The sequence below is a fragment of the Kogia breviceps genome, chromosome 2, assembly GCF_026419965.1.
Source record: "Kogia breviceps isolate mKogBre1 chromosome 2, mKogBre1 haplotype 1, whole genome shotgun sequence".
Classification (NCBI taxonomy): Eukaryota; Metazoa; Chordata; class Mammalia; order Artiodactyla; family Physeteridae; genus Kogia; species Kogia breviceps.
The window spans coordinates 92,091,519-92,235,697 of NC_081311.1; the positions used below are offsets into that span (position 1 = coordinate 92,091,519).

Consider the following 144,179-nt stretch of genomic DNA (forward strand, 5'->3'; position numbering starts at 1 on the left):
ATTCTCTGGATCACTACTCTCCTTTTGAGAAACGGCTCTTGGGTTCCTACTGGGCCATTGTAGAAATTGAACACTTAACCATGGGTCACCAAGTAACCATGTGATCTGAGTTTCCCTTCATGAACAGGGTGTTGTCTGATCCACCAAACTATCAGTTTGGGCATGCACATCAGCACTCCAATAGCACTTGAACAGGCACTGAGTTACCTGTTAAATTACATGAAGAAGTGGCACAATTTCCCCTTATCTTCTCTCTCCCAGCCTGTCCTAAGGCCTCAGGAGGAGTTTCCCACAGTCTGTTGACAGAGAAAGAGAACACGGGTTTTATTTACAGATGGTTTTGCACTATAGGTAGACACCACCCCAAAGTGGTGCCCATTTCTCGGACATCCCTCAGGGACAAAAATGAAGAGAAATCCTCCCAGTAGGTTGGACTTTAAGCACACTTGTTTTAGTTTTTGCTTTTGTCTCAAAGGAGAAATGACCAGGTACAATTTTGGTAGCTGTGGGAGGAGGTGAAAAAGGCAAAGCATCTTCAGGAGGCCAAGGTCAGTATACCTAGAAGAGTCACAGATGCTGGCCATAGGGAACAAAACTACACAGGGACTCCGGAAGCATGTACAGGAATGATAAACAGATCATAGGGGATTTGGGCAGAGTAATGACAGTGTCCTCATCAAGTACAAATCTTATTTTATTACTTTTCCTGAATGTAACACAATCTATAGGACTTAGTCTATTGAAGAATAAAAATTTAAACTGATTTATATATATATTTCTATCATATACCAAGCTCCCATATATGTGTGGATCCATCTATCTACATGTTTTTACTGTCACAAATGTGACACTGTTTTAATTACTGTAGGTTTAAAATGCCTGATAGCATATATCATCAATAAAGTATCTTCACCTTCAAAATTATCTTGTCAGTTCTTGAGCCTTTAATTTTTCATATGAATGCAAAGGTCAATTTCTCATTTTCACTGCACTGTGCTATTAGGATTTTAATAGTAATGCCACTGGATTTGTAGATTAATTGACATCTTTACAACACCGAGCCTTCCTATTCATACACATTGCCTACTATTTCACTTATGCAGGTGTTCTTTTATTTTTTTCAACAGTTTGTACCATCATCTCTAAGAACATCTTGTTTCTATCTTTTCAGATTGGTTTTAAATACTAAAGTTTTGTTGCTATTTTGAATAGTTTACCTTTTTACAATGAGATTTTACTTCTTTTGTGGTATTGTATACAGATGGTATTAATTTTTAAATGTGGATTTTATATGGCAATTCTCATGAACTCCTTGATTATTTCTAATTGATTATAAATTCTATAAGATTTTTAATGTAAATATTATATTATCTGTAGGTAAAGTGGTGTAGCTTCTTCATTTCAATTTTTATATTTCTTGTTTTTCTTTGTTTATTTACTTAAAGAACATTGAGAAGTTTGAAATTAAGTAGGTTTAGATTATTCTCTTCAATTCCCACTTAGCTAAGGATAATTTTTACTGTGAATGGGTGTTGACACTTATTGAATTATTTTTATATATCCATTGAAATACTTGTATAATTATTCCTCATAAGTATATTAATGTGGCTTTACATTAATATATTTTTAAATGGTAAACCACTATTTTGTTTCTTCAGTGAATCTTACTTGGCATTTTAAACATTCATTAATTTTCATGACAATTTATTTACAGATTTGTCATTATGCTTTAAATTAGAAAATAAACATTTTTCTGTTTTTTGTGTGTGTGTGTGGGGTACGCAGGCCTCTCACTGTTGTGGCCTCTCCCGTTGCAGAGCACAGGCTCCGGACGTGCAGGCTCAGCGGCCATGGCTCACGGGCCCAGCCGCTCCGCGGCATGTGGGATCTTCCCGGACCAGGGCACGAACCCGTGTCCCCTGCATCGGCAGGAGGATTCTCAACCACTGCGCCACCATGGAAGCCCTGTTTTTAAAGCAAACTGATTTTGAAGGATAATTAACAAACAGAAAATTATACAAAATATTAGTATACACATCTCATTAAATTTTTGTAAACACACCAATGCCTTCACCGCTCAGTTCAAGAAACAAAACAGGGGGCTTCCCTGGTGGCGCAGTGGTTGAGAGTCCACCTGCCAATGCAGGGGACATGGGCTCTGTGCCCCGGTCCGGGAAGATCCCACATGCTGTAGAGCAGCTGGCTCCGTGAGCCATGGCCACTGAGCCTGCGCATCCGGAGCCTGTGCTCCGCAACGGGAGAGGCCACAACAGTGAGAGGCCCGCGTATCGCGCAAAAAAAAAAGAGAAAGAAACAAAACAGGACCAGAACCTCACAGCTCCTTTTGCTTCTCATTCCATTCAGTATCCCCTTCATGGGGAATCACTATGCTTATTTTTAACATCAAATATTAGTTTTGCCTTCTTTTTTTAACTTAATAAAAATATTTGTAGCACATGTTTTTATCTCCTGCCTGGCCTCTATTATTCACCCTTATATTTTTAAGATTCATTCATTCTTATACTTTGGAGATGTAATTTGCTCACTTTTATTTTTGTATGAATATCCATTGAATGAGTATATTTCAATTTATTTATTTTACAATGATAAACATCTGAATTACATCTAGTTTTTGGTCATTACTAAAATATAATTATTGCTGCTGTATTTTTGTCTATTTTTCACTTACAGGTGAAATTAAATGAGCAGATCTTAAGAGTATTACTCAAATAACTTTGACAAATATGCACCCCACAGAACCAACACCTCATTGTAATATACAACATTTTTATCAGTCCTGAAAGTTTCTTGTGTACCCTTTCAATCAATTCCCCCTTGATGGACAGCCACTCTTCTGATATCTACCAGTATAAATCATTTGCATCTATATTTAAATATTTTATAAATAAAATCAGAGTAGGTACGCTTGTGCCTGACTTCTTTCACTGATCATGTTTCTGAAGCTCATTCATGTTATTACCTATGCAGTTCCTTATTTTTTTTTCCATTGCTGAGTAACATTTCATTGTATGACTATACTTCAATTTAGTTACCCATTCTACTCTTGGTTATTTCATGTTTTGACTATTGTGAAATAAGCCACTACCAAAATTGTATGTGTGTGATTTTAAAATATGCTTTTATAACCCTTGAATAAATTTAAAAGGGGGAATATCTGGGTTGAGGCATAACTGACTGTATGTTGTATTTAATTTTATAAGAAAGTACAAACCATTTTCAAAAGGAATTGTACATAATTATATTCCCACCAGTAATGTCTGAGACTTCAAGATTCTCTATACCTGTACCAATATTTGCTGATGTTAGTGTATTAATTTTAGTTAGTGTTTTGCATTTTTCTACCTCAAAGGTATAAGGATATTCTACTCTGTTTTACACCAGAAGGTTTACAATCCAAGCTTTCACATTTAAGTTTACAATCCCTTTCAAATTAATTTTTGTGAATGGTGTAAAGTAAAAGTTAAGGTTCATTATTTTCCACACATTTAGTTAGTTGTTCAATATCACATGTTAAAAAGAATTTCCCCATTGATTTATCTTGACACTTTTGTTGAAAATAAATTGGTCTGTTGGGATTCTCTATTCTGTTTCATTAGTCTTTACTTCTATCTTCATTGTTGTAGCTTTGTAATAAGTGCTGTAATCAGGTAGTGTAAGTCCTCTTAATGTTATTTTTATTTTTCTTCATTGTTTTGGCTAACTTATTTCCATTGTGTTTTCCTGTAAATTTTTAGAATTACATTGTTAACTGCCATCAAAACAAGCAAACAAAGAAATCAACCAAACAAACCAAACTCTGCTGAGTGTTGATAGGGATTGCATTGAATTTAGGAAGAACTACATCTTAATAAGTTTATATCTTCATTTATTTAGATTTTCATAATTACTCAAAATACTTTGTTGTTTTTCATGTACACTTTTACAAACCTTTTGTTAAATATATTTTAAATACCTTAAGCTTTTGATGTCATAAAATGTGTTTTTATTTTATTTTCTAATTTTTGCTGATAGTGTACAAAGATAGAATTGATTGTATTTATTCTTTTAGAGTTTATTCACAAAGTACACTGAATGAAAAAAGAAATGTAACATATTTGTGGGGAATGATTGGCATACAATATACTGCACATATTTAAAACGTATAATTTGATATTTTGATATATGCACACATTGCCAAGGTACATTACCCCTAAAAGTTTCCTTATTCACGAAGCCATTGCCAAGATATATTACCCCTAAAAGTTTCCTTATTCACCTTTCCATTCCCTGCCTCTCCTGCCGCCATGTCCCACTACTCCACATATAACCACCAATTTGCTTTTTTGTCACCGCACATTACTTTGTACTTCCTAGAATTTGATATGAATGAAATTGTCCAATACACATTATTTTTTAATCCTGCTTCTTTTACTCAGACTAATTATTTTGAGATTCATCCATGTTATTGTATGTATAAGTAAATCCTTCTTTTAGGTTGCTAAGTAGTATTTTGTTGTACATGTATATCATAATTTGTTTAACCACTCAGCTATTGCTGGGCATTTGGGTTGCTTCCCAGTTTTTGGCTACAACAGATAAAGCTGCTATGATCATTCATGCAGAAGTTTTTGCATAAACATATGCTTTAATTTCTTCTGGATGGATACTTAGGAGTGGAGTGGAAGAGATGGATCTGATTGAAGATATACATTTAACATTTTAAGAAAGAGCTAAGTTGTTTTTGAAAGTGCTTGTAACATTTGACATTTCTGCCAGAAGTTTATGAGAGTTTTAGTTCTTCCTCATTTTTCTTGCTAACATGAAGTTTATCCATTCTATAGATATGAATGGTATCTCATTAGTTGTTTTAAGTCACATCTTCTTAATACTAGTGGTATTGGACACTTTTCATGGGCTTAGTTGCCAATTGTATATCTTCTCTGGTGAGATGTCTGTTCAAATATTTTACCTGGGTTTTTTTTTGGGGGGGGGCATTTTTAATTGAATATTTTTCTTTTTGTTGGAGAACTGTACTTATTAACCCAGATCTAAATATTTGATATATCCACTACTATTGATCTCTTGCTGCTCCAAAGGCACCTCAGTGGACAGTTGGGGAATATAGGTATGTATTACTATATATACTTACTATACATACATACACCTCCACATTTATACATTCTGAACACATTAAAAAATTTTCTCTTTTTTATTTTCTATTCTCTATTTGCACAGTAAATAGAAGTCCTCTTTGCAATGTCACCTTAAAAAAAAAAACACTCAATTCTAACACGTTATCCTGTATGTTTTTTGCAGGGGTGCATCTCCTCTCTATACAAACATTGTGAAATCTCTCCCAGCACCCTATAACAATGTCGTCTCAGTTTGAAACATTGTTATACTGAAAACATATTATACCACAGAGATATCTAAAACATTTAAAAATAGACTGAAAATATAATGTGAGTAGGACAATGGGTTTTTAAAATGTAATGTAATTATTATCTTTTCAGTAACCAACTAGTGTCAAAGTAATGGATTCAGCCTCAGTTGATACCTGATGGATCCACTTTTGGGGGCAAACTGATTGTGAACAATGGAAGATTTAACTTTTTCCTGAATGAAAGTTTGCTTTAGTTTTGTTCTTTAAATGTCTTTTCTTGTTCTCTGCTTTTTAGTTCTTATTTCAAGCATTCTTCAAAGATATCACTTGTGTCCCCAGTGTTTTAGATGCAGTACAAATGGGCTGCAGACTCTCCAGCTCACCAATTCTCCAAATCTGCTTTTTGATGAGCTAACAGGTCTGTTTTGTTACACTTTGGAAATTTATACTCAACAAGAAGAATGTTTAGTAGCTTTGGAAAACAGGCCCATCTCTAATGTCCAGACAATGTACCATGTTGTTTCTCCAACTTTGGGGCAATTGCCACAAGCCTCCACTTACCTTAACCCATTCCTGCATCAAATATAATTCCAAAATCTTTTCTTTTTTTTTTTTTCTCCCGGTACACGGGCCTCTCACTGTTATGTCTTCTTCCTTTGCGGAGCGCAGGCTCCAGACGCGCAGGCCCAGGGACCATGGCTCACGGGTCCAGCCGCTCCGCGGCATGTGGGATCTTCCCGGACCGGGGCACGAACCCGCGTCCCCTGCATCGGCAGGCGGATTCTCAACCACTGTGCCACCAGTGAAGCCCCAAAATCTTTTCTTAATATCATCTAAATCAGATGTGGATGACACTCCAGGTACAACTTATTCTGTGCAAAATTCCTCTCTATCTGTGAAACTATAAACCTAGACAAGAAGTTATCTGCTTCCAAAATACAATTATGGGACAAGCATTGGATAGACATTCCCATGCCAAAAAAGGCAAGTTGGAAGAAGGAAGTCACGGGTCCAAAGCAAGTCTGAAATCTAACATGACAAATTCTATTATATTTTAAGTCTAGAAAATAATCCTATTTTGTTCCAGGCTCTAATAAAACTGTTAGAACTAAAAAAAATAAATATTTAGCAAAATTGCACAGTACAAGATGTGCACACAAAATTAGCAATATTTCTATATTCTAGCAGCACGCAAGCTGAAAATGTAATTAAGTAAACAATTTTATTTACAGTAACATCAAGATATAAAATACTTGGAAATTAATTTAACCAAACAGGTACAAGACTTTTACACTAAAAATTACACAAGACATTGCTGAAACAAATTAAAGAAGGCCAAAATACATGGACTATATCACATGTTCATGGATTGAAAGAGTTAATCTTTTTGAATAATTATACTCCCTAAAGTGATCTCCAGATTTAACGTATCTATTAAAATCCTAATAGCACTTTTTTTTTGGCAAGTGGAAAAGCCCCTTCTAAGGTTCTTATGGATTTGAAAGGACCAGAATAGCCTAAAGATTCTTTAAAAATATTTACAAAGTTGTAAAAATTCATACTTCCTGATTTCCAAATGTATTAGAAAGCTAAAATAATCAGAAAAGTGTTGTGCTGTCATGAGACTGGAAATATAGATCAATGGATTAAAGCTGAGAGCTTAGAAATAGATCTACATGCAAAATAATGAACTTGGACCATTAACTTACACCTTTACAAAAACTAACTCAAAATGTATCAGAGACTTATTATAAGACACAAAATATACAAAATTGTTAAGGAGAACATACAAGAGTAAATCTTCATGACCCTGGATTAAGAAATGTGCTATTACATATGATAAGAGCACAGGCAACAACAATAAAAATATATAAACTGGACTTCAAAAGTAAACAACTTTTGCTTATTGAAGGACATTATCAAGATTGTGAAAATAAATTCTACATAATGGGAAGAAATACTTGCAAATCATATATCTGATAAGTATCTAGTATCCAAAATATGAGTAACTCTTACAACTGAACAACAAAAAGCCAACAATTCAATTTAAAGATGGACAAAGATCACTTATATGTGGAATCTAGAAAAATGGTACAGAGGAACTTATTTGCAAAGCAGAAGTAGAGGCACAGATGTAGAGAACAAACTTATGGATACCAAGGCGGGGAGGGGAGGTGGGATGAATTGGGAGATTGGGATTGACATATACACACTACTGTGTATAAAATAGATAACTAATGAGAACCTACTGTGTAGCACAGGGAATTCTACTAAATGCTCTGTGGTGACCCAAATGGGAAGAAAATATTAAAAAGAGGGGATATATGTATATGTATAACTGATTCACTTTGCAGTACAGCAGAAACTAACACAAATTTGTAAAGTAACTATACTCCAATAAAAACTAACAAAAAAATAAAATGTTAACTTTCAAATTTAACAAAGGATGAAAAAAAAATTACATTTTTCCAAAGAAGATACACAAATGGCAGCTAAAAATCACATGAATAGATGTTCAATGTGAACTAGGGAAATACAAGTAAAAACTAGGGAAATACAAGTAAAAACTACAATGTGGTATGATTTTAGACTCACTAGAGTAATTTTTTTTTAAAGGAAAATAACATGCCGGTGAGGATGTGGAGAAATTAGAATTTTCATACATTATCAATGGGAATATAAAATCATGTAACCCTGTTTGTTTTTCTCTTGTACAGGGGTCTAAGCCAAGAACCATGAAGGGTAGAGAAAAAATAATTTCTTATTTCAACTTCAAGGTGTTCTTCCAAATATGGAAGAGATCACAGAAGTGTGGCTATATCTGCAACTGTTTGCCTAGAAAGAAAAAGTATTTAATTACTGATCAAACCATTTGAATTTACGCTAGAGGAATCAAAGAAAAATATGAACCCTCTCCTTGCCATTAGATTTGATCCTTTATTATAAGGTTTACACTTCTATAAAGCAGTTCTTGAAAAATACTTTAATCATCTGCATCCTGTTTATGTCTCAGACTGGAATGTTAAAATCTTAAGGGCAATGCCTATGTTACATTTAGTTTATTTTCTGCCTAGCACAGTACTTGTACAATTTAGGAAATCAGTAAATCTTTACTGTTATATTTTAGTTATAATTCTAGTTAAATATGTGTTGGCTACCGCCAACTGTAGTGTAAGTGCTTTAAAGGCCAGAATAATCTCTTAAGCTTTTTAGCACAAAACATAGAGGACTATTTTTTAGGAGACCAATAAATTGTTCTGACTGACATATTTCTATACAATTGCATGATGTAATTAACTATCTTGACTAACCTAACTGATCTGATAATATTTCATTGCAGCTACAAAGAATTGGGAATTTTAAAAGCTTCATCCTTTTGAATTCGGAGGCTGGGATTGATATATATGTACACTAACATGTATAAAATAGATAACTAATAAAAAAAGAAAAAAAATTAAATCAAATGTAAAAAAAAAGGTTTCATCCTTTATTCATAACTTTATTAAGAAAATGTTTGAGGGCCTCCCTGGTGGTGCAGTGGTTAAGAATCCACCTGCTGATGCAGCAGACACGGGTTTGATCCCTGGTCCGGGAAGATTCCCACATGTCGCAGAGCAGCTAACTCATGCACCACAGCTACTGAGCCTGTGCTCTAGAGCCCATGAGCCACAACTATTGAGCTAACATGCCACAATTACTGAAGCCCCTGTGCTTAGAGCCTGTGCTCTGCAACAAAAGAAGCCACCTCAATGAGAAGCCCACGTACCGCAATGAAGAGTAGCCCCCACTTGCTGTAACTAGAGAAAGCCCACGAGGAGCAATGACGATCCCACACAGCCAAAAATAAATAAATAAATAATAAAGAGGTAAATTTTTTTTTAAATGTTTGAGCATGTATATATACTACACACTGCATTAGGAGTTATAAGTTAGGAATGCAACCATAAGAAGAATTATCCCTGTGTTCAAAGGGCTATGTATTATTTTATTTGGGAGTGATGGATAAGCAAGTAAACAAATAATCACAAAAAACAATATATGCTAAATATAAGCAGGAAAAGATTTCTATGGAAGAATAAATATGGGTTTTTTTAACTCAGAGAGGTGGAGGGGTGTCAACCAAGAAATTCCTGTTAGGGATATTGACAAGTCAGCTGAATTGTAGAGGGTTTCTTAGAGTTAGCCAGTTAAAAAGGAGTACTGTATTCCTAGCAGTGGAAAGTTATCTTCAAAGGCACAGAGGTGAGAAAGAATGTATGGTACTTCCAGAAAATATACTAACAAAATAGTTATGTTTGATACATAAGGAGAAGGAGGGAGACTGACTGGAGTTAGGCAAAATTGGCATCATGATGGGCTATGTGTCATCTCAAATGTTGAATTATCCTGAAGGAGAATTTTTACCCACTTATCTGTATGATTTTTACAAAGTCTCATGAGATCCCAGTCTTCAAGCCCCATAAATCCGACCTCCAACCTTTACTATTCATCACTCTTCCCTAGAAGTGTTTATTTTCCCCAATTCTTTGTAGATTGCCAGAGGGAATGAGACTGTGATGTTCTTTCAGAATAAAATGCCAAGCATGCAGTTAACATTCATAGCAAATGTTCCATTTGGAGTTTCAGCAGAGAGAAAGCATTACTCTAGGAAGCTTTGCCTAAAAAGATGTTAAGCTAGTATATTTAAATAAGGGGAGGGGATAAAAGAAGAGCCTCATTTCGGATTCAGCAGCGAGTGACTGAGAGAACAGTATTGATGGACCTTCCTGAACCCTAAGCACAGCCAATAAGCTTATGATATTAAACTCCCTTAGGTGTAAACCAAAATGCTCTAACTCCCAAATCAAGCAATATCACTTTTATACTTCTGTTTTGTATGCTGGCTTTATTAGAGAGTTCCTAAGAGAGTGCTAAATTGTTGGGAGTTTTCTTTATGCCTGACTTTCAACATTAACATTTAGGCTATCAAATTGCCTAAATTAAGTACCACAAAATAGTTTTAGGTTATCATATTGGATAAATTATGCACCATAAAATATAAATAAACAATCAGACTTTAAACATGATTGCACCCCTTGTGAAGCATGAAGAGAGAATTCTCCATGAACATGCTTTATATTGCAAAGGTGTTAAAATATATATCATGTGATTTTGCACCTGGGATTGATTTTAGGCAAAAGGAAAGCTAAAGTTTTCTTTCCTGTGTTGCAGCCTCCAAACCCAGAATGCAGAGAGGAAACGCTTTCTGTTATTAACTAGTAAGACAGGCTGGGCTTTGACATTGCAGCCTGAACTGCACTGATTTGTCCTTTTATTGTTAAAGACCATGTTATGGTCTGAACCATGTCCACTCCAAAATTCATATGTTGAAGCTCTTACCCCCCAATGAGGTTGTATTTCAAGATAGGATCTTTAGAGAGGTAATTAAGGTCAAAGGAAGTCATAACTGTGGGACTCTAATGCTATAGTATTTGTGTCCTTATAAGAGGAAGAGACACCAAGATTTCTCTCTCTCTCCAAACCAGCACAGAGGAAGGGTCATGTGAGGGGTCAGCAAGAAAGCTGTTGTCTACAATCCAGGAAGAGGAGACCCACCAGAAACCAACCTCATTGGCACCTTGATCTTGGACTTCAAACCTCTTGTACTGTGAGAAAATAAATGTCTGTTATTTAAGCCACCTAGGCTATGGTCTTTTTGTTTAATGGTATTCCTAGCAGACTAATATAGAACTCCTTGGTGGGGGCTAGGGGGGCAAGTGTAAGACAATGTAAGAAAAATATGTTGGAATGCCTCTACAAAGACCAGGAAAGTACCAGAAAGGACATAATTAAATACATTTCTTTGGTCACTGCTGTATGCAACCTTTAAGAAGCTCTCCAATGATCCCCACATACTAATCCCCATGTTCTTCTATAATCCTCCACCCCTGTGAGCACAAGTTGAGCCTAGGGATTTGCTCCTAGTGAATAGAATGTGATGAAAGTCATAAGATGTCGCTAGCTTGGATTTGTCAGATTTAGCAAGCAAAACTTCAGGATGCTCAGTTAAATTTAAGTTTCAGATAAACAACATTTTGTTTTGTATAAGCATGCCCCATGTAATATTCTTTAAAAAGTATTATCTAGGGCTTCCCTGGTGGCGCAGTGGTTGGGAGCCCGCCTGCCGATGCGGGGGACGCGGGTTCGTGCCCCGGTCCGGGAGAATCCCTCGTGCCGCGGAGCGGCTGGGCCCGTGAGCCGTGGCCGCTGAGCCGCACGCCCGGAGCCTGTGCTCCGCCACGGGAGAGGCCACCACAGTGAGAGGCCCGCGTACCGCAAAAAAAAAAAAAAAAAAAAAAAAAAAAAAAGTATTATCTAAAATTTAAATTTAACTGGATATGTTGTATTTTATCTGACAAACCTAGACGAGTTCAATTAGATTGTAAAAGAAATGATGGAATATCACTTCCAAGATTGTTACAAAAATATGCTGGCTTCCATCCTGGGTGCCCACCCTCCCCCTCTTTTTTTTTAAAAAAGAAAATATTGAAACACTTTTATTTTCCACAAGGAAGAGTAACAGAAAAAATTAAATCATTTCTCACATATTGTTTTCTTAAAAGAGGTCTACAAGGACATATTCAGCACCAAATAAAAAAGAAGAAAAAAAGAGAGAAATTACAAACAGCCATAGAATATAATCTACAAAGCAAACATTTAATATTGCACATTGTTTTGCTAACATTTTGGATTTTACTTTTCCTAATTGGAAAATCAGGGATCTATCTTGAATACTGGAATACACCTGAGAACCTCACATCTTATGTCGAGAATTGACCAGTGTTTAGAAATGAGTCAAGGGCACATCAAGTTTGGTGCCCTCTGGTGCTCGACAGAAGCCAGCAGTCCTATTCTGAGCTCTCCTACAAAGAGACTCTTTTGGAAAATAACCAGGTGGTATCTCTGCCCAAGAAAGAGAGGCCTGGAAACAGTCATGTGAGTGAGCTTGGAAGTGATACTTCCCCACACGAGACTTAGATGATTGCATCCCTTGTCAACACCTGTATTACAGCCTCCCTGATTCAGAGACCAGCTAAGCTGTGCCCATAGTACTGATCTATAGAAACAATGACATAAGTATGTATTGTCTTAAGCTGCTAAACTTTGAGTATTTTGCTAGGCAACAATTACTACAGCAATTGAGCCTTCCCCAAATGTCATTTCATTTCTTTTTTCCTGAAAATCAGTGGGAAGCCTCCTGCTACACCTCTGCTCAGATACCCTGTTTCACTCCAATACTCACTCCTCTTTACTTGGTTCTACACCTGGATATCCTTTAGTTGTACAGCTTAATGATCACCTCTTCTGGGAAGCTTTCCCTGCATTTGAAACTCTTCCGTATACATATCCATAATATACTTTAAATAGTTTTACTGCATTTACTACCACACTATATTGCAATTTTACTTTTCTTGTTTCAATTTATTCTCTGACTAGTTGCAAGTATTTGGTATAGCACTGTGTGTGGCATATAGTAAGTGCCAACAAAGAGTAGATACATGAGAAGGATCAGAGCACATTAAAAAGTAAAGATCAAGTTTTGACCTGACTCTCCAGGATTTTTGGAAGGAGGATGAATCCTAATTGTGTTTCCTCTGATTAAAGTACAGGGAACATTCAGTAGAACACAGTCTGGGTGTGGTGGTTCTGGAAGCCCTCAAAACAAAGAGGCATTGGATGGAGAAAAGGATGAAAAGGGAGAGGTAAATGATACTTCCTCTGTTTTCCAGAAGGCTGAAGTCAGAACATCAAGAGATGTTATATTTAATCAAGAGTGTGGGCCAAATGATCTGATGTTGAAATCTGAGTCCTGCCTTGTATGGTGATGTGGTCTTGAGAAAATAACCTAAACTGTCTGTACCATAACTTTCTCATTAATAAAATAGAGGTAGAGTGAAGGAAAGCCAATGCATGGTAAGTGTTTAGAGTAGGCTAAATAAGTATCCCCATTATAAGGAATATTCTTATGATAATGTATATTTCCATTTTAAGAAATAGTAATAGTATAAGGGTGCAGACACTATGGAAAACAGTATGGAGGTTCTTTAAAAAACTAAAAATAGAGTTACCATGTGATCCAGCAATCTCACTCCTGGGCATATACCTGGACAAAGCTATGATTAAAAAAGATTCATGCACCCCTATGTTCATAGCAGCACCATTCACAATAACCAAAACATGTAAGCTACCTAAATGTCCATCAACAAGTGAATGGATAAAGAAGATGCAGTACATATATACAATGGAATACTACTCAGTCATTTAAAAGAATGAAATAATGCCATTTGGAGGAACATGGACGGACCTAGAGATTATCATACTAAGTGAATAAGTCAGAAAGAGAAAGACAAATACCATATGATATCACTTATATGTGGAATCTAAAATATGACACAAATGAACTTATTTATGAAACAAACAGACTAGCAGACATAGAAAACAAACTTATGGTACCAAAGGGGAGAGGGGGTGAGAGAGGGATAAATTAGGAGTTTGGGATTAAGAGATACACACTACTATATATAAAATGGGTAAATAACAAGATCCTGCTGTATAGCACAGGGAACTATATTCAATATCCTGTAATAAACCAAAATGGAAAAGAATATGAAAAAGAATATGTATATATAAGCATAACTGAATCACATTGCTGTACACCAGAAACTATCACAACATTATAAATCAACTTTAACTTCAATTTAAAAAAAGACAGAGTATAAGCATGAACTGTTAGAAAGTAAAGCAGTGGAATGGACTATGTCATTACAATACTAGTAGTTACCAAGCACTTGGTCTATATGGGGCACCTCATAAGGGAGATGTACTTTTCTTTCTGGTATTGTAGATGGTCTAGAGAAACACAATACAATTAAGTATTTTGTCCAAAGTCACAGAACCAGTAAATATTGGCACTAAGACTGGGACACAAGAAATCAAGATTTAGAGCCTGGGTTATTAACCACTTTACAACCCTGTCCCTCCTGAGTGGTCAGTTTCCACGTCTCAAAGCTATTCTAGCATCTGCTGCCTGAGATTTTGTCTGGGTGGGAAGTTAAGATAGGTATTGTTTAGGCTTACCACAATGTTCTTTCAGGTTCTATAATAAGTTATTTTACCCAGCTCAAACCATTTCCTCTTTTACTCATATAATAACTTTAAAAAAGTAATTTGAGTATTACTTTTTGAGAATGCTCTGTAGGAGATAAAGCTAAATTTTTGTTCACTAATTTACAAAACAGAAACGGACTCACAGACTTAGAGAACAAACTATGGTTACTGGGGGGAAGGGTGGGGAGATGTGTCAATTTGTGATTGACAGGTACACAGTACTATATTTAAAATGGATAACCAACTAGGACCTACTGTAGAGCACAGGGAACTCTGCTCAATATTATGTAACAATTGAAGTGGGAAAAGAATTTGAAAAGAATACAAAAATTAAAAAAGAAAGCTATTGATATAGTCAAGTGGGAGATGATGAAGACTCCAGTTAACTTGCAAAATGGGAATGGATTACAGACAATTTGGTAATAGAGAAGGAGAGTAACTGGATGATCAGTTAGGTGATGTGAATGAAGAATAGAAAAGAATCAACGTTGATTCTAGGTCTCTGGCTCGGGTGGCAGTGTGAAATCTTTAGTGTGTTCAGAAGTCTACTAGTAAAGAATTATGTTCGTCTTCTATGAACAAATATTTGAGAGCATTGGCAAATATAGGTTGTTTTCTCTTCACGTAAACGATTTCTACATTTAAGTTCATGATGCATATAATAGATCCAAGAAATTGTAACAAAGCAAGACTCTGTGGGGCCTTTCTGGGACAGGCCTCTTGATGGCCTCTGCTTGCCTCTTGTTTGTAGAAAAGTTTTAGTCTCCCAGGCCTCCCCTGAGTCACAAAAGTTTGGCTCAAGAGTTAATAATAGAAAGAACATAAAAAGGTAGTAACAAAAATAGCAGTTGGGCCAGGAAAACTGGTAAAAATTTAAATAATAAATCAGCCACATAGCAGTTACATAGCATAGCAGTTACAGAATCTTTAGTCCCTCTCTGAAGGAGGGACAATGATCATAATGCACATTCCTGAGTTGTTCTGCAGATACTAAAACCCTCACCGGGTGGAAAAATTTAACTTCATGATGACCATGAGAATGTAGCCCTCAGACTGGTTGGAACCAGAAGGCTGATGACTGAGATTCCTGGAACACCATCCTGTTACCTCACCACCAACCAATCAGAAAAAAGTCACACACCCCACAGCCCTTCCCCCCAAATTTGCCTTTTAAAACTTTTTCCCGAAACCCATGAGGTACTTTGGGTCTCTTGAGCACAAGCCACCCATTCTTCTTGCTTGGCCCTGCAGTAAACCTTTCTCTACTCCAAACTCTGACATCTTGGTTTGTTTGGCCTCACTGTGGGTCAGGCATACAAACTTGGGTTCAACAACGATTTCATCAGAGATCTATGCCTTTTCTCTTTCCCTTAGCCCTTCTGTAAGCTGTTTCCAGATATGAGGTCACCTTATAGTTAAGAGTTGGTGCAGGAATTTAAATTTTTGTGTCTATTTTCTAGGCTAACAAAGGAATGAGAAGAAATGGGGGGAAAAAAGTATACACCATTTTCCTCCTTTTAAAAGATATTTCTTAAAAATTTCATGTAACTCTTCTAGTTATATATCTCTTTCATCAGATCTGAGTTGTAGCACCTCACCTAGGTACACTATATGCTCAGACTCTTTATTTGGTAACAATGTGAATGAATACAATTTAGGGTCCCATTCCTAAAGCAGAAGAAGAGAATATGGGGTCAACTATTGGTCTCAGTAACAAAGGGAACTTGAGTTTGAAAGAAAAACTATCTTGTCGAGCTTTGTAAACATCACAAAGCCTACCAAATGTCTTGCACAGAATAGAGCCTCAATAAAAGTTTATTAAATTGTTTTGAGCCAGTTTTAACATGTAAGTTTCTCCTTTAACATCCCTGGGTCTTCTTTGTTTTGTAAATGCTACCACATATTTAAACTAAGATCACATTGTTTGGAAAAACGAGGAAATTTTACATTTGTTTCTTGGTTGTTCCAAGGGTAGAATCTATGTTGGATTTTTGTGTGTGTTTAGAGGGGCACTGCTGGAACTATAAAGATGGGTGTAGTGTTAAGAATGACACTATACCATTTAATTTTTGAAATATATTCCCCATTACTACCACCACAGAGACACAAATCAAATACTACTTCTTTGCTTTACTGAACTAAATAATCTCTTCATTCTTTACTGTAAATATTGTTGTTTGACTTTTGTTGCTATCTCATATTTTCTGTTTGTTTGTTCTGTTTTACTTCCATTTCCAAGAAAGAAAAAACTGAATCTTTTTCTTAGAGGAGGAAATATTATAACATGTTCTGCACAAAAAAAGTTTATGGTTTAAATTCCAGCCCACGTTGGTGAAAATTTACAGACACACATTTGTCTAACAGGTGCCAAGTTCTCAGCAATATCAATATAATTGAAATCAAAAGATTTCAGTTAAGGTGTCAGTAAGTCTCCCTACAGGACATGTCCCAAAGGTATTATAGGAATGAAAGGATCAGGGTGATCTGTTCTGATCCTATAGCCATTATCATAAAGTTAACACAACAACAGCCTTGCTCAGATCAGTGCCTGGCAGGACGCGCATGCCTGAGAGCTTGTGGTAACCACTTGGGACATTCTCTGAGTCTCTTTCTCTCTGCCTCCCTGGTAGATGGCAGTATTTCATGTCTGGGATACCATGTGAGTGAGAAGTTATGTGACCAGTTTGGGTCAAGGAGTTTTGAGTAACTGTGACAAACATATTTACTGGTGTAATGCTCTCTAGAACACTCTCTTCTCACTATGAAAGAAACTGGAGAACTTCAAGATGATGGCAAAGTAGACCTCCTAAACCATTATGGTCTTATGATATGAATAAGGATCAAATCTTTATTTTAATTCCCTATTTTTCCTATTATTGTTGTTGCTATTATTATTGTTACCCCAATACAACTTGCCTATCCTGAATAAAATGGATCTCAACAATCTTTGTTTATAATGAAGATGAGGAAACAACAATGGAACAATAGATAATATTTTGCTTGTAATTTACCAAGAAAACCTGTTTGAGAGAAGTGGTTTAATTCACTATATGTGAGAGATTAGACTTTGGGATTTCATGATGGGATTGCTGGAGTGGAATTCTTATACACCAAAAAAGAGATTCTTATTGTCTCAATATGATAGCTAGACTCCCCATCCTGTTTTTCAAAACCCTCATCACTGGCTACAACAAACTTACCCTAATTATCCCACAAGTTCCCACTGCTTCTACCCAATTAATTGCTTCATTAATTAGCATATTCTATGTTAATTCCTGCTTTTATGCTTACACCTAGGCAGATGCCTTCACCTGTATTGTTTTCTCTTTTCCCTTCTTTATAATTAAATCCTAGGGGAATATAAGTGGAAATGATAAAGACCTCCAGAAAATCTCTTCTTCATAAAAGCAATGAGAAAACTTGCAAACTGGTCAAGAATCAGCATTTCAGCATTCTAAAATTTATCTGATTTTTTTGCCTGTCTCAGGGTATTCACAAGCTGAGATTTAGGCTTGCCCTGTCCAGTTGAGGTTAGAGACTTAAAGGTTAATTACCCACTTAACCCCAGCTTCTGTTGCCTTAGAAAAGGATGTTTTTATTCTTGGAGGCCCCTGGGTGAAGGCTCAGGCCTGAATCGTGGGCCCACTGGGAGCCCAGCCCTCCTTGCTGTGAAACCTGGGAACTGACGGGTCAGATCCTGTTGTTGTCTTGTAGACAACATGAATAAATGGATGAATGGTGGATAGATCAGGGGCCATGAATGCACAGTGCTTTGCACACCCCTGTGCACACAAACCACTGGCTGGAAACATTTCAGTGAGCATGAGAGCCTGTAGGATGTCAACTAAAAATGCCAACTACAGGTTTGCAGCATTTGTTCAAGAAAAACAGCTAAATCTTGGTAAGGAGAGTAAGTTTATGGCATTTTAACTTGCTGTCTTCTCATCCTTTTCTTTTCGACTGCAGGGTAACCTTACAAACCAACAAATGCACCATGGTAAAAACCAGCAGCAGCCAACCAGAGCAAGAAAAATGAGTTTCGAGCTCCTTTATAGCCTCATTCTCAGAGAATTGTCATTATTTACCCTGGGTGATTGTTCACTGGAAGAGCACATTTTCAAGATTGCCTTTATCTGACCTGACTTGGAACTTGCTCAGTGAGAAAAGCCTTTTTCCCAGGAATGTTTGTCAGCAATTAAAACAGAAATCTTAACTTCACAGATGCTCAAGGCAGGGCATAACAGTTGGGAAGAACAATACGTTAACCAAAATGTTTAAAATCTGAGCAACAAGCTGTTTGTAGAAGGCTGGAACATTTCCAATGTATTACTTGTAATCTAGAAAGCCACACACATGTGTAGGGCTGTATGCATACCCATTAAACAGCTAGGAGAGATCTAAGCTCTTACTCCTGTGTGATTCTGAGTTTCTATGTAAACAGAGAGAGAAGGTTAAGGCAGAGTGGTAAACTGTCCAACATGCACACAGAACTCCTCAGCAAAAGCAAGGAGACTCACTGATTCCAGGAGTTTAAGGAAATCGCTCTCAGACCACTAAGTTAACTGAGCAGAAATTTCAATGGACACACATGATTAAGTCTACATATATTATAGAATTAATTCAGAATATCCACTAAACAAACAAACTACAGTATCAATAACATCAAAAGCACATAGTAGCAGCAACAATTCCTGGGGCGAGGGAAGAATTTTAGTTTCATATTTAATTTACAATACATTGTAAAAGGTTTAGGTTTCAACAGAAATTATGAGATATGCGAACACACAGACCCACACATACACACACAGACTGCAAGGTATAGATCACATACAGAAAACAAAATTTATTAACAGGAACTGTCCCTGAGAAAGGTAAAACTTTGGATTTAATAGAAAATACCTATAAATCAGTTATATTAAGTACGTTCAAAGAACCAAGGGAAATCATGTCTAAATAACTAAAGAGAAATACAAAAATGTCTCTGCAAATAGAGACTATAAATAAAAATATATAGGTTATTATAAAAAAAACCAAATAGAAATTCTGGAATTGAAAAGTACAATACTGAAAAAAATATCACTGGAGGGACTTTGACCAGTCAGAAGAAAAAAAAAAATCCGTAAACTTGAAGGTATGTCAGCAGAGATCAACCATTCTGAAGAACATAAGGAAAAAAGAATAAAGAAAAATGAACCGAATAATCTTCAGAATTGTGTGGGATGCAGTCAAGCATATCAACATACCATAATGGGAGCCCAAGAAGGAGAGGAAAGACAGGAAAGGGCAGAAAGAGAATATTTAAGAAAAGAGTCGTCAGTGTTTAATTTCTCCAGGAGGTCTTGCCCAGCTCAGGGTCTCTCAGCATGCAACAGTGGTAGAGGTTCATGGTGAAATTTAAAAGGTTGGGTAGAAGAGGGAGTAGTGGAATCCAGGATGAGCTGTTACTAAGGATAAAATGGAGAAGCTAAGAAACTCAAATCAGGAGTGTTTCTAGTTTATTTGCAAAATTGCATTCTACTCATGGTCATTTATGTACAATGCAGAGCATTACTGTTTTGAGAATGCAGTAACCAAGAGTTTTACAACTGATGAAAAGTAGAATAGCCCACTCATTTCACTCTTATTTAACTAGATAAGCCCAGCATCTGATGAGGAGAAGCTATTAATAATCATATGTAACAACATTGGAAATACAATCAAGATATTCTCTTTCCAACTTTTTGACATAGTCAAGTCTTCCCCTTTTTTGATAATTCAGCTAAAGTCCTAAATCATATGTTTATAAAATATTAAGATTAAAAAAAACCCTTTTACTTGTATGATATAGGAAAAAAAATACAACTTTTAAGTGATCACGTCTAATACTGAGGGCCATTAAAAACGTGGTGAAGTTATATTCATATTTACCAAAGGACATTTAAAAGTAGATAATTTTATTACACCCCCAAATGAGTTAGATAATTAATTATGTATCCCAATGTGATTTATTGATAGGTGCTCAGTATTAAATAATATCAGCCTTTCTCCATAGGGAATTAATTTGTACTCTGAGCAACCAGGAGCAAGCAAGATACGAAACGAATGATGTTTCAGTAGCAGATGAAATCAGCTATAATATCTTTACATAAATAAAACTATTTAAGCCTTTCCTTGAGTTGCATTTGTGTCTCTCCAAGGCAGGGCTGCAGTGCTCTGCTCCTGTGGAAGGCCAGGGGCAAGTGAACACTGATTACATTTTCAATAATCTTGAATGCTTCACATACATCTTACGATATGTTATACTTCGGTAACAGATAAAAAACAACCTGGTAAAAGCCATCATTTAGCACAACTTATACAGTATAAGAGAGGGGCAAGAGTTTACAGACTCCTTTTCAATGCCATGCTTATAAGAGACTTTAACCCTTGGCAGGGAGAAAAATAAGTGAGAGAGATGGCGTCAAAATTCTATTTTTTTTTGTATAAATTTTATTCTTTTTATTTTTATTTTATGTATATTCAATGTTTATGGAAATATGAAACACTGTTTTATATTTCCTTGTGTCTTCCTGGTAGTAAATTAAATGTGTGTTAGATCAGTGATATTTTTTAAATTAATTTTTTTGGAGTATAGTTGCTTTACAATGTTGTGTTAGTTTCTGCTGTACAGCAAAGTGAATCAGCTATACATATATCTCCTCTTTTTTGGATTTCCTTCCCATGTAGATCACCATAGAGCATTGAGTAGAGTTCCTTGTGCTATACAGTAGATTCTCATTAGTTATCTATTTCATACATAGTAGTGTACATGTTTCAATCTCAATTTCCCAATTCATCCCATCCCTCCTTCCCCCTCCTTGGTATCCATATGTCCATTCTCTATGTCTGTGTCTGTATTTCTGCTTTGCAAATAAGTTCATCTGTATCATTTTTCTAGATTACACATATAAGTGATATTATATGATATATTTTTTTTCTGACTTACCTCACTCTGTATGATAGTCTCTAGGTCTATCCACATCTCTGTAAATTGCACAATTTTTTGTTACTTTTTATGGCTGAGTAATATTCCATTGTATATATGTACCACATCTTCTTTATCAATTTTTCTGTTGATGAACATTTAAGTTTCTATTTTGGCTGGCTATTGTAAATAGTGCTGCAATGAACATTGGGGTGCATGTATCTTTTTGAATTATGGTTTTCTTCAGGTAGGGAGATTGAGATCCCAGGAGTGGGATTGTTGGGTCATATGGTAGTTCTATTTTTAGTTATTTAAGGAACCTCCATACTGTTCTCCACAGTGGCTGTATCAATTTACATTCCCACCAACCGGGCAAAAGTTTTCCGTTTTCTCCACATGCTCTCCAGCATTTATTGTTTGTGGATTTTTTGCTGATAGCCATTCTGATTAGTGTGAGGTGATACCACATTGTAGTTTTGATTTGCATTTCTCTAATAATTAGTGATGTTGAGCATATTTTCATGTGTTTGTTGGCAGCATCAAAATTCTTAGTGAAAGGTTTTCTGCATATTTGGGTGTTAAATGGGTGACAACCAGATGTTGAGATCCATTTTTACAAGACAGGTTGTTAGGAGTCTCCTAATGGGGATGCAAATCCCAACATTCCAGGGTTCACCATTGGCACAGTTATAAAGATAAAAAAAATAATCTTTATTTGGCAACTTTTCACCTCCCTCTTATTTCTCCCCTTTTCTTCATGCCTAAATCCTCAGAATTCCATAGACTTTTTCTTAGAGGTTACCTAATCTGCTATTGCATTTACTATTCTTTTTTTTTTCCGAGTTAGTTGTCAACTCTTACCTGGAAGAGAATTTATAGGCTTACCTCTTTTCATTGCACTTTACTTTTATTGTGTTTCACAGACACTGTGTTTTTTAACAAATTGAAAATATGTGGCAACCCTACCTCAGGGAAGTCTGTTGGTGCCATTGCTTGAAAAGCATTTTCTCCCTTTGTGTCTCTGTGTCATAGTTTGGTCATTTTGGTAATATTTCAAACTTTCTCATTATTATTATATTATTGTTATTGGGATCTGTGATCAGTGATCTTTGATGTTACTATTGCCCCACAAACCACACCCATATAAGATGGCAGACTTAATCTATAAATATTGTGTGTGTTCTGAATATTCCACTGATTGGCTATTCCCCTGTCTCTCTCCCTCTGCTAAGGCCTCCCTCTTCCCTTAGATACAACAATATTGAAATTAGCCAAATTAATAACCTTACATTGGCTTCTAAATGTTCAAGTGAATGGAATAGTTTCATGTCTCTCACTTTAAATCAAAAGCTAAAAATGATTAAGCATAGTGAGAAAGGGATGTCAAAAGCTAAGATAAACTGAAAGCTAGGCCCTCCTGTAGCAAATAGCTAAATTGTGAATGCAAAGTTCTTGAAGGAAATTAAAAGTGCTACTTCAGTGAACTCACAAATAGTATGACAGTAAAACAGCCTTTTTGCTGATGTGGCAAAAGTTTTAGTGGTCCGGATAGAAAATTAAGCCAGCCAAAACATTTCCTTAGGCCAAAGCCTAATCCAGAGCAAGACCCTAACTATCTTCAATTCTGTGAAGGCTGAGAAATGCAAGGAAGCTGCAGAAGAAAAGTTTGAAGCTAGTAGAGGTTGGTTTCATGAACTTCATGAGTTTAAGGGAAGAAGCCATCTTCATAACAAAAAAGTGCAAGGTGAAGTAACAAGTGTTGATGTAGAAGCTACAGCAAGTTATCCAGAAGATTCAGCTAAGATAACTAATGATTCCGGCCACACTAAACAAAAGCTTTTTAGTATAGATAAAACAGATTTAATATTGGAAGAAGATGCTTTCTAGGACTTTCATAGCTAGAGAAAATAAGTCAGTGCCGGGATTCAAAGCTTCAAAGATAAGCTGACTCTCTTGTTAGGGGCTAATGCAGCTGGTCACTTTAAGTTGAAGCCAATGCTCATTTACCATTCTGAAAATCCTAGGGCCCTTAAGAATTCTGCTAAGTCTACTTGCCTGTGCTCTATAAACGTCACCCAAAGCCTGGATGACAACACATCTATTGACAACATGGTTGACTGAATATTTTAAGCCCAATATTGAGATCTACTGCCCAGAAAAAGAAATAAGATTCCTTTCAAAATATTACTGCTCATTGGCAATGCACCTAGTCACTCAAGAGCTCTGACGGAGATGGACAATGAGATTCTCATTGTATTCACGTCTGCTAACATGCCATCCATTCTGCAGCCCATGGATCAAGGAGTAATTTTGACTTTTAAGGCTTATTAGTTAAGAAGTACATTTCATAAGTTCATAGCTACAAGTGATAGAGGCTCCTCTGATGGATCTGAGCAAAGTAAATTGAAAAACTTCTTGCATGATTCACCATTCTAGGCACCATTAAAATCATCATAATTCATGGGAAGAGATCAAACTCTCACCATTAAGAGGTGTTTGGAAAAAGTTAAGCCCAACCCTCATGGATGACTTGGAGGGGATCAAGACTTCAGTGGAGGAACTAACTGCAGATGTGGTGGAAATAGCAAGAGAACTAGAATTAGAAGTGGACCCTGCAGATGGGACTGAACAGCTGCATCCTCAGGATAGAACTTTACTGAATGAGGAATTGCCTCTTATGGGTGAGTAAAGAAAGTGTTTTCTGGAGATGGAATCTACTCTTAGTGAAGATGTTGTGAAGATTGTTGAAATGACAACTAAGGATTTAGAATATTACAGAAACCCAGCTGATTAAAGCAGCTGCAGGGTAGGAGAGGATTGCCTCCAATTTTGAAAGTTCTACTGTGGGTAAAATGCTGTCAAGCAGCATTGCATGGTCGGAGAAATTGTTCATAAAAGGAAGAATCACTTGATGTGCCAAACTTCATTGATGTCTTGTGTTAAGAAATTGCCACAGACACCCCCAAACTTCAGCATCCACCACTGTGATCAGTCAGCAACCATCAACATCGAAGTAGGAACCTCCACCAGGAAAAAGATTATGACTTGCTGAAGGCACATGTGATGGTCAGTAGTTTTTAGCAGCAACGTATTTTTCAATCATGGCATGTACATTGTTTTATTTTATAAATACCTAATATTATATTGCACACTTAATAGTAGATTGTGAACATAACTTTCATGTTCATTGGGAAACCAAAAATTTTGTGTGACTCACTTTACTGCATTGTTTGCTGTATTGCAGTGGTGTGGAACCAAACTTACTATATCTCCAAGGTATACCTGTACTGATAATTAAGGTGTTAGGTGTTAAATACTGGTCAACACATTATACTCTTATACTCTATTTACCTCTACATAAAATTTCAGGTATGACTCCTACTTGTATGACTTGAATGATTCCTACTCCTACTTTAAAAGATTGGGAGCAATACAAATACGTTAGATTAGCTTGTTTAAAATTAACTTTGTCAAGATTCTTATTTTAGGTGAAATATTATTATCTTTAGTCTATATAGGAGAAAGGTATATTTTGCATTGCAATACTTTAGGATTTTTGATGTCTTTGGAAAAAAAGGGGGGGGGGGTTTAGCCAAAGAACTTATAATCTAGGTGAATAAACAGAAAAGTTTATCTTAGGTGCTATATTTTAGGTGCTAGATTTGGGATACATATGCTTTAGATTATAACAATGCAATGGAAAGACACAACACCAGCTTTGGAAGTCAGAGGAAGACATGCAGGAGGAGGTGGAGAATCAAGAGTTCTAGAAACAAAGATACAAAAATGGTATCCTCTAAAGAGGGAAGGCAATGTGCAAATAAATTCAAATATATGGCATTTTATGGGGCTGAAGAAAAAGGATGTTATTTTCACAAGCTAAAATGTGGATGAAAGAATGGGAACTTTTTTGCAATGGCAACATCTTACAGGAAGAATTTGTAAATATTTGTTTATTTTATTTTCTAAGTATCAGTTATCCATTTTTCTAGTAACAGATTTCTAATTTTTCAAAAAACTCGACTGTTAATCTCTGTGACTTCTATCTCTACTCCAGTGGTTGTCATGTAACTATAACTAGCCAAAGTATGTCATCACATTGGCCACAGTCGTAGGTCAGAGCTGAACAACTAGCAAAACAGGAAACAGCATGATCCAATTGGAATATTTTGAGAATATTTGTCTGAGAAAATCTCTCTTCAGCTGGAGCTAGTATGGAAGTCTGAAACTGTCAGTGGCAAACTGGAATAAACAGGAAGAGTTTCTGCCTCAGAATTGTGTCAGTCAGAAAAACAAAACAAACAAACAAACAAAAAAACACTGAGAGAGAGGGTGAGGGTCTGTCCTGAGAATGCTGAGCCAATGAAATCTTCTTTATATTTACCTGTGCCCTTCAGCTATTGCAATCAATACATTTAATACTTGAGAGTAAGTCTAGTTTTGTAGTAACTGTACTCAAAGACATTCTGACTAACAGAAAAGCAAAGGTGTATGTTTTAGTTACTACTTTTAAAAATGATGGCTTTAATTCATGGAAACAAAAATTACTGATGGGTTTATATTTCACATAGTTGGGATGAAAAGATCTTTGACAAAAGAGTCCTTTCAAATATGCATTTGTATCTAAATTACAAAATAGATATTCATAAAATATACATTCTCTTTTTCATTCTGAAGCCATAACTAAGTTTCCCTTTTTTATTTTATAAATTATGTATCTCAGCAGTTAGAGGTATCTTGACCTGCAGTTATCCTCAAATGTTTTACTACATCGTGAGGCCGCATCAGCAAAATATTCCTTTCCCTTTCACAATCTAAAATTTGACTGTCTACTCAACTGAAAAATTGGTCTCTGTTCTGTTCCATTTAAACCAACAAACAGTTGTTGAGGTAGTCCAAGGATCTACAATAAATGCTAGAATATTAATATAAAAGACGCATTCTGTGCCCTGCCATTGTTTAAGTTCACTGGGAGAGACAAACGGGTAAACAGATTTATGGTGTGATGTGCATTTGAAGGCAATTAAGTGCACAGTGCAGTCACTGTACAAGGAGGCAACGGCTACGTATACTGGTTCAGAGGAGAATTAGTCATGTCAGTAGGGGTTTCAGAGGTGATATTCTATACCCTTCAGGATCATTCATGGTGGATGTGACATTTACACTCTGGATATATCAATCTCAAGTTATCAGCAATATCTGGCTTTCAAAATACAAGGATAACCTCTATCTTGTATTAAACTGCTTTTTCCAAAACAGTTATGTTGCAACAAATATAGGTTAAACCTCTTTCCATTTTCTGACTTGTCAAGAAAAACATAGTATGTACAAAAAGAGAGGCAAAGACATAAAACATTCATAAAGATTCTCCTGAATGTTCTAAAATTCTAAGCTTTGCTGATGCATCATAATGTTCTCAAAGAAATTGGTCAAAAGACAGAAATTGGAAGAAATTTTTACCTTAATTTATATTATGGGAGCCATCTTTCTTTTTCAAAACATAAATAAGATTCTAAGGGGAAAAAAAGATTTAGTTGACTAGAGTAGGATGCCTATTTTGATATTGAACGTTTTCCTTCGAAAGGAAAAATGAATAAATGTAATTTTTAAGTTCATTTAATGGACACACAGAGGTCTTTCTGAATTCAACAAATTTAAAAACCACATGGACCTTACCTAGAAATGTAATCAAGTCCAGCTCTCCTATTACTCACTTGATTACATTCAAAGTGCCATGCTTCATTCCTTAAGTTTCTCTCATCATTTACATTATTGTCCAATAGTGCTTCTATTGATATCAGCAGTGGATTCAAACTATTTGCACATGGTGTGAGGTAAATAAAGTTTAGCTCATTATTTATTACACTTTTCTTATTTTTGAAATGTGCTGATATTTGTGTTGAATTTTTTCATCATTATTAATCACAAACCCCACTTGGTATATTTAGGAAAAATGTTGTAAAGAACGTTTATAATATTTAGTTAATATTTTTTGAAAAATAAAACTGTCACTCTTCACACAATGTACAATAGTGCATACATAAAAAGAAAAAATAATATACAGATAACACCTTGAAATTAATAGGTTAATATAGTGAGGTCACTGATAAAAGATTAATATAATTTTTTCACTTTTTGTATATAAGTGACTAGAAAATGAAAAAGAAAGGTATCATCTACAATAATACCAAAAGTCTAATTACTGAGGATAAATTTAAAGATAGATGTTCTAAATCTCTACACACAAAATTAATCATATGACCTAAGTGAAAGGTATTAAAAACCTAAGTAAGTGAAGGTATATAAAATGTTCATGTATTGAGGGACTAAATTGTAGAAAAATATCAATTCTGCATAAATCAAGCTATGAATTCAATATACAGATAAATTTTAGCATAGTTTTAATGAAAATTAGCAAATGTGTTAAAATTTATGTGGAATATGTAAGCTTTTGTGTCTGGATTTTTTCACTTGGCATAATGTTTGTGAAGTTCATCCAAGTTGTACCATGTATCAGTACTTCATTCCTTTTTTAAAAATTTGAATAATATTCCATTGTATGTATATATTATAATTTGTTTACCCATTCATCTGTTGAGAGGTGTTTGGATTGTTTCCACTTCTGGCTATCATAAATAGTCTTTCTATGAACATACATGCATATATTTACCTATATTTCTTTGAACATCTGTTTTCCATTTACTTGGACATAGATCTAGGAGTGTAATTAATTAATTAGCCAAATGATTATTCTATGATTACATTTTTGAGGAGTCACCAAACTGTTTTCCACAGCTGCTGAGCAATTTTAGATTCCTACCAGCAATGTACAAGGGTACTCATTTCTCTCTCTCTCTGTGTCTCTCAGTTATCGCCATCCTAATAAGTGTAAAGTTGTATCTCATTGTGGTTTTCATTTTCTTTTCCTTAATTATTAATAATGTTGAGAAGTTATTCATGTTCCTATAAGGCATTTGGCCTTTTGTATATCTTCTGTGTGGAATGTCTATTCAAGTCTTTGACCACTTTTAAATGTATTGTTTGTCTTTATATTGTTGAATTTTAGGAGTTCTTTATATATTCTGGATATTATATATACATATATACACACACAATTTCAAAATATTTTCTCATATTCTGTAAGCTGTCTTTTCACTTTCTTATAATGTCATTTGATAAAGAAAAGTTCTTTAATTTGGAGGGTGTCCATTTTATCTATGTTTCTTTTTGCTGCTCATGCTTTTATCATTAATATCTACAAATTCATTGCAAAATTCAAGGTCATGGATATTAATTTCTATTTTTGTTTTCTCCTTCATCAATATTGTTTTGACTATTTAGGGCTACTTGAGACTCCATATGAATTTAAGGATCAATTCAATTTGTCAAATGGTCACTAGAATTTTAGTAGGGATTGAAAATGTCTATGAATTGTGCAAGATAGATAAATTAATAAAGACAAACACAAACTGGTGGTTGACAGGGGATTAAGAGAAGGGAGGATGGGAAGAAACTCTTTAATAGAATTTAAGCAATTTAATGGAATTTAATTTTGGAGTTTTGAAAATGTAATTGTACAACTTTGTCAATGTCCTATGTATCACTTAATTCTTCACATTAAAATGATTATTTTATATTATATGAATTTTATCTCAATACTAAAAAGTATGTGGAAACACCAAGTTGAAGAAAAATCAATATGTCTAGTAAAAGTAGAACCAAATTGAAAGAAACACACACTGTAAGATATTAAAACTTAGTACAAATCTACATAATGAAAAGTGTGGTATTAACAGAAGGATTAAAAAAATAAACAAATGGCAAAGAATTGTCTGGAATAAGAACCCATATAATTTTTCAAGAAGCATTGAAGAAAGACTTAGATTTTCAATTAATAAATGAGTCAATTGGAGGTATGTATTAGAAAAAAATTAAAAAACAAACTTGTCTCTCATTATATATTTTACTATATATTACATATATTACACTCATTAACATATATGCATGTAATACAGTAGCACCTAAAAACATAAAGCAAATACTAACAGACATAAAGGGAGGAAGTGATAATGATACAATAATAGTAGGAGACTTTCACACCTCACTTACATCAATGAACAGGTCAACCAGAAAGAAAATAAGAAAACAGTGGTTTTAAATGACACAATAGACCAGCTGGCCTTAATGGACATCTACAGGACATTCCATCCAAAACCAGCAAAATACACATTATTTTCAAGTGCATATGGAACATTTTCCAGAATAGATAACATGCTAGACAACAAAATATGTCTCAACACATTTAAGAGGATAGTAACTATATCAAACATATATTCCAACAACAACAGTATGGAACTAGAAATCATTCATAGGAAGAAAAATGGGAAAAGTACAAACACATGGAGTCTAAAGAACATGCTACTAGAAAACCAATGGTTCAATGAAGAAATCAAAGAGGAAATCAGGAAAAACCTTGAGACAAATAAAAATGGAAACAAAACTTTACAAAATTTAAGAATTGTAGCAAAAGCATTTCTAAGAGGAAAGTTCATAGCAATACAGGCTTACATCAAGAAGGAAGAAAAATCTCTAATAAACAACCTAACCTATGATCTAAAGGAATTAAGCAAAGAAAAATAAAGAAAACCCAAAGTCAGAAAAAAGAAGGAAATAATAAAGTAAGAGAGAAAAGAAATGACACACCCCCCAAAATAATTTTAAATGTCAATGAATCCAAGAGCTGTGTTTTGAAAACATAAACAAAACTGAGAAACTTTTAGCCAGTTTCACCGAACAGAAGAGGACCCAAATTAAAAATAAAATAAAAGAAGCGAAAGAGAAGAAATAACAACAGATATTCCAGAGATACAAAAAATCATAAAAGCATATTAAAAATGATGCCAAGAATTGGGACAACCTAGAAGAAATGGACAAACTTCTACAAACTTGCAAACTTCTAATACTGAATCAGGAAGAAATAGACAATCTAAAAAGACCTATCATAGTAGTAAAATTAAATTTGTAATAAAGAAATTCACAGCAAATAAAAGTCCAGGACTGGATGGCTTCAAAGGGGAATTCTAACAAACATATAAAGAAGAGAAATAAAAATTAAAAGCACTAATTTGAAAAGATAAATGCACCCCAATGTTCATAGTAGCATTATTTACTATAGCAATGTTGTGGAATCAACCTGTGTGATCATTATATATATACAATGGAATATTACTCAGCCACAAAAAAATAACATTTTGTCATCTGCAACATGGGTGGACCTGGAGGGTATTATGCCTAGTGAAATAATTGAGACAGAGAAAGACAAAATCTCTACGTTATCACTTATATGCAGAATTTAAAAAAGAAAACAAATGAATGTATATTAAAAAATAGAAACAGACTTATGAATATAGAGAAAAACTAACAGCTACCAGTGAGGAGAGGAAAGAGGGGACAATATAGGGGTAGATGATAAAGAGATACAAACTACTATGTAAAAAGTATAATCTAAAAATACTGAATCACTGTGTCATACACCTGAAACTAACATAATTTCGTAAATCAACTGTACTTCAATTAAAAAAAAATGTGACCTAGTTCATTTCATATGCAAAAATCAACTCCAGGTGAATTTAAATCCAAATATTATAGCTAAAATAATATAACTTTTAAAATTCAATATCTTCTTGCCCATAGGGTAGGGAAGGGAAATGTTTCTTAAATAGGAATCCAAAATTAAAAACAAATAGGACAAAATTAAGATTAGGAATTCTGTCTTTCAAAAGACTGATTAAAAAAAAGACAAAGAAATGGAAGAAAGTATAGATAATGCATTTAACTGACGATGGTTTGTATCTAGAAGTTATAATGAACTATAATTTAATAAAAATTAATAAGGGTATCAAATAGAAAAATAAACAAGAAACAAATATCCATTTTCAATTTAATCCAGCAAGAAAGATAAATACATGAACTATTATTATAAAACCTCATTAGTAATCAGGGAAATGCAAGGTAAGGAACATTCTGATACAAATGTGCATGCACAAAAGTATTAATAAATAAAATTAAGAAATGGAAAATATCAAGCCTGGGCAAGAATGTGAAACACCTGGAATTTTACTTCGCTGAAGGGATTGTAAATTTGTATAATGTCTTTGGAAATCTGTTAACAGTACCTACTAAATTTGAGCGTATGTATTATTTATTTTTTCAGCAGTTTTACCCCTAGGTATATAATCAATAGAAATATGTTCACCAACAGACATGTAAAAGGATGGTCATAACAGTGCTATTCATTTCAGCCAAAGATTAGCAACAAACTGAGTACTCAACAATGGTAGAATGAATAATTTGTGATACACTAACTTGAATTGCATACAATATTGAAAATAAATGCCTTGTTATGCTAAACTATATGGATGATTATTGCAACATAATTTTGAGTGAAGAAAACCAGAAACCCAAAATACATGTTGTGGGATTTTGTTTCTATAAAGTTCAACAATAGGCAGAATTAGTTTAGATTGTTGGAAGTGAAGATGGTATTTAACATTGGGAAAATTGTGGGATGTAGAGACTAGAGGACTATACTGAGGACTTTGGAAAAAGATTCTGTTTCAGTTGGTGGTTATGTGTGTGTGTTTACCTTGTGATAATCCATACATCTCTACACTTATGATGTTATTTCTGAGTGAGTGTGTTATCATTTCAGTTAAATGGTTTATTATAAAATGTTGGTTATTGATAAATATATTGGGATGTCTTTAACAGAAGTTGTATTAAATAAATAGGTGCTGGAGTGAATGTCACAGTCACATAAATGTCACAGTAATCTGATAGAATTTGGAGATCTACCAGATAGTGTAAACTCCATTATCGTATTCTATTTTTTTTTTTTTTTTCTTTTTTTTGCGGTATGCGGGCCTCTCACTGTTGTGGCCTCTCCCGTTGCGGAGCACAGGCTCCGGACGCGCAGGCTCAGCGGCCATGGCTCAGGGGCTTAGTTGCTCCGCGGCATGTGGGATCTTCCCGGACCAGGGCACGAACCCGTGTCTCCTGCATCGGCAGGCGGATTCTCAACCACTGCGCCACCAGGGAAGCCCTCGTATTCTAATTTGAAGCACATTGTAGCATATAGTACTCATACCAATAAACTAATTTGAATAAATATCTTTATTTTTTTTGTGTGTGTGTGTTACGCGGGCCTCTCACTGTTGTGGCCTCTCCCGTTGCGGAGCACAGGCTCCCGACACACAGGCTCAGAGGCCATGGCTCACGGGCCCAGCCGCTCCGCGGCATGTGGGATCTTCCCGGACCCGGGCACGAACCCATGTCTCCTGCATCGGCAGGCGGATTCTCAACCACTGCGCCACCAGGGAAGCCCTGTTGATCTGTTCTTGATTCATAATATGCCTTAAGAATTATGCTTGAAGCTGAAACTAAATAAATTAAAATTGTATATTATTGTTCTCTGTTTTCTTAGAATTGTTTCTATTGGAGGAAACATAATTCTAAACTTCTAAATAGACAATTGTCACAAAGTATAATAAGAGCACTAGTCAGATCAAGCAAATTATACAATAAAGGCAAGGGAATCCCTTCTGTAAATTAATGATTTGATAATTAATTTATTAAGGTGCTCAGGCATCTGTGTCTGAGAAGATAAATGAGGAAATGTTGCTGCTGACTTGGAAAAGCACCAGGACTAGGTAATTCTCATACCAGTCAGCTTCTGTGAAGAGAAGGGAGTACCAACATGAGGATTCAACATTAGTTACACAGACAAAGATTCCATTCATGTCTCTGTGAAAAGGCTAATTCTCTATTGGAAAGGCTAATTCTCTATACGACAGGATTATTTACCGATGACATTTTAGAGACTGCTAGCTCATTTAAAGTAACACTGAAATACCTAGATTCTGTGATATTTGGAACTTTCAATCTATTTGGAATCAAATTAATATCCACAATGAGCTTGATGAATAGTTTTTAATTCACGGACTAGGAATTGTAAAAGAAGAAAGTTATTGCAAACTGCAAGCATTGAAGGACTTGTCTTTATATATTTGGGTAGGAAATTATGTGGAATTGTTCACTTTATGTGAGTGTCTAACCCTGAAAACAGATTATTTCACTCACTGTTTCTAAACCTACAGGTATCATACAAATTTGCACTGTTTTTTACAAATTTTCACTGAGTTAGAGTTTCCTGATTCTTGTAAAGATTTTGAAAAAAAAAAAACAATTTTTATAACAGGAATTTTTTAATCTCCAAAAGAACTGCATAAATATTTCTGTTCAACTAATTATATATTAGATACCCATTACATACCAGGCCATGTTCAGGGGTAGGGGAAACAAATAGATAATGATGTTAAATTCCCTTGGCCTCAGGAAATTCATTATAATAAGAAAGACATTTATGTGTGTATCTATGGCATGTATGCATGTATACATATATACATATGCACATTTATGTATACACACATAGATATACATATATGTAATATGTCAAATATAACATATACAATAGTAGAAGAGATGATTAGAAGAAAATGTTGACTTAACTGTCCTACCCATCATTTCTAAATAATAATTTAATTGAATATATTATAATGATATGTTCCTTAAAAAGAAAAAAATCATAAAATAATATGAAGAGAAAAGTGACAAATTCGTTCAAATGGCTCAATCTAAACATACCCAGTATCAAAATGTGATAATGATATCTGTAAGCAACAGAATCCACTCCAGAGAGTTTAAGCAAAAGGCAACGTATTAAGAATCTTTGAGAAGGCTGAAGAAACAACTCTAGGCTAAATGTCCAGCCACACAATAGAACTGAGTGTCCAATGGAACTGCTGCTTTTGCCAATAGCAAGAAGAAAGCAAATCAGGAAGCCACCACTATAGATACTCCCATCATAAACATGCCCCTTATATTAAGATAACCATCAACAAAACAGATGATCTGCATCCTACCTCTCTCTCCCAGGTAACTTAGTCAAAATATTAAAGTCGTATTCAAGTGCCTTTCCCTCTACACGATTCATTCTAAATCAAGCTCTAGGATCTAGTGTAACTACAACTGATCGGTAGACTCTAAATCACATTTATAACCCTACAGGAAAGCAAGTCAGCAATACAGAGGATTTTATCTTTCTCATTTCGGCTCACGAGAAGAGGGTCACAATTGCTGTTGAATAAATCAACATACTGGTCATTATTATGAGCATGTAGGTCAATAAATGAATGGAAAGATGGAAGGATGGATGGATGGATATGTAAAGAGATATTGGTAGGTGAGTAGGTAGGCAGACAGATGGATAGTAACAATTAATAAAATGGAAGTATACTATGCATTTGATTTCTAATAAATTTATTAAAGTTAATTTTAACTGAAATTAATTTCAGAGAAGAAAAATTGAAATGCAATGATAAATAATGTTAAATTTAAGATAATTATTTATTTACCACAAAAAAACAAGGTTTTAAAAGCTACTTTGAAGTTAGAAGTAAAAGGTAAAATGGTTATAAATAATTTTGAAATTAAATTTATTTTGGGGGTAAATTTCATGTTTCATTCATAGACAGTATGCCTTAAATTTATTATCAAAGGTGAAGTAAATAATTTTACATTTTTCATAACCTCTTGAATTTTCTTGATTATATTATATAATTAGGGTTTTATGGAGGCTTATAATATTTGCATTCTGTTCTGTAATCCAAACTCCCACAGCTATTTAGTCATTTTTAATTAAGCATATTTAGCATAACATAAAAGTCATAGATCTTAGTGTTTGGTTTAATGAGTTTTGACAAATATATACACCTATGGAGCTACCACCATAATCAAGATATAAACAAATTCCCATATTATTCCAAAAGTGCACTCTCATGCCCCTTTGCAGACAGCCTTACTCTCAACCCCTTTATCAGACAGTCACCAATCTGCTTTTTGTTACTGTAGTTGAGTTGTATTTTTCTAGAATTTCATATAAACAGACTTATGCACTGTGCATACTTTTATGAATGTCTTCTTTCCTCAGTATAATATTTTTGAGATCCATCTAAACTATTGCATTAATCAGTTGGTTGGTTCCTGTTTACTGCTGCTTAGTATCCATTGTATGACTATATCTGAATTTGTTTGCCCCTTTATCTATTGATGAACATTTAGGTTGCCTTGAGTTTAGGGGCACCTAAAGTTGATAAAACAATCATTCATACACAAGTCTTTTTGGAAATAGGTTTTCATTTTTTTGGACTAAATACCTAATTATGGAATTGCTGAGTGATATAGTAATACTATGCATAACTTTGTAAGAAGCTATTTTCCATATTAATGTCCAGAGTGATAGTACCACTTTATCTCTCCCATGGCAATATATGAGTTTCAAATTTTCTGTACATTTTCCACCATTTCTCATTGCCAGCCTTTTGAATTTTAGTTATTCTTGTGTGCATGTGTAGTGCCATCTCATTATAGCTTTAATTCCTATTTTCTTGATAACTAATGATTTTGAAACACCTGTTAATATCCTCATTGGCCTTTTATAGGTCTGTGATGCCTATATGCAAATCTTTTGCTCATTTTTCGTATAGTGTTATTTATTTTCCTACTGAGTTGTACGAGTTCTTTATCTATTCCGAACACAACTTCCTTGTCAGGTAAAGAGGTTGCATGTATTATTTTCCCATTCTGTGACTTGTCTCTCAATTTTGTTTTTTCTTTCTTTTGGCCATGCTGTACAGCATATAGGATCTTAGCTTCCTGACCACATATGGAACCTGGGCCCTCGGCAGTGACGGAGCGGAGTCCTAACCACTGCATGCACCCCCAGAGAATTCCCTGTCTCTTAATTTTCTTAATTATGGATTTCGATAAGTAGACATTTTTATTTTGAAAGTCCCATTTTTAAATTTTTCCTTTATTTTTAGTTCTTTTGGGTGGAAATCTCTATATTATTCAATGTTATAAAGGAATCTCTTTAGGCCTACTTTAAAAAGTATAGGTTTTAGGATTTAGATTTATTCCCTGATACATTTTTATTGAGCTATAATTGACATATGATATTATATTAGTTTTAGGTGTACAACACGTGATTTCACATTATGCTTGTATTGCAAAAAGATTACCACAATAAGTTTAGTTAACATCATTTCACAAAGTTAAAATCTATTTATTATTTTTTGTGTGTGTGGGATGAGAACTTTTAAGATTTGCTCTCTTAGCAACTAGGATCCATTTTAAGTTAATCTCTGTTTAGTATAGTATATCTGTGCCTAGGTTATTTTTTTTCCCCCCACGGGGACATACAATTGTTCTGGCACCATTTATAAAAAAGACCATTCTTTCTTTACTGAATTACCCTTGCACCTTTGTAAAAAATGGTTGATTATATTTGTGTGCGTTTAATTCTAGACTGTCTATTCTGCTCCATTGATCAACATGTCTTTTCTTTTGCCAATACTGTGTTGCCTTAATACAGATGCTCTAGAAATTTTTGAATTGAGTAAAATTTGTTCGCTAAAATTTTTCTTCTCTTCAGAATTGTGTTGACTATTCAAGGTCCTTTGCTTTCCAAAAGAATTTAAAACACTTTTTAGTATCTCTGACAAATTTTGTTAGAATTCAATATTGTGTTAGTTATTCTGGGTCTTTTGCCTCTCTATATACACTTTTTAATCAGTTTGTTGATATCTACAAAATAATTTTCAGAGATTTTGGTTAAAATCAACATTGAATTTACAGATCAAGTTTTGAAGAACTAATATCTTGACAATATTGAATTTTCCTATCCATGTACATATTTATTCATTTATTTAGCTCTACTTTGATTTTGTTCATCATTTTACAGCTTTTCTTATACAGATTTTGTACATATTTTGTTAGATTTATACCCACATATTTCATTTTTGGGGAAGCTTACATAAATAGTATTGTTTTTAATTTCAAACTACTTTTTCATTGTTAATGTATAGAAAAGTGATTTTTAAAAATATATTTATCTTGTATCACATGACCTTGCAATAATCACTTAGTTCCAGGAGGGTTTTGTTTTTTTTTTTAAACTCTTACAGATTTTCAAAATAGACAGTCATGTCATCTGTGAAAAATTGTATTTCTTCTCAAACTGTATACATTTTATTTCCTTTTAGTGTCTTATTGCATTAATTAGAACTTCCAGCATAATTTTGAAAAGGAGTGGTGAAAGGGGACATCGTTGCCTTGCTCCTGATTGTACTGGGTAGCATTTCATTTTGATTCTTTCTAAAGTTTCTCTCTCTGATGACATTGTTCATCTGGTTTGACATGATGTCTATCCTTTTTCCAATTAGATCTCACAACATATTAATCATAGTTATTTTAAATTCTTTCTCTAGTAATTCTAAATGTGTGTTGATCTGAGTCTTGTCCTAATGCTTGCTTTGTTTCATCAAACTGTGTTTTCATACTGTCTTTTAGCATGCTTTGTTATTTTTTGTTGAATGACAGAGATGTTTTATTAGATGACAGTTACTGGATGAAACAGGTCTTGAATGTAAAGAATTTTGTTAACCTGGTACTGAGTTGGGCTATAGATAACTTTTGTTTTATCTCTAGTTATTAGTAGCTTTTAATTCTTCTATATTCCTTGTTTGTCCCACCTCCTTTGGCATTAGAGTTTCTCCTCAGAGATATTCCAAGATTTGTAACTTTTCAAATTTTATCTACTATTATTACCCAGGAAGCTTGTTCTTGTGGATGCAAGCCCCAGGGGTGAAGAAATGTTCAGGAATCTTGTTTCAACCTCAGTCTTTTAATTGACCTGTGCCTGGGTTTTCACCCTCCACAGGTCTTCCTTTTCTTTTCCAAGTATATGGATAGTTCCCTCTGTCTCTTACTTCAATTCCAGACTGCTGCATTCTTAGAATTCAAATCTACTTCCTCCAAACTCTGTTTGTGTTGGCTTTCCTGTCTTTCTTTAAGGAAGAGAGACACTGTCTTTTATTCTCCCACCTAGGATAAAGTTTCAGATTTCTTCTCTTGTGAATTTCTTTCTCTTAGTAACTAGTCCTTTAGAGAGAAGAACCTAGTCGTATATTAAGAAGGCTACTCTTCTCTTTTCTTGCCAAGGCCATGAGGGGATGTTTTCACATTTTTACTATGAGAACCTGATGGAGTTCCTGGATGGAAAGCTCACAAAACTGTGGGGATCCTCTAAGCCTGCCACTCCCAGGAGTTTTATTCTCTCAAGTTAGTCTACCCACTGTTTCCATCAATTATCAAATAACCATTTGATTGTTCCTACCAGTTTATGCATCTAGCATCTTCTGCTCCTGGCAAGCAAATTTTAGATGCTGTTTCTCTCTGGATGCAACTGTCTATTCAAATTACTGGATGGTGATTTTTCCCTATGTCATCAGTTGTCTAATATATCCAGGACAAGTCATTGATTTTTCAATTTTCAAGCTTTTTTTTTCTTGCTGAAAGAACTGGAATGATAATCTCTAAAATCTTTTCATGTCATAGGTGAAATTGATTATTCTGTTATTTTTTTAATATGGTGAAATCTATTGATTTGAATTGATTTGAATGTTAAAACAACATTACATTCCTACAATGTACCTTACTTGGTCATGATATAATATCACATTTTAAATGGCTGAATATGATTATTATTATTTAATTAAGAACTTTTGTGTGTATGAACATGAAACTTAGTGTTCTGTACATTTTTTTTTCAAATATAGTTTTCAGATTTTGGTATCATTGTTAGACTTGTAAGGTGACCAAATCTCATTGTTTGTCTGAGATTGTCTCAGTTTTAATACTGAAAGTTCCGTGTCTCTGGAAACCTCTCTCTGAGATTTAAAAAAAAACTGTTATGACAGAAGCAGAAGTTTGTAGAAAAATTACACAACACATACAACATCTAAAATAAAAATTAAAGACTAAGAGTACACTGATTTTAGTATCAAAATGATATGATATATCATAGTAGTCCCTATATTTTTTTTTCCAAATATAGGCAAAATTCTGAATGGGGCAAAGTAAGTGTGCAATGCAACTTAAGTGCATTGCAATTGTGATTTTGCTGTATAACTGTTGTACTTTGTATTGCCATAGTGCTGGTATAATTTTTAACCTTTTGAATATTGTGAGCACAATTGTATCACCACCCCAGACATCACAATAATAGAAAGCTAAACAACTGTGTTATTCAATGACAGTTGGAAGAACATATACAACTGGTTTTGTATGGTGCATAATCAAAACAGAACCTACTGCATGATATGTAGCAATGACTATGAGATTGGTCACGTTTTGATCACCCCAAAATGTGCAGAAGCACTCAATGAAATTTTTGACTTAGAGAAAAAGAAGAAGATAGCTTCCTTATCATTTGCCAGAAGATGACTATCACTGTTGCTGGCCACAGAAAAAATGTTAAAATGTTAGCTTGCCATAAAATCATATTTTGTGTATGTGGGACAAGAATAATGTCCTTCTCTAATTTGGAAATGTATTGAGGATATGAATACAGAAAAAGGATCACAGTAAATACAGAAATGTATATGTGGTTTTTCCAAAACTTCATGATGATCTTTGAAGAGGCCATAAGGACTTTAAAAATGAATAAATTGACTGCACCTGAGTTGTTCAATTTTATGTGTAGTTTGCAACAAAAACAATGCAAAAAAATCTTATTCTTTCTGAAACAAATTTCTTCAGAAGTCAAAAATATGTCTCGAGAAAAGGGCAGCCAAGTTAAACAGAACTTCCTAAATTTATTTACTAAAACTGTCACTTATTTAAATTCCAGCTTCAATTTCACAATTTCAAATTATTTCTTTGCCTAAAAAATGTTGACCTGAGAAAGAAAGGTTCAATCCATGACATCTAATGTTTTTCATAGTGGTAAAAAAATAATAGTTTAGACATGGATAATATATTGATGAATTTATAGGTGCAAAGGACCTGATTGACAAACAGCTGATATACCAAAATATGTCTATAGATTTAGGGCATATGGCCACATTTGAAAATCTGGAAACTAACTGCTACAAGCCTACAAACTTGCTGTTGTTAATAATTTCTGAAGTGGTCCATGCTTAAACCTGTATTAAGAACATATTTAACTTGATGCCATCACAAGGCCTGATAGCAAGAGTCCATGTAAGGTGAGCTTAATGAGAGAAGAGCTGCTACTCAGAGAGTATGTTCCACTGTATTCAGTTTGACCACTACATATAAAAAAACAGGAAACTTTTAAATTTTGCTGACTCATGAAAAAGTATTATTAGAAAGGGAAACAGGTAGAGTAAAAATATTGTGTTATCATTGGACAAAAATAAAACAGTTCAATGCTGTTTTTTGTTAAACAGAAAATGTTTACTTAGTCATATTGTCATTGTAATCTCCCTGTAAACAGTCAAACATTTTGATGGCTTAAGAATATATGATAATAAAACCTACAAAGTTTAAATACTCAGTGAAGAGTTAAAACATAAATAAAATAAATGTTAAAATAAGTGTTGGAAGATAGAAAAAAAATGATAAGATATTGTTATGTTTTTCTAACACATATTATTTGTTTAATTAGTCCTATTATTAATTAGTACTAATGGTCACTAGTAACTAAGTATAGGGTTTTGTTTCATTAAGAGTATTTATGTAACAAAAATAAACATAATAATATATAATTGTAAATAAATGTCCATTTAATTTTTCAGTTTAAATTATATATATATATATACTTCCCAGTGTCCCCCCCACCCCTCGGTATGGTTGTTCCCGTGACTGACTCTTTAAAAAGCTGGTTACCCTATGACTTGCTTCATAAACAAAACGGGAGATGTCCACGTCTCTCTTATAGTCTTAAGATGCTTGCAAAGGATAGGTATTCTCTCATCTTCAAACTTTGGTAGAATTCACCAGTGAAACTATTTGGACCAGAAGTTTTCTTTAGGAAAATTTGTATTACAAAACCAGTTCCTTTAGTAGATGTGAGCTCTTTGACTACTCTTTTTTTTGTTCTTGTGTCAGTTTTTCTGTTTTTGTTTTTATTTGTTTTGTTTTATTGTTTTGGCCACACTGTGTGTCTTGTGGGTGTTCCCTGACCAAGGATGGAATTCAGTCCCCCTGCAGTGGAAAGGCTGAGTCCTAACCACTCAGGAAATTCCAGGGAATTCCCCCTCTTGTGTCAGTTTTGATAGTTTCTTTTTGTTCGTTTGTTTTAGGAATTTGTCCTTTTCGTTATAAATTATCTTATTTGTCGGCATGAACTTGATCATAACAAGTCTTTATTAGCATTTTAATATGTGCTATTTGTAATAATGCTCTCCCTTTATGCCTGACGTTGGTAATTTTCTATACTTCTACTGAGTTTTGTCCCCTGGATTTTTTTTTTTTTTTTTTGCGGTACGCGGGCCTCTCACTGTTGTGGCCTCTCCCGTAGCGGAGCACAGGCTCCGGACGCGCAGGCGCAGCGGCCATGGCTCACAGGCCCAGCTGCTCCGCGACTTGCGGGATCTTCCCGGCCCGGGGCACAGACCCGTCTCCCCTGCCTCAGCAGGCGGACTCAACCACTGCGCCACCAGGGAAGCCCCATGTCCCCTTGATTTTAATTCCTAATAAGTATGTGTTAAAATCTCCAGATTTAATTGTGGATTTGTTGCTTTTTATCTTAAGATCTATCATTTTATTTAATAATTTGGAAGCATATTTAGTATTTATATATATTTTATAATATTTTTATTACAAAATGTTCATCTAATTTTTCTTGAAATCTTTCTTTGTTGTTAATAGAGTCATTCCATCTTTTTTGATGTTTACTTGATAGAAGTTTTACCATATTCATTCTTTCAAACAATCTGGGTCTTTATGTTTCTTGTAAATAGTACATAGTTTAGTCTTGTGCTTTGTTTTGATTTGTTTTCTGCTTTATTTTAGCTTTTTAAAAAAATCCAGTTAAAAATTTATGCCTTTTAATTTGCATTTAATCCAATTAAGCATAACATAATCATTGGTATGATTGTATTTACATTTCTCATATTTGTATTTGTGTAGTTTTTTTTCTGTTTCTTTGTTCTTCTTTTCCTACTTTGTTTTGGGTAAAGTATGTATTTTATGATTCCATTTTAATATTTTCTATTGAGTTTTTTGCTATATCTTTATGTATTTTTGTTTTATCAGTTGCTCTAGAACTTATAATACCTTCAAGTTATAAAAGTATATCTTTAAATAATACACTACCTTATGTACAATGTAAAAAACTTATGTGAATATAACATTTTTGACCCTCTTTGATCTTTTCACTTCTCTTGCCTTAAATTTTATTTCTATAACTATGCTATAAACATTACTATATATTTTTATTATTTTTATCTTACTCAATAGTCTTTTTAAAATATAGACAGACAATTTTAAAAGAGCATTTAATATTTACCAAAATACTTATGGCTTCTGTTATTCCTAAGTATCTGGACTTGTTCCTTCTATCATTTCCTTTTAGCCTGAAAAATATTTGTTAACATTTTGTGTTGTGCAAGTCTTCCTAAAAGATTTTTTCCTAAAAAAATTTTCCAATACATTGACTCTATAAGAATGTTTTTATTTTACCTTCAATTTTGAAGAATATTTTAATGAGATGCAGATTTCTACTCTGACAGTTTTTTTTCTCTTATTTATTACCTTCAATATTTCATTCTATTATCTTCTAACCACGTTTGTTTGTTGTGAGAAGTCAGTCTTCTTACCATTGCATTTAATATCTGTTCTTTACCTTTACTTTATAAAATTTTAAAATAGTGTGGCTGTGTTGTTTATGGGTTTTTTTTTTTTTGCATTTATTCTTTTGGGATTCACAAAGCTTCTTGAATTTATAGGTGGATTTCTTTTCATGAATTTTGGAAAGTGCTTCACCATTTTCTCTTCAAATTGTATTTCTGTCCTTTATCGCTCTTTTTCTTTTGGAGAATTCCAATTAAATACACATTTATACTAATTTTTATTAAAACACAAATCTCAGATTTTCTGTTTCTTTCTTTCCCCCAAAGTTTGTTCTTTTTCTGTTTCAGTTGGGTTTTATCTTTCAATCTGTCTTCATAGTCACTGATTCTTTCCTCTGCTCTCTTCAGTCTGTTATTAAGCACAAACATAATTTGTGATATTTTATTTTCATTTCCAGCATTTCTATTTGGATCCTTCTAACATTGTCATGCCTCTACTGAAATGACCCATTTCTTCATGCATATTACCCATATTTTCTATTATATTCTTTATCATTTTTCTCATAATTATTTTAGAGACTTTGTTAAGAATTCCAACTTCTGGGCCTTTATTCATTGGTTGTTTTCTCTTTTAACCATGGACTTTTTTTTGCCCTTTTTGTAACTTGTATTTTGATATATTATACACACATACACAATATATACATACATACATATATAAACAAGTAGATGGCTTTATATACGGCCACCAGGCTCTTAGATCATTGATGTACATTCTTTGTTTTCCAGCCTTATCCACTGTTCCCTGTGCCTCTGGTGATCTCTTACAAGCTTACTTATCCTGCCAGAGCTTTGAAAGGAATATGGCAGACATCATAGGCTTCTTGAAGGTCTTGAGGCTCTTGAAATGGTTTTTCTTTTCCTCTCTTGCACCATATTCATTCTTCAGGGATTGAAATACTGGAATTCTGTCCTGTCCAACCCTCAGCTTTCTTCAGCTGAAAGTAGAAATATCTCTAATGGATTTCTTTCCATTCTCCAGCTGTCTTCCATCCTTATTTGGGACTTCATTCTTGGGAGAGGTTCCACATGCCTCTGGGGATTTGTCTCTTATCTCTTCTTTGTAACTTATCCACTTTGACCACCATCTGCCAATGTAGTCATTGAAATTGGCTGGTGAAGGCAAACTTGTTCTGAAGGTAGGATTTTTCTGGGTTCTAATCTGTCACCTCAGCAGACATATGATTGTTAAAATTTGAAAAAATATATAGCTCTTTTGTGCTTTTATTGTTCTATTCGTTCATCTGTCCATTCATGCAACACATACTTCTTGAGTATCCTCCATTTGCCTCAGCATGACTTTGTTGATGCAGCAATGTGCAAAATAGAAATAGCCCTGGTCTCTTGAGGCATATTGTGGAATAATAGCATTCAATTTAGCACTTTCTTCAGGACACCTTTCAAGGAATACTGAAGCAAGGTAGGAATGAGTATCCTGAAATTCCTTGTGCATGGTGGTGTCTACAACAACTTGTTTCCAGAAAAAGGCAAAACATAAATATTCATAGATTTGTTTGGACTATGTAGTCATACTGTGAATAATTCAAATATATTTTCACATACGAGTAAATATTCAATTTAAGTTGTGTTTACTTATTCTCAAGGATTTGTGTATTACATAGATATTATAATATTTTTGTGCTGTGCTTTTGAAAATTGTCAGGATTTAATTCCATGAAGTGTTTCTTATTGTGTACCCTTCACATTCGTTCACTTATGATCAAAGTCTCATGGTAATTGAGGTGACTGGCCATGGTTCATACTTTCATCTCTCCTCACCAGCAGATTTCTTCACAAATTCTCTGTAACATTACCTTAATAGACTATATAGATACCAGTATACAACATAAAATAATGCCTCCCAATGATTTTAAGTTTCACACATATATATATAAAGTGTAATATAGATGCTAAATCATAACAATGATGAAAATGAAGACTGGAGCCTGGTGCATAAAGCAGAGTTGGATAAGTGGACTTAATGATAGGAAAATGAGAGCTTGTTTTACTAGGCTACAGCATCCTGTTTGGGATTATAAGTCTGAGAGTCACAGGTCTGCTGCATCTATTCAGGTAGACTACAGAGTTATATATCTAGTAAACAGGAAGAAACCTCATGAGAAATCAGGTCTCTGAAAGCTTAGCCTTTGTGGTAGGACATCTGGATGAAGTTGGCTCCAAATAGAGATATTTGGCAAAGAAAACAATGATCCGTGTAGTCAAGAAAATATTTGAACAGTTTTTCATGGGGACAAGCACATTGATGAGCAGATGTTGAAGTATTATACACCAACTTAATTGGAGACAGACTGGCTAGCTTTATCTCTCTGCTTTTGCTCCTTACCAGCTGTGTAAACTAGGTTGGTTACTTAATCTCTCTGACTCTTTCTTTCTCATCTGCAAAATGGGCAACTTAATATCTACTGTGTCTCATTATTATAAAGACAAAATAAAATGGTGTATATAGGATTCAGCATTTACACTGGTGGCACACAGTGTATATCAGTATTTGTGTCCTCTCTCCCCCACCTCACCTCAAGACAAACACACCCAATGTCTAGCTAAAGAATGCCTCCTCCTGCTGTGATATTGGGTTTAGTTTCTTGCAGAGGTCTAGTAGAGTCTTAACTCTGTACTTTAGTATATTAATCATTACCTTTTAGTTGATGAAGCTAAATCATAGGGGCACTACTTGAATTTACAAATGGAGTTTGAATTTATAACAAGAATGACTTTGGGTTCTAATCTTTGGGTCCACTCTTTTTGCCATGTTAGCCCCCTTCCTTCTAAGAGTCGAAGGGACTTCTATTAGTTCTTATTTATTGGGGATTCTCTGTCTTCTGTCTCTGGTGGCATCTAGGTGTCTCCACATCTGCAAAATATATATGTGACTTTCACAAGAGAAATTTAGAGCCTCATAGGTTCCACAAGGGCTATATTTACCATGATCAATTTAAGGGTCTATGGGAAAAATGCATACATGACAAAATCTGCTAGAAATCCTCACCTGTCATACTCTTTTCAGATTTACAATTAACCAATTATTACTTTCAAATTTAGTAAAACAAGTTACTTACCTAATATAATGCAGACAAAAGACTTGAACCTAGATTTCTCTGATTGCAAGTTCTATAGTAACAGACTAGATCTATCACTAAATTAGATTTGTGCAGGAAAGACAAACTTCCTTAGTTTCTAAGAAATAATAATGAGTACATTGCTCATAAAAAATCTGGTTTATCAGGGCTCCTATATAGTTAGGTAATAAAAGTTAAAAAATATATATCATATCTTATTAGTTGGTACTCAAATATGTGATTCATAAATTATACAAATAGAACAGGAATTATGCAGACATTTACATTGTAGCTTAAACAGATATTGATACATCTAATTTAAGTAGATATCTGTACCCATAAGCTTATATAGATAACTATGCCTCTAAATTTACATAGACCTCTACATTCCAACACTTATATAAATATCTATGTCTACACTTATGCAGCTATTTCCCTAAGCTAGTACAGAAGTTTATACCTCAAACTTAAATAGATATTTATACCTTTAATTATATAGCTGTCTACATCTCTAATTTATATAACAGTACACAATCCTAAACTTATAAAGATATCTACACCCATAAATGTATGTAGAGAGCTATGATCCCTACTTAAATGGATCTCAATGTTCTTAAATATATAGATATTAACATATCTAATTTAAGTAGTTTACACTTCTCAAATCACATAAATGTTTATACCCCTAAACTTAAATAAATATTTATATATCTAACTTATATTGATAACTATACTCCCAAAATTTTAGTAGCAGTAATAGTAGTAGTAGTTGTATTAGTAGTAGCAGTAGTAGTAGTAGTAGTAGTAGTAGTATTTAAGTCCTACAACTCTAAAATTGGGAACAAATTTAGTGATGGGAACTAGGTTTCCCTACTGTTATGTTCTTATACTAGAAGACAGATATCATACTTGATGAGTGGCTATGCTGTCATTTAAGAAAAAAAAAAAAATTAAAGTTGGGATTTTTTTTTTCCTACAGCTCATAATTTCCATCTGCATAACTTTCATCCCATTTGCCCATCTGGTTCGGCCAGATGGAATATGTTGCTTTTATACCACCATTGGTTTAGAGCTTCACTGATATTACTTAGATTAATAATTAGATGAAGATATATAAGAGGTTTTGAAAAACCATCTTGTGGATATGATGACTCTGTTTGGAATACCTTTTGATTTGTGACTTAATTAAATACAGCACAGACTCTCTGTTGAATTTGAATAATTACTTATCAGAGAAGGAAGACAGAGAGAAATGGACTCTTGTCTCCTAGAAAAGAAGGAGGAAAACTCAGGAGGCTGTCCTGGCCACAGAGTTCCCCTCCCTCTCATCCTTTCCCTTCCAACCAGAAAAAAACAAAACAAAGAAAAAACTGTTAGAAGACTGAGCTACCACTTTAATCTCAAGAGCCAAGGGCTCCAGATTTGAGTGTAACTATACAAGTCACTGATAGACTGAAGGAGTGAGGTAAAAACTGGGAAGAGTGGATGCCTTAATATGGCACATTTGGCAAAAAGAAGCAGCAAACTAAAGCTAGCTGTCACTTAAAGTCCTGTCTGTGTACTTAACAAAAGCTCTAAAGTCGGCCTTCCTGGGACCGGCTCAGCAAAGAAGCAGTGTCGTTAGGAACCTAGGAGCCCCATCCATCCGACCAGCCATCAGATGAGTAAAATCCTTTCCCTGAAGCTTGTCCGCAGACTCACCTTACACTTCACTGTCCAGAAGGGGTTGCATGCTTACTGTTAAGCCTGTTATTAGGACTGATAGGATTGGCCTGGACCAATCATGATTCACCTCAAAGCTGGACACAGTCATCGTAAAACTGAAACAACTTATCCTTACAGTAACTTTGCAAAGTGAGCAAAGGGAGTTCAGAAAAATTAACATCTAAGATGATACAACTTGTAACTGGAAAGACTGATATCCAAATCCTAATTTTTCTTTTCACAAAGCTCTTTTACATTCTGCTGTATGACACAATCTTCTACAACATCTTTAGAGAGCTAAAATTTGGGTGGCCTCTTCTAAGTAGTGAACTGCGTTTCAACAAAGGGAGCTCTGAGCAGCAGGACAGCAAAATCAAAAAAAAAAGATGAGGGCTTCCCTGGTGGCGCAGTAGTTGAGAGTCCGCCTGCCGATGCTGGGGACGCGGGTTCGTGCCCCGGTCCGGGAAGATCCCACGTGCCGCGGAGCGGCTGGGCCCATGAGCCATGGCCGCTGAGCCTGCGCGTCCAGAGCCTGTGCTCCGCAATGAGAGACTCTGAAAGAGCCCTTTGAATTGATACCTTGGGTTTCTGGCCTGAGAGAAAACAGAGCGTCTTTGTGGCTGAGCACAACACTGTAGACTGAATGATTGTGTTCCTCCAAAATTCATATGTTGAAGTCTAACTCTCAATGTGATAGCATTAGAAGGCGGGGCCTGTGGGAGATGATTAGGTCTAAAGGGTGAAGTCCTCATGAGTGGGATTAGTGCTCTCCTAAGAAAAGACAAGCCACGTGAGCATGCAGTGGAAAGGTGACCATCTGCAAACCCTGAAGCTGGCTCTCACCAGGAACCCAAAGTGCTGGCACCTTGACCTTGGACTTCCAGTTTCAGAGTGGTGAGAAATATATGTTTGTTATTTAGTCTCCCCAGTGTATGGTATTTTTTTTTATAACAGTTCAAACTGACTAAAATACATGACCAGAACAATCAGAAGGAAGGCTACACGGTCACCCCGTGTCCTCAGAAGGACACGTTTCACTCTCCCCTGGACTTTAACCTGGCCCTTTCGATCTCTAAGCATTGCCCCTGGCTGTGCCTACATCCTGATTATCCTCCAAAACATACAAGTTCCAATTCCAACAGTTACACTTGTATAGGACAGAGCTACACAGACAAATTCTGGACCTTAGGTGACAATAAACTTTAAACTGTTTTCTTGAAGTCTGGATTTCTGTCTTCTTTCCAAGGACCAATATATATATATATATATTAAAGAAAAACTTATAAATTGGAATAAGAAAGTAGAAAAGCCTCTACAAGTTTCTGTGGTAATGTGAATTGTCCTGTCTTCGTAAGTTAAATTACTAGAGGCTACTGGAATATATGAAAAGAGCTCTATTACTATCACTTGAATTTCAAGTGGCCTTGTATGAAATAAATCAATTTGGTATTTTGAAAAAATATATAAGTCAGACCTAAATAATTTCTATCTTAAATTTTTTGGATTTTTTTTTTTTTTATCAAGGCATGTTGAAGGTAGACCTTTTTATTCCTTGGCTGTAGCTCTGGAAGATTCCATAAATAAGCCACTATTTCATGCCCCCCATACATTATTTGACAGCTGCACTCATTCAATTTCTTCCTATTTAAATGTCCTTTCATATATTCTGACTGCACCAAAGAGAAATTTTCAACTGGGAACTAATGATTTTAACAAGCATGTTCAACACCTGGTTATCTTTTAAAGGAAGAAAGTACAACTGGAAAAAGGCAGCATGAAATGCAGAGGAAGAAGCAGGTGAAAAGTGATGTTGTACTAAATCCAGGAAGTGATTTTGTTGAATATTTGAAACGAAACTATTGTACCTGACCTAAACAGGAAGATTCTATGAATGAATACATGACCTACAACAGTTACAAACTTTTGGAGCTTGTAGAGATCTGAGAACTCATGTCCTTGATTTTCCTGCCTTTTATAGATAAATAAATTGAGGCACAGAGTGCTTGGGTAACTTATAAGAGATGATTCAGGCATTTTCTGACAGAACCGTGTCTAGAACCTTGAAGACTTAACTCAGCACTCTTTCCACAATACTACACTACATCTGAATCAGAAAAATCGATGAATCACTAAACAGATTTTATATCTTCTCTTGTATAACACTTGCAGAAATGATGAACTTTTTCACATAGCCTTTGCTTACTCCTATCAGATGCACCGAGTCCATTCACATGAAACAACATTAGTAATAGGAAGGTAGTTAAAGTGTTGTATTCATTCACCTTTTCCCTAAGCTAAATCACCCCAATAAACCATTGCCTCAGGCCATACCTGTATTTCTTTATTTTTTTCCTCATTCTATGCAGATGCAGATATCCTATTATTTAACAAGATCCAAAAACAATCTTTCCCCTTACACAATACAGTTGGTATCCAACAGGGCAGACTCAGACTGTTGGCTCACAATGGATTCATAGCAGTGTATTTTCTGGTTATATTCATATCTATCTGTGTTCATATCCCAAATTAAGAGAAGCACAACTATTTTGTGTCTATACTAGTGTTAAGTGCTAAGAGTACTCACCCACTTGTGATTATCCTCTCCTTCTGGGCCAAGAAAATATTACGCTTCCCCTCCTTCTAGTAGTTTGGTGTAGCCATGTGACTAATTCCAGCTTATGGGGTTGAGCGGGCTTGTGCTATATCATTTCTGGATGCAAGAATTCTCTAGACCATAGGTACTTTCTACACTATTTTCCCATGTCATGTCAACTGAGGAGACCACAGGTTCCAGATGGTGAAGTTACAGGGTGACAGAGCTACTATCTGCCTGGATCTCTGAGAAGATGAATGATCCAGAGAGCTGCTACAGACCATGGCAGACTTGACAGGAGTGGAAAGGAAAGCTCTGAGATTTGGAGTTCTTTGTTACTGCGGATTATTTAGCTTATCTTAACAGGTTTTAGTCTAGATACTTTCCATTTTTCCAGAATGTTTTTAATATTTAGATTTCAGAGAGTAAGGTTTGATCATTAACTTAACTAGTCATTCATTTATGATATCTATTTGATTCCAGGAATTTTGTTAAGCACTAGGAACCGCAAGAATAATATAACCCAACTATGACTGTAGTGCTTCACAGTCTGGGGCAGGAAACAAACAAAAGTATAACAGAGAGATAGATGTTAAAAATGGGGCACATACTCTGCAATTGGGATAAAACAAGAAGAAAGGATTTGACTCTGCCTGGAAAGTCACTGTGGCTTTATGAAAGAGTTGACATGAGAGCCAACAAAAAGATGGACACAAATTCACTTATTGGGCAAAAGTTGCCAGAAGGACAAAGCACAGAAAGGAAAGAACATGTGCAGTAGTGGTACAGAGTGAGAAAACAAGGTATTTTAGTAAAGTTTTCTGGCATGGCTAAAATGAAGGACTGTGATCAGAGAAGAATTTGCTCTGTAGGCAGGGTCCCGATTGTGGAGGGCTCATGTGCCATGCCAGGGGTTTTGTTTTTGGTTTTGTAAATTTGTGTTGATAAGTAAGCTTTACCTTGACTGCCATCAGTCAGATTTGCAGTTTGTACCTGAAGCTCTGTGCTAAGATGGAGTCTGACTGTGTGTAGAAAAGGGAACCCTCTTGCACTGTTGGTGGGAATGTAAATTGATACAGCCACTATGGAGAACAGTTTGGAGGTTCCTTAAAGAACTAAAAATAAAATTACCATATGACACAGCAATCCCACTACTGGACATATACCCAGAGACAACCATAATTCAAGAAGACACATGCACCCCAATGTTCATTACAGCACTATTTGCAATAGCCGGGTCATGGAAGGAACCTAAATGCCCATCAACAGACGAATGGATAAAGAAGATATGGTACATAAATACAAAGGAATATTACTCAGCCATAAAAAGGAACAAAGTAAGGTCATTTGTAGAGACGTGGATGCATCGAGAGACTGTCATACATAGTGAAGTAAGTCAGAAATAGAAAAACATATATTCTATATTAATGCATATATGTGAAACCTAGAAAATGGTACAGATGAACCAGTTTGCAGAGCAGAAATTGAGACACCGAAGTAGAGGAAAAAAGTATGAACACCAAGGGGGGAAATTGTTGGGGGGTTATGGTGGTGGTGTGAGTAATTGGGAGATTAGGATTGATATATATACACTGATGTGTATAAAATTGATGACGAATTAGAATAAATAAATAAATAAAAATAAACATTAAACAAATAATAAAAAATAAAGTATTCGTCCATTGAACCATTGAACCCTTATTAAAACTAGGGTTTGGGCTTCCCTGGTGGTGCAGTGGTTGAGAATCCGCCTGCTGATGCAGAGGACACGGGTTTGTGCCCCAGTCTGGGAAGATCCCACGTGCCGCAGAGCGGCTAGGCCCGTGAGCCATGGCCACTGAGCCTGTGCATCCGGAGCCTGTGCTCTGCAATGGGAGAGGTCACAACAGTGAGAGGCCCACGTACCACAAAAAAAAAAAAAAAAAAACTAGGGTTTTCTGATTATGGAAAATATAAGAATAAGTCAACAACATGGTGTTTAAATATCCATGTTTTCCAGCTTAGAAGACCTTGTGAACCTCCATATGCTAATAGTAATTTAGTATGTTCTCCACAGAGAAATGGTGCTGCATACACAAATAAGAGTTGATCATCAAAGAGCTATTTATTAACCTGCTGAGAAATGCCTTTTCTATTCCTTTCCTGAGGCTTCAGGAAGCTACCTCTTCCTTGAATAAACCTGTTGAAGGTGGGCAGATTGTCTTGCAGCTTCTCTTAAATGGTGGTATTTGAACTTGGCTTAGGCAAGCACCTCCTGTAATTTACTTTACACTTGGCTGGAAGAAGATGATTTTATATTTGGGCTAGGGATAAAGGGAGCTTCTGTTTCCCTCTGGGGACCTATGAAGATTGAGAACATTTACTAAGAAATAAAACCACCTTGTGCTGTTTCTCTACATAGTTCAGGCATGCAGAGATATTCATCCTGTTGCATAATGCTTAGAATAAAAGGTGTTACCAAAAGCTTGATTTGTTTCTGATAACCCAATGACTGCACATACTTAATAACTGATTTTACTGTAATATTCCTGAATTCAAAAGCATTACTGCCACTTGACATTATTACATCTTCAGTAAAGGATTAAACCTTATTTACTGAAAAAAATAGTCATTAAAGTAGAAAATTTTAAAAATTATTAAAAATAAAAAATTTTTAAAGTAATAAAAAAAAGAAAGAAGGAAAGAAAGAAAGAAGAGAGAAACCAAACCAAAAAGCAAATCCATCAATGATAACAAGCACTAAGAACTATATTTAAAAAAACAAAAAAGGACAGACATAACCCTTGGACAAATGGTAAAAGCAAAGCTATACAGACAAAATCACACAAAGAAGCATACACATACACACTCACAAAAAGAGAAAAAGGAAAAAATATATATATATATATTAAAACAAAAGGAAGAGAGCAACCAAATCAATAAACAAATCTACTAATGATAATAAACTCTAAATACTAAACTAAGATAAACATAAAACCAGAAACCAGTCAGTTGCATACAGCAAACCCCCAGTCTACAGTTGCTCCCAAAGTCTACTGCCTCAATTTTGGTATGATTCGTTGTCTATTCAGGTATTCCACAGATGAAGGGAACATCAAGTTGATTGTGGAGCTTTAATCCACTTCTCCTGAGGCTGCTAGGAGAGATTTCCCCTTCTCTTCTTTGTTTGCACAGCTCCTGGGGCTCAGCTTTGGATTTGGCCCCGCCTCTGCATGTAGGTCACCTGAGGGTGTCTGTTCCCACCCAGACAGGATGGGGTTAAAGGAGCAGCTGATTAGGGGGCTCTGGCTCACTCAGGCTGGGAGGAGGGTTACAGATGTGGCGCGAGCCTGCAGCAGCAGAGGCCAGCATGCCATTGCACCAGCCTGAGGCATGCTGTGTATTCTCTCGGGGAAGTTGTCCCTGGATCACGGGACCCTGGCAGTGGTGGGCTGCACAGGCTCCCGGGAGGGGAGGTGGGGATAGTGACCTGTGTTCCCACACAGGCTTCTTGGTGGCTGCAGCAGCAGCCTTACCATCTCATGCCCGTCTCTTGGGTCCGCACTATTACCCACGGCTCGTGCCCATCTCCAGAGCTTGTTTAGGCAGTGCTCTGAATACCCTCTCCTCACACACCCCGAAACAATAGTCTCTTGCCTCTTAGGCAGGTCCAGACTTTTTCCTGGACTCCCTCCCAGCTAGCTGTTGTGCACTAGCACACTTCAGACTGTGTTCATGCAGCCAAATCCAGTCCTCTCCCTGGGATCTGAACTCCAAAACCCGAGCCTCAGCTCCCAGCCCCCGCCCACCCCGGCGGGTGAGCAGACAAGCCTCTGAGGCTGGTGAGTGCTGGTCAGCACTGATCATCTGCGGCAATCTCTCTGCTCTGCCCTCCGCACCCCTGTGGCTGCGTTCTCCTTCATGGCTCCGAAGCTCCCCCCGCCACCCCCCATCTCCACCAGTGAAGGGGCTTCCTAGTGTGTGGAAACTTATCCTCCTTCACAGCTCCCTCCCAGAGGTGCAGGTCCCATCCCTCTTCTTTTGTCTCTGTTTTTTTCTTTTTTCTTTTGCCCTACCCAGGTACGTGGGGAGTTTCTTGCCTTTCAGGAAGTCTGAGGTCTTCTGCCAGCATTCAGTAGGTGTTCTGTAGGAGTTGTTCCACATGTAGATGTATTTCTGATGTATTTGTGGGAGGAAGGTGATCTCCATGTCTTACTCCTCTGCCATCTTGAAGTCACTTTCTCCTTGTTTTTTTAAAATAAAATTCTACCCAAAGAGCATGATTCTAAAGCTGCTGTTTCTCTCATCCCATGTAGTCAAAAAAATCCACATATGTGTGTGTATTTATGACTCTAAAATGTATCTATCTATCTATCCATTTCCATATACCATTTATTTTTGATTGAAAGATTTCCTTTATTTCCCCTCAAAGAAAAATATAATTTTAACAGATATTGTTATCCGTTTTAAGCACTGAGGCATAAGCCTTAAGGTTTACCACTTCTTGATAATATGAGGTAGTCATCATTTCACAAACATTTGTAGTTTTTTTTCCTAGTTATCTGAATATTTCTCCTTTCTCCTTTTATTTTTTTTCAGAAGGTCTTGAAAAAGGTAAAGTCCATGTATAAGGGTAGGGAGAATTTTTGTTCATTACTGATCTCTTCAATAATAGTTTCATGCATTTTATTTTGTTTTGTTTTATTTTATTTATTTATTTATTTGTGGTACGCAGGCCTCTCACTGTTGTGGCCTCTCCCGTTGCAGAGCACAGGCTCCAGATGCGCAGGCTCAGTGGCCATGGCTCACGGGCCCAGCCGCTCCGCAGCATGTGGGATCTTCCCGGACCGGGGCACGAACCCATGTCCCCTGCATAGGCAGGTGGACTCTCAACCACTGTACCACCAGGGAAGCCCTCATGCATTTTATTGATATTTATTTTAAAGGTTGTGTTAATTCATATGCCCTGGGAAGCTAACAGAGAGTTGAGTGCAAGAAATGTATCAGTAAAAAATATAGTGAGAAGAAGTAAAATTGAGCATTTGAATGCTTTCAAAATAGCATGTAGGTCTGATAACCATGAAAGAAAAGAAGGGGTGGGAAAGCAAAAACTGGTGGGAACACATCACTGTGCAGTGGAAGAGTTCTACTTAGAACAGGAACAGCCAGATGCTAGTGTCTCTGTACTCTCACTGCTTAAGGACTGCCCAGGAAGTGTTTTTCTTTGGATTTAATGCTGTGGAAGATGCTTGAAGCTCAAGAGCAGACCCTTCCTTGAGAGAGAGCTGGATGAAGGACTCTCTTGACTTTTTGCTATTCACCCTCATAGTGTGTGAATCCATATCTCTCATAGTGTTTGGGGAGCACATTACCCAGCATACCAGTATGCAGAGGTTTTGAAAAGAAAGGTAGTGAGATGAATGGCATTTCATCAACACTGCAGTTGGTCGCAAGGTCTTAGAAGGTATTTATCTACTCCTTCCTACACTGCATTCTAAATGCCCCTTGCCCTCACATATGCCTGTTGGTCTTGGAGGCTTGCCTAGGGGTGTGACCTGTATCCTCATCTTTGGGAAGTCTGAGTACTTGGTAACCATTTATTTCTCACTAGTTCATGTCACAGTTGGGCATCAGAATGGCAAAGGGCACTCAAGTGGGTGCCTGCAGTTCCACACATTCTTTCCTGTCCCATTGTGTATCAGCAGTCCTATCTCCTCTAACTAAACAGGGCCAATTACCCTGTCATGTTGGTGACTCCCTGCCTGCTGGCCCTAGGGCACAAGGGGCTCAAAGGCATTTTCACATGCTCTTTGTGGTTCTATGAGAACCACAAACCACTTGGTATGAGTGCACTGTCTTTGGGGACCAGGATCTCTAACTCTGCAAAGCCCAGAGCTGTATAGATGAGAAGCAAAAACTCCCCAGTGGCTCAATGACGGTGATAGTAAATAGTGCTTCCAGTCACTTGATTCCTAGACTCATGTATTCTTCCCACTGGGACATAGTATTTTGAAGACTCTGATTCCATTAGTACATTGAATCCTGGAAGATGTTTCCCCATCCTCATAGGGTGTTGCCTTTAAGCTGTCCCATCAGCTATGACTTTCAGTGACCATTCCACACTCTATCAGGCTACATTTGAACAATGCACAATGCAATACAACCAGTGTAACCTATGGAAAAGGACCCAATCTTGCAGCTTCTTCCCTGTAAAATAAGTCCCCTAATCAGTAGCTATGTTGTATGGTATTCAATTTCAATGCCTGTGGACCAGGAACATTGTCAGTACCAATAGTGGTGATGACTGAGGTTTGGTAGGTAAGAAAGGCAAACTCAAACAAAGATAAGTTTCTCTTCTAGGGAAAATAAGTCTCAGACTGAAGAGGCCCACTGAAATAAACTTACCACCAATTGGTCATTGTGTCTCCCCAAGGAATGGTAACATCCTCTGAGCTCGGTACTGGACTCTGTGCAGGCAGATTGGACATTCAGAGATGGCATCAGCTAGAAGAGCCATGGAAAGTGGTGGTCCTTACTTCAGAGACTATATCTCTGACACTTTGGTCACTCATTTCATGTGCTAAATGTGCCATGTGTGCATAGCAGATGAAAAATGTGGTAATATCAACTGGCCATGTCTCTTCTCTTTTTTTCTTAGAGAGACTTGTTAGAGGTTCATCAATTTTACTGTTTTCTTCAAAGAACTAGTTGTTTCATTTATTTTCTCTATAGTTTTTAATTCCATTGATTTATGCTTTATTTTTTATTCCCTTTGTTCTACTTGCTATAAGTTTAATTTGCCTTCTTTCCTTAGTTTTTAAGGTGAAAACTTGGGATCTTAATTTTAGATCTTCTTTATTTTCTTATATATGAATTTAATTCTATAAATCTCCCTATAAGCAATGCTTTATATGTATACTACAAATTTTGATTTTAGTCTAATTTGGAATACTACTTAAATTTCTCCTGAGACTATTCTTTGGCTAAAAGACTATTTAAAAGAGTGTCTAATTTCCAAATATATGGGGATCTTCCAGCTATTTTTCTGTTATTGATTTCTAGTTTAATTCTACCATAGTCTGAAAACACTTTGTATTATTTCTATTCTTTTGCATTTGTTAAAATGTGCTTTATGTCCTAGAATGTACTCTATCTTGATGAATGCGCCATGTGAACTTGAGAAGGATATGTATTCTGCTTGTTTTGGATGGAGTATTCTATAGATGTCATTTCATCCAGTGGATTGATAAGGTTGTTCAGGTCATCTGTATCCTTTTACTGATTTTCTATTTGTTGATCTGTCAATTACTGACTGAGATGTGTTAAGGTTGCCAACTATAATAGTGGATTTATTTATTTCCCCTTTCAGTTCTACCTGGTTTTGCCTCACATATATTGATACTGTATGGTGACTTGTATACACTTTTAGGGTTTTATGTCTTCTTGGAGAACTAAATTATTTATGTTTATTATGTAATTCATTGCTTTATCTCTTATAACTTTCCTTTAATGCTTCATGTGAAATTCATATAACTACTCAAGCATTCTTTCAATTAATATTAACACTGTATATTCTTGTCATTTCTTTACTTTTACCTTATTTGAGTCTTTATATTTAAAATTTCTTACAGACAACAACTATAAAACATAGTTGATCTTGTTTGTTTGTTTGTTTGTTTTTTTCAGTACACAGCTCTCTCACTGTTGTGGCCTCTCCCGTTGCAGAGCACAGGCTCCAGACATGCGGGCTTAGTGGCCATGGCTCACGGGCTCAGCCACTATGTGGCATGTGGGATCTTCCTGGACCAGGGCATGAACCCATGTCCCCTGCATTGGCAGGCGGACTCTTAACCACTGTGCTGCCAGGGAAGCCCTGTTGATCTTGTTTTTTAATCCACTCTGATGATCTCTGTCTTTTATTGGTATGTTTAGACAATTGTCTTTTAAAGTAGTTATTTATATAATTGGATTAAAATATACTATCTTTGAAACCATTTTCAATTTGTTTCATTTGCTTGTTCCAAAACTGTTGATAATTGTGCTGAACAGTTAAAATTCAGAGTAAATTTCTCTTGAAAATGGAACAACTGCTTCTTTTTAAAAAAATTTTCTGCATCATATATTTTCATAACTTATGCTTTGTAAATCTGTCTCTGGGCATTTCATTATGGTACAGTGCCTGAATCATTCAGTATCAGTGATGCCTAGCTAAATACCAGTCAGTTAGCAAGTTCTTACTAAGTATTTGTTGAATGAGATATTAGTATATGAAAAACAAATGCTGGGGGATAATGTGCGAAAAGTAGCAAAAGTATAAAAGGAAGATGAGAATCAATATTAATAACAATAATAATAACAACTTAAAAAAAGACACCGTATATTATACACTATGATACTTGGCCTATATGCATCACCATTTAATCACCATGAAATGTTCATAAATATATATATATTTATGGAATGTATGTTTTACAAATGTTAAGCAAACTGTTCAAAAGCTAACAGATTAGGGGCTTCTCTGGTGGCACAGTGGTTGAGAATCCGCCTGCCGATGCAGAGGACACAGGTTCATGCCCTGGTCCGGGAAGATCCCACATGCCGCGGAGTGGCTGGGCCCGTGAGCCATGGCCTCTGAGCCTGAGCGTCCGGAGCCTGTGCTCCGCAGCGGGAGAGGCCACAACAGTGAGAGGCCCACATACTGCAAAAAAAAAAGCTAACAGGTTGTAACTTTCATTGCCAGGATTCACACTAAGGCTTTTAGACCTCCAAAGATCAAACTGTATCTCCACCAAAAACAGCCTCCCCAGATGCTAAATATTGCTCATGAGGCTGTGATTAACCAAACATCTATAATTAAGCCCATTATTAACTAATCAGTTTAAGTGCATACATTTTATAAAGAAGCCACACTTAGCAAAATAAAAAGTGCTTCATTTCCTAACTCAGGGATTTGCTGTCAAGACAACTCTTACCTCCAAGTTATTAATTTTCTTGAGATTATCCTTTTCTTCATTTGTCACTAGAAACTTGTTTCACCATCAAGGAGTGACATAATGCCCCCAAAATACATTACTGTACCTGAAATTCACACTTCTGATGCTATTTGAAAAACATATATGTATAAATATTGTGTCAGGCAGAAAATATTAGCTCAGATGGCCAAGTGAGTAAAAATTTATTTCTGGAGGGAAAACACAGCAGGCAGGAAGGAGACATACAGCAGCAATACATGGTGCCTCCCATGAAAGGCTCCATTCACATCAGCATAAATGTGGCCAGGAACAGAATAAATTTTGTATAAAATAAGAAGGAGAAAAATGCTAATATATTTATCTGAGAACAGTATACTACAGCAATGTGCTGACATCTTCCTGTCCATCAGCAGATTTTGACTTGGGGGAAAACATCTGGATGTTTAGCAGTGAGGAACAGAAGAGAGAAGTAGCACAGCTGGGCAATTCTAATCTTGGGATCATGTTTATGATAACACAGGGAAGAAAAGAGTTGTTCTCAATGCAGAAGACTTGGTGCTAAAATATTGTCCATATTTATTTGTTATTGCTTTTGGAGGGTCATTACTGCATTCCTTAGAGCTTCAATATTCTCATCTGCAATATGGGGAAAATAATACTTTCAAGTTGGCTGTGAAGTTTACATAAGATAACACATGGGAAACCAGGTAGCATAGAGACTGGTGCGTAACAGATGCTCAACCATGCCAGTGTTTTTTCTTCTCAATATTGAGGAGAAATCGTCAAAGCAAAACCTCATGTTATTAATTCTGGGAGAGCATATATTCTCAATTCTTGATACTTTACAAAATTCTTTCAAATCTTCTCTTTTAATCAGTTGGATTTTCCATTGTTATGTATCTGCAGTCAGTTTCAGGTTTGTGGGAGGTCTGGGCACCCATACGGGTTTCACACCCTTAAAGGTCTCTCTCTGAAAAGCAGACTGCTTCTTGCTCAACACAGTTCCCCTGTGAGATTGTTCAGATCACCTTACACCATCTCATACTATGTCCTGAAGTGTCTCTGCCACCAGTCTTGGACTCACAAGCCCAGTCACTCTCCACTGCAAATAAGAAACACAGCCAATATACTTCAAGGAAATCTCCCAGCCTCATAGAGGGTGTTTTTGCTGAAATTTCTGATGTCTGCTTCTTGCTTCTAGGTCCTCCAAACACTCTCCACTTTGCCCTTCTACTCTTCCCCTTCCCCCACCCTGTCCACTGTGGTTTCTGACTGATTTCTTATGACTAATGCCTACTTTAGTTCCAGTTATTTCTGACATGAGCTGTTTTGTATTTCATTATAAGTCCTACCTTTAAGATTTTTTTTTTTTTTTTTTTTTTTTTTGCGGTATGCGGGCCTCTCACTGCTGTGGCCTCTCCCGTTGCGGAGCACAGGCTCCGGACGCACAGGCCTAGCGGCCATGGCTCACGGGCCCAGCCGCTCCGCGGCATGTGGGATCTTCCCGGACCAGGGCACGAACCCGTGTCTCCTGCATCGGCAGGCGGATTCTCAACCACTGCGCCACCAGGGAAGCCCTACCTTTAAGATTTTAATGATGAGTTTTAAAATTTGTAACCACTGGGTCCCCTTAGCTTTTCCTGTTGTTCTTCTCTTGCAGTTGCTGCCAATCCCAGATTATATAGTATTTTTACCTGCAACTTTCCATTGTCACTAGGATGGGTGTTATTTTAAACCCCCTCTCTCTCTCTCTCATCAATCTATCAATCTATTATACTTTTATGTCCAGTTCTGAAAACAGCTCTTCTGCCCCTTTCCTGTTTGCCCATTTCCATTCCCCTCTAACCTTGAAAGAATCTAATTACAAGAATGAGACCACTAGGCAATTGAACCTAACTCCTGACTTATGCTCTCCTGAATGCACACCATACCTTACCTAACATGTTGATTCTTTTCCTGAATACAAAGAAGCAAGAATGAAGAGTTAAGTAGTTAAAGAATGACTAGCTTTCCATCCCCAGCAGCCCCTTAGCAATCCTGTGGGCAGATCACTTGGGCAAGATAACATCTGAAGAGTCAGCCAACCTGCATGCAGTAGAGATGGATGCAGAACCCAACCTCCTGCCTTGATGATTCCCTGAGATTCTTCCCCTTTTTTTTCTCTTTGAAAACCTTCATGGCTGAGAGGAATCTTTGGAGTTTGTCTCAGAACATGAGTCTATTTTCTCTCCAGATTGATAGCTTTTCTACTGATACTGCTTCTCAAATTATTGGCTTTTGAATGGCAAGCAGCCGGACCTGAGTTCAGTAAGTTTCAGAAAGAGAAAGGAGACTAGAAAGACTGCTGCTGACATGTTTATACCACTGCTTGTGACTTTAATAACAAAACAAAAACCCCCACAATTCTTATTTATTTATTTTTTTATTCTTACAAGTAACACAAGGTTCTTCAAGTAATTTACAAAATTACATTGTGGGGCTTCCCTGGTGGCGCAGTGGTTGAGAATCCGCCTGCCAATGCAGGAGACACGGGTTCGTGCCCTGGTCCGGGAAGATCCCACATGCCGCGGAGCAACTAAGCCCGTGAGCCATGGCCGCTAGGCCTGTGCGTCCGGAGCCTGTGCTCCACAACGGGAGAGGCCACAACAGTGAGAGGCCCGCGTACCGGGAAAAAAAAAAAAAAAAAAAAAAAAAAAATTACATTGTGGATTCTCACAAATGGCTTTACTGTGTTTCACCAAATCTTTTCACTGTTAACAGTATTCAAACTAATTTTGCTTCCTTTTTCAGCTACCACCTCATCTTCTGCTTTTTCTGCTTATTCCTTTTTACTTTTGTTGACAAGATTCTACTCCTATTTACTTTCTTTATCATGCCCATGATCTATTTCGTATTACTCCCTTCCTGCAACTTCAATATATTTTAGTGGAGGATGAGTCGGTGAGAGGAAGCCTGAGTCACTGCAATAAATATATTAGAACGTTTATATTTGGCCAATTTGTCCCTCTTTGGTAGTTGGTACTATGAATCAGCAATGCTGATTAAAGACCATATTCATGTGCATTTACTTGTTCATTCTGGTCTTGTTTATTCAATTAATGACAGTATTCAGAAGGAGGTGTTGGCATATCCAAATGTTTTTAATAACCAAATTAAAGGTGAAGGTTCAGGTTGTGATTTATTTATTGTTTTAACATCCTTGTTATGCTAGATTGGTAGCTGACTGAGGCAGCTTTATCTCTTACAGAATATTCTTAGAACAGGGCGTTGCAACCTTGATGAACATTCTTTCTTTAAAAGACAGAAAAACACCTTTTACTAATAAGAATTTAATCACAAGTCCAGAGTTCTAAGAGATCCCAGGCCTGTTTTTGTTTGTTTGTTTGTTTGTTTGTTTCCTGAGTTTGTTTAACCCAGTCCTTCAGAGACATCATCTGTACCTTTGCAGTCTTCTGGGTTTCTTTAATCTCTGTATTCCTCTCTAGCTTTTATAGTCTTTAATATTTTGTCCCCTCCTCATGTACCCCACCCTTTTCACCAGTGCTCCCTCAAGTGCCTGACTGGGTCAGCTCCCATAAGACTGCACAGGAATGGAACACCCCTTACTCTTTTTATTATATTGCAATTTCTGTTCATCATTTATTTTTTGCCTGCATATTAAGGTGCAGAGTCCTAGACTCTTTATTAGCTTACAAAGCTCATCAGTTTTCACTTCCATGAATACTTGTTAGCTCCATATTTCTAAACAATGCAACCCTGCATCACTGTTTTCTACTGGGAACATCTAGCACTTATATTCCGAGTCATGATGTTGATGCTTGCTTATATTATCAGTACAGTTCTGCACATTTTTTCAAAAATTTTGGTACTTTCTAGATGTTGACCACTGAGTTAAGACACAAAGGTGACCAAAGGAAGGTCACAAGGGTGACACAACTTCCTAAAGGAATTCCCATTTTGCAGGTGGAAACAGCTACTTTGAATTATCATGGACTCTTGGTTAAAAGAATCTGCCTAAAACTGACTTAGATAAAAATGGGAATTTAATAAGTTACTAAGTTGAAAGTTTTAGGGATCTTTCCAGGGTCTCACATGATAACATCAGGAATTGTTTTATAAAAATGAATATCATGATAAGTTTAGTAATCAGTATTTATAGTTAGATTCCCAGGTGATACTGGCAGAAATAGTCCAAACTTCATACATGTCTTCAGACCAACCTTTGGCAATTGTTGAACTAGAAAATGATCTCGAAGCCCCCTCTCATTTCTTACCCTCATAAGTCTATCTAGATCGATCATTTTATCATTGTAACTAGACTGAAGGGATTCAAGGTTAGTAATTGTGTCTTATACTTCTATATCCTAAACAGTTCACAACATTGGGCACAATATACGACTTCAGTGAATATTTGATATATTTGCTAATATTCTACCTACCTCACTGTTAGGAAAACTAAGAAAATAAACCAGTATACAGAAGTGTCAATATAGGAAGCAAACCTATGTGTTTATTAGTGTGGGACATTTTTTGGATTGGTGGGAGAACATACACTTCTTGAGAAATATTTAGTGGTAATGTCCAAACTTTTAGTAATGAGTATATTACTATCTAAGAGAAAAGATCTGGTCTGTAAATGGTTGGAATACTCCTCACCTTTCATCCATCTGCCAATCGATTGCACAGTTTTTCACATTTAAGTGAATTTCTTTCAATCACCTAAATAATGTCTTGAATAGATGTGAATTCCAAACTGATAACTGCATACAGCTTCCATTAGCACAAAAAATGTGTCAGCCTGACTCTAGCAGATATTCGCCATTTTAATTTTTTTCCAGTTTTCCAGAATATTTTTGAAGGGCTAGGGTGAACACCCTGAGTTTTTAAGAAGGAAGTTAGTGACCTGAGAATTTTCTTTCTCTTGTAACTCCATAGAATTGAGTAATATTCTGAGAATATGTCTAATTATCATTTAAGTATTTTGAAGTGCTTTACTACCTATATTTTTAAGTATGTAACTAGAACATAATAGGAGGTTAACAGGATATATTGAGGTTATATCATGTGTGAAGACCTTAACTTGAATAATTTTTTTTAATCTGAGAAATCTGAGAACTAATATGCTTAGATAAAGTCCAACTGTTTATGATCCAAATCAGTCTTCAAAGTCTTTTCACAAATTATTTTTTATAAATTTTAATTTTGTCCTTCCTTTACTTTGATAGGAAAAATAGGTTGATAATAATGAAAAAAATAACCAGCAACTATTATGCTATGGCCTAGATAACTACTTTTAACATTCTGTTACATATTCACTATGTATACTTACATATTAACACTCTATTGGATGCATGATTTTCTACCCTTCTTTTATATTTTTTTTGTTTGTTTGTTTGTTTTGTTTTCTGTACGTGGGCCTCTCACTGTTACGGCCTCTCCCGTTGCAAAGCACAGGCTCCAGACGCGCAAGCTCAGCGACCATGGCTCACGGGCCCAGCCGCTCCAGCGGCATGTGGGATCCTCCCGGACCGGGGCACGAACCCACGACCCCTGCATCGTCAGGCAGACTCTCAACCACTGCGCCACCAGGGAAACCCTCTACCCTTCTTTTAAAAATTAGTATTATTATTATTTTTTTTGACAGGGGAAAAAATGTTTTTTAATTATGTACTCAGTCCATTTGCTGTATTTCAAAAGGTGCAATACTTTTCTTCATTTATCAGTGAAAGAAGTTAGAACTTAACTTCAAAAAAATCAGCAAATGGCAAACAAATTTCTTTGACAGCCACAGTCATATATATATAGTGGATCCTAGAAAAGAGTAGAGGCAAGAGAGATTCCACCCACTTTCATGAGTTTCATCAAGTACTGGACCTATTCAAGGGTGGAGAGAAAAGGCAACTTTCAAAAAGGAGTATATTATTAAATGACACGTTTACTATACTCCTTCCTAAGAGCAACAGGTGGACAACACATTTTCTAAACTAGATCTAGGAAGAGGAATGTTGAATCAATCCCTTCTCTTTATGGGCTGTCCAATGGTTAATGAATTTAAAAAAAACCCACATGACTAAATAAAACCAAATCCCACAGATACACACCGTACAAAAAAAATAAATAAATAAATAAAGGAAAAGAAAAAAAAAAAAAAAACTAGATATCCCCAATTACTCACCAGAGTGGAACCTGGGAACAGCTTCAACAACCCAAATTAGTCTGTTACAGAGTCATCACAAGCATGCCTTGCTTTTAAACAAAGAAAAGAAATCCCTAGAGAAAACAAAACACAAAAAAAGATGTGCCAAAGGTGAAGTTGCTGTGTGGAGCAGATTTCTTGGAGTCCTTTGGTGTGCCCAGTCTGTGGAAGGGCAAGGATATCACCAAAATCGTGGGAACCTATGGGCTTATATTATTACTTGGGCTGGAAATGATGCTCAGAAATTCATCTATGAATACAACGTGCTGTGGAAACACCAGAACAACATTCACCTGGTGATCAATTCATTCACATATATACAGTGGAATATTACTCAGCCATAAAAATGAACAAAATTGGGTCATTTGCTGAGACGTTGATGGATCTAGAGACTGTCATCCCGAGTGAAGTAAGTCAGAAAGAGAAAAACAAATATCATATATTAACTCATATATGTGGAACCTAGAAAAATGGTACAGATAAACCAGTTTGCAGGGCAGAAATTGAGACACAGCTGTAGAGAACAAATGTATGGCCACCAAGGGGGGAAAGCTGCACAGGGTTGGGGGTGGTGGTGTGATGAATTGGGCGATTGGGATTGACATGTGTACACTTACATGTATAAAATTGATGAATATTAAGAACCTGCAGTATAAAAAAATAAGTAAAATTAAATTTGAAAAATACTCAACGTTTCTTTGGTTAAAGAGCAGTGAGTGAAGCTGTTTGATTATTGTAAAACAAGCAGTTTCAGGGCATATTGAGTGGGCTGATACCTAGAAAATGTCATTAAGCTGTAATCAAGGAAAGAAGATTAGATGATGGATTCCAATGAACTCAATCACTCTTTGAAGCCTAACTCTTGGCAAGTCAACATACTGGTAAGAGGACATGACAATGTCAAGGACTAATGAAATATCCAGAGACATGCAGGGTCATCCATTATCAAATTATTCCACTTTGGAAGTGATTTAAGAAAAAAATTATTCTGGGGTGAAGGCAGAATAGGGGAACTAACACTTATTTAGCATCTATTGTGTGCCAGGTAGTTTACATATATTATTTCATTTGATCCTCAAAACAGGTCTTTAAAATGGGTATGACAACCTCATTTTATATATAAGGAAACAAACTCTAAGACCAGTAAATAGTCCTTCTAAGTGAGGAGAACTAAGTAAGGGGAGGAGCAGTGTTTCAAACCAGATTTTTATTACTACAGAGTTATTGTCTTTATAAAATGTTGCCATTTAAAAAAACAGAGATTATGTGGGAGTTAAAGGTATCTATGAGCACTGTATAAACATTTAAAATGTATATTTTTCTCAGATTTTTTTGAAATACCAGAATTCTTGACTATTAAATTTTCACTTTCAAACTTTCAAAAAAAAAAAAAAGAATGGGAGAAAATATTTACAAATGAAGCAACTGACAAAGGATTAATTTCCAAACTTTCCAAGAAGCTCATGCAGCTTAATATCAAAAAAACAATCAACACAATACAAAAAGTCTTCTCCAAAGAAGATATACAGATTGCCAACAAACACATGAAAGGATGCTCAACATCACTAATCATTAGAGAAATGCAAATCAAAACTACAATGAGGTATCACCTCACACCAGTCAGAATGGCCATCACCAAAAAATCTACAAACAAAAAATGTTGGAGAGGGTGTAGAGAAAAGGGAACCCTCTTGTACTGTTGGTGGGAATGTAAATTGATACAGTCACTATGGAGAACAGTATGGAGGTTCCTTAAAAAAATAAAAATAGAATTACTCTATGACCCAGCAATCCCAATACTGAGCATATACCCCAAGAAAACCATAATTCAAAAAGAGTCATGTACCACAATGTTCATTGCAGCTCTATTTACAATAGCCAGGACATGGAAGCAACCTAAATGTCCATCGATAGATGAATGGATAAAGAAGATGTGGCACATATATACAATGGAATATTACTCAGGCATAAAAAGAAATGAAATTGGGTTATTTGTAGTGACATGGATGGACCTAGAGTCCGTCATACAGAGTGAAGTAAGTCAGAAAAAGAAGAACAAATACTGTATTCTAACATATTTATATGGAAACCAAAATAAACAAAAACGGTTCTGAAGAACATGGGGGCAGGACAGTAATAAACATGCTGACATAGAGAATGGACTTGAGGACAAGGGGAGGGGGAAGGGTAAGCTGGGATGCAGTGAGGGAGTAGCACAGACATATATACACTACCAAATGTAAAATAGATAGCTAGTGGGAAGAAGCTGCATAGCACAGGGAGATCTGCTCGGTGTTTTTTGCATCCACCTAGAAGGGTGGGGTATGGAGGGTGGGAGGGAGATGCAAGAGGGAGGGGATATGGGGATATATGTACACATATAGCTGATTCACTTTGTTATAAAGCAGGAACTACCACAACACTGTAAAGCAATTATACTCCAATAAAGGTGTTAAAAAAAACCTGATATCTAGTTCAGACTTGAAAAATAACTTGTTCTTTATTTTCATAACATGGAGCTGAGGAAGAAGATCCAAAATATTTCCTCTTCTGGTTAATTCTAATTTATGTAAATGGCTCTATTGTCAAACCAATCTATCCACTAGAATGAGCTAGACAGAGAATGAATCTTAGTATGAAGCCATAACAGAAACCAGAGAAGAAAATAGATTTAGTGATGCCTCAGAGGCAGATACTAATTTTTTTCTAACCAAATATGTGACCATCTGTAATTTAAGCAAATATTGAATCTAAAAATTGGATGTCTGGTTCACTTGATGCTTGCAATTTTCTTTTAGATGATGCTGATTATGATGATTTTAAAAGTATGTAACAGTACATATTTACAGAAAGAAAATGAAAATGAGAACTTTGAAATAATTTGGGGTATTGGAGTGATTAAATGCATCTCCTACTTTCTGTGCAATTGTCTGAAAAACCTGTAGTACACTTTTCATTTGCTGCTAAAAAGATGCTCATATTCTTTGAAGTTAACTAAACTCTAAAATCTTTCTGGAATTGGAAAACTTAAAAATAATGCTGTATATGAAAAATAAATGTTAGCAAAGAATTTTTATCTATTTACCTACCACACGGGGCTGAGTAAGCAGTTACCTTATTTTATCCATAGGGTCTAATATTAAGCCAAGTTGAAGTTCCTGAAAGCAACTCTTTTGCCCCTTTCCTGTTTGCCCATTTCTGTTTCCCTCTAACCTTAAAAGGACCTAATTACAGAAATGGGATCACTAAGCAATTGAAACTAACTCCTGACATGCTCTGCTGAATGCACACCATGCCTTGTCTAGCCTGTTGATTCTATTCCTAGGTAAAAAGAAGTAAGAATGAAGAATTAAGCAGTTAAAAAATGACTAGCCTAACACCTCCCCCCAAGGAATCCTGTAGACAGATCACGTGGGCAAGATAACATCTGAAGAGAGAGTCAGCCAGTCTGCATGCAATGGAGAAGGATGCAGAACCCAACCTCCTGCCTCGATGAGTCACTGAGATTCTTCCTCCTTTCTTCCCTTTAAAAACTGTCATGGCTGAATAGAGTCTTGGGAATTCGTCTCTGGACACAAGTCCACCATCTCCCCTGATTGCCAGTTTTTCGATGAAAGCCCCTTTCCTTTCTACTGACACTTTCTTCTTGAATTATTGGCTTTTGAGGGGTGAGGAGCAGAACCTGAGTTCAGTAACATGCCCACAATGTGCATTCCTGCCATCCCTGACAAGAAGTCTTCTGCAGCCATGTGACCCTCAGAGTCATGTTCTCTCAGGACCAGTCTTTGTCACTCCTACTGGATCCCAGCATGTCCACTGTCATGTCTCCAGAGAGCAGATTCTTGGCTCTCTGTCCTGGGGTAGTTTCTGCTTTGGGCCCTCTGGATTTGCTGTCTTTCTGACTCTCCCTGGAGATCAGTGCAGTGCCCCTGGAGTCCTTATTTCCCAACTGTCATGTCTTCCTTTGTCTCAGTAGAAGCTCATCTGTGAATATTCAGTCCTCTGGGATCCTGGCACAAGCCAGCCACCACACCCCATCATGAAAAATTGGGGGAAAATATTATGAATCTCCCCAGGAGAATCAATAGATATAATCAACACAAACAGTATTTCCTTTTCTTATTCTTTCTGGGTAGCGGTTGGTGAGGCTCATTACTTTCCTTCTGCAATCACATAAGGTCACCTGAAATCAAACAGCAGCATCTCAATGCCTTGCACAGATTATAATGCCATGACTTGCCAAGTATAATCCTCCCAAGGTACAGTTTGCCAGATGAAATGTACCTACTTTTCCCCTTCCTGATTAATTATAACTTTCAGTTTAGCCTCTGATGTCCCTAAGGAACTTTGATTGTGTTCTATGGAACGTTCCTCATATGACTAATGATGAATACCCTCTATTCTTCCTCAAGGTGGCCTTTTTGAGTCTGAACATCATAACCTATATGACAAGGTGACAGAGTGAAGAAGATAGGTCACTCTGGATCCACCTGAGTGCACAGCAGAGCCTGATAGACGGGCTCTTCCTTGATACCCTCCCCTACCAAGACTAGCCCAGGGGAGTTACAAGTGAGACATCGCACATCATCTTACCTGGACACACTTGTAATAATGAAAATAGCCAAGAGCATTCTCTGAACACTTGAGAGTAGGTTTCCAGAAGGTGCCTCATCTCTGAGATTGGAGTTTTCATTTTCTTGGAGAGACCATGGTCCTTGAGAACATAGCATCTCTGTCCTTGAAGCATTTCAACCACCTGCCAGATTTGCTTCAGACCCCGTCAAACTGGGTTGCAATGACTCTTTCTATGTAGTGCTTCCCACTTTAGGGGCTTTGGGATTGTAAGTGGATGTTGAAATACTGAAAGAAAGTGATCATTAAAAATGTCCCAAGACATATAGTGTTTTCAGGCATGATGGTTAACCTTGATATCTTGGCTCTTTTCCAAATTGAGTAATTGTATTCTGCCAAGCTCAAGGTCCTCATACATTTTTAATTGAGGAATTATCTTTCCTTCTTCTCTTAAAACCTGTTCATGGGTTTATTCACGTCAGCAAAGCAGACGTGCCAGGGCACCCCAAGGCATCCCCATCTGTGATTGGTGAGGCAGTCAGAATTCTGAGGAGATAGTCTTTTCTTGAGCAATTGTAATAGGGCTTTATTCTACACAATTCAGTTGACTAGTTATATCTGACGTTTATGATACCAACAAGAATCAAAACATTGAAAACAAAATAAGAACATCTTTAACATGAAGAAAATGTCGACCACTTACAAATAAAACACACTAATACCAGAATGCCAGCTCTGTAATAGAGCCACACAGAAGAAATGTAAACCATAGCTTCCTCCCAAATGCTTTTTTACAGGTTACTTTTCACAGGTTAAATTGAATGATCCATTTGTGAGTGTCTGTCACAGTGTCAATAAGGCCTCTTACACAGAAAGCTATAGTAGGCCTTGTAATAATATACATTTTTACTTATACTAACATTTGTTCCAGGAGGTTGAATGACCTGTAGATTGGCTAGATTCATTTTATACTTCTCTTCCTTCTTCTTTTGCTTCCCCTATCAATTCCTTCTTCATAATGACTAGCTTCATGGTAAAAATGTTCATCACTCTTATAGTAGTTGGGTTGTTATATTCTAGCACTGAGCTCAAAATATTAAATGCATCATCTTGTTTGATCCACACAGAAACCTTCTTCAATAATCACTATTATTCTGATTCTACAGATAGAGAAACTGAAGCTTTGAAGGGTAGATAACTTCCGCAAAGTTACCCAGTTACTAGGTAACAGATCAAAATTTCAGAATACATCCAACTTCAAAACCTGTGCCCATGCTACTGTGTTTCTCGCTTCTCTCTTTTAGCTAGAGATAGTTAGATATGAGCAAGATTAAATGAACAAACAACAAAAAAATGCCCAAAAGATGCACTGTCTGTCCATGCTGGACTGGATATTTTAGTTATAATGCTGGTTGTAACTACTACAATGTTTTTTTAAAAAGTTTCTCAAGTATCTCCAAAATTGTAAAATCTGATCTGTTTATTTTTATATTTACAAAGCACCAAGACTGTATGTGACTATTTTTATAAACTCTCAACACTCTTACCCTAGAAATTACTTTTATGATAATATTTGGCAATAATAATTGTGGTCAAGGCTCTTAGTTGCAATCTCTGTCTAGCTTGAAAGAAATAGTGTGGAAGTTTATGCAGATGCTTACATTAAGAGAAATATCTAACCCAGTTCCCCATTTTGCAGGGGGAGGATTAAAGGGCAGCCACCACTCAACACATCTACTATTTTATTGGCTTTTGAAATAAGTTAATAAAATGGACATTTGCTTATCCAGTAAGACAGGTTCCTTAATTTAATTTCTTCATGTTATGGTAGAAGCTGACTTAGAACGTAACTAAAGAAGTAGCACTAGTGAGATAAGCTCAGCTTAAGTTTTCCAGAGAGACAATTATCCAGTTTTGAACTTATATTAAGCCATGCCACATAAATGTTAAAGCAGGCAGATATCTAGATATGAGGAGAGAAAGGGGATACAGGCCAAATGGCAGGAAACCACACATCTTGTAAACAACAGGGGTCCTTGGGCAGACAAAGGAAAGCAGGAACCTCCAGACTGACAGGAAACCACATGTTTTGGGGTGATCAGGGTCCTGGAGGCAGACAAAGAAAGGTGGGAAAAGGAGGGACTCTCCAGTGTCCAAGTGGAACCTGTTGTATAATGTGCTTGCATTACAAAAAATGACACTTGCAGATCAGAAGTTGCCATTATGCACCGAGGCCATGACACTTCCCATCAAGGGTAAATAAGAACAAACATTCCTCCTCCTCTCGGGAAGGTGGAGCTGGGATGAAAATCAAGGAATACGACCCCCAGACCACTCCCGCCCCAATGAATACTCTGCCCCTTCACTTCTACACCCCACATAACTTGCTTTCCAAGAAAACTCAGGGCAGCTCCTCACTTGAGTCTGCCCACTATCCCCTTGAGAGCATACTATCACTTGGATAAATGCTCACTTTTCTTTTTGGACCTCCTTGTCTCGTCTCTGAATTCTTTCTGTGACGAGACAAGATACGACTCTCCAGTATCATAAACATATGGCTAGTGGAATGACCATAGCCTTTGCATGCAGAAGATCACCACAGATACCATTAAGGAACAGAGTCAAAATGACTGAAGGAAATCTAGCTTTCTAACCAGCACCTTTTCCATTAGATCGTACATGTGTTCTTGGAAAGACTTGATGTGTTTTAAAGTGAGTTTCTCAATGTCACCAGTGATGTCTTTGACTACAGTTAGCAAGCTCACATCAGGTCTTCCCTACTTGCTTCTGTGTTTCAGTCTCGGGGTGAATGACACACTCTGATTTCATTTCCCCGAAAACCATGAAATTCTAAAGCTATTATTGTCATTAACAGATGAGAGACCTGGTTTCTATGAGGTTAAATGACTTTCCCAAGGCCATTGGCACTCCTTCTGTCAAGTGGCCTTATCTCTATCTAACCATAACATAGCATCAACAATTTGATGTTATTTTACTCAACAATGTGAAGAAGCAATGTTGGTGAAGCATTGCACATCTTAGGAATTATATAGCAACTATACATGCACATAAACATATTTAATCTTTCTAGCATATCAGTGAGGTTAAACATCATTAATGTAACTTTATGGATACAGAAAATTCGATGCAGAAAGATTAAACTGCCTGAAAAGACTACCTAACTTGTAAATGTCAGCAGAAGATTTGAACAAAGAGTTGCCTATCTCCGAAGCTTGTCTTCACTCTACTGACTTCTCAACGGAAATCACTTTATAAATGATCTTTAGTATCTTCACAAAATGTCCTTTATTGTCTTCATAGTGATCTCGGGGAGGCAACGGGTGAGGTGGCTTGAAGCAGGACCTCAGCCCTTGTCTTCTATGAAGAAATAATTCAGCAAACAGACAGATGCGAAGCAGATAAAGCATTTATTAGAAGCAAAGTACGTGTGGAATAACACACGGGCAGACTTGGAGTAAGTCGTGCACAATAAGGGTGGCTTAAATCACTTATATGGGGGCAGATTTCTGGGTTCCCTCTTGGCCAATCATTTTGCTTATGCCCATATTTTGTCTGACTCAGGGCCCTGCCCGGTGGGCACATGCATCCTTTACCCAAGATGGATTCTAATGCAAAGGTTTCTGGAAGTTTGGAATACCCTCACTCCCTCCTTTGACTGCTAAGGACCTTCTCTGTGCTTGTGTGGGTTGGGAAATCCCCTTGACCACAAGAATGAGAAAAATGTGGCTTTTACTCAGTCAGGGCTCTAGTCCTGCTGTTATCTTATCTCAAATTGTCAGCAGGGGACTGGTTGCAGCTGCTCAGCCTGGGGCCCATCTATCTCCTACCTCAAAAGGATAATGCCCCACAAAACGTATTGCTAATACACAAAGGCAGAATTTCTCCAACAGTAAGGTGAAATTACTTTCCTCCAAAATGTTGCCATAGAAAATACTCTAAAGAAGCATGCGCAGAGCAACTGGGCTCTCTCAATTCTGCAGTTTCAAAGTAAGAATACAATTGAATTGTTCATCAAGTCAAGAAGGATTCCAAGTAGAGTAAGTTCCTAATATCTCACTTCAATATGTTAGGTTTCAAGCATCTCTCAACTTTTGAAGAATTGTCAGCTACTGCTCCAGGAAAAGGGAATGAGATGATTCCCCACCTACTTTCCCAACTTTATTTAAGTAGTGCTTGTTCTGCAAAACTCTACATATCTCCTAAGACTGAACCAGAACACAGAGCATGGATGGAATTTTGTAAATGAAAGATTTGTGCTGACATAAATTCCTTCAGATCTGGAAAAGCACAGGGCAGGAAGACTTCAACACACCACTTTACACCTTTTATTTTCCTTACTTGGAACACTGCTTTTGGCTGTGAGCGACTCCACAAATGTTTACTGAGCGGTATCCCTGAGTCAGACACTGGAATATATGTTGGGAGATGAATGAAATGCAGCCCTGTCCTAAAACCTTCTACACACTCATCTCCAGTGAGAAGCAATGCATATGTACGTATGTGAGAGTTTTCCGAAGCTCTTCCTAGAGGATCAAACTGTCTTCACAGCCTTGTCATCAAGGAAAAGGTTTAATTTCTCATCAGAAGAGTAGATCACTAAATATGTGAAGGCTCAAGGGCCTCTACTCACAAATCTCTTATTCCTTGAAACTCATAAATCCCGGGGTGACTCCTGGACATTTCTCTCTTAAATTGCAACTGCAAAATGTAGTAAAAACACATTGTTTCAGGGTGTGAATCTGAATTCCAGCTCTGATACTAGCAAGTTGTGTAATTATAAACTGATTAAACTTTCTGAATCTCGGGGTTTTCATCTGACTAATGGATGTTACTTAATGCATATTACTTACTTCACAAGATCATTGTGAGGGTGTAAGGAGACAACGTATGTAGTAATGTCTATGCAAAGGCAAAATTCACTAATTGGTAGACCTTTTGTTAAAAACAAACAAAAACAACAACAAAACTTCTAAATGAGTGAGAGGCTAATCTGGGAAACATTTCAGTTCCTTTCCAAGTCTGAGACCCTATGTTTAAGGGAAGCAGAGTCTTTTCTGGAGATTTGTATTTATTGGTGTCAAATCTAGATACATTCAATAAAAGGTCATTTTTACCCTTTCCTGTTTGACCCAGAATAAATGTCCTTTTTATATTTATTCATTTATCTTAGTTCAAAACCTGAATTAATACAAACAGCTAATTCTTTATTTCCTCAAACTATTGAAATATCTATTTTATTAAATATCTATTTTAGCTATTGAAATATCTAAAAACAGTTTCAAATTGAGTAATTTATATTCTCCATCTTAGGAAATCTTACTTTACATGTGTTTAGGATAAGGTAAATTCTTCCCAACTCCTGAATTCCTGAATAAAACTTTATATCCATAAATAAAGTCCATTCATTTTATTGTTATGGTGTTCACATTTTCCTAGGGATAAATTTTTTTTTCCACATTGAAATAGAAAGCTAAATATAAATATTTTTAAGAGAGAAAAAATGGCTTACATTCACTCTAAAGAGGGAATGCTTGCTATCAAACCCTTCTGTCCTGAACAGGGCTTCTAGTGAAGGAGCCGGGGGAGGGGAGGGGGACAGGGAGGAGGGCCCTCTGCACTGGGAGAAAGCAGGTGAGCATCTGGGTACAAGAAAGCTGAAGATGGGATGGAAGACAGGTGGGGTGAAGGGATTCTTAAAGGAAGTTTAGCTAACTGAAAGTTTTCACCAAAGGCTAATTCTGCTCTTAAGGAGCTTGAAAGTGGGCATTTCACCTGCATCTAAGAAGCATAAAACAGAAATTGAAACAATTTCAACAGTGAAAAAGACTTGATAGGTCACCTGTCCAGGAAGCTCCAAATTTAGTTGACAATGTGAACCACCAGAGGAATCTTTCCAGAATCCATATTCCTGAGTTCCACCTTAGAACTTCCTAGACTAGGCACAAGAATATTTATGTATCAATTATTATCTTCAGTTCCAAGTGACCAAAACCAACTTAGTCTGAATGTATTAGAAGGGTAATGGGAACTCTTAGATTCCCCAGGAAAGCTGGAGAACCAAGCTTGGGAAGCATGGAGCGATGTAGAGGGGAAAGGTATCCAGGACCACAGAGAATCCCCTCAGTTCTCCTGGCAGCCTGCCTGGGAGGCATTGCTCCTGACCCTCCAGGGAGGCTACAGCCGCTGCTTCCCCACAACAGGGCAGACACCATGCTGCCGGCACTGAAGACCTGAATTCCCTTCTCCCTAATTCTTTGTGACACTAACTCCATATTCAAGATCCAGGTGGCTGCATCTGGTTGGTGGCTGAGACAAGGTCATGTGTATCCAGGACCTACCAGTTAGGGGAGCTTGGAAAAGTGAGTATAAGTCCTTCTCTGACGCTGTAGAAGGATTAGGCTCCTGCAGCAGAATTATATAGTGGATTAAGATTGAGAACCAAACATAGCAACTAATCTAAATAAGAAGTCTGAATGGATCTAGGGCTTGTTTTTTTTTTTTTTTTTTTTTCCAGGCAGAGGGGCAAGAGGCAAGAGGACAAAGAAGCTGAGGACCTAAAAGACAGATTCTGTGTGAGAAGGTGACCTTGGAGCAGAGGCCTGAAGCAAGTGCGGGAGCATCTTGCACACCTGTGAGGGAAAGGTACTCCAGGAAATGGGAACAGCAGATGCAAAGGTTCTGATGCAAATGCATGCCTGGCACATTTGAGGAACAGTAAGATGGGTTGTGTGTCTGGAGCAGAAGAAGCTAGTGAGAAGCCTGGGAGGTAAGATGGAAGGGCTGGCACATTTCACCTGGGTCTTGTAGGCCATGAAACTTTGTCTTTTCCAGGGAGTGAGATGGGAAACCATGGAATGTTTGAGAGAGAGGACAGACGTGTTCAAACCTGGTGCAACAATTGTCTCTATTTTATAATTCCATCCTCCACAACCTTTTACCTTGTCATCTCTAAGTCTAATGTAGCTGCTATGCTCCAGGCAACATCTTCCCGCACCAATACCATTTTTGAGGCAAGAAGACAAGATGGCAGGAGACCTTTTCCTCATAAAACTCCATTTTTTCTGAGATGAAAATATTTCCCAGAACTCTCTTCCACCCTCAGTCTGAAGACTTTTTTACATGTCATTGTCCAGAGCTGACTTACATACCATATCCTAGGTCAATATGGTATATATATATATATGTATATGGACAAATATTCAGTTCTTTTGATTTTTGGACTGACATAGTTTCCATGCCCTGATAACAACAGCTTCTATTTCTGGACCACCTTTTAGTATCATGCTGATTAATGTACATGCATTATCTCTGGTTTTCATAACCACTCTACAATGTACCTGCCCACTTGGAAAAACTGTGGAAGAGGCATTCAACTGTCTTTTCCAAGACTAGAGTGGTTAAGCTAGGACTTGAACATACGCCTGTCTTTAAGGCTGCAAAGTCTATTTCTACTACAGAACTCCTGTAATTTTAAAAAGCATCTGCACAGATCAGCATTCTTCCTGTCTCATAGGATACATTTTTATTTTTTACTTTGAAAAGTATGATATTATTTTCTAAATAAAAAAGAAGTGTATTCATGTTAAATTTTGAATGTTTAACTTACCACTGATCTCTCAAAATACTTTCCAGATATTGTTAACAGTGCTCAGAACAGTGTCAAAGTTAACATCCAATAACACATTTTAAAGAAAAAAGTTTTAATGTAGGCCCTATTTCTAAGAAACCCTTCTCAAAGGTCAAGGCATCGACAATTCTGATTTTAAAAGAAAAGAATTTTAATCATTATTGGAAATTTAAGTGACAATGGTTTGAAGCACTATAAATCAGATCCCTTTTAAAACAGAAAAGAATTTTAATTTCTGAGGGAAGGGACTCATACCTGACAACTCCAATTAAATATAATACTTCCCTACCCCCACCCTCAAATTACTAAATGCATTATTTCACTTAGGGATAGAAAACTATTTCCTGTCACATACGATATAAATGAGCTTACACATTACATGAAAGAGCACCGTGTGTGTGTGTCTGTGTGTGCCTGTGTGATTTGGCCACGGATGACATTACCCCTCAGTTATGCTCAGTTCTGGGGTGCATGATTTTTGTGGATTCCTGAGTCCTCATCCTGATGGAATAAAGGAGATTACACAGAGACAGTAAACTAGGCTTGAAAGCCCTCGGCTTTAGACATAATATATAAAGTACTAATCACCATAATTTACAAAGATAACGAACAGCCTTGTCCTTCGGAATAATAGTATAAAGAAAGGAGTAGAGATGAGTAGGAAAAGAATTGTGACATGCATGAAAAAAAAAAAAAAAAAGAGCTTCCCTGGTGGTGCAGTGGTTGCGAATCCGCCTGCCGACACAGGGCACACGGGTTCGTGCCCCGGTCTGGGAAGATCCCACATGCCGCGGAGCGGCTGGGCCCGTGAGCCATGGCCGCTGAGCGCGCGTCCGGAGCCTGTGCTCCGCAACGGGAGAGGCCACAACAGTGAGAGGCCCGCGTACCGCAAAAAAAAAAAAGTAGACCACCCCTACAAAATGATACAGGAGGGTAGCTTCCTCAACTGTGTTTTCAGCATTATATGTTTTCCAAGTCCTGCTTTTCCAGCTCCATCCTCCTTGCCCCCATTAATTGATTTTAGGGTTATTTCCTTTTTTTCTTTCTTGGTCAAGATCAAAGAGCAGGGTTATAACACATTGGTGTCACTTCCCTGTTTGTGTTTGAAGGTGTGTCATGCTTTGACTATATCACTGTAACTCTGTGAGCCTGTCTGATATCAAGGAGGAGTGTGTCTTGTGATCCAAAAAATTAACTGACTGGCTTTCATAGAATATCCACCATCTAGGCTTGATGCCTATAGAAGAAAGATAAGGTACAAAGTAATCAAAGAACCGTCAAAAAGAATTGCCTGAGGTGCTTATTTGAGTCCTTCCAGAGAATCATTGACGCTGTAAATAATGAAGGGAAACTCTGACTTTTTATCAAAAGTTTCAGGTGATTCTAAATTCAGGAACATTTAGGTACCACTGTGATAGATAGCAGTCCTTACAGAGCGAAAAGTGTGATTTTTGTTTTGTGTTTTGAGGGCTAGATGACAAAAGAGAAGTATCATGCCATAGAAACCAAGGGGTGAACTAATGAAAATCATTTTTCATTGGTTGTGATTAGATTTCCTCTTTGTGAATGAATTATTTATAACCGTTGGTCTCCATCTTCTTCCTATTGATTTATAGGACTTTTAAATATATTTAATACTAAATCATTTTATTGTGTACATTATTTTAATGTTCATTAGATTATATTATAATATAAAACATAATTTGTTTTGATTATATACATCTTTTTTAGTCAGTGGCTTATCTTCAGAAGTTTTATACTGTGGTTTGTATCAAAGAAGTTTTGAAATTGAAAATAATCAAGTTCTTGAATCCTTTCTTTTCAGATGTATGCTTTTTCTGTCTTGCTTAAGTAATAATACTTCACTATGTCTACAATATGGATATTTAATTTTTTTACATTTTAGTCAAAGTTTAATACTAATTATTTCATATGAAGATACTTAATCTACCTGAAGTTGATTGTTCATTATAGTATGGGACAGAAGCCTTAATTCATATTTTACATATTTATAACCAACTTTCCAAACACCAATTATTGAATAGTTATTTCTGTCTCCAACTATTTGATCTACACTGGTATCACAGTGATACATCAGATCCCCATATATTGGTGAGTTTGATTCTCAGCTCTCTACTGTAATGCTAATATATTCTAAATTCTTCCCAGTCACTGCTGAGAACAGCTTATTGTCTTAAGAAATACAGCTTCTAGAGAAGTCCTAATATTTCATTGACTAAGACTCTGCTCCCTCTCTTCCCTTCCCAAACTGTTTTGACAATTCTTGGCCCTTTGCACATCCATGTGAATTCTAGGATCACAATATCAAGTTCTGTGATTAAATCTTGTTGAGATTTGAATTGAAATTACATTAAAAGATATTTGGAAGAAAATTACTGTTTATAGTCCTGTTTCTTCTGATGTATAGTTATGGCCTATTACACATATACTTAGGCCTTCTTAATTAATTTGAACAAAATTGCAATCATATTCTCCACAATGATCTTGGCTAATCTTTTGCTAAACTACACTCCTATGTATTCTGTGGACAATAAAATTTAGATTAATTATTTTTTAATAATCTGAACTGGTAAACTTTGGGGACTACTAGAATACTATACCACATGAAATGATGCAATTCTGGTCATAAGATCTGTCTGTCTCAGGTGAAACTAGTTGTCATAAGACATAGTTTGATGACATTATTGTATAATGTTTAATGGCCTGGAATCAATAACTTTATTCTTATTTACTTAATTTTTATGTCTTCACCACTACTTTACTCGCAAAGACTAGAGCTTGCTTGGAGCATTCCTGAACACATTGGGAAATCTTGGAGGCATCCTTGATCCCCACCTGCAAGAATGATTCCAATCTCAACTATTTGGTCTTTAGTCCTGTGGCACAGCTTTACTCTTAAGACATTCTTTTACACATTGACATGAAAACTTCACCTTTTTTTCTGAAAAATCCATTTCTAGATTCAATATCTTCTTATTTTGTGTACTCCCTATTTTTATAAAACCTACCTCACATACTTCCTGAAAAAATATACATGGAATGTAAATTTTAAAAATCTTGTAGTCTCAAAATTCCTCCACAATTTACTGAAAGTTTTGTCTGGCATTGAGCTCACATTTGTTTTCTTCATATAAATACTTGAAGCATTGTCCATTGTCTTCTGCCTTCCAGTGCTGTTGAGAAAGTCATTTCCACCCTGATACACATGATTTTTAGCAGCATTTTATTCTTTTTTCTATATGTTTTTACCATTTTTCCCTATTGCTAATTGTCTACAATTTTTCTATGATGAGCTTTCATGTGAGGTTTCATTTTTTTATATTTAATTTTTTACTATAATGATGGAAATTCAGTGAACTCTTGCATTCCCAAAACTCATGTCCCCAAGTTCTGGATAGTTTGTTAATTTCTTCCCACCACATCTTCTATTATCTCTGTCTCTCTCTCTCTCTCTGTCTCACTCTCTCTCTCTCCCCTTCCTCTTTCTCTCTCTCACTTTCTCTCTCTTTCTCTCTGGAGTTGATGTTTTTAGGCTGTTGGACTTCCTAAACCAGTCCTCTAAATATCTTATGGTTATAAAAGGGAATTAGCAAGGATACTATCAAGGATGTCTTATAAAGGAATGTCTTATAAACACACAAGAGATACAAATAGAACAAAAGAAAATCTATGATGTCTCTAGTGGTCTTCTTTATTGCTTTAGTATTTATGAGATATGTCTTTTGTTAAAAAAAAAAGACTTTATTTTTTGAGCAGTATTAGGTTCACAGCAAAATTGGGCAGAAATTTATAGATGTCCCATAAATTTCCTACCCTCACACATACATAGTGTCCCCTATTTTCAACATACCCAATCAGAGTAGTACATTTGTTAAAATTGATGACCCTACATTGACACATCCTTATCACTCCAAATCCAGAGTTTCCATTAGGGTTCACTTTTGATGTTTTACATTCTATGGGCTTAACAAATTTATAGTGATATGTATCCACCATTATAATAGTATCATATAGAGTAGTTTCACTGCCCTAAAATCCTCTGTGCTCTGCCGATTCACCCCTTCCTCTTCTTACCCTTTGCAACCACCTATCTTTTTACTGTCTTCATAGTTTTGCCTTTTCCAGAATGTCATATGAAGCCTTCTCAGGTTGGTTTCTTTTACTTAGTAATATGCATTTAATTCCCTCTATGTATTTTCATTGTATGATAGATCAATTATTTTGGGTGCTGAATAGTATTTCACTGTTTGTACCAAAGTTTGTTTATTATTCACCCACTAAAGAGCATCTTAGTTACTTCAACTATTGGTAATTATGAATAAAGCTGCTCTAAACATCTGTGTGTAGGTTTTTATGTGGACATAAGTTTTTAACTCCTTTGGGTAAATACCAAGGAGTGCTATTGCTGGATATTATAGTAAAAGTGTGTTTTGTTTTGTAAGAAACCACTGAACTGTCTTCAAAGGCGATATAACATTTTGCATTCTTTTCCACATTTATGCCAGCATTTGGCAAAGTCAGTGCTCTGAATTTTGGCCATTCTAACAGCTGTGTATTGGTATCACAATGTTGTTTTAATCTGCATTTCCCTAATGATATCTGATGTGGGCCATCTTTTTATTTGCTTATTTGCTATCTCTATATCTTTGATGTGGTATCCATTCAGGTCTTTGGCTCATTTTTTAATAAGGTTGTTTGTTTTCCTTTTATTATTTTTTAAAATCAGAACATCATTCTTATTGGCTTTGCTTCTTATGAGATGAGTAGTATATAATTAAAAATCTATTTTGAGCTTGTAATCCTTGCCCAAAATCTCATCCATAACATTAAATATTAATCTATAATGGAGTAACACCTATAGAAAAATAGGGACAATTGTAAATACTTCCCTGTCTACCATCTTTGCTAGGGGTTTGACAGTTTTCTTAAGGTAAAATTGCCCAATCTGTATCTCGTGTGTTTGTAAGACATTTCTTTATAAGACACTCTTGATATTATTCTCACTAGTGCCTTTTTAAAGCCATGATAGATTTCCCTATTATTTTAAAAACTAACTAACTTGGAATCCTCAAAAATGAAATGTTACTCATGATTCCATAAATTCTGAGGTAGCTTGAAAATGTCAAGATGTGTTTGTCATGACTGAAAAGACTGACATTAAAAGCCACAATTTCCAATCTCCCCTTGATTGACGAACTGAGTTTCTGGAGCTTTGTAAACCTAGGACAAAGTGTACTCATTTAAAATAATCTTGAGTCATTATATCCATGATATATCTTGACTTCTAAAGGATAGTTTCTCAAGTTTCTATGAATGGGCTGTTAAAAGCATTTTTTAGGTTACCTTGAGACTCTGTGGAAACCATGCCCTGCATATAGAACAAATGCTAAGAAAAGATGAACTAAAGCTATACGTAAACTAATATTTTTTCCTGCCTACTTTTCCAATGAGTCATAAAGAGCATTACTCTGGACCCATGTAGATTTGTGTCTGATAGTCATGACAAATATGGGTTTGAAACATAAAATTTGTCAGGCATTTAGCTGCTGTCAAATTTTGGTAGAATGTTTAAAAAATTAATAAATCTATTCTTAGGAGTATAGGTATGCCATTTTTGAATATTTAAATCCAGTTAGAAGTCAGACTATCATTATTTTAATTGATAAATAATTGACATAAGACATTATGTTAGTTTTAGGGGTACAACAAAATGATTTGATATATGTATATATTGCAAAATGATCACCACAATAGGACTAGTTAACATATATAACCACACATAGTTATATTTTTTTCCTTGTAATGAGAATATTTAAGGTCTACTCTTTTGGAAATATTTAAATATACAATACAGTATTGTTATTATTTTTGTATATTGCATCTCCATGACTTATTTATTTTATAACTTCCAGCTTGTACTTTTAACCCCCTTTACCCATTTTGCCCACTCCCTCACACTTCGGCAACCACTAATCTGTTAATCTAGTCTCTGTACCTACAAGCTTCCTTTTTTTCTTTTTTTAAGTTCCAAATATACGTGACACCATATGGTATTTATTGTTCTCTGTCTGATTTGACTAACTTCACTTACCATAATGTCTTTACGATCCATCTATGCTACTAAAAATGGCAAGATTTCATTATTTTTTATGGCTGAATAATATTCCATTGCATATATGCACAACATTTTCTTTATTCATCCATCCATTGATGGGCACTTAGGTTGTTTCCATATTTTGACTATTGTAAACAATGCTTCCTTTAATATGAGTGTACATATACCTTTTCAAATAGTGTGTTTTCATTTTATTTGTATAAATACCTGAAAATGGAATTACTGGATCATATGGTACTTCTATTTTTTAATTTTTTGAGAAACATTCATACTGTCCTACATAGATGGCAGCATCAATTTACATTCCCACAAGTACTGCATGAGGTTTTCCTTTTCTCCACACCTTTGTTAATACTTGTTATTTCTTGTCTTTTTGATAACAGCCATTCTAACAGGTGTAAAGTGATATCTCAGGTTTTGATTTGCATTTCCCTGGTGATTAGTGATGTTGAGCACCTTTTTATATATCTGTTGGCCATCTGTATGTATTCTTTGGAAGCATGTCTATTTGAATCCTCTGCCCATTATTTAATTGGATTTTTTAAAATTGGGTTTTATGAGCTCTTTATATTTTGGGGTATTAACTCCTTTTCAGATATATGATTTGCAAATATTTTCTCCCAGTTTTTGCTTTGGGTAGTATGGGCTTTTTAATGCTCTTAACTTTCTAATCAATGAACATGGAATATCTTTCCATTTGTTTATGTCTGTCAATTTCTTTCATCGACATCTTACAGCTTTCATTGTATAAGTCTTTCAACTTCTTGCTTAAATTTATTTTTAGACATTTTATTCTTTTTAATGAAATTGTAAATGGGATTGCTTTCTTAATTTATCTTCTTAATAGTTTGTTATTAGTGTATAGAAATGTAGCAGAATTCTGTATACTAATTTTGTATTCTGCAACTGTATTGAGTTCATTTATTATTTCTATCAGTTTTTTTTTTTTGGTGGATTCTTTAGGGTTTTCTATAAATAATATTATGACAACTGCATATAGTAACAGTTTTACTTCTTACTTTCCAATTTGGATGCCTTTTATTCATTTTTATTGTCTAATTGCTCTGGCTAGGATGTCTAATACTATTTTGAATAAAAGTGGTGAAAGTGGGCACCCTTCTTTTGTCCCTCATCTTAGAGGAAAAGTTTCAGCTTTTTACTATTGAGTTCAGTGTTAGCTTGCTTTGTCATATATGGCCTTTATTATGTTGAGGTACTTCTCTCTATACTCATTTTGTTGAGGTGTTTTTTTTTTTTTAATCATAAATGGATGTTAAATTGTGTAATTCTTTTTTTATCTATTGAGATGATTATATAGTTTTTATCTTTCATTTTGGTATTGTGATATATCTCTTTGATTGATTTGTGGATGTTGAATTATCCTTGTATCCTTGATATAAATAAATCTCACTTGATTATAATATATAATTCTTTTAATGTATTGTTGAATTCAGTTTGTTAATAGATTGTTTTCTTATTGTTGAGATTTATATGTTCTTTGTATATTTTTGAAAATTATCTTTTATTGGATATGTCTTTTCCAAATATTTTCTCCCTGTCTGTCGCTTGTCTTTTCACTTTCTTGACAGTATCTTTTGCAGGGTAGAAATTTTTAATTTTAATGAAACCCAGCTTATCTAGATTTCTTTCATGTATTGCACCTTTGGTGTCATATTTAAAAACTCATCACCAAAATCAAGGTCATCTAGGTTTTCCTCTCTGTTATCTTTTAGTAGTTTTTCAGTTTCACATTTTACATTAGGTCTGTGATTCATTTTCAGTTAATTTTTTTAAAGTGTGTAATGTCTGTGTCTAGGTTCCTTTTTAATTTGTTTTGCATGTAATATCCAGTTGTTCCAGTACCATTTCTTGAAAAAAAACTGTAGTTTCTTCATTGTATTACCTTTTCCTCTTTGTCAGTGATAATTGACTACATTTTTATGGGTCTATGTTCTGTCCCATTGAGTTGTTTTTGTTTGTTTGTTATGTTTTTGTTTTGGTCAAACCCACATTGTCTTCATACTGAGCTTTAGAGGAAGTTTTAATGTTGGGTAGAGTTAGTCCTCCAACTTTGTTATTCTTTTCAGTATTGCATTGGCTCTTTTGGGCTTTTGCTCTCCATATGACATTTAGCATTAGTTTTTCAATATCCCCAAGATAACTTTTGATTGAGATCATGTAGTATTTATAGACCAAGTTAGGAAGAACTGTCATCCTGACAATATTTGGTACTTCTATACATGAACATGGAACATTACTTCATTTATTTACTTCTTTAATAGATTTCCTTTAAGTTTTATAGTTTTCCTCATATAAATATTGCATATAACTTGGTATATTTATACCTTAACATTTCATGTCTTGGGTGCCAATGTAAGTGGTGTTGCAGTGGTTTTTTTATTTCAATTTCCACTTGTTCATGAAGATTTATTGATTTCATATATAGTGTTGAGTAGAGAAGACAGTGTGCTCTCCCATAAAGATGAGCTAAGAAAAAGATATCATCATTTGGCAGAGTCAGAAGGAAGATATCTGAATGCATAACCAACATCATTGACAATAACTACCTTATGCCTTTGGGTAAGTTCTTAATACATTGAGGTCTTTAATCAAATGGATGTGCTAATCTATGACATCAGAACATCTTCTCTTTTCTTGGCCTGTTATGGTTATATGGTTCTACAAATAACTATGGGGAATTGACTGTGTCTTTAAAGAATCATATTAGTTTTTTCAACAATAACACTATTACCAGCAGCCACTGCACCATGATAATCTACACCAAACCTATGTGAACAAACTATTACATTTTGTTCTGTGCTTGGAAGCTACCAGAGTAGATGAGGTGATCAGTAAACATTTCCCCAGTGATGATGGCTTCATGGTCAACTTCCTAGTGAATATCTATATTCATTCACTTCCCCCACCAACCTCTATCTCTCCCCAGCCCAAAGTAACTGACTTTGATTTATACATATGGAACTTAGATCCAGGTGAATATCAAAAGATGAGTAAACTTGCCTGTTTCATTGAATAAATAGAACTGCATTATCTTGTTTAATTATATAACTTTAACAATGGCTTTGTTTTACAAACACAATCATACTTGTCATACAGGAGAAATAAGAAAATATAATGGTTTCTTAATAAATATACTGTTAATTATGCTTGTCCTTGTAACATCCTCAAAAAATGTCATGCATAATTTTTTCTCCCTTTTTGCTGTCCTTTATCAAGTACATATTTAAATTCATCATGGAAAACAGGGAGAAAATTGGTAGTCTTTTTGTGATCAAACACATTTTCTAATTAATTTTGGCATCTCAATGTCATGACAATAAATATTATTAATTTAACTTCTTATGCCCTCTTAGGGGCATATTTATAAAGGAATGTGTCATTTGGGAAAGTACTTTTTTAGATCAAAAGGTACAACTCACCTTCAAAAGTCTTTTAGTTAAGGACTGCTATTAAATCATTTATATCATTATATTTATCTTTCCTCTTTCTTCATATTTGTCTTTGCTAATTCAGATGGTAAACAGTGTGTGTGTGTGTGTGTGTGTGTGTGTGTGTTTGTGTGTGTGTATATATATACATGAATTTAAAGAGCATTTCTACAGCAATAATGCAACTGGTCTTTAATTTTCTTTCTTTTATTTAAGTGAAGAATTACAATTTAGAAGTAGCCCTCAGCAAACACATTCAACTTCAATTATTCCACAATTATGATCAGAAGTGGTTTAGATAATGCCAAGTGCATGTACACTTAGCTGTAATTTGGGGGTTTCTCTAGAGATTCTCTTAGACCCTTGTCTTTACTGTTTCCTTTAAGAGTTCTTTGTGAAATCAAGTGTTAAGATCTCTTCACTATTCTCATGAAGTGCTTGGGTGCAAAAGAGAAGAGAGAATATAAATTTCTTTCCAAAATGAAGCAGGAGGGAGAAAGCATATTGGAAGGACCTGAGCATACCTGTTCTTCTGAGGACATCCATAGTTAGACAGATAAGATTTTTTTCTGGACTTCCTTTGCTTCCAGTGACAACTAGTATTAACCTCAGAAGAAATTAAGTGTTCATAAAGGACTGTGTCAGGGGGTACTGAATGTCCCTTTCTTTAAACTCTCTCTTATAATATTGAGCTTCACATGGACAGGATTTCTTTTTTCTCACTCATTTTGTATTTTTAATGTTCAGCACAGGACCTGTCATAAAGTAGATCTGAGTAAAGTTGATTAAATTTAATTGAATTGACTTCTTTAATCAGGTCCAAGAAGGATCTATGAATGTCTGATATCTTAAAGAATAAAATTCAAGGATGCCACAGGTCAAGCTTTAGAGAAATATAACTTGTCTGTATTCTTTAAGGCTCTTGGGACTACCTTATTTCTTGGGCTGACTATCCAAGAAATGTTATTTCCTGGATAGTCAGCCAACCAAACTTGGAAAATGAGGTATCCTTGCAGAGGAAAAGAATTAAGCTTTATAGTTGAATCCAAATTCTCTCTTTTACTGGTTTTGTAACTCTGGATAAATCACTTAAATCTAGAGATCTCATCTTCTTCATCTTTAAAACAATTGAAATGGTGATCAATACAGAGGGTTTTATGAGTAACATACAAATAAAGTGATTTATGAAAAAATATCCTGTTAGTGAGAAGGCATCTAAATATTCCTTCCCCCCAAATATTCCCCTGGTATTTATGGCCATGTATAATTCCTTCATATTGAGTAATTTTGTTCTAGCTAAGAGTGTATGCATAGAAGGATCCCTTTGTGATTCGGTTAAAAAAATGTTGTCTACTAACTGACGCTCATTCTATTGCTTGCTTTGATAAAGTAGACTGTCATGTTGGAAAGATCCACATTAGAAGGAAGTAAAGGTAGCTTTCAGTCAACAGCCAGCGAGCAACTGAGATCTCCAATCCAACTGCAAGAAACTGAATCTTGCGAACAACCACGTATATGGCTTAGAAGCAGATCCTTCTCCATTTGAGGTTGGTGCTGAGATCCTGGATCTGTCTGATACCATAACTGCAGCCTGTCAGAGACCTTGAAGGATCCTTGAAGGATCCAACTAAGCCACACCCAGATAACTGATCCCAGGAACAACTGTGAGATAATAAATGTGTGCTGTTTTAAGCCACTAAGTTTTGGGATATTTTAAGCAGTGATAGGTAATTCATAAAAATCACTAAATAATCGACAAATCCATTGTTACAAGTGCTCAGGACAAAAAGCTTAGTCTTTCTGTACTCCCTTCTTTCTATCATACCCCACATCTGATTTCTCAGTAATCCTTTTGACTCCTCCTTCAAAATATATCCAGAACCTACCACTTCTCTGCTACTCTCCTGAAACAAGTCACCATAATCTCTCTATTGGATTATTACCGTAGTCTCCTAAAATCACCCACTCACTTGATTACCACTGGGCTTCCTACTTCTGTCACTTCCTCTATGTGATCCATTCCCTCCATAATAGAGACTATTTTAAAACACATGTAAAACTATTCTACTTCTTTGGATGAAATCTACTAACAGTTTCCCCCAAATACTCATAAAAACCAAAGTCCTTCTGATGGCTTCTGTGTCTCTAATCTGGCCCCTGAAACTTCTGTGCCTTCATGTCTGGCCCACTCTACCTATATCCAGCATCACTTCTTTCAAGGTTTCACTAGAAAAAGCCGGCTTCTGCTGGGTGTGCTTTGCCTCAGGGCATTTGAGTTTGCTGTTTCACTGAATATAATGACCTTCCCCCAGGTAATATAGCTCAGGCTCATTCGCTCACCTCTTTCAGATCTTTGCTACACTTCACTTTCTCAGCATGACTGGTCCAAATTACTCTGTTTAAAATCCCGCACATCATCATTCTCTCCCCCCCACGTCCCTGCTGTATTTTTCTCAGGGTAAAGCCATCATCACTCTCTGACATATTAAATATTTCACTTATTTTTCCTCCCTTACAACATAAATGCCATGAGGGCAGCCACTTTCTTCTTTTATGAGTATTATTTTCTGTACCTTCAGTGCCTATATAGTATACATTTAATAAATGATTGATTGGCTGAAGAAATGAGAAATAGTAGGAGAATAAAGCAGTGAGTTACAAAGGAGACAGTGTAGTGTCTTTTTGAACTTTCTAGAAGTGAGGTCAGAGACTTATAAGTGGAGTTGTCTCTCAAGATCTCTATGCTGCTAAACATGCAGGTATGAAGCCCTGGAAAAGAGGGTAGTGTTTCCTCCTTTTTATTTTAAAAGAGAGCAATAAATGATATAACACCTATAAAGTACTTGGAATAATGTCTGGCACAGAGAGGTTGCACAAATAATGTTAGTTGCTATCATTACATTATCAACCTTATTATGTTTTCTTCATCTCTCTGTACCTTTTGGTCTTGATAAGAAACAAGACCTAGATGAATCTAGAAATGACAGAGAAAGGAGAGGGTTGGGCAACATATCAGAGTCTCAATTCTTGTATTATTGCTCTTTGTGAAGAAATTTGGTAGAACAAACAGTTGTTTTGCATGGAAAAATTAAAGTTTTAACATCTAATTCATAAGTAAAGCTCAACTAAGAGCGTTTGCTTATAAGGGCTATTTGGTGGCTTGTGAAAGTCGGTGATTATTAATAACATACCCCCACCACAAACAACAACAACATTGGATCCAAAAAACAAAAGAAAAAGGAAACCAAACCAAACGTACACAAACATGAAAACATTGTTAAAAATAAAAGTACGAAATTTGAACTCAAGAGTGGGGTGGGGTAAGTCATAAGAAAAATGAATTGTAGATTTTCTTTAAAGATCAGAACCATGTTTTTTATATTTTGGATGAAAACAATCATTTCTCAATTCTAAGTTAACAAATATTTATAAACCTGGTTGGAAAATACTAAAAAATGAGGAAGGGAAAATGAGTGAGAAGTGAAAATCTTTTAAAAATCTTTCTGTTGCTATTACCAATTTAGATATGTTCTCTTTATACACTTATCTAATCATTTTTGCATAAACAACTGATACTCCTTACTTTCATTTCATATTGGCATTTTTTTCTTTGCATATTGTTGTCCTTATCTAAATCTTTTCCAAACATTTGAGTGGGTATGCCATGATTTTGATTTCTTGCTACCTTTTTATAAGATATTTAAGTTTTTCCCCAAGATTTCAATGTGCACATTATAAAAATAATATTGTCTACTAAATATTTGGCAGAGTGAAATAGAACTGTGTAGGAAAGAGAAATTCAAAGTTTAATAAGATTATCCTTTAAAAGTCAATTACAGGATTATCATGAGATGCAGACACTGAACAGTTCTACATTGATTCTCATTGGTGAAGGGTGGACCTGTTCACTTGCAGGCCCCTCAGGAGTAACCATAGACTCTTTACAGAGTATAATATACCATAACCATTTCATCTTCATTCTCCTACCATCTAAACCTTTGACAGACAACATGAAGTCACTCTTCAGCATGGGACATTGATAAGCAGATGTATGACACATTTACAATTAAGGTGCAGTGATAGTACATGTTTATTCATAAAATAGACATTGATGTGTGTTGTGTTTATATTGGCAGGTGAAAGTTTTTGATTCATAAGTGTGGAAGTGTAGGGCTTTATATTGTTTCACTCAAGGCTCTGTAAGTTGTGTATCCATTCTTTAAGCCAGATCTAAAGACTTTTCTGTAAAATTGACAGACCACCCTAGAATGAAGAGATTTCCTCATCCTTTGATTTCAATAATGTGATTGTCTCTTTTAGTTTATTTACTATGTAAATCAATATTTTACTCCTGACTTTACAAAATTAACCCATTACCCTAAGGTTAGTTGTGAATTTTTCTCCTTTCTTTTTAATAATGGATAAGGAAAAATATCCAGGATAAAATTACATTCAGAAACATTGTACATGTCTCTTGGACACAACACAGGGCTGGTCACTGTGGAATAGTGAACAAGAGTCAAACATGAGCCAGAGAGGGGCTAGTTAATATCAGATGTGTGCATATGCTACAGATAATATCTAGTCCTGAAAAAATACTTCTTTTTTTGAGACTATTTAGGGAATGGATCCTCGAGCTACAATTACTTTGCAGCTCAGCCCTTAATTCTTCTGCCAATCTTTCTCTAATGACAGGAATCTCTCCAGTGTAATAAGGCTTGCATGGGAGGAAGGAGAAGACCATCAACTGAGCAAATTCAGTGCTCTATACCAAGCAGTAGGATTTTCAAACACATCATTAGAAAGGAATTCTCATCAACCACCTGATGAAATTAGGCTGTCTGATTTAAAGGTGCAGTTGAAGAGATGGAAACTCAAAGATGTTTAAATAATCTTGGTCACGGCAGGTTAAAGGAGTTATATAAACAAGGTCTTGGTTACTAGTTGGAAAGCACCAAGGGAAACACAGGTATTTAATTGTGCAAAACTGTCAAAACAAGGTAATTTTGTGCCTACAAACTACATACCAGCAATTACTCATTATTTCTGGTACTGTCAAGATGGCTTAGGTATGAATCATCGAAATCACCATCCAAACTAGTTACCAATGGAAGGCAGGGAAAACATTTCCACCAACTTCTGGGACCCATGAGTAATCCTAAAGTAACTAAGATTGTTATTTTTTCCTTTTTTAAATTAAAATATAGTTGATGCACATTATGTTGCTTTCAGGTATACTGATTTGATATTTGCATACATTATAAAATTTTCACCATGATAAGTTAAGTAACCTACTGACCCCATATATATAATTATTATAGTATTCTTAACCATATTCCTTATGCTGCATATGACATCAGTATGGTTATTTATTTTATTTATGCTGCATATAACATCAGTGTGGTTATTTATTTTATAACTGGAGGTTTGTGCCTCTTAATCCCCTTCACCTATTTCTCCCCCCACCCACCTCTAGCTACCATTCGTTTATTCTCTGTATTTATGGGCCTGTTTTTATTTTGTTTTTTATATTAAATATATAAGTGAGATCATACTGCATTTTTCTTTTTCTGACTTATTTCATTTAACATATACCCTCTAGATCCATCAATGTTGTCAAAAAGGACAAGATTTCATATTTTATGGCTGAGTAATAGTCCATTGTGCATATATATATATATATATATATATATATATATATATATATATATATGCACATCTTCTTTACCTGTTCATCTATCTATGGACACTTAGGTTGTTTCCTTATCTTGGCAATTGTAAAAATGCTGCAATGAACATTGTTGTTCATATATCTCTTTGAAATAGTGTTTTTATTTTCTTTAAGTAAATACCAAGAAGTAAAATTGCCGATCATGTGGTAGTTCTATTTTTAATTTTTTGAGGAGCCTCCATACTGTTTTCCATAGTTGTCTGTACAAATTTAGATTCCTATTAAAAGTGCAACAGGGTTCCCTTTTATTCACATCCTCTCCAACAGTCGTTATTTCTTGTCTTTTTTACAATAGACATTCTGACAGGTGTAAGGTGGTTTTTCATTGTGGTTTTGATTTGCATTTCCCTGATGATTACAATGTTGAGAATATTTTCATGTGTCTGTTGCCCACCTGTGTGTCTTTTTCGGAAAAATGTCTATTAAGATCCTCTGCCCATTTTTCAATAGAGCAGTTTGCTTTTTTGATATTGCATTTTATGAGTTCTTTGCATGTTTTGGATATTAACCCCTTATTGGATATATTGCTTGAAATTTCTTCTCCCATTCAGTAGACTACTTTATTATTTTGTCAATACTTTCCCTCACTGTGCAAAAGCTTTTTAGTCTGATGTTTGACTAAACAAAGTATCTGTGTTTCTGCTTTTGTGTCACTTCCCTGAAGAAACAGATCCAAAATAATATTGCTAAGACCAATGTCAAAGAGTGTGCTGCCTATGTTTCTTCTGGAGTTTTATGGTTTCAGGTCTTACATTTAAGTCTTTAATCCATTTTGATTTATTTTCATATATGGTGTGAAAAAGTAGTCCAGTTTCATTCTTTTTCATGTAGCTGTCCAGTTTTCCCAACACCATTTGTTGAAGAGGTTGTCTGTTGAAGAGGTTGTTGAAGAGGTTGTCTGTTCCCCATTGTATATTCTTGCCTCCTTTATTACAATAGATTAATGGACCATATAAGCATGGGTTTACTTCTTGGCTCCCTATTCTGTTCCATTGATCTATGTGTCTGTTTTTGGATCAGTACCATACTCTTAATTACTGTAGCTTTGTAATATAGTTTGAACTCAGGGAGAATGATACCTTCAGCTTTGTACTTCTTTCTCAAGATTTCTTGGGCCATTCAGGATCTTTTGGGTTTCCATACAAAGTTTAGAATTACATTTTCCAGTTCTGTGAAAAATGCCTTTGGCATTACCATAGGGATTATTTTAAATCTGTAGATTACCTTCAGTAGTACGGCCATTTTCACAACATTAATTCTTCCAATCCATGAGACAGTATGTTTTCATGTGTATCCCTCAACTTCATTTTTTTTAGTCAATGTATTAGAGCTTTCAAAATACAAGTCTTTTATCTCTTCAGTTAGATTTATTCCTAGGTATTTCATTATTTTTGATGCAACTGTAAATGGTTTTCTTAATTTCTCTTTCTGATATATCATTGTCAATGTAGAGAAATACAACAGACTTCTATGTATTAACTTTGTATCCTACAGCTTTACTTAACTCATTGATCAGTTCTAAATAGTTTTTTGGTGGTATATTTAGGTTTTTCTATATATAATATGTCATCTGCAAACACTGACAGTTTTAATTCTTCCTTTCCAAATTGGATTCCTTTTATTTATTTATTTGTCTGATTGTTGTGGCTTCTGTGTTGAGTGGAAGGGGGCCAGAGTGAGCATACTTGCCTTATCATAGTCTAAGGAGAAATGCTTTCATTTTTTTGCCATTGAGTATGATGTTAGCTGTGAGTTTGTTATATATGGCCTTTATTACATTGAAATATGTTCCCTTTATACTCTCTTTGTTGAGAGTTTTTATTATAGATGGATGTTGAATTTTGTCAAAACTTTTTTCTGCATCTATCGAGATGACCTTATGATTTTTATTCTTCTATTTGTTAATGTGGTATACCACACTGTTTGATTTGCAGACATTGAACCATCTTTGCATATATGGGATAGATTCTACTTGACCATCATATATGATGCTTAGAAAGCATTGCTGAATTTGGTTTACTAATATTTTGTTGAGAGTTTTTGCATCTATGTTCATTAGTAATATCAGCTTGTAATTTTCTTTTTCCTTGATGTCTTTGTCTAGTTTTGGGATCAGGGTGATGCTGGCCTCAAATAATAAGTACAAAAGTATTCTTTTCTCTTCAATTTTTAGGAGTAGTTGGAGAAAGATAGATGTTAACTTTTCTTCAAATATTTGGCAGAATTCACCTTGAAACCATCTGGTCCTCAACTTTTGTTTCTTGGGAATTTTTCTTAATATTTGTCCAATTTCATTACTGGTAATTGGTCTGTTCATATTTTCTATTTTTTCCTGATTCTGTCTTGGAAATTATACTTTTCTAGGAATTTATCAATTTATTCTATGTTGTTCATTATATATATATGTATATATATTCAGTTCCTCTAATATGTCATTTAAGGCCAATATTTCCTTATTGATTTTTTCTGTCTGGATGATCTCTCCATGGATGTAAATGGCATGTTAGAGTCCCCCTACTATTGTGTTACTGTCAATTTCTTTCTAAATGTTTATTAATATTTCCTTTACATATTTAGTTGTTCCTATGTTGAGTGCATATATATTTACAATTGTTATAAATTCTTCTTACATTGATCTCTTAATCATCACATAATGTCCTTCTTTGTCTCTTGTTACAGTCTTTGTTTTTATGTATAGTTTCTGATATACTTATTGCTGCTCCAGCTTTTTTTTTGTTTCCATTTGGATGGAATACCTTTTTCCATCCCCTCACTTTCAGTCTGTGGGTGTCTTTATATCTGAAGTGAGTCTCTTGTGGGTAGTATATGTAAGGATCTTTTTTGTTTTTGTTTTTATTCATTCAGGCACTCTATGTCTTTTGAATGGAGGATTTAGTCCATTTACATTTAAATAAACTATTGATAGATGTGTATTTATTGCCATTTTGCCAATTGTCTTCTGATTATTTTTGTGGTTCTTTTTCCTTTTTTTCTTCTTCTTTCTCTCTCTTCCCATGTGATTTGATGACTATCTTTAGTGTTATGTTTGTATTCCATTCTCTTCTTTGGTGTGTGTATTTATAGTTTTTTTTGACTTGTGGTTACCATGCTGGTTATATATAGCAACCTATATGCAAATGTGATTATTTTTAGTTGATGTGTTCTTGTGTTTGAAAGCATTCTAACAGCCCTGCAATTTTAACCCTCTTACTCCACATTTCATGTTTTTGGCATGATATTTTATATTTTTTGTGTTTGTCCCTAACTACTTATTGCAAATGTAGATGATTTTGTTTTTTGTGTTTTTTTTTTGTGTGTCTTTTAAGCTTCTGAATAGCTTTATAAGTGGTTGGTCTAACTGTATTCATATTTTCCTTTACCAATGAGAGTTTTCATTCTTAATTTTCATATTTCTAACTGTGACCTTTTCTTTTCTGCCTAGAGTTGAATTCTTAGCTTTAGCTTGTCTATAAAACTATTTATCTATCCTTCAGCTCTGAATGATAACCTTGCTGGGTAGAGTATACTTTGTTGAATGTTTGGTTTTTTCTTTCATCACTTTTAATATATCTTGACACTCTGACATGCAATATTTCTGCAGAAAAGTTTCTTAAGGAAGTTGTGTGTGTGTGTGTGTGTGTGTGTGTGTTTTAACATAACCAGTTGTTTTTCTTTTATTACACTTATGATTCTCTTTTGATCTTTAATTTTTGCCACTTTAATTATGATGTGATTGGTGTGGATCTCTTTGGTTTAAACTTGTTTGGGACTCTCTGTGCTTCCTAGACCTGAGTGTCAGTTTCCTTCCCCAGATTAGGGAAGTTTTCAGCTGTTGTTTCTTCAGATAACTTCTGTTCCCCTTTCTCTCTCTTTTCTCCTTCTGGAACCACTATAATGCAAATGTTAGTATACTAGATATTGTCCTATAGGTCTCTTAATATATCCTTATCTTTAATTTTCTTTTTTATGTTCAGCTTGGTGATTGCCATTTCTCTGTATCATCTAATCTACTTTTGATTCCTACTAGTGTATTTTTTATTTCAGTTATTGTATTTTTTAGCTCTATTTGTTTCTTCTTTATAGTTTCTAATTCTGTTGAAATTCTTACAATATTCATCCATTCTTCTCCCAAGTTCGGTGAAAGTCTTTATAATCATACCTTGAACTCTTTATTGTATAGATTGCTTATCTCCACTTCATCTAGTTCTTTTTATAAGGTTATATTTGGTTTTTATTTGGAATGTATTCCTCTTCCTCCTCATTTTGCCCAATTCTCTGTGTTTATTTCTATGTGTTAGGTAGGTCAGTTACATTTCCCAATCTTGAAGAAGTGGCCTTATGTAGGAGATGTTCTATGTGGCCTAGCAGTATGGTCCTCTCCAATCACCAGAGATATGTGCTCTAGGGTTGCCCACTCTGTATGCCTTCTCTTCTGTTGGAGCTGATCACTGTGGGCACATTGGTAGGTGGGGCTAAGCCCCTTGCCAAATTGTCTGTGAGGCTCTGCCTCATGTTGTGGCTTCAGGCCAGTTGGATCACAATGTTGGCTTCCTGCATGGCTGTCCATGTGCTCCTTAAGGTGGGGAGTCTTGGGGCTGGTGCTGTCCTGCTGGAAGGTGGGGCTGATTCTCAGTACGGCTATGTTGTACAACCCAGGGAACATGGGGGCTGGTCTTGGCCCACTGAAGGGAGGAACCAGACCCTTCCTCCACTGTATGCATGGCCACGGGATATTTGGGGTTGGTGTCAAACTCTTGGTGGGCAGGGCTGGTTCCCTGGTGCTAATGGGCTAGAGGGAGTATTACATAATGGCACTTGCCAGCATCAGTGTTACTGCAGTAGAACAAGCTCCCAAATGTGGCAGCCACCAGCATCTATGTCCCTGGGGGAGTCCCAGTTGTCTCCTTCCTCTTCAAGAGGCTCTCCAAGATCCACAGGTGGGCCTGACCTAGGCTCCTTTCACTACTGCCTCTGTGCTGTGACTCAGATGTGAGATTTTTGCAGGTACCCTTTAAGCATGAAGTCTCTGTTTCCTATAGCTCTCCAGCTCTCCTGAACAAAAGCTCCACTGGTTCAACACCAGACATCCTGGGGGCTCATCTTCCCAGTGTAGGACCCATGAGCTGGAGAGCTTCATATTGGGCTCAGTTTCTTCACTCCTTGGGGAGAACCTCTATGATTGTGATATTCTTCCTGTTTGGGGTTTGCTAACTCAGGATTGTAGGTCCTGACAATACCATATCTCCGCCCCTCTTACCCGTCTCCTTGTGATGTCTTCTTTAGTTGTGGAAATTCTTTTCATCTAGTCTTCAGGTTATTCTCAAAGGTAGTTGCTCTGTAAGTAGTTGTAAGTTTAATATGTCTTTGGGAGGATTTGAGTTCAGGGTCTTTCTATGCCACCATCTTGACTATCTCCTAAAAATTCTTGATAAGTAACTAGAATAACCCTATGCTTACAAAAATGTTATTAATTTAATAATTAAAAATAATTACTTATTTTTAGATGTCAGAAAAACATGTATCCAGGAATTGGTTCTGCCATTGTCTTGCCAAGTCATTTTATGCCTGTCAATTTATAACTTAGGGCTTCAGTTTCCTCAGTTATAAAAGTTAGGCATTGGTACAGATTGAAATTCCTCCAAACAGCCAAACAATACTTATATTTCTACAATGGACAGAGGACAGCATATGACTTTATATTTTCTATAAAAGATGTTTCTGCATAATGTAATAAGGTAGGGGGTAGAGGCTAGACATGGCATCCAGACCCCTAATATGTGCAAGGCAGTGTACCATGGGCATAAAAATTAATCTCTACAAAACTCTACAAAGTCAGTATTGCTATGTACATTTAATGGAGAAGAAATAGCTAGAAAACATGGTTGGCTCAGAATTTTAACAGCTATGCTACAAAGCAGAAGAAAATTACTGAAATAATAGAGGTAGCAGAGGGTTTTCTTAGATGACAGAAGAATGAATAATCAACTCTTTATCAGAAGTCTTTTTTTAATGTTATTGAATCCAGGAAAGTCTAGGCTGCAAATATCAGAACTTTTCAAAGTCCCTTCCTTGGAAATAAAATAGCTAAGAATGTATCATTGTGATAGAGATTAGAAAAATTATTCTCATTCTAAATATCTTTGCTCATTCAGCTCCAAACGTGGAATGTTTCCTTACAACTAGAAATATCACTATGCAGTCATGGCTCTTTCTACCTAGTAAAACTTATCTGAATTACTCTTACTGATAGTCAATTAAAAATTGAATGCTGGGCTTCCCTGGTGGCACAGTGGTTAAGAATCCACCTGACAATGCAGGGGACACAGTGTTCAAGCCCTGGTCCTCGAAGATCCCACCACTGCAGAGAAATTAAGCCCGTGCAACACAACTACAGATCCTGAGATCTAGAGCCCACGAGCCACAACTACTGAGCCCATGTGCCACAACTACTGAAGCCCACACACCTAGAGCCCATGATCCACAACAAGAGAAGCCACTACAATGAGAAGTCTGCTCACTGCAAGGAAGAGTAGCCCGTGCTCGCCGCAACTAGAGAAAGCCCGCACGGAGCAAAAAAGACCCAACCCAGCCAAAAATAAATAAATAAATTTATTTTTTTTAAATTGAATGCTTGTCCTCAAGCTTTCCAACATGTCTATATTTTGGCCCTAGTGTCTTTGTGTCTAAACTAATGATGTCTTCACTTTCATGTTGACTTCATCATGGTCATATTCCACTTTCCTTTTTTCCAGGTAGGAAATACCTGTTTCCTGGTACCAATCCTCTTACTGCTTTGGAAGGAATCTCTGTTAATTTCTGGCATCATGTTTATTAAACTCGATACCATTTTCACACATATAGAGATTTAACTGCTATTCTTAAAAAGAAAATTAAACGATATGATCAGCAAAATATTAAAGACGTTACTTGAAGCTGGAGAATGTCACTGTCTAATAATTTTCATCAAGTACATTATTATAAAATATAGTCATTTCTATAGTCTAATAGTGAGCTTAAAATATCCTCAAATGTGAAGTGAAATTTAAGCTGTCATTAGAAGTTTAAAACTATTTGAGAAAAAATAACACCCCCCGTTTGGTTACATGAACTAGACAGAGTGTTTTGAGAGACATTTATTTTGATAAATAAAATAAGAATGATTTATGGTAGATATTTCCAGAATATTTGTCTTTGAAGTGGTTTGGGGGAACAAAGTAAAGTGTGCTTAGAAGGAATTTTAGAAGGAAGACTACCTCTCAGAATGAAACCACAAAATTATTGCTTGATTTTGGAGTTTGGAATGTGAAGGTACATGGGGAGACATAGAGTGGAAGGATAAGCAGTGACAATGGCAGGAAAAGCCTTAAAGGTTTGACAAGGGACTGGAAAGCACTGGAGAATCATAAAGTTATTTGCATGTTGATGTAACAACGGAGAGTCAATTCATTCATTCATTCATTCAAGTTTATGTTATTTAGCTGCTCCTCTTTACTGGGAACTTCTTCTCCATTATGTATAGTATTGGTGGAAACTACTGCCCATATCATGCAATAGTACCAGACCCACTTTAGCTTGATCAAACAGGCCTACCATAATGGGGCTTTGACTCTCAATATAAAGACGTAAAGATAATGGGGTGTTTGTGATTCACGGCCACTGTGTCACTCTCCAATATTAGTGTCAGCTAGGTAATAAAATAGTAATGATGATATACTGGCTAGATATACTGATATACTGACTACTAAAAATGCAGCTAGCAGAAGCCCCAGAAAAAGATGCTAAACAAATTCTCAAAGGAGGAGTTGATGGTTACTGGTCAGATGCACCCATGCCAGAATAAGACCTCAGTGACGGTGGTCCAAGAACAGAGACATAGTGAGCAGACATAGGCCTGGATCTGTTCTTCTTGGGACTAATGTAACCGTGGAGATGGCTATGTATGGGAAACATGCAGAAGGCTCTTTATATCATCATTGGTACCATAATTCAGAGGTGGCTAGAGACATAAGTAGCTAATCTAACACGTGCACAGCACAAGCTACAGTACCTCCGGCTTCTTCAGGAATCCATCTGGCCTAGGGGAGTTTTGCCTAACTGTCCATGCCCTGTAAGGATCTAGGAGCAGAAGGCAGCTGCTGATGGGAGTCCTGGTAAATATTTTCGTAGAAATTCTTGGGGTGAACAAATGCAGGCTGAGCCATAGTCTAGTCCTGGAGCGGCTACAGAAACCCTTAATCAACAGGCATTTGATTATTGCCTTTGGATCACCATCTTGGAATTCGTGGATCTCAGGGCCTTTACTGAAGATTCTACCATAACCACCTCTGCCTCAGATACCCCAGGCAACTCCAAGAGAATTGGTATCTCTGCTTAGCCATAAGTTACTTATCTACTGAGGAAGAAGAGTTATTCCACCACTGAGAGACCAGTCAAGAAGCCTGTTTCGGGCTTCCCTGGTGGCGCAGTGGTTGAGAGTCCGCCTGCCGATGCAGGGGACGCGGGTTCGTGCCCCGGTCTGGGAGGATCCCACATGCAGCGGAGCGGCTGGGCCCGTGAGGCATGGCCGCTGAGCCTGCGCGTCCGGAGCCTGTGCTCCGCAACGGGAGAGGCTACAACAGTGAGAGGCCCACGTACCACAAAAAAAAAAAAAAAAAAAAAAAAAAGAAGCCTGTTTCCTCTGGAACTGAGCTATAGCTCAGAAGACCTGGTTTCACAATGGTACAGCTCCTTCCCTGCCAGTTCTACTCCATTTGTGGCAAGTGACTGGAGTATATATGTACCTATTATGTGCATATCCATCTCCATACCTTTTTTAAACAAGTGTATATGGCACTGCCTGCTTCTTGTCCTACACAGTAGCTTTGAGTTCCACCCATTTTTCTTTCTTTAGTCTCCCCCATTTATTCTGTAACGTATGTAATACTTATACTCAGTTATTTGCTGTTTAAGCCAGCCAGATTCATGCAAGTAAGAATCCTGCATGATTGAAGGTTTTGAGCAGGGGTTTGACCAGATTTGCATTTAAGAAGTTTTGCACTTAGGGCTGAACTTGGATTAAGTCAGGTCTATGACACTAGCACATAGGCAGTGGCATTGGGAAAGGGTGGGAGGATTAATTTTTGTGTAATTGTATAATGACTCTTCCTCAAATAAATTTTATTAGACTTTTAAACCAGGATCTCACCACCCAACTCTGGTCAAAAGTGAAGCACTTGGTATAATACGTTGCACATTCAGACAACCATTTAAAGATTTTTTCAACATGCTTGTTGATTCACTGGATTAGTAAAGATCTCACACATTATTGGTACATAATTTGTGAAACCATGGCCAGAAATGTATGATATAATAGTAAGGGTCCCTCTATAATTTTAGGGACTTAGGCTTAAGTTTTCATTTAAAACAGATCTGTCTTGTGTGTGTGTGTGTAAATAGTCACTGATATTATGTTGTGGAAATGGAAGTGTATGAAAGCAAGAGAGTTTCCAAGGACTTAAAAATAGTGACAAGTAAATCATTCAGTTCCTAAGAAGCAATATAAGATTATGAAGTCTGGAAATTTTCTTACCAGGAGTATGCTTACATAATGCTCTTCATGGCTACAGCGGGAAATTTTTGTATACTAAAAAAAATGCATTTTTCATGCTTTCAGTTTAAATGTTGAGTGAATGTGGTATTGCTATAAAGCAGAGTTGTGGTTGCCTTTTTTTTTTTCTGTAACACACAAGAGATGATGAACAAAAGTGAGACCATCTTCCATGGGCATATTCAGGTTTATGGACTACATCTCATAACTGGCTATAACACTTTCTCGAAGAAACCACATCCAAGTAAACATTCCTAAGAGTGATACTATTATGGGAAAGTATGTTTTGGTATTTCTTTATTTGTTTAGCTTTTATGGCAATGATGTACCCATCTGACATTCAAACGAAACAGAGTTTTTTATAATAAAAAGTGGTGGTCCCATGTTCATACTCCATGTTCCCAATCTCTCTGTCCAAAGTCAGCTGCATTCAGATATCTGTTATTGATTTATTCCATTTTACTTCCTCTGCTGTAATTTCAACAGTAATTTGGTACGGTTATGTGATAAAGTCCTACATCTTGATCATAATTCTCTCACTTTTTAAGTGAATTATCAAAAATAGCAGTATGTTAACTGTTCTTAGCAATTAAATGTTTATGATTCATCTGAAACCTGATAATAAACCAGCATGTTCTGAATCCAAATTTGAGAAATGAAAACCTACAAAATCTACTCTGTGTTCCTTAGATTCTCTACACTTTGGTGTAGTCCACATTCTTGGAATAAGTTCCCTATCTCTATCTATCTATCTATCCATCTATCTAACTATCTATCATCTATCTCTATTTTTCTACCTATCTCAGACATTCCCAATGAACCTGTATGCTCCATGTACAATGGCTTACTTCCTTTTCTCCACTTATATTTTTCTCCTCATATGGGCATCCTCGCTGTTATTTCACTAAGCAATCAGTCTACTCTAGGACCAAAGCAGGTCCATTTCTTCCGTAGAACTTCATCTGGCTATGCAAATATACCATAAACTTTCCTTTCTCTGCATTCTTTTAATAATGGCATGAATATAACCACATATTTATTAACAAAATTACTGTTAGGCACTCAATATTTAACAGTGTCTCTCTTATCCTTAATTCTTCACAACAATCTGTGAGCTCAACATGAGTGATTCAATGCCTAGACAAGGAAACTGAGGCATGGAGAGACTTAAAAATCTTTCTCTGAGTCACATAACTGTGAATCCAGGACTGAGATTAGAGTACAGCTTAACCTGAATTCAAAGTATACTACAGTGGATACATTCAATATCCCTTTGTTGATGCTAATTTTTCTCAGTTCAGTGTTGCCTTTGTTTACTCCACTAAATGTACTGAAAAATTCATACTCTGACTTCTGATAGTTTGTTTCTCAACTTGTGTATCTTCCAACCACTGCCTTGAGGATACTGCATTCAATCAAATGATTAATACGTAGTAGGGAGCAAAAAAACATGTCTGTTGAATAAATATTTATGCACACCATGGAGGTCATGCTCTAAATGGTTGACATGAAAGGTTAAAGCTATGTTGATTCCAGACTAAGATGACTGGGGAAAGTTCAAAATTTTAATAGACATCACATTAGAAAAAGAAGTCAAATAAGGCTGCTTTTTCTTCTTTTTGGTTGTTGTGTAGCTCTTGAATTTACCCGGCAATATATTGAAGATAGTCAATAATGCCAATGGGAGTATAATGTAGCACCTAGAATCTTCTGGAGCTTGTTCTGAGGATTTTATTTTAAGCTTTTTTCTTTTTTTTTTTTTTTTTTTTTGTGACCGCCAATTTCTGAAGACTTCTTTATTTAGTGTAGTTTGGTAGGGTTTGAGATATTATATCTTTTTAAAAGGAAAAAAGTATATATATATATATATATATATATATATATATATATATATATATGTTCCAGAGGATCTATAAATATTATCCATTTGAACTTTAAGAATATTTTGCATCAGTTTAGGGTCTAAAAGTAGAAGAAAGAAAGCTCTTTTACAACATAAACACACAGGAGCCAAAGTCCCTTTCACCAGAAAAAGCCTTGTGATCAGTGGAATGTATACAATTATAAATTCAGTTGTTAAATCAAAACACATCCCAATTACCTTAGCATGTCGCTTTTAATGGGCAATACATTCCCCAAGAAGGCAAATTCTCTGCTAACAATACTGAACCAAATCATCAAAATTCAAAGATGGGTCTATAAAATGTGAAATTCCATCAGCCAAGCGCACAGTGGGCTGCAATGTGTAGATTAATAGGCAGCCTGTCAAGTATTTTAATGTATGCCTCAATCATTGAAACACATGTGATGATTAGTAAAGTATTTGGCCTGAGCAGTAAAAGATATAAAATAAAGTCATGACACCTTCCAAATTAATAAAGCATTTGGTTAGACTATATTGATAAATCACTAGCACAGATGAAAAAGTCTGATAAGTGGATATATTTTCCCCCCAGCCATTCTGAGAACTCACACTAGCCTCTTCCTATGGCTTCTTTCTAAATGAGGGTCTCTGTGAAAGCACCAAAGCTAAGTCTCTGAAGAATTTCAGGATATGAACACTCACTGGTTCATATTCACACTCACATCTATAACTGGCATCTCTCATATTTATTTTTTAAAAACATCTTTATTGGGGTATAATTGCTTTACAATGCTGTGTTAGTTTCTGTTGTATAACAGTGAATCAGCTATATGCATACATATATCCCCATATCCCCTCCCTGTTGCATCTCCTCGCACCCTCCCTATCCCACCCCTCTAGGTGATCACAAAGCTTCGAGCTGATCTCCCTTTGCTATGCGGCTGCTTCCCACTAGCTATCTATTTTACATTTGGTAGTGTATATATGTCAATCTACTCTCTCACTTCATCCCAGTTTACCCTTCCCCCGACCATGTCCTCAAGTCCATTCTCTACGTCTGCGTCTTTATTCCTGTCCTGCCCCTAGGTTCTCATATTTCTTTTGGGTTCTAAAAATGAGATTTCTTTTTCCTAAGGCTGTTTCAGAACTACTTTCACCTCAAAAGCAATTTTCAGTATTTTCTTCGAAGCATGTCGCTGGAGACAGTGAAGCTGAAAAATACACAGCAGAAGAGAAAGGATGGACTAAATACATCTACTGTCACTTTGGTTAATGGTATATACATTGTGGGAGCTGGAGCAGGCGAAATGCTGAAGGTTTATCCAGGCAGATTCATAGAGTAGTCAGGACAACGAAACCCACAGGGTCAAAGAGATTCTTTCGGGGCAGGTTTGGGAAGTGGAGCTGCTATGATACTTTGATAAGTCTTCAATGCTCAACACCAAATTTGCACAGCAGTGACACTCATGATTTGGAGGAGAGAAGGAACATCTTCATTTTTAAATGGTTTCTTTCGGAGGTAGGGATTTCCAGGTGGAAAGGAACATTACTTTTTATTGAGGGATGGAATTATATGCATCGTTTGCTTTTCCGGGTTTGCTAGGCATTTCAAAGGTCCATTCAGCCCAGCACCAGAAGTTGAAGCACTTGTGGGTGTTTTGCACTGAAAATGTAAAAACAAACTCTCGGATATTGCTCTTTACGACCTCACAGTTTGCAACCTGATAGTTACTTACAATAATAATACAAAATGGAAATGTTATGAAAAGAGAAGGAAACAGATGATACGTAAGTTACGTGACATCTCACTGAATCACGGAGGTGCATGAACATCGGGAAATTTTCTTCATAGAGCCAAGTGCAAGAGGCTCATCTCAGACAGTGAAGATGAAGATATTTCTGGATAAGAATATGGAAAGAACAAACTATTCCTACGTGGAATGGAGGGTATTTACATTGAGGAGAAGACATTCATAGTAACAAGTGGAAATGAGTTTACAGCACATCTCTTTTTAATTATTTCAAGTGGGATTAACATTTTCCCAGCGATAAAAAGAAGAGAAATCCATCATGAGGTACACTTTGCCTTTATTTCTGTAACAGCTTTAAAAAATAAAATAAACAATTTTTAAGGCAAAGAGCTCCCCATCAGTAAAGTTGTTCAAGAGTTGAGTGACAGCTTGAGAGTGTTGTTGAAGGTTTTCTACCTCCGCAGTTTATATGCCAATGAAATATTAGTAGCATGTTTCAAAAGGGAAAATTAGTCACTGAAAAGTAATCTTTAAGGCAGTTAGAATCCACTATATTCATTAGGACTCACTGTTCCCTTTTGCCAAAAAAAATGCAGTATCCTTTCGCAAGATATACGTAAATACCTTGTCATATATTCAAACTCCTTATCAGATATGTAAATACCTTGATTTTCGCATGGACTATGCAATATATGTTTATACTTTTGTCCTCATTTTATTTTCCCATTAATAAATTTGTCTAGATTATGGAAGTTGGAGCATTATTTTAGTTGGCCAAGGGTTTGGGCAAAACAAAATTTTGGATGCTAAATAAGACAGTTAACAGCTGTTATAGCCATATCAAATTTTTTTTCTAATGATTGAAATATAAATAAGTGACCGCTGTGGAAAACGCTGTGAAATAGGAAAAGTATAATGCACACAAAAATTTTCCTTTTTACTCTGGGTTATCAGCTACTTTTTCCCCAAGATATGCATTTTAATTTGGAATCACCCAATTTGTATATTGTCTGTGTATTGCTTTTTAATTTCATATTGTAAAATGAGTGTCTTCTATATAATTAAGCATTACTAAAACTGGTATGTTTAAAAGCCATATAATAGTTTATTTTACAGTTGTGACACATTTAATCAGTCCCCATTGTTAAAGATTTGACTTATTAACCATAATGTAATCAAACTTGCATTTCTAACAGTACTTTTAAGCTCAGCCAGTTAAAAATGGTTTTCTATTTTACTTTATTGAAAAATGTAGAAGAATAAATGACTACATTCTTAATTTTTTAAATAATGAGATGACTAGAAACAAAATTACATTATCTTTCCCAGAAGTAACAATTCTTAGGAATTGAGTAGCCATACATGCCAATTTATACCTGCTGATCTGGGGTAACTGTGATTGTTAAAGTAATGGCAACATTTTCCATTCATAGAAATGTACCAATTTGATGATAAATCATAGAATCAACCTTAGTTAACAGTTTGCAGTGTAAATGTATTTCTTCTATATATTTAAATTTACATACCTTCCACATATGCAAATTTTAAGAAAGAAGTTATTGTATATATTGTAGCAACTTATTTAATAATGATATTCCTTAAAGAAATTTCTAAAACAGAATATATAGCTCAGAATAATTCCTTTAATTCCTTGGTATTTCTGAATATAGATGAACAAAATTCTGTTAATATAGATGAATAATAATTTCCTAATTATGATGTTAAAGGTTAACATTTAAAGGGTAATATAAAGACTCTTATACAACCATAAAGTGAAAACATTTCAAAGACTTTCTTTAGTTCCTCAATTAATTAAACCAGTAAGATATTGGAACTGGTTCAAAGGAGAATCCAACACACTCACACGCACACACACACACTCATACAAACACCATCAAAATGAATTTTATAGATACATACAAAATTAGCCAATATTTACAGATCCAATAGATTCAATTCATTTGCATTTATAAGTAAATGAACCTACTATCAGTTCATTACAATTTACATAATTGTTCAAAGACCATGACAGACAGAGATAACTTAGAGGGTATGCTTGAAAGGTCACAAGTTATCTTTTATGACAATTGCAGTCTTTCACAGTTTTTTCTGCTAATGGAATTTTAGATTTTATTCAGTATATTTGTCATTGTAAAGAATGCTGCAAGAAACATTTTTCATTATGTACCATTTTCTCATGTGGACATATGTTTGTAAGATAATTATCTAGAACTGCTGGGTCAGAGTATCAGATTGATTTCATTTTTCTCTTCCTTTAATATGTATTTGTTTATTTTTAGAACAGCTGCTGAACTGCATTCAAAAGTGCTATTCCAATGTATGCTACCATGAGCTATCTATAATTTTAAAAAATACTGGATTGATTCTTTTATTTCTTTTTCTTTAATCAGGTCATTGTTTTGATTCTTATTGAGTCAAATGCTGATGAGACGGGCAAATTTTCATATACTTATAGGTCACTGATATTTCTTCTAATTAAAATTTACTATTCATATAATTTTTATATTTTTATATGGATGTTTAATTCTTATTCATATAAGAAAACTTTATATATTTTATTATAGTTATTACCTTGTATATATGTTTAAAATATTTTCTTGTAACTTGTCACTTATCTTTTTAAAAAATGTTTCTTTAAGATATATTTTTCCATTTTGGTGAATACATAATTATATTTATATTATCATTTAAACAATCTTTAAGTCTATAATTCAGCTCCATTATGTACATTCACAACATTGTGTAACCATCATCATTATCTATACCCAAACTTCATCATTTTCTATATAAACGCTATTCACTAAACAATAACATCCCATCTCTCTCTTTCCCCTTCTCCCAAACTCTACACTACTTTCTGTCCCTATGAATTTGCTTATCCTACCTATCCCATATAGGTGGAGTCACATAATGTGTGTCCTTATTGCATGTGTCTGGCTTATTTCACTTAGCATGTTTTCAAGATTTAACCATGTTGTAACATATACCAAAAATCCATTCCTTTTTATGGTTGAGTAATAATATTCTATTGTCTTATATACTATATTTTGTTTATCCATTCATCTATTGATGAACATTTGGATTGTTTCTACCTTTTGCCTGTTGTGAATAATGTTATTATAAACATTGTTATAAAAATATGTGTTTGCATCTCTGCTTTTAATTATGATTATATAATTCTGGTTATAATTAATGACTAAATACCCAAGACTGGCATTGCCACACCAATGGTAATTCTATGTACAACTTTTTGAGTAACTGACAGTTTTTCACAGCACCTGCATCATTTTACATTCCCATCTTAAAAGTAGAAATAGTTTGACCAGAAAATTATTTCTCAACACTAATATTTTAGTCTTATTTTAATGTTATTTTCTCAACACTCAGGAAAAAACAAAATAATAACAATCAAAAGTCTTAACATGTTAAAATCCTAATACTATTAATTCTATTTAGCAAAATTATTTCATAAGAATACAATCTAAAACATCAAAGAATATCTAAATAAGAATTTAACACAAGTAGATTTACATTAAAAGACATTCTTCTGGAAGAAACAACATATTTCAAATCAAAGGTCATAACTGAAGCACACAATAAACAAATAATAAATATATAGGCACAGTTAAATGAACATTAAAATAGTAATAACAATATTGCTTTCTGAAATTTATGTGTCTGAGAAGAACAAAATTATAAGTGTTACAGCAGGCAGGTAGCTAGGTAGGAGAAGAGAAAGGGGGTACCAGCCAGATGGCATGAAACCACACATCTTGTAAACAACTGCGGTCCTTGGTCAGACAATGAAAAGCAGAAACTTCCAGGCTGACACAAAACCACACATTTTGGGGTGATAAGAGTTCTAGAGCTAGACAAAGAAAGGTGGGACAAGAGGAGAATCTCCAGCATCTGAATGTAACCTTTTGCTCATTATGCTCTTATTACAATTAAATGAACCTGGCAGATAAGAAGTTCCCATCATACACTGAGGCCATGACACTTCCCATCAAGACTAAATAAGGACAGAAATTCCCCTCAGGAAGGTGGAGCTGAGATGAAAATCAGGGAATATAACCCTCAAACCCCTCCTTCCCCAGTGAGGACCCCACCCTTTCATTTCCACACCCCACATAACCAGTTTGCCAAGGAAACTCAGGGCAGAGCTATTCACCTGAGCCTGACAACTCTCCCCTTGAGAGTGTACCATCACTTAGATAAATCCTCACTTCACTTTCTTCACCTCTCTGTCACGTTTCTGAACATAAGAATGTGATATAATTCTGAAGGTACTTTAATGAAATTAAATGTTCTGTTTTCACATTTGCTGAGAAGAGGAAAATATTGCCAGATAATTTTGTATGTTGATAAGGCTTTATCAAGGTTTTATGTTTTAACTCTTAGAATAATCTATAAAAGATTACATAACTGAGGACGTACTTTCTAAATTTATGGAAAGAAAATAGTTTAATCAAAATAATCTATTCAAAAAATGGTGAAGGGGGAAAATGTCATAGAAGCTGCCATGTAGAAAGCTTAGGATACAATCGTATATTTAAATCTCTATATGTTAGTATTATATTTAATATAATTTGAATAAATACTGTAGCTAAAAGGCAAATGTTTTGAGTTTAGACTTTGAAAAACAGTTAAATCCCTTACATATGAACCTTCAAAAACCTTCCGAAGATGTGAGCATACCCAGAGAAAGGATGAAGAGAGACAAGAGGAAGAAGGAACTGAAGAATGAAGAGATTCACGATGCAGGATGTGGCAAGGATGTTTTCTTTCTTTGAGGCAAAGGACCCGAACATAGAATGGTACACGAAGTTTGCAGCAGCCGTTCACAATGCAATCCAGTGCTACCCTGTCATCTATGACGAGAAAAAAAGAGCTACTACCCAGACATCACTGGATTGTTTTTTCAAGAGGGTAGATAGAATTGAATCCAGTGAGGAATCAGAACCTGTACCATCAACATCAGGTGTGGGTGAAATTGCAGCCTGCCCTCCGTCTCCTATTGCTGACGATCCTTCAGCTCTACCATCTCCTACCTCCTCTCCCTCCTCCAGTCAGTAACTCTTCCTGCCTGTTCACTCGATGCCAGCCCCTGGATGCCAGCTGTTGTACTGTACTACTGTACTTTTGAAGTTACCGTACTATAAGATTAAACATGTTTTCTTTATATTTTGTGTTTGTTTTTTATGTATTGTGTGAAAAGTGGACAGCTACCTGTAAAAGTATGAAATTAGAACAATCCCTAACACCACACACAAAAATAAACTCAAAATGGGTTAAAGACCTAAATGTAAGACCAGACACTATCAAACTCTTAGAGGAAAACATAGGCAGAACACTCTACGACATAAATCACAGCAAGATCCTTTTTGACCCATCTCCTAGAGAAATGGAAATCAAAACAAAAATAAACAAATGGGACCTAATAAAACTTAAAAGCTTTTGCACAGCAAAAGATACTTTAAACAAGACCAAAAGACAACCCTCAGAATGGGAGAAAATATTTGCAAATGAAGCAACTGACAAAGGATTAATATCCAAAATTTATAAGCAACTCATGCAGCTCAATAACAAAAAAACAAACAACCCAATCCAAAAATGGGCAGAAGAACTAAATAGACATTTCTCCAAAGAAGATATGCAGATTGCTAACAAACACATGAAAGAATGCTCAACATCATCAATCATCAGAGAAATGCAAATCAAAACTACAATGAGATATCATCTCACACCGGTCAGATTGGCCATCATCAAGAACTCTAGAAACAATAAATGCTGGAGAGGGTGTGGAGAAAAGGGAACCCTCTTGCACTGCTGGTGGGAATGTAAGTTGATACAGCCACTATGGAGAACAGTATGGAGGTTCCTTAAAAAACTACAAATAGAACTACCATACGACCCAGCAATCCCACTACTGGGAATATACCCTGAGAAAACTATAATTCAGAAAGACTCATGTACCAAAATGTTCATTGCAGCTCTATTTACAATAGCCAGGACATGGAAGCAACCTAAGTGTCCATCAACAGATGAATGGATAAAGAAGATGTGGCACATATATACAATGGAATATTACTCAGCCATAAAAAGAAAGGAAACTGAGTTATTTATAATGAGGTGGATGGACCTGGAGTCTGTCACACAGAGTGAAGTAAGTCAGAAGGATAAAAACAAATACCGTATGCTAACACATATATATGGACTCTAAGGGAGAAAAATGTCATGAAGAGATTAGTGGTAGGACAGGAATAAAACACAGACTTACTAGAGCATGGACTTGAGGATATGGGGAGGGGGAAGGGTGGGCTGTGATGAAGTGGGAGAGTGGCAGGGACATATATACACTACCAAATGTAAATTAGATTGCTAGTGGGAAGCTGCCACATAGCACAGGGAGATCACCTCTGTGCTTTGTGACCACCTAGAGGGGTGGGATAGGGAGGGTGGGAGAGAGGGTGATGCAAGAGGGAAGAGATATGGGAACATATGTATATGTATAACTGATTCACTTTGTTGTAAAGGAAAAACTAACACACGATTGTAAAACAGTTATACTCCAATAAAGATGTTTAAAAAAAAAAAAAGAAGTAGGTGAAAATATATACTCTAAAGAAGCTTATTTCAATGTTGTAATAATTTAGAATCCTACTAAAAAAAAACAAATTCAATTAATATAACTTAAAATATTAACACAATAGAGGGAAAATCATAGAATTTCTTAACATATGCCAAAACTATCAATAAAAATTATTATACATTCATTAAAAGGAAAGCAAACTTTGGATAGAAGTGGACTTTTTCATCTGAAAAGGTATCTAACTTTTATCTTTTATCTACAACAAACATTACTATTGTTGATAAAACATTAAAATTTGCACTGGTTTATTGGGAAGAAAACAAGGAGGCTATTCTCACTGCTTCTGTTGATTATTGGACAGAAGTTCCTAAGCAAAGCACCAATGCAGGAAAAAGCAGCAAAAAAAAGAGAGAAAATTGGAAAGAAGAATCAAAAATTTTACTATTTTTTGGTTGATATAATTAAGTGCAAAGAAAAGAGAACCTAAGAGATACTACAGTAAAATTATTTACATCAAGAAGATATTTTAATAAGGTTGCTAAATTTAAAACTGATGCAAAATAATGTTTTATACCCAGCATTAGTTAGAAATTTTTTTAAAATATAAAGTAGTCCTATAGTATAAAAATGTTAAAGATTAATATATAAAAACAAACAGAAACAAAAATCCTCTTCTAGACTTTAAGTAGGAAACTTTAAAACACTACTGAGAAAAATTTTAAAAGTGTGACTAAATAGAGTTGAAGATTCAATCTTGTAAATATATAACTGCATACAGATTGATCTAAAGATTAAAAATTGTTTTCAATCAAAAATCCCAAATGTAAGAAAACAACCCCATTTATAATTGCATCAAAAAGAATAAATTACCTAAGAATAACATTAACCAACAAGGTGAAAAAGCTCTACATTGAAAGCTATAAGACTTTGGTTAAATAAATTGAAGACACAAATAAATGGAAAGACATTTTTTTTCTCATGGAGTAAAAGGATTAAAACTGTTAAAGTGTCCATACTACCCTAAGTAATCTACAGATTCAATGAAATCTCTATCAAATTCTAATGGAATTTTTCACAAAGATAAAATCAAAAATTTTTTAATGTGCATGGAACCACAATAGATTCCAAATAGCCAAAGAAATCTTAAGAAAGAACAAAGTTGGAAGTATCAAACTTCCTGACTTCAAATGATATTACAAAGGGATAGTAATCAAGAGTATGGTATTGGCATAAAAACAGTCATGTAGATCAATGGAACAGAATATGGAGCCTAGAAATAAACTCAAGCATATTTGGTAATCAATTTATGACAAAATATGCAAGGGAAAATGACAATCTCTTCAGTAGTTGATAAAGGGAAAACTGTATAGTCACATGCAAAAGAATGAAAATAGACCACAGTCTTACACCGTACACAGAAATTAACTCAAAATAAATTAAAGACTTGAATGTAAGACTTGAAATAATAAAACTAGAGGAAAACATAAGTACTAATCTTCTTGATATTGGTCCTGGTAATGGTTTTAGGGAGGTGACACCAAAAGCAAAGGCAACAATAGCAAAAAAAATTTTTAAGTGTAACTATATCAAATTTTTAAAGCTCTGCACAGCAAAGAAAACTATCAATGAAATGGAAAGACAACTTACATATTGGGAGAAAATATTTGCAAATCATTTGTTTTATCAGGGGTTAATACCTAAAATGTATAAAGAACTCATGAAACTCAATAGCATAAAAACACATAAACAATCTGATTAAAAATTGGCAAAAATCTGAATAGACATTTTTACAAAGAAAACATACAGATGGCCAAGTACATAAAAAGATGCTCAACATCAATAACCATCAGGTAAATGCATATCAGAAACCTAATGAGATATCACCTCACATTTGTTAGAATGGATATTATCAAAATGAGAAGTTTTGGTGAGGATGTGGAGAAAAGGGAACACTCTTAAATGGTTGGTGGGAATATAAATTGGTGCATCCACTATGGAAAAAAGTATAGAATTTTCTCAAAAAATTAAAAATAGAGCTATCATATTCAGCAATTCCATTACTGGATATCTGTCTGAAGGAAACAAAAATCACTATCTCCAAAAAATATGCTTACCCTCATATTCATTGAAACATTATTTAAAATACCCAAGATTGGGAAGCAGCCCAAGTGTTTATTGATGAATGAATGAATGGATAAGGAACCTCTAAAATATATATATATAATTCAGTCACAAAAAAAAATATTGCCATTTGCAAGTACATGGATGGACCTTGTGGGCATTATGCTAAGTGAAATAAGTCAGACAGGGAAAAACAAGTAGTGCATGATCTCACTTATATGTGTAATTTAGAAAACAAGCAAACAAAAGCCAAACTCATAGCTACAGAGAACAGATTAGTGGTTGCAGGGGGTGGGCAGCAGGGGAAGAGAGGTTGGCAAATTGGGTGAATGTGGTCAAAAGTTACAAAATTCCAGCTATAAGATGAATAAGTCCTGAGGATGTAATGTACAGCATGATGAAGATAGTTAACAATATTGTATATTTACAAGTTACTAAGAGACTAACTTTTGAAAGTTCTCATCACAAGGACAAAAATTGTAACTATGTGTGGTAATGAATGTTAATTAAACTTACTGTGGTATTCATCTTGCAATATATACATATATCAAATCATTGTGTTTTACACCTAAAACCAATAGACTATTTTATGTCAATTATATCTCAATCTAAAGAAATAAGCTGCAGATTTATATAGATTGATCTGATATTAATAGATATTATTAGGTAGATAAATACATACCACATGCATACACGTATACATGCATTCAACATGTGGTGAGCAATATAATTAAGGTGATAAACAAACTGATTTGGCAAACAGATTAAGTGCTTGTGTGCCAGCATCACAATTATATTCACAAAAACATGGCGGTACGGTGATACCAGCTGAGGATGATTATTTTTTAATTTTCAAATGGCTTACAATAACAACAAAAACAAAGAGTGTTTATTTTCTTTTATTTATATATTTTGGTAGTATTAACAAAATTATTTTGATATCTATATGGATATAACCAAGAAAGATTAAAGAAGAGGAAACATGGGAGGACTTGCTCTAGCCATCGTTAAGTCCAAGCGAACTGCTACTGTAATTAAGAGATGGCATTATCAGTGGCCTGTAGAGTAGAATAGTACTGGGGAAAGATTTCCCACAGACTGTGGAGGTACTGGGGACTGCTTCCCAATGTGTGTGCTCAGAGAGGCCTGAAAGCAGAGAGTTCAACTTTCTGTAAAGAGGTAAAGGGGTGGACAGGGAGTGGGGTCTTAGTTATGCAGCTTGTTCAACTCAGAACAGCCAGAACCAAAACCTTTAGTGCTTTCCACTAAAGGTTTATTTGGCATTTCTCGGGATATTCAAGTAGCTTGACATAATGAGAACACAAATCAAGTTTAATGAGAATTAGTAAACTGAGGAAAGAGGGCCAAATTTACAAAAATGTGGACAAGAATAAAGAGAAGTTCAACAAAAAGAGCAACAATAATGTAAGCAACATTCTTGGGAACAACATTTAGTTAGAGTATATTTGCACACAAATACAGAAAAAAATCTGTCCAGATACAGAAGTTATTTTCCAAAGGTTCATAACATGAGATGAACTAAAACAAAAAGAATAGGCACTGTTGAGACCTGAATTAACTGGAAGAATCTTACAGTGCAGGCAAAACCCCACGGATATATAAAAACTGAGAGAATGAATGGGAGACCTGAATAGCTGATATTGAGACATAATATAATATAACAGCCCTTCTAACAGAAGAAATGGCAGAAGTGGACTGTATTTTTAAAGAACTTTTGTGACTTCTCTCTTCACACAGAAGGAGGGCAATTGGTTCCAGGGAGGAGATTGTATATATTTGTATAAAAGTTAGTATTTGTCACCTCCCTTATTTATATATATAAAAGTTTCTGATGAAATTTTTGAATGACCAAGATGCATATTAAACTTTACAAACTCCCAGATAGAAATACAGTTTGCTTGAATAAAACAACAGCAAACAGGACATCACTTTAGAATTTTAGAATCATATTTCCACAAAACAGAAAATACATGAACTTTGTACCCAAAATGGCAAAAATAATTGCTCAACTATTAGAACCAAACTGAGTGTCTATAAAAAAGTATTTCTTGCCTTCTGAGCCTCATGCAGGCAGCTCTGTTGTATGGTTTCTCACTAGTAATTATTTTATGACCCTCAAAGGCCAGTTAAATATCCTTCAGCACAATGTCAGGGCTGATCAAATCTAAATTCTAGTTTAAATGCAAACATTAGCCTTCATTGGTTACTGAAGAAAAGAGAGTATCACTGTCTGCTATCTACAAAGAGTTATAGAACCTCTCTGAAGGATAAAATGGACAGTTCATTAGATCAAGGTTTTAAAGAAGATTTTATTTGACATTTTTTAAATACTTTAATTGTAATACATTAAGAATATTTGGCATTATCCTTGTCATAAAAGGTATTGACATAGTGGAGACAAAAGTGTGGGATATAGTGGGAGCAAATGAAGAAACCTTCCTTTTCTGAGGTCTTCCAAATATAGACACCTAAAAGTCATATAATGGCTTCCCCCAAATCTCCTTTCTTTTCCTTAATATGTAAATTTTCAGTAACTAAATAGCTGATTGGGTTGGCCATTTTACAGTTCTGTGTGCCTAGATCAGAGCCCATGAAATGATAAGTATTTAAAATTTAAAACAGAAATTTAAATAGTATTCATAGAAGCTATATTTCATAATAAATAAGAATTTTATATTAATATAAGGTGATCAAAGTGCATTAAGGACTGGAAATATATCCAAAGCACAGATGAGATGAGTGAGCATACCTTCTGACTAACCAGGCTCAATGACATGTCTACTGAGATTTATGGACCCAGAGATAAATCAGCTTTATTAATTTCTAACTAGAAGTTTCCTAAGGTGTAGCAGTTACTCCCTGCTTATAAGAATGAAGGCCAGAGCAATATGGGTGCTTTTCTGAAACCACCTTGCTTTATACCTACCCAAACAAGCATTATTTCCTTCTTTCTCTTTTCTCTCTCTCCACACAGTGATCCTACTAGAAGAGTGAATTACTGTCGTCGCTTTTTAAGGTATGACTAGACCTTAGTTTTCTGAACCTTTATTTCATGAAGCTTTTCCAATAACATACAATTTTAATGATTTTGTATATGATGTCAATTATTGGAGCTATTCAATAGTTATTCAGTTTTCAAGGATTTGATAAATCAAATTTATTTTCATGATATCATGTGATGATGCATTGTTACACATCACATAACCTAACAAATAAAGACGATTTATAAATGCCTTACATAGATCTTGCAAAGTATCAGTAAAATTATCAAAAAGTGAAACAGTGAATAATTCTTTATGAATAAGGGTTAACTGAGTCTGCTGCCATGTTCTGTGTTGTCTTTTCTAATCCACCTTTACATGTGCTGAAATTTTCTTTCCTACTTCTGTCTCCTGCCCTCCTATTCCCTGCTCTCCCTAATGTTCATAAAGTTCTGTTTATACTTCATCTTCCAAACTCCAACACAGGTGTTTCTTCCTCCAAGACTTTTCTCTTCTATACATATACAATAATAAACAACAGCAACAACTTTTCCTCACTATTAATTCTTTATGACTTCCTGCTTTCCTCACTATCACTAACTCTTGAGGGAGAGTCCTTATTACCTGGATCTACAATGAAAGAAAGAGAATTGCTAAATACTAGACATTTTTACATGAGTATTGAATGATTATTATCACTAGATATTTCTCGTGAACATTCTAAGTTCAGATAGTGTGAAGTGCCAAATATCATTGAAAGAAATTGAATGACTCCAATACTATCCTTTAGAAAAATATACTTGCTCACTATTCATTAAGAGTGCAGGTAAACTGAAGTGAGGTTTCCTATGGATTTATTATAAATAAGCCCATTATAACAGAGAATTGGTTGCACTTTATTTCATCTCCCTCGAATATTAAATGATGTTCTGTCACAAAATCTCCAGTCTTAAACCACTCATTAGTCTTAAACTATAGCTGAACTTTAATTGGACTGTTCCATCAAGCAAGGTAAATCTATGGCTTTTGTTAATTAGTGTTTGAAGGATATATGGAGGATTGAGCCACAGAATGAAATTACTCTATTGCTCACTCACTATTTTCTCTTTTAACTATAGTACCTTACTCTTATCTCCTAATTTATTGCCAACTCTCCAAAACAATATACAGCTTACCTCCTAATGGACATCCTGAAGGTCAGTGCAGAGATAGAAATTGGATTCCAGTTTTTTTCAAGTAAAACTATTAGACTATCATACAGGAAACTTCTTACTATAATGTCAAAGACTAGAGCTGCATATTAACCAAAATATGGCAAACTCGATTCTTCAGTGTCACTCTATGAGACAGTTGTGGTCCAAGGTCAAACTGAAAGAAATATGTGACAGAATGTCCATGAGTTTGGAAGTTGCAATGTATTCATTGTAAGACTGAAGCTGAAAATTTGGCCTCTGTGCACCAGTGCTGAATTGAATCTTGGAGTCAGCATTTTGGGTGAAGTAGAAAAGAATAGCTTTATTGCTTTGCCAGGCAAAGGGGGATACAGCAGGCTCGTGCCCTCAAAAACTGTGTGTTCCAACCCAGAGGGACTTAGTGAGGAGTTTTATAGCAATGGTTCAAGGGTGGGGTTGCTGATAAGGATCAGGGTGTGTGCAGGGCCTGCACTTCTTTAATCTGGCCTCAGGTGGTCTCCTGATGAGCTTTGTGGTTCCTTTAATCTGGCCTCAGATGGTCTCCTGATGAACTTCTCTGGTTCTCGTGGTTATCAAACTGTGACCTTCTCTGGAATGAAGAATGCTTTATCAACTAGTTAACTTCTATTAGGTGGGGGTTTTTGTTTTGCAGAAGAGCTCAAAGATATTGTTATGTGTATCCCTTGGGGGAACCAGGACCCTGCCACAAGGCTGCACTGCTGTTGTTTTTGGCTGCTCCTCCCTTGTCTCTGCATCCCCTCCCTTCCCTGATTAGCAACTGTTTGAACCTGCCCTTTGGAACTCAGGGAAAATCATAGAAGCTGAAGTCTATTTCTTACAAACAAGAAATGGGGGACACAGAAAAGCTTTCATGTCCAGGAGCCTCACAGGTTCCTGCTTGGTTTCAAGACCACCTTTGCCGCTCCCTCCTGGCACATTCCTGGTCTTTCTCTGGCCATCTTGTCTTCTCTAGCTCTTGGCTAGAGTAATACATCCTCTTTCTCACCCAACTAATGCCTTGTCCTGTAAAATCATATCTGCTTTCTTTCAAAGTTTCACCTAATATGTTGAATATAACAATTCTGTAGTAGTAAACATAATAGTAGCTTTTAATATATATTATTGTGAGAAAGACATTATAACACCCATTATTACATAAATTAATAGAGGTGAATTAACTTGCTCAATGTCAAATAGCTAGTACCTGGTAGATCTCTCTTTTGGCCCCAAGTCTGGTGGTGTTTCCATAATAATAGTTATTCTGTGTTTTGATCTCATAAAGAGAAATGGATAAAATGATGGGATAAGCTAAAGCATTTGAATTTTAAATGAGGATCTGCTGAGAAGTAGGATGCCTCTCAGACAATGCTTTTCACACAGATGAAGGGATATTTTATAGTTAATTACCAAATAACTTTATATCAATAAAATTATAGTTTGTATCCATCCAACTGCTTTACCCACTAAAGCAATCATATAGCTAAGAGCTAATAGTTGAGACCCCAATCTTACATACAGTCCTTGGATTTCATCTTTTTTGAGGTTTCCAAAACCCATCTGGCTCTGTTCCTAGGCAATGAAGCCCACATCTTTTTCCCTTTCCCTACTATCATCTATGTTAATTTGACCTCATCACTACCTAGCACACTCTCCCCTCAACACACACTAGTGACCCAGATCTCCACAATCCTTTCCACATACTCTGAGTCATGGCCTGCCCCATGAAGACTTGTACCCAGGAGAGAGGAGTTTGGCATAGGAGGGAGTCATTTAACACTTTCTTCTTTATGACAATAATTCTGAATCTCTCAAGAACATCCTTCACATGTTTCTGCTCATATAGTTATAAATGCTTTGAAAAAGCAACGTGCACAAGCCATAAAACCAATTTGTAGGGTTGGAGGGAGGAGTAGGAGACATAGACCAATCTCTTCATGCTTATTGATCAGCCTCCTTCTGCCTACTACATGCCCTCTTTTCCTCTTCTCCAATAAGGACATGGTATCCAAAAGGTTGTTAATCACTCCTGAAACCCTTGCCATAGACCAGCTCCTAAAATGTAATCCTAGAAATAGAAATCCCTTTGAAAAAAATTATCCAACTGAACAGTCACACTCTTCCTAAAGAGGAAAGAGAAGTTTTCCCAAAGTCACATACATGATATGTAGTTGAGTTGCCAGACTAATGGAAAATCTTCACTCAGAATGGCTGATAGAGTTAGTTTGATTTTGTTTCTACTCTGTTGCTTAATGACCTTGGAAATCAAGGAAAACTTTCCTGGGAATTTGCAGCTACAGAAAAGATCAATGCTTGTCATAAAACAGATTTTATTTCATCCATCTCCTGTTTGATTTCTGTCCTTCAATCTGACTATTACACCCACATTTTCAAAAGTGAGAGTGTTTAGCTGCATTTGATCTTCAGTAGACGGGAAGCAACACTTTTAAAAAGTACCATGTTTAGGACAGGCACAAAACTGAATCTAATGAAGTTCTAGAGAGTATGATTACAAAGTCAAACATCAAAGGTTTGAATTACTTGCCAAAGAGCAGAGAGATAATAGTTATGGAACAGGAACAAAAACAATCACACAATGAGAATGGCATGATTTTTTTAAGAAGCCTAATAATTATCATAGTTTTGAGACTTAACAGAAGTCAGCATGCAATTTTGGTGATTTATGTGGCTCTCACTTACTGCAGTGTATTTCCACTTTCTACACCAGTATTCTTCAATTCTTAACGTTCTTGTTTTTGTTTTTATTATTTCTTATTTTTCCTGGAGAAATTTTTTTTAATATGTTTCCTTAAGTTTAGTAAACATATATCTAATCACTTAAGAGATAATTCTTTGTAAAGCTTGAACTTAGTGAATAACACTCTTGAAGAGTATGTAGTAATGCAATGCCCCAAGATTCAATTTCTTATCCTAATTCTGAGCCAGCCACTTGAGCTTATTTCCATAGAATAAAGGTGCACATAAAATAATTGGAAAAGAGAGGGTAAATGTGGACAACTTCTCTAAGATCATAAAACAATTATATGCTTGGATACTCGAGTACTTTGAAGAATTAGACATGATTATTTTTTTTTTCAATTATGAAGGCTATTATATATATATTTATTATTTCTAATACTTGTTGTATCCCAAAGCTGTGCCACTCATTACCGTATTTTTACTCATTATTCTAATAGCCAGAATTACAGTATAACAACTAATACCTATTTAAATTTTTGGTGTGTCACACAGTCTTCTATGGTGATATGTGAATCATCTTAATTATTACAAAACTATTATTAGGTAGTGCTGTGATCTTTGTTAAATTAACATTTAAGTTAAGTAGAGCCCCAGGGTGTCAGTTGGTGTGTTTTGGTTCAACAAAAGACCACAAGGAAATGAAATAGAGAATTTACTACTCACTGGTTCTGGAGAAAGTACATGGCATGCCTTGTGGGGCCACACAGGGATGTCAAGGCAAAGGTGCTGTCAGAGACATTGGCAGGGCCCAGGGCACATGTCTTTATTAAGCTCTATGGGAGGAGTGCTATGAATTCTCAGTCTAAGGTTGGATTGGTCAATTCAAACCAAAAAGTGCAGGTTATGATAAGGTCCATGCGGGTCCCATCTAACAAGCACAGAGGGGAGGGCCCTGGAAGGTAGGGAAGACTTTTTATCCCAAAGGCTGTAGTTTCACGTTGGGAACTTACATTTACTTGTATCTCTGTGAGCTGCTATCTAGATCATGCACTTATATGAGGGGTTATGTAATTTTAAGGCCCCAGCAGACCACTTAGCCAAGAAATATGAATGTCAATTCAACAATATAATGGAGAAGCATAGTTAAACTCTGGACAGGTAGATTCTATTATTGTCTCTATTTATAATGGGCGGCTGAGTGAGGACAATAAAATTTTGCAATTTGTTCAAGAGCACACATCTAGTGTGGGGTTGAGTATTTGAATTCAGGTACAAATATATTTTATCTGCTTCCAGATCCCAAATATAACCTTCAATACCATACTCTCAATTAAAAAAAAATCCCTTCTCAAACAGTTCATAGTCTAATCCAGAAGAGGTGATTTCTAAAGATAAGAGTACTTATTTCCAAAGGAAGAGGATCATTTAGCAGTTTTATTCATGATTTTTATTATGTAAGACACACTGGGAAAAGTATTGAAGATGAATTAGAGACAGTGAGGCTGTATGTAAAGGGATCAAGATTTGAGGGTTACACAAGAAGTGTGGGAGAAAGATGACAGAGTCTGAATCAGCTTACTGATAATAAAATGGGAGAAAAGGGAATGAGTATGTAAAATATTTAGAGGAAAATGCTCAAGAGGAGTTGACTGAATGAACTTGAGAACATGAAGAGGAAAAAAAATCAAGAGAAGAGCACTCACTATGAATAAAAATTTTATTTCAAATTATTTCCCAAATATTGGAACTAAGTTTTTAGTGGTATATTGATAAAAATTCTAAGATATTAAAGTATATAGTATGAAAATTTTAAGTGAAATTAAGGAATTATTAAAAATTTTCTGAGCATTCATAAGAAAAGCAAAAACTTTAATATCGACCACATCTGTTTGTTGTAAGGACTAAAAGACATATTGTTTGTAGAGCATTCAAACAGACAAGTCAACAAAGGAAATTAATTTGCAAAGTTGATTCCATTTCCTTTCACAATCATGACCAAAATTAGCCCATATCTGAGAGTGTTGATTTTAATAAATGAGAGTTTTTACAAATTTTAGTTAAGAGATCTTTTTTGAGTACTAGATATTGTTCCAGATGCTTCAGATATAAAGAAAACCATCAAAAAACAAAAAGACAACCTATGGAATGGGAGAAAATATTTTCAATGTGATGCAACCAACAAGGGGTTAATATCCAAAATATACAAACAGTTCATACAACTCAACCTCAAGAAAACAAACATCCCACTCAAAAAATGACCAGAAGATCTAAATAGACATTTTTCCAAAGAAGACATATAGGTGGTTAAATAGGCACATGAAAAGATGCTCAACATCTCTAATTATAAGAGAAATATGAATCAAAACCAAAATGAGGTATCACCTCACACCAATCAGAGTAACTATCATCAAAAAGTCTACAAATAATAAATGCCAGAGAGGACTTGGAGGAAAGGGAACCCTCCTACATTGTTTGTGGGAATGTTAATCAGTGCAGCCTCTATGGGAAACAATATTGAGGTTCCTCAAATTAAAAACTGAATTACTATATGACCCAGCAATTCCACTCTTAGTTAAAATCAAGAAAAAAAACAAAACTCTTACTTGAAAAGATACATGCACCCCAATGTTCATAGCAGCACTATTTATGAGAGCCAAGATATAAAAGTAACCCAAATGCCCATCACCAGATGATTGACTTAAGAAGACGTGATATATGTATATACAGTGGAATATTACTCAGCCATAAAAAAGAATAGGATATTGCCATTTGCAGCAACATGGATAAAACTAGAGAATATTGTGTTTGGTGAAATAAGTCAGTCAGAGAAAGAAAAACCCTATATGATATCAGTTATATGTGGAATCAAAAAAAAAGAATATATATACCAAAACAGAAACAGAATCACAAACATAGAAAATGAACTTATGGTTACAAAAGGGATGGCAGCGGAGCGACAAATTAGGAATATGAGACCGATAGATACAAACTATTATATGTAAAATAGATAAGTAGTAAGGATTTACTATATAACATAGGGAATTATACCCACTAACTTAATATTTTTTAATAACCTATAAACTGCCCGTGACACATTCCAAAATCTGAGTATTTAACATGTCTCAGGCATTGTGTAGGGTGTATCATTATATTCGGGCTGAGCCTTCCTAATAATTAAAAGGAAACATTTTACTACTTCCATTTTGTTAAGAGCCCTGGTAGGGACGATTAGAGCCCTGGGGAGTTGCTGAGAATAAAATAGGTCTGGACAGAATGCTATTGCTCCATAGCACCTCGGGTACATATTACAAAGGCCAATATAACTTGTCAGACTCTCCTTCAGTGGAAAGAGAAGAGTGGAGCATGTGTCCAATGAAGAAGAGTGAAGAAACCATAAGGTATTTATGGGATACCATTAAAAGAACCAATATATGCATTCTGAGAGTATCAGAAGAAGAGACAGAGAAAGGGATAGAAGGTTTTTATATAAATAATGGCCAAATTTTTTTCAAAATCTGGTGAAGAAAATGGATATCCAGACTTTAAAAACCCAGTTGATTCCAAATAAAATGAATTTTTAAAAGTTTACACTAGGACACATTTTAATCAAATATTCAAAAACGTGAATATTGGCTTTCTATTCTGCCATATTGCTGACATCATCCCCTCCCCCCTCTCCCTTCCACACACATCCAGGATTGAGTCTTCCTAAATGAGGAGACTTACACAGGAAGAGTACGTTCACCAAGGCCACACAATAGTGGAGCATGGTTTCAAGCACATTCTCTGTGATCCTCAAGAACTTGCTCTTTCAATCATATCATATCAAATGATTTGCAAAGGATGAATAACAATGTTTTTTTTTTCCTGAGAAGATAGCCAAATTATGGCTGTCTTCCCTGCCTCTTTGTTCAGTTCCTTAATGGAAACCCAGGCACTTACCACTCCTAGGCTCTCTAGGAACCAGAAAGCATTGAAAAGGAGTCTTTGCTTTTCAGTGATATTTCCACTCCAAAGCTCAAATTCACCAGGAAGCAACATCAACTAATCACCAATCACATAGTGTGTTTCCTAATAAACCTTCTTTTACCCTTTGCAGCTCCCCAGATTGGAGTCCGAAATTCTTACCATTTGAATGATTAACCTGTAACCTTTACATTGTGACAAAGAAATAATAACATAGCATCTGAAAAAAATGAGTTAGTAGATAACATATAAAAAGAAAAATAATTATCTTATTTATTAGTTAATACTCAATTCCTTTGCATATGGGGCTACTCACAGATGTGACAGATGGTAACAGTGGAAGGTTGCAAGGTGAGGCTGGGTATAAAGAGTTACTAAGATGCTGCTAATTCTGCTTTTATTCATGTTCTTTCATTTACTGCTGTTCTGCTGACAATTAAAACAAGAGTCTCAGGTTATATAACATGCCTGGTATTAACTAGTTATGTGGCTGAGGTAAGATTTAACACAAGGACTGGGCTCCAATCAGTGCTGAATAAAATTTTGACAATGTTAACGTCATGAGAAGTAAAAGGCAAACTAAAATGCAGCAAGAGAGAATGACATAACTTTCCTCAGAAAAAGGAATAGAAGTGGAAATTAAATTATTCCTCATATACTATGAATCAAGTGTTCTGCTAGGTACTTTGTTTTATTCATCTTGATGTAACATCTTGAAGTAGCCATTGCAGTATTTTTAAAAATAAGCAAACTGATGTTTGCTGTGTAACAAAAATTGTCAAATATGGTTTGGGGGTCCAGAGGAGTCACAAAGCTCAAAGACACATTCTGAATCTTCTCTACAGTTTTCTTCCATCCGTGCCATTAACCCATTGCATGCTGGCTATTAATATTTTACTTTTCCCCTAAAACAACAAACATAGTTTGTTGTAAATTTTAAATAATCCAATGAAATGTTTACATGCAATACTGAACCAGGTTATTATAATTATTTTGTTATTAATAATCATGATTTTAGTCTTTTTGTGGACCCAAAAGACTATAAAAAGCCATGATATAGCAGAGCTCAACAGTTCATTGCAAGCAATACATGCCCCCATCTCCCCTTCAGGTGAAATCTCTCTTCTCCCAGTGGAGTTCACAGAGCCATATCGATTGAATGCATTCTTATTTCCTGGTCATGTGCAAGGTGCTGACCAGGCTACCTGACTTGAATTAATCTTCCCGGATTTCTGTGAAAATTTGAAGTTTCTTGAATTTCCTCTGGAGTCTATGGCTTACAGTACTCAGGAAATTATGGGAACTAGATAATGTTCAGGGTACTTGAAATACAATCAATCCCTTTCATTGGTCCAGTACATTCTAAGTGGAAATTAAGAACACTTACAATATTGCCACGTTTATTCTCTTTGTCCAAACTTCCTTTTTCAAAAAGTTGGTTTATTTCTCTATTAATAAGAATTAATAGCATTCTATTCAATCAATAGACAAGTTAACTGGCTAATGATTTTTGGCTAATCTGTCACTAAAATGTACTCAAAGTAAATAGAATTTTTACTGACTTCAATCTTTAAAACCAGTCAGATATTACTTTGTCAACCTTGATTCTCATTATTTTTAAACAGAACTGAACATTTGTTTTGGCCTTATAAAGATGAAGTCTGGGGAAGTGCAGAGGGAAATAGAAAATATATAAACACTTAACAGAGATGGTGTAGTACAGGATGGAGAATTTTCTAACAGACAATGGGATAGGGATGAAAATTTAATAGGATTTTTTTATATTGTTTAATATTCAGAGCCTTCACATATTCATTTTTATCTTTAGAATTAAATCTAACAAAGAAAACTGACACTCTAGGTTTAAAGTGTATTTGAACTTTTCTGGGTAAAATATGATTTATATCCTAAAATGACCCCATACTTTATGGAAATAATAGTACTTCAAATACTCCCAATGTTAAATTTTGCTGAAAAAGAATGGAAACGAATCCTTTCCACTTTAAAAGTTGAGAATTCTTTTTATTTTAGGCTCTAACTCAACTATTGTCTAATTTCTAAATAACAAGATGGTATGTAGGGGGTGTAAATTTGAAAGAGTAGCCCATTAGGGCTTCCCTGGCAGTTCAGTGGTTCGGACTCAGCATTCTCACTGCAAAAGGTTCCAACCCTGGTCGGGGAACAAAAATCGCACAAGTCACATGGTGTGGCAAAAAGAAAAAAAGAGAGTAGCCCATTAAATAGTCCAATCATTTAACATTTTCCCTAAATATTAAAATATTAATTTTAAATTAATTTTTACTAAATATTGTTTATCATTTATTTCACACAAAATATCCCCAAATAATAATGAACTCCTATTTAATACCCACTTATATGCAAGAGGCACATCTCATTTCACCTTCATTCAGAAGTTACAGGCAAATATTATATTATTTAATATAATTTAAACAATAATTTTATCTGTTTTATTTTATCTTATGAGGGAACCAAAACATAAAAATTAATCCAATTGCCTTGGTTTGCCTAACACCAAAACAACATTATTTCACTTGACTACTCTGCTACCATCAACTTCTTATTTATAGAAACAAGGTGATTTATTTTCATGCATTAGTCTTTAATCACTAATTGGTTCCAGACTTTTTATAATAGATTAATTATTAAACTTCAGCAGATATACTATAATTATGTATATCTTTTAAAAAATTCAAATCCCTAGACTTCACCCCAAGAGATGCACGTTTAAGTTGGAGGGCCCAGATCTGCATTTTATCACTGGAGGGCCCAGATCTGCATTTTATCAATCTCCTCATGTTGCACTATTCAGGATGTCCCAGCACACTTACTACCCAAAAACCTCAACATAATTGATTTTGACTCTACGACTAATATTTTTCTAACACTTTCAATGCTCACTGGTCACTCTCTTAAGAACCTTACACATCTTCCTGTGCCTACTCAACCCTCACTCCAAATTTTTCTTCATGAATTTTTCTTTGCCTGAAAATTATTTCTCTCTCATTTAATTAATTTTTTTCTTATTCTTTAAGCTCTGTTTCACTTCTGACTTCCTCTGAAAAGACTTCTCAAGCCATGCCAACCTACATCTCTTTTTTTGTCCTACTATACCAAGAGCACATGTCGCTTACTTATACATTTTATTATTTTACCACACAAACACACTGTCATACTTTGAATAATGCACTCTGTGCTCTATGAGTGTGTGTGTGTGTGTGTGTGTGTGTGTAAAGAAAGTCATCTTGAAAAGGACTAGGATTTGGTTGCACATCACAGGACTTACTCAGAACTAGTACATATTGAAATGACAAAGATCAGGACATTTTATTTATTATTTTTTTAAATAAATTTATTTATTTTATTTATTTATTTTTGGCTGCATTGGGTCTTTGTTGCTGCACAGGCTTTCTCTAGTTGCAGCGAGTGGGGTCTACTCTTGGTTGCAGCGCATGGGCTTCTCCTTGCGGTGGCTTCTCTTTTTGCATAGCATGGGCTCTAGGTGCGTGGGCTTCTGTAGTTATGGCACGTGGATTCAGTAGTTGTGGCTCGCAGGCTCTAGAGCGCAGGCTCAGTAGTTGTGGCACATGGACTTAGTTGCTCCACAGCATGTGGGCTCTTCCCAGACCAGGGCTCAAACCCATGTCCCCTGCGTTGGCAGGCAGGTTCTTAACCACTGCGCCACCAGGGAAGCCCAAGATCAGGACATTTTGAGTGAACAGATTCTGTTGACTTCAGCATGCTATTTGTCCTATTTCCTATAGGAAATAGGAATCACAGACAAGAGGCTGGGGCCCTAGACTAATTTGTGTATCCTTGAAGGGTATTGAAAGTGTTTTGTCTTTCAGATCTAAACGAGTCTATCTGCATTAGCATGCTCACCTTGGGATATTTTGCACATATAATGTGCAGATTTAGCTCTTTTCTAAAACATAATTTTATTGCTATGAATCCCCTTCAGGATGGAACCCAGACTCCTAATCATGACCTGGTCTTTCCTTCCTTTTTGAATTCTTTTATAAGCTCCTTCTATTCTCTAGCCATATTGAAATATTTATATTTTATGGAACTTATTATGGTTGTTAAATACCCATGCCTCAAGATATGTTATTCACTGGGTTTGTAATACCTACTTCCTCAAATATTGGCTGAATTTCTTTATAAATGGCTTCCTTTTTTCTTCCAGGAAGGTGGAGATGGAAAGTACACCTTACTATTTAAAGGAATGAGAAATTAGTATGTGTTTTCCTCCTTATTTGTTTCCTGTCACCCCCCCCATACACACACCCTCCAATCCAGCAAGTATATATATATTTTTAACATCTTTATTGGAGTATAATCGCTTTACATTGTTGTGTTAGTTGCTGCTGTATAACAAAGTGAATCAGCTATATGTATACGTATATCCCCATATCCCTTCCTTCTTGCGTCTCCCTCCCTCTCACCCTCCCTATCCCACCCCTCTAGGTGGTCAGAAAGCACCGAGCTGATCTCCCTGTGCTATGCGGCTGCTTATCAATAGCTATCTATTTTACATTAGATAGTGTATATATGTCCATGCCACTCTCTCATTTTGTCCCAACTTACCCTTCCCCCTCCCTGTGTCCTCAAGTCCATTCTCTATGCCTGCATCTTTGCATCTTTATTCCAGTCCTGTCCCTATGTTCTTCAGAAACTTTTTTTTTAGATTCCATATATATGCATTGGCTTATAGTATTTGTCTTTCTCTTTCCGACTTACTTAACTCTGTATGACAGACTCTAGGTCCATCCACCTCTCTATAGATAACTCAATTTCATTTCTTTTTATGGCTGAGTAATATTCCATTATATATATATGTGCCACGTCTTCTTTTTCCATTCATCTGTCAATGGACAACCCTCAGAATGGGAGAAAATATTTGTAAATGAAGCAACTGACAAAGGATTAATCTCCAAATTATACAAGCAGCTCATGCAGCTCAATATCAAAAAAACAAACAACCCAATCCAAAAATGAGCAGGAGACCTAAATAGACGTTTCTCCAAAGAAGATATACAGATTGCCAACAGACACATGAAAGGATGCTCAACATCACTAATCCTTAGAGAAATGCAGATAAAAAGTACAATGAGGTATCACTTCACACCAGTCAGAATGGTCATCATCAAAAAATCTACAAACAATAAATGCTGGGGAGGGTGTAGAGAAAAGGGAACCCTCTTGCACTGTTAGTGGGAATGTAAACTGATACAACCACTATGGAGAACAGTATGGAGGTTCCTCAAAAAACTACAAATAGAACTACCATATGACCCCGCAATCCCACTACTGGGCATATACCCTGAAAAAAACATAATTCAAAAAGAGTCATGTACCACAATGTTCATTGCAGCTCTATTTACAGTAGCCAGGACATGGAAGCAGCAAATATATTCTTTACTCTTCTCTATTCTGTGCCCATGAACACTCTACTCTCCGGCTATAGCACCCAGGCTGCCTTGACCTTTGGCTTGGAATTTTGGAATACTTTACATAAAATTAAAAATTCCTGACTTTTTATAAAAGAAGAAAAAATATCTGAGGATCTGGAATGTGGGCTCATACTAATTTGGCAATGATGGGCAGGAGCTGAGAAGCAATTGCATCCTTTAAACAGGGCAAGTACCATTCCCAGTGGTCTCCCCATATGCATCTAGGCACATATTCTTGGGTTGATTAAACCATTTTTATTGGCTTCAGGACCCCTTTGGACATATGCCACTTTAACTGCTGCTCTGTGATCACCAATGGAGGATTTGTGCTTTAGAAATTTCACTGAAGATAATCTACCCCTCCCTTTCTTTTTCCTCTTCATTTCCTCTAAATAATAAGATGCCTTGATATATGGAGAAAGTATTTGTTATCCACAGAAGTACTTCCTCCCAGCAAATTAATTTGGGGGCTTCTTAAGCCCTTTTTTTCTGACATCGCAGTCCATCAACTCCAAGTTTTATAAAGAAACATTGCCTGGGGCTTCCCTGGTGGCGCAGTGGTTGAGAATCCGCCTGCCGATGCGGGGGACACGGGTTCGTGGTGTCCCGGTCTGGGAGGATTCCACGTGCCGCGGAGAGGCTGAGCCCGTGAGCCTGCGCTCCACAACGGGAGAGGCCACAGCAGTGAGAGAACCGCATACCGCAAAAAAAAAAAAAAAAAAAAAAAAAAAGAAAGAAAGAAACATTGCCTGCAAAATGGCACAGAAACAGCTTTACTGGCAGGAGGGCATTTCCATATTACAGTGAACTTTCTATCATTGGGCCTATTTCCATCTGCAGAGTCTCCAAGCCTTACAATTTCCAGCTGCTGCTCCCCATGTGAACTGCAGCAAAGTGAGGTTTCCGAACAGGATCTCATTTCTGCTTGCCCCATACCTCGGTGGAATCAATCAAGGAGAATAACACAGGGAAGACTGAGAGATGGTAAAGGAGAATTAGTAAGTATGGTCTTATTACAACAAAACCACATAACCTAAGAAAACGATTTGTGGATCTGACAGTAGATATTGCAATTGAATATTATTTTGTAGGAGCAGAATTGCTGCTACTGCTGTCAGCACACAGCAGGTGGTTGGAAGTTTGCAACTTTTATGAAAACCATCTTTATCATAGTACATTTCATGTAAACCGTGGCAATAAAAAGCTAAATCGTTCCAGGAATAAGATGCAAATATTACAAATGGGTTTTCTTCAATAAGAATTTGGCATTTGTGCCTGAATTAAAATAAAGAATAACTTTAAAACAACACGGACATGTTCAATACATTTTTGGCTCTGAGTGTCACTGGCAAGTTATTCCCCACAGTCATCCTGTAGAGATTCCTGTTAATCTTGGTGAATCTGATGTTTTGGAGGCTGCTAACAACATTATTTCACTTCTTTGGGTTCCCAGTTGGTTCAGTGTTTTTGAGTTTTGGAAGATACAGTCATTTTTTTTTTTTCTGTGTATTTTCAGTGACAGGCACAGCACCACAGTACTATACTTGTCCTAGGAATATTCAAATTCTTGCTCTGTTCAGCCTTGGGAGTCTTCCATTTTAGCTTTTACATAACTTTGTGGAGATCGTAATCTTCTTGAAGACTTTTTTTTTAAGTAAAGGGATTCCATTTATTAAACTAATATCTAGAAACAGATAACGTTGCAATAGTTTGAATTCTCTAAGTTATTCCTAAACCTCTTTTTGTTTCAGTTAGTAAAATTGAGTAAACCACTCTGGATCAAATAAAATTCAAAACATCTAGTGAACTAAGTGTTTAAGTGTTACAAAAGAAAATACGAAATGTGTTGTCTATATCAAGCTGTGTACAATCTTACAAACATTAAAATATAAGTTTAATTTTACTGTGCCATTTTATGTTTGTAAGTGACCACAAAATCTTGAAACAACCGATTTTGTTCATTAGTATGATGACTGATAAATTATATACATATTTAATACAAAATTCAAATAAACTTAAAAACTAGATAGTTTTTAAAAGCAGAAAATGAGACTGGGAAAGGTCAAGTAACTTTCTAAAAAAACGTACATATAATATGTAGCCTAACTAGGATTCAAGCCAAGGAATTCTCTCTTCTTTCTATCTTTCTCTCCTCTTTCCCTCTGCCCCCCTTATTCTACCCCTTCCTTCCTTCATTCTTTCCTTTACTTTCCTTTTATCTCTCCTCCATTTAATTTCTTCTTACAGCAAGATATACATAATATGAAATTTCATATACATAATATGAAATTTATTAATGCCAGTGAATTTAATATCAAATTCACTGGCATTAAGTTAATTCACAATGTTGTACAACTGTCATCACTAACCATCCCCAGAAATTTTTCATCATCTCAGTCAGAAACTGTACTCATTAAACAACCACTCTCCATTCCTTTTACCTCCCCCCACCCTTTTACTTTCCATGTCTGATTTTGACTACACTAGGTACCTCATATAAATGGAATCATCAGTATTTGTCTTTTTGTTCTGGCTCATTTCAATTAACATAATGTCCTCAAATTTATATCGTGGCATGTGTCAGAATTTCCATTCTTTTAAAGCTGAATAATATTCCATTGTATGTATATACTATATATTAAAAATCTATTCATCTGTTGGTAAACGCTCAAGTTGTTTCCACCTTTTGGCTATTGTGAGTAATAATGTTATAGATGTGGTGGTACAGATATTGTTTCAATACCCTGTTTTTATACCTTTTATGTATATACAGAGAAGTAGAATTGCTGAATCATGTGATGATTTTATTTTTAATTATTTGAGGAACCACCACACTTTTTCTTCTTTTCTTTCCTGAGAGTAGCCATTCCAATGTGTGTGAGGTGGTATTACTTTGTATTTTTAAATTGTTATGTTGTTCATGTATAGAGGCATGATTTTTTTCTTATTTTGTATCCTATAAGTTACTTGCATTTTTTAATTAGTTCTAACTTTATTTTGTGGAACCTTTTTCTACATATAAGATCATGCCTTCTATGAACAGATAATTTTACTTTTTTTTTTTCATCTTGGAGAGCTTTTACTTATTTTTCTTGTGCATTTGTCCTGGCTAAGACTTTCAGTACTATGTTGAGTTGAAATGGTGAAAGTGGGCATCCTTATCTTGTTCCCAATTCTAGAGGAAAAGTTTTCAATCTTTCATCGTTGAATATGATACTGGCTGTGGGCTTTTCATGTATGCTGAGGTTGTTTACTTCTATTACCAGTTTATTGATTGTTTTTGTCAAGAAAGGTTATTGAATTTTTTCAAATGCTTTTACTATATCAATCATGTATGTATTTTTCCTTCATCCTGTTAATGAGGTGTTTTACTTTAATTTACTGGTAAGATATACATAATATAAATTTTACCATTGTATCATTTTAAGTGTCAAATTCCCTGGCATTAAGTTCATTTACAATGTTGTATAACTGTCACCACTAACCATTCCCAGAAATGTTTTGTCACCTCAAGCAGAAATGGTACTCATTAAACAACCACTCTGCAACTTAACTTCAATGACATAAAAATGCTCTACCCTTTCACAGTCTTGTCTCTTCTATATTTTGTCATTTATATCACAAGTTACATCTTTATATATTGTGTATCCATTAACATAGATCTAAAATTATTATGTATACTGTTGTTATTTAAAGTCTATAAAAGAATAAAAAGTATAGTTAACAATAAATTTACAGTAATGTAGGTTTGTTTGTTTGTTTTTTGTGGTACGCAGGCCTCTCACTCTTGTGGCCTCTCCCATTGCTGAGCACAGGCTCTGGATGTGCAGGCTCAGCGGCCATGGCTCACGGGCCCAGCTGCTCTGCAGCATGTGGGATCTTCACAGACCCGGGCACGAACCCGCATCTGCAGGCGGACTCTCAACCACTGCGCCACCAGGGAAGCCCCAATCAGAGAACTTTATATTTTCTTATGCATTCTAAGTACTGTCTACTGTCTTAGATATGGGACATATGTATATGTATAACTGATTCACTTTGTTGTAAAGGAGAAACTAACACACTATTGTAAAACAGTTATACTCAAATAAAGATGTTGAAACTCTCAAAAAAAAAAAAAAAGATTACTCCAGGAGACAAGCACAGAGCCAGTCTACTACCCACCCTAAAACTATTTACCTTTATATCTGGATAGGACCAGGAATAACTAAATCCCTTCAGAGTCAGACCAACTTTCAAATTACTGTTAGAGTGGGAGAGTGGCAGAGAATATGTACACAGACTTACCTGGTCAATTATTTTACCATTAGATGAGGAGAAGCTGTCTTTGTGCTCATGTTAGTTCCTTTAGATCAGTGTTCATGGCAAGGGAAGCCTCCCTGGAAGAATTTGAAGACCCAAATGGAAACAACTATCTCTGAGAGGGTATTTCATTTTTTGATAGGGGTAGTACTTGATGATATTCTGTACAAGAGCCTAAATGCATAATGCAAATATATTTCAGGATTTTAAAACAGGAGTCAGCAAACTTTTCTAGAAAGTACCAGAGGGCAAAGATGTTAAGCTTTGCAATCATAAGGATTTTGTTGCAACTACTCAGCTCTCTGCCTGGAGTATGAATGAAGCCATAGATAACATGTAAACAAGTAAACTTGACTATGTTCCCATAAAACTTTGCTTAACAAGACAAGCATCAGGCTAGATTTCACTCACTGGCCATACTTTGTCAACCCTAGTTTTAGATTATTGATTTGGTGTGCTTCCCATAAACAGTATATGAAAATCATCTGAGTTAAAACATCCTTGGGCACCATCCTGAGGACCTGATTCAGAAAAGAAGTGTGAGGTCTGGGAAGTTGCATTGTAATTATAGTTCAAATTGATTTTTATGTACATAGAAGTTCCTGAACCACTGCACAATTCCATTCTCTAAAGAGAACATATGTAGGAAAATGACTTTTTTTCAGAACAGAAACAGAAAGCATTTCTTGGGAGATCGGAGGTTAGAGGCAGCATTCAGGAGCTCAGATCTATAGTCTTGCTACCAGAGGAGAATTAACTAAAAAATAAGAAAGTTAAGAGAAAAAACAAATTGAGAGAAAATTTTCCCACATCATAAGTATGCAAACTCTTTGTTCTTTTTCTAAATTTCACAAAATGTGTTTGACTTAACAGATGTGTATAATAGACTTCAACGACTTTTCAACTGAAAGGTTTAAGCATCAGAATTGCTGGAAGCTCCCTCCTAGCCATTTTCTTGAATTGTTTCCTCTCTTTACAAGAAAATGCACAGTGTAAGGTTAACTGCAGGTCCATATCTGAGAGAATGGTTTGCCTGCTTGCATAAATAATAGCAGTATTCAAAAAGTTCATCTTCTTCCCTGCACAATTGGATGGGTTGCATCTCCGACCTAACAAACACAAGCACAAAAACCTCAGGGGAATCCTTAAGGGAATGTAAATGAATGGTACAGCAAACAATAATAACCAGCACCCACTTCCCAAGTGAATTTCCCCAATCTAAGGAGAAACAAAAAAACAGTTTGTGTTTTTGTTTGTTTTAAATAAAATAGTTTAGCCAATAGGAAATATTAGTCTAATGATCACTGGCCACTTCACATGACTGTATTCTATAGGATATAATGCCATTCTTTAAGTGGGTTCTCTGTATAATTAAGAATTATATTAGGGCTTCCCTGGTGGCGCAGTGGTTGAGAGTCCGCCTGCCGATGCAGGGGACACGGGTTCGTGCCCCGGTCCGGGAGGATCCCACATGCGCGGCTGGGCCCGTGAGCCATGGCCGCTGGGCCTGCGCGTCCGGAGCCTGTGCTCCGCAACGGGAGAGGCCACAACAGTGAGAGACCCGCGTACCACAAAAAAAAAAAAGAAAAAAAGAATTATATTAAGTAGTTAGCAAACTCTGTACATTGGTTTAACCACTGTGGTTTCCACAGAATAAAATATTAATCTTCATTCAAAAGACATATAACACTCTACCAGTTGTTATGCACAAAGTCATAACAGAATCAACACTCCTCTTCCTGTAAGTGATTTGTAATGATGGAGGTAATAGAGGTGAACCTATCGATGTGCCCTATAATATCTTCGCGTAATTCACAGATCACAGTATCAACTCTATCTGGTTGTGAGATTTAAATAAGGCAAAGCATATGCAGTCTATAATTAAGCAGTTGCCTAACAAATGTTGTAATTGTGTTCAATAATCAACTATTACTGGCAGATAATATATGTATTAAAAGGACCCAGGGGCTATGTGAGGTTAATCAATAAGCACAGAGATGCAAGGAAAAGAAAGCTGGAATTGTGCATTAAAATTCATTAGATCTGTAACTTGGAGCAAATACATCCCTTGCATATATGTTTCTCAACAGTCAAAGAGGGAACAGAACCTGCTCTACCATTGACTGGCTTTATTATGAGGATCAAATAAGAGGTTACATGAAGATTCTTAGACAAAATGTATTCTTCCAGAAATTTATTACAAAGATACTGGACATCAGGTAGTGGTAGTGGACATGTTTTGCCAAGGAATTCTTAAAAAGTCTAGCACTTTGCCCACCTGTTTTTCTGTTAAGAATTTTTAAAGGATTTTATCCCATCCTGAGAGAAATTTGTAAAGAATATGATAAGATGGATCCGAACCATGACAATGACACATTATTAAAATCCATATATTTAGCAGGTACATTTACAGCTTCTTTCAATCTGTCGTATGTAAAACTGTATCTTGATCATAGCAAAACATTTATTGAAAATATGGAACCATTTCAATACAGTGATAATTTGTCCAAAACCTTCAAAGAAACATGGAGGTCATTCTAGCCTTCATATGCATATACAGGAGTCAGCTCTGTTCTCAAAAAGCTCATTTGTAATGAAAACACTGTTGTCACATATCAGACAACAGTCAAAGTTGTGTTATACTAGCCCCAAGGGTAGGTGGCTATTTCTTATAAGGGGACTAATTTTTACAGAATGACAAAGGAAACAATCAGAAAAAAAAATCTTTTATATAAAAGGGAGAAAGTTGCTGGCAGAATCCAAAAGTATGGTCATGCCTATCAAGGAAAGTGTAATTGGCATCCTTACACTCATACGATAAACCAAGTGCTATAATAAAGAGTGTTTTTACATCTTTCAGGGATAAAAACCACACCATGATATGTGATTTTACTGTTTTAAACAGACTTTAAATAAATTTATATTTTCTAATGAAACCTAAAGTAAAATTAGTGACCCTCATTAATTAATTACACTTGTACTAATGATTCATTCTATTATGGCCATTGTGAAAATTTTAGTTTCATATGAGTATTTTCACATATCTATGTTATAAAATTTGATATGATCTATGAAAAATCTGTGCATAGGTTCCTGACTTGCTAAAGAAAAGAATGTACCAGAAAGTCTTCCTTCTCTTCTTTCAGAGTCCCACATGAATTTGAAACACTGAGAAGATCTTGGGAATGAGAAGGCTTTATATGTCACATGCAATAAAAAGAGTAGTGTAATTAAATTATAGCTTCCGAAACTTGTCCATGTTCGAAAAGAAAAGTCTTATGATAGCGTCTGGACAATGCTACCTCCTTCTTCTACATACATTTACATGTATTCCTCACAACCTAAACTTCAGCAATTTACTTGTAAGGTACTCTAATTAATGAGAATATGTTTAGATATCTTTATGTTTCACATTAAACTATATTTGACTACTTCATGGAAACCATTTTGCTTTATTCTCACAACAGATACATGAGTTAGATGAAGTAGAATATATATTCAATTGTTATTCCAATTGCTCTAAAGCACAAGTAATAAAACAGGATCCAGGGTCAGGCTTCTGGAACCTCTGAAATTTATTTGCTGTGTGATGTTAGATAACTCCTCTAAGCCTCTGCTACTCATCTGTGAATGGTAATAATTAGTGTATAGAAATCCTATAAGGTCAGAGAGAACATTAATTGAGAAAACTCCATGTAAATCCCTTTAGGATAATTCATGACCATTAAAATGGAACCATTAAAGATGATGATGATAATAATGCTCATAATAGTGATGATGCTCTTGCTGCTGCTGCTACTGAAGGCGGTGGTTATGATGGTGATGGTGATGATGATGCTGGTGATGAGGACGATGGTGGTACATGGTGATGATGATGATGGTGATGATGGTGATGATGATTATGGTGATGATGTACATGGTAATGATGATGCTGCTGAGGATGATGGGAACAAAAATGGTATAGTGATAGTAGTTATACATGTGGTTCTCAACTGTTGGTGGCTTGTGACTGAATATGACAATTTTTTTTTAATAAGATCTCCATAGGAATAAATTTTTGACATGAGCAATCAGGGTTCTATAATGTTCAGACTTAGACATAAGTGGCCTCAAACCAATTTGCTCAGAATACACCAAATCGAAGGAAGTATTTAGAACATTGTTTTCATTTTAGTCATTATTTCCATGTGAAACAAAATTTTTGTCAATAATGATGCTCAAAATAAAGTGCCGGATAAGGTAAGTCATTTGAATTATTCTCTGTGTTTCATGTTAAGTATGAACCTCCAAATTAACAAATTTTACCAAAAGAAAGCAATTTTAATAAATTCTATATCAATTAAGAACCTTTGATAATAAATGGTTTTGCATTAAATGTTTATTTTAATCTCTTAACATTCCAAAATAAAATTTGATAAGTCTATTTTAACCCGTCCAATATTTTTTATTTCATTTTCTCATGAAATCTGAATTTCTGGGAGCAAAAGTCAGTATTCTATCAACAAACAAGTTTATCTTTGTACTTAATTTATTGTTATCATATTCTTGCCTTCTGTAGACACAGTAATGAATAGATGATGAGATACTGCAGAACAAGAATTATTAACTTTCTGTATTCCCTATCTATCCCAGCCCATCATACAATATCAAACACATTGTAAGTTCTCCTTACATATAAGTGTGGATGAATGAATGAATGATCATTTCTCAGATGACTAGAGAAATTAGGAACAAACAAGGCTTTATTTTTCTAACTATAAGAGTAACATATTTTTATTTATGAAAAGTTAGATACTGAAAATGTAAATGAAGAAAGAAAATATTATTCAAAATTACAATGTTAACATCGTTTTATTTTGTATTTTTCTTTTTCTATACATAGTTTAACCTAATTTACTTTGTGTGTGTGTATACGTATATAACATTTAGTTACAACTTATTTTACTTTCTTGCTTATATAGTTTCTTTTAGAATGGTATAGGTGGAACATTTAGAATGTTTTAAATTTGTATAATCATAAAGAATGTTGAATAAAATAATTCTGTATATCTTGCATAGATTCTCAGAAGTGGAATTTTAAGGAAAAATATTTCAAATATGTATATCCATATCTACCTATCATCTTCTGTCTAAATATTGTCCAAGATATTTACATCAATTTACACTACCACCAGCAACCTATGAGACTGTTACTTTCACAATAAACACATTCAATTTTTGTGTGTGTGAATTCCATCCATGAAAAAAAAAAAAGAAAAAAAAACTGTCATCTTGAGTGCCCATTTCTAAGCTCTTAAAAATTGGAGAAAGATTGGTGGAGGGATAGATAGATTGCAAATACTCTAGTATTGATATATGATTTCTAGTTTTTTCACTTTCTTTTAAAATTTTCCTCATTTTGCCCTTCTTCATTTGTATGTTGGAAATCTATTTCTAAGTAACCTCATTATATGACAATTTGTGCTTGAGATATTTGTGTGTGTATATATATGTATGTATGTATGTATTTTATTTTATTTTTTTTCTTTTTGTGGTATGTGGGCCTCACTGTTGTGGCCTCTCCCATTGCAGAGAACAGGCTCCGGACGCTCAGGCTCAGCGGCCATGGCTCACAGGCCCAGCCGCTCCGCGGCACGTGGGATCCTCCCAGACCGGGGCACGAACCCGCGTCCCCTGCATCGGCAGGCGGACTCCCAACCACTGCGCCACCAGGGAAGCCCCTATGTATGTATTTTAAAATTGCATCTCCAGAAACACTGCATTTTTCTTCCTGGTACAGTGCTGTGTTAATTTTGACAAGTAACATTTCAGCCAATAACGTGACAGTCTGTGTTCCATTTAGCTTTAATTGAATCTAAGTAAGCGTAGAATCCATTGTAAAACTATATGGATGCAAATATTTTCTTAATGCTATCAGTGTTGAATTTATTCTTTTACACAAAAGCTATCTGTTTTCAGACGTAAAATCCAGTTGATATGAATCTTCATCAAACAAAGAATAGTCCTAAGTTTCAAAAACAAGTTCACATGTGACATTTGGTGATTCATCAATCATTTTATTCTCTTTCTCAGTCATAGTAATACTTTATTTTTCCAGCAGTGTTAGAGAATGATATGTTCCATTAAAGTTAATTTTTCAGATAACTGAGGTTTCTTATTTTAGAAAACAGAGTTTTTGATATTTTCATTAATTTTTATGAAAATATTTATAAATGTATTTCATATCTTTCCACTTTATTTTTTTAATTTATTCTTATTTTTCACTGAAATATAGTTGATTTACAATGTTGTGTTAGTTTCTGGCATACAGCAAAGTGATTTAGTTATATATAATTATATTTATATTACTTTCATATTCTTTTCCGTTATGGTTTATTAAAGGATGTTTCTCAGCTTTAATAAGCAGTGCATTTTTTCTAGAAAGGCAGCAAATGATTACAGAAAGCATAAGGACTTATAATTAATTACACATGAATATTGATTCCAATTTTTCTATTTACCAAACTATGTATTTGGTAACTTGTTCAACCTCTTCAATGCTTTGGTTCCTTTGTCTGTTAAAAAGATAAATAGTCATTACTTTTAATAATGTAGTAAATATTTAGTGAGATAGTAAATGTAGGAGACAGTGAGCTCATTTTCACATAGTAGATGCTCATTGAGGACCATTTAGTCTACATTTTGATCCATCCCCTCTTGTCTCCCAACATTAAAAATGTATACCTAACACACACAAGGAGTTTTGCCTGGCATTGTGGAAATGAAGAATAAATAAACTCAGTGCACCATAGCCAGAATACATGAGCAGTATAGTGGCAGAAGCAGAAACCTAATTTCAACTTTGAGAGACTTGCAAAGGAGACAAAAAATTTACCTCTATACTCTTTGAGCTTTTGACTGGGCCTAAAACTTAAATTGATATAAGACAGATTAGCAGAAGAAAAACATACAGATTTATTTAATGAAATTTTTATATATGAGAGCTCTCATAAGGAAGACCCAAAGAAGTGGCAAAGCCTAAATTTTTTTGTTCTAGGTTGAACAAAGAGAAGCAATTGAGAAAAAGTAACAAAATTATATGGAGAGGCTAAAAGAAAATAAAAATTATTTTAGCAAGTTTTATTTTTACAGAATGTTCTCAGCTTTAACTCCCTGTCAAAGAATGTTTGTTTTCTCCTGATACCAAGAGAACATATTTCACAGAAGCATTTTATCTCCTGATTTCAGGAAAAAAAAAAAACAAACAGAGTTTAGAACATCCTTCTTGCATCTGCTGTTTCTCAAGTGCCTTTAGACAAAAATAACCCTTATGCTCAAGTGGCATATTTTGGGGTGGCACATTTTTCCACCCTTCACTACATTGCTGTAAAGTTCATTGTTTTGGCAAGAGATATGATCTCTGGGCTCAGAAATTTACCTTTATTTGTTCAGATCACCCCTGAGAGAGTAGCTCATTAAAGATGGTCCACACTTGCTCTTTTCATTATCTCAAATGTCCTTTGAAAACATTGAATGTTTTAATCTGTCTCTGCAGTATTTTGAAAACTATAGCATCATCCTGAACATGATATGTGAGCCAGAAGGAACTGGCTGAGACATCTGGTAAACCTTGATTTATGTTTTCAGTTGCTTTGGGAGGATGGATGATGAACTTCCACTCTCTGTGTGTGCCTCTACAGAGGCAAATTAACATCACTTTTCAGGACATCCAATCCAGTGCTACCCTTGAGTATTGCCCTACCTGTGATCCTACCCTATGCAATGTGAAAATGGAAAAAAGATGTGGTGTGAATCAGGGATAGAATAAGAAATGTGTTATGATGGGAGGTACTGGTTGCTCATACCATTTGGTACTAAAAGTTCTGAAACTTTTATATAGTTTCCAAAATGTTCATGTAGTAGACATATGTGCCAAAATGACTGCCTCAAAATGTCTTGTCCTCTAAGTGCTCTTCTCTAACCTGCAGAGTTGCTTTCTCTCTTCATATAGCTGACAATTCAGATATTCATTATTCAGCTGAGTTTCAAGCAAAGTAAGATAGATATTATTTTGAAATATTTGTTCCTTAAATTAGTCAGAAACCAAACTATGTAACATAAAATATCCTGCTAATTTAACTTTCCACATTGTAAAAGTAAGGGAATGTGTTCTTTAGTCTATCTTGATGCAGACCCTGTATTATATGGTTTACATGTATTATTTCCCTCTTTTCATCCACACAAATGTTCTTGCAAAATAGTAACAAATTAGCCCACTTTACACATGAAAAAAAACTGAACCTTGGAAAAACTAGTTTCTTGTCCACA

The 144,179-nt window shown here is 35.6% G+C and overlaps 1 pseudogene; it reads left to right on the forward strand.

Annotated features, from left to right (window-relative positions):
- The first annotated feature begins 23,994 nt into the window (after positions 1 to 23,994).
- Positions 23,995 to 101,680, forward strand: LOC131750363 (sorting nexin-19 pseudogene; annotated as a pseudogene).
- The last annotated feature ends 42,499 nt before the right edge of the window (positions 101,681 to 144,179 follow it).